General features: G+C 39.5%; 4 protein-coding genes and 1 long non-coding RNA gene across 6 annotated transcripts; 2 read left to right on the forward strand and 3 right to left on the reverse strand.

Moving 5' to 3' along the window:
* Positions 1 to 23,073: 23,073 nt before the first annotated feature.
* Positions 23,074 to 59,211, forward strand: NYNRIN (NYN domain and retroviral integrase containing). The gene is made up of 8 exons (XM_003755904.3): positions 23,074 to 23,178; positions 23,633 to 23,837; positions 43,289 to 45,237; positions 47,332 to 47,462; positions 47,659 to 47,755; positions 53,785 to 53,892; positions 54,279 to 54,380; positions 55,301 to 59,211. The coding sequence occupies exons 2-8, from the start codon at positions 23,649 to 23,651 to the stop codon at positions 58,152 to 58,154; spliced, it is 5,430 nt and encodes a 1,809-aa protein (XP_003755952.1). The 5' UTR covers positions 23,074 to 23,178; positions 23,633 to 23,648; the 3' UTR covers positions 58,155 to 59,211.
* Positions 59,212 to 63,525: 4,314 nt separating this feature from the next.
* Positions 63,526 to 65,967, reverse strand: CBLN3 (cerebellin 3 precursor). Its single transcript, XM_003755886.4, has 3 exons — positions 65,383 to 65,967; positions 64,901 to 65,020; positions 63,526 to 64,130 (listed from the first exon to the last, which is right to left on the reverse strand). The coding sequence occupies exons 1-3, from the start codon at positions 65,632 to 65,634 to the stop codon at positions 63,933 to 63,935; spliced, it is 570 nt and encodes a 189-aa protein (XP_003755934.1). The 5' UTR covers positions 65,635 to 65,967; the 3' UTR covers positions 63,526 to 63,932.
* A 1,123-nt stretch (positions 65,968 to 67,090) lies between these two features.
* On the forward strand, positions 67,091 to 79,435 carry KHNYN (KH and NYN domain containing). The gene is made up of 8 exons (XM_012545097.3): positions 67,091 to 67,359; positions 67,757 to 67,973; positions 68,513 to 69,909; positions 71,167 to 71,297; positions 71,403 to 71,499; positions 76,531 to 76,638; positions 76,876 to 76,977; positions 77,379 to 79,435. Exons 2-8 carry the CDS (start codon positions 67,773 to 67,775, stop codon positions 77,749 to 77,751), a joined length of 2,409 nt encoding a protein of 802 aa, XP_012400551.1. The 5' UTR covers positions 67,091 to 67,359; positions 67,757 to 67,772; the 3' UTR covers positions 77,752 to 79,435.
* Positions 79,436 to 80,076: 641 nt separating this feature from the next.
* SDR39U1 (short chain dehydrogenase/reductase family 39U member 1) lies at positions 80,077 to 87,444 on the reverse strand. Its single transcript, XM_031955105.1, has 6 exons — positions 83,823 to 87,444; positions 83,357 to 83,463; positions 82,662 to 82,744; positions 82,228 to 82,349; positions 81,561 to 81,704; positions 80,077 to 81,153 (listed from the first exon to the last, which is right to left on the reverse strand). Exons 1-6 carry the CDS (start codon positions 83,836 to 83,838, stop codon positions 80,741 to 80,743), a joined length of 885 nt encoding a protein of 294 aa, XP_031810965.1. The 5' UTR covers positions 83,839 to 87,444; the 3' UTR covers positions 80,077 to 80,740.
* Positions 87,445 to 103,406: 15,962 nt separating this feature from the next.
* Positions 103,407 to 119,883, reverse strand: LOC116421818. 2 transcript variants are annotated; one of them, XR_004232356.1, is made up of 4 exons: positions 118,911 to 119,883; positions 111,193 to 111,242; positions 109,394 to 109,443; positions 103,407 to 103,541 (listed from the first exon to the last, which is right to left on the reverse strand). It is a non-coding gene; the product is annotated as an uncharacterized LOC116421818 (long non-coding RNA). The 2 variants fall into 2 exon arrangements; XR_004232355.1 differs by having other exon boundaries at positions 103,407 to 109,443.
* Positions 119,884 to 130,425: the final 10,542 nt, after the last annotated feature.

Here is a 130,425-nt window from a genome sequence, read left to right on the forward strand (position 1 = left end):
CAGCAAAGAACAAATTCCATCAATGAAACATATGAAAATAGGGAAGACCAGGGTTCGTCTTCAGAGGAGGACACGTTAGTAAAAAAAAAAAATACAAAAAAGCTTCTATCTCAGAGTAACATGAAATGGCTCCCTGCCCAGAGAGAATTTATAGAAGAAATCAAAAAAGAATTTAAAAATCAAATGAGAGACATTATGGAAAAAGTAAAAAGAAAAATAAAAACCATCCAAGAAAAACAAGATTATGAAAAAAAGTTAATCAACTAGAAAAGGAGATACAGAGTCTCAAAGATGAAAAACATTCTTTGAAAATTAGAATTGAGCAAGGGGAAGCAAATGACAGATCTGGAGAACAGATTTAAGAAGGGAAAATATAAAAATAATTGAACTGCCAGAAAGTTCTGACCAGAAAGAGAACCTTGACACAATCATGCAGGAAATAATCCAAGAAAATTGTTCTGGAGTGATTATAGAACATAAGGGGAAAGTACAAAATAGAAAAAAAATCCACCAATGATTCCCTTCAAAGAGATCCTTGTGGAAAACACATATGAATATTATTGCCAAATTTTGAAACTCCAGATCAAAGAGAAAATTTTTGCAAGAAACAAGGAAAAAACAATTCAAATATGCTGTAGCTACCATTAGAACTGTACAGGACTTATCAGCAGCTACAATAAAAAATTGCAGGTCCTAGAATCATATCTACTGACAATCAAAAGAGATAGCCTGAGACCAGAATTATCATATCCAGCAAAATTAGAATTTTGAATGAGAAAAAATGAGCCAACAAACTTGCAGATTTTCAATGAAACCAGAACTTAATAGAAATTTAATATATGAGTCAATATGAAAGACCTATTTTAAGGAACTTATATGGACAAAGTAAACATGGACAAATTATTTATATGTTTTTGATATATATGTTAATTATATGTTTAAAATTCACATCAACAATAGGGTAGTTCAAAAAAAAAGATTCGTAGACTTAAGATAAAAATAGTAATCACGTTATACAAATGAGGTACAAAAAAAGAATAGACACAGAAGCATGAAGGTGGTGGTGGAGGGCTCATAATTCTGAAAACCTACTCACATTGGGAATGGATTCACTAGGCATCACTACATATATACGATGAAGGGTATAGCACCCTCCAAATCTATAAAGAGGGGAGGGATAGGTGGATGGGGAAGCAAAGGGTGAGGGAATAAGACAAGGCAGGGTTCTCTGGGTGGGGAGAGATTAAATAATAGTAAGATAAGTTATGGAGCAGCATTTAATTAAATAGGCAACAGAAATAAGAAAGACATGTGGGTGAATATGGGCTGTATGTGGGTATGAGTATGTGTATGTGTATAAATATATCTACATACGTATAAATAAATATATCCTCTTAACTATAGCCTGTGTGGGAGTGGGGGATGATGAAAAGGGGGAAAAAGAATAAAGTAAATAATGTGCACAGCAGAGAACCAAAGAACAATTTTTAAGGAAGTAAAGAAAAAATGGACATTTATGAATATAATTTCTTCTACTCACATATATACTTTCTTGATCTGCTAATTTGTTGTTACATATTTTGAATCCTCCCTGATGCTCCTCTGGGCATATGATAATGTTCTTTTTTGTTTTGTATTTCTTTTTTTTTTTCTTACTCCTTTTTTTAAAAAGAAAATAAATTGAAAAAATAAAATTAAAAAAAAAATCTCTTTGAGATACAGACCTAATAGAAGTATTGCTGGGTCAAAGGGTATGGACAGTTTTATAGCCCTTTGGACATAATTCCAAAATACTCTTCAGAATGGTTGGAGCAGTTGAAAAAAAATTTTTTTTTACTTTGTAATACAGACTGTACATATTATTTTGTTACATATTACATACATACATATATTTGTTACACATTACATCCATTCTCTGTTACATATTATTTTGATCCTCATAGTAACCTTGCAAGGTTTCTTTTTGTTTTTAATGAAGCTTTTTATTTTCAAAACATATGCACAGATAATTTGACAACACTGACCCTTGTCTAGCATTGTGTTTCAGATTTTCTCCTCCTTCCCCCCACCCCCTCCCTAGATGGCAAGCAATTCAATATATGTTAAACATGTTAAAATATATATTAAATCCAATATGTATAAACATATTTATACAATTCTCTTGCTGTACAAGAAAAATCAGATCAAAAAAAGAAAGTAAAGGAGTAAGAAAACAAAATGCAAACGAACAACAAAAAAGTGATAATGTTTTGTGATCCATACTCAGTTCCCACAGACCTCTCTCTGGGTGTAGATGACTTGCTTCATCACAAGATCATTGGAACTGGCATCCATCATCTCATTGCTGGAAAGAGTAACATTCATCAGAATTGATCCTTGTATAATATTGATGTTGCCATGTATAATGATCTCCTGGTTCTGTTCATTTCATGTAAGTTCAGTTCATATAAGTCTCTCCAGGCCTCTCTGAAATTATCCTGCTGATCGTTTCTTACAAAACAATCATGTACATAGACCAATCATATAGAACAAACATTCCATAACATTCATATAACATAATTTATTCAGCCATTCCCCAATTGATGGGCATCCATTCAGTTTTCAGTTTCTTGCCACTGCGAAAAGGACTGCCACAAATGTTTTTGCACATGTGGGTCCCTTTCCCTCCTTTAAGATCTCTTTGGGATATGAGCCCAATAGAAACACTGCTGGGTCAAAGGGAATGCACAATTTGATAATTTTTTGAACATAGTTTCAAATTGCTCTCCAGAATGGCTGGATCCAATCACAACTACGCCAACAATGCATCATTGTCCCAGTTTTCCCACATCCTCTCCAATATTCATCATTATTGTTTCCTGTCTTCTTAGCCAATCTGAGAGGTATATAGTGGTATCTCAGAGTTGTCTTAATTTGCATTTTTCTGATCAATAGTGATTTAGAGCACCTTCTCATATGATTAGAAATAATTTTAATTTCTTCATCTGAAAAATGTCTGTTCATATTCTTTGACCATTTATCAATTGGAGAATGGCTGGGATTCTTATAAATTTAAATCAATTCTCTGTATATTTTAGAAAAGAGGTCTTTATCAGAACCCTTAAATATAAAAATGATTGCCCAATTTATTGCTTCCTTTCTGATCTTGTTTACATTAGTTTTGTTTGTACAAAAACTTTTAAACTTAATATAATCAAAATTATCTATCTGGTATTAAATTATGAGTTCCAATTCTTCTTTGGACACAAATTCCTTCCTTCTCCACAGATCTGAGAGGTAAACTATCCTATGCTCTAATTTGCTTATAATATCACTCTTTATATTTAAATCATGAACCATTTAGATCTTATCCTTGATATGTGGTGTTAGGCATGGGTAGAGCCCCAATTTCTTCCATACTAGTTTCCAATTTTCCAGCAGTTTTTGTCAAATAGTGAGTTCTTATCCCAAAAGCTGGGGTCTTTGGGTTTGCTAAACACTAAGTTGCTATAGTTATTGCCTATTTTGTCCTGTGATCCTAACCTATTCCACTGATTGACTACTCTATTTCTTAGCTAGTACCAAACGGTTTTGGTGACCGCTGCTTTATAATATAATTTTAGGTTTGGCACAGTTAGGCCACTTTCATTTGCACTTTTTTCATTAATTCCTTTGACATTCTTGATCTTTTGTTCTTCTAGATAAACTTTGTTACTATTTTTTCTAGATCTGCAAAATAATTTCTTGGGAATTTGATATAGCACCAAGTAAGTAGATTAATTTAGGTAATACTGTCGTTTTTATTATATTCACTCAGCCTACTCATGAGCACTTGATATTTCTCTAACTGATTAGTTCTGACTTTATTTGTGTGGAAAGTGTTTTGTAGTTATGTTTGTTAAGTTCCTGACTTTCCCTTGGCAGATAGATTCCCAAATATTTTATGCCATTGACAGTTATTTTGAATGGAATTTCTTTTTGTATCTTTTGCTGCTGGACTTTGTTGGTAATATATAAAAATGCTGATGATTTATACGGATTTATTTTGTATCCTGCAGCTTTAACAGTTCAAAATTCATCCAGCAATGTATTAGTGTTTCAGTTTTCCATACATCCCTCTGACACATTTTCCTTTTCTGTCATATTAGCTAATCTTAGGTGTGAGGTTGTACCTCAAAGTGTTTTAATTTCTCTTTCTCTAATCAATAGTAATTTGGAGCATTTTTTCATACGTTATAAGGGTTTTGATTTCTTTGTCTGAAAACTGTATAAGCAATTTTTGAAGGAAAGAATCTAAGGTTTTGACACCCATAAGAAAAAATGTTTCATACTAAATTTAAGTAGTTAAAAAAATACAAATTAAAGCAACACTGAAGCTTCATTTCATAACTATCAGGTTGACAAAATTGATAAAAAGGAAAATGACCATTTTTAGAGCTGTTGTGAGAAAACAGGCACAGTAAAGCCTTATTGTAGGAATTGTGAATTGAAACACCTATTCTGTAAAGTCTTAAGTAACTGTGCCCCAAAGTCACTAAAGTTTGCATATCATTTCTTTTTATTAAAAGATACTACTACAATACCTACACTCTAAATGGATGAAAGAAAGAGAAGGACCCATCTAACAAAATTCTTGTTAGACGTTCTTTTTGTAGTGGTAAAGAAAGAGAATCTTTGCTATCTGGGAATCAACAATTCTTAGAGAAACAAAATTCATTCACACCCATTATAGAGACATCAAAATCCCAAATGTGCTATCAGTGAGAATGTTTATGCCCAGTAGAGGGAGACATCTTTAGGAAAAGCCTAATCTTAGTGAAAGTGATCAGCTGAATTCTGGGCTCCTGGCCTCTGGGAATCATCACTCCCTCATTTCCCTATTTCTAACCTAATCACTTGCATCAGCAGCTAACTCCATCCTATAAATATGTCATTTTCCCCAAGGTGATTGAGATCTCACTTCTAGAGCAGTTATTGAGTTGTGGAATAGTGCCATGGAAGATTTGTGACCTTAAAACCTACAATATTGAGAATTAAACATTTTTTTTCCATCTCTCAATTTAAAACTCCCTAAAATAAGAATTAGGCAAACAGGAAAAGTACTTATATCTACAGATTACATCACCAAGAGTTTTAACAAGGTAAAAACTTGGTGATAGCAGTAGAGAAGTAGAGAAGGATAATTCCCAAGGATACACTCAATACCATAATCTTTCCCTCTAGCCCTAACTCTCTGCCACTGTAGCACTTCAATCAAATGTTTTGGCGTTTAGCTGTTAACTAAGCAGTTCATAGGTTTATGCTCTGTGATCTACTTAGTAATTTCTATTTCCCCAGATATGGCTCAAGTCAGGAATTGAAGCTGATGAAAAGTTTGGAAGAAGGCAGAGATAGCTTCAAAGTCTAGCTCCTGAGGGAATCTTCCAATAAAGAGAAAGTAAGAAAGTGGGTGATAGAGGAATATAAAAAGAATGTATATATATATATATATAAATATATATATATACATATATGTGTGTACACATATATATATACATATGTATAGATATATATTACATTATATATAAGATATAAAGAAAAAAAAGACTGAAATTATCAAAGGTGTCATAAAAAACCAAATAAAGCCACAAGTTCAAGCAGATAAATCAAAAGAGAAGATTTTAATAACAAATAGGAAGATGGCCTCCAGTCCATACATCTCTGAATAAATATTACAAGGCAAAGAAAAAATGAAGTTGATGAGGCCACAAAGCCTGCAGATTCCCTTTGGAATCACAGCAGGATATTTCCCAATGATATAAAAGAGAAATATGAATCTTGAGAGCAGAACTGCATGACTGGTACAAGAAAAATCATTAGCAGAATGGAAAAACTTGAATTCATGGTGGCAAATGCTATAGTTCCAAGAAGAACACAAAGATTAAAGAAGAAATAAAAAGGTATAAAACACCTGAATCCAAAAAAATGAAAGAAAAGAAAATATAGAAATGAAACAGAATTAATGAAGAGAATAAAGAAATTCTTTTTAGAAATAGGAATAGAAAAAAAATCTAAATTTAGCTTTTAAGGACCATGCCTAAGTGTGAAGGGGCAGGTAAATTCTCCTAAAGCCTCCACAGCTATGAATCATAACATTCCTGAAAGATTGCAAATCAGCCTTTACTAATGCAGATGTTACTTGTGAATTGGGAATGAAATAAATCGGAGGCAAGAGGGAAGAGGAGAGAGGTCAGAGAATGCAACTGCCTCTCAGTCTACTTCTATCATTATCATCTTCTCACATAATACTGGTCAGAATTAGATTCCCAGCAGCCACTAGCAGGTGGCTACTGGAACACCTAGCAGTCACTAGCAGGTTGCTCCTGTAACACTTAGCAAACAAAATAAATTGAAAGGAAAGGGAGGAAGGAAAGATTTTAATTATCTGCTTACTTTAAGGAGAGAGAAAAAAGAGAAGTAGACACGTTGGTAAAAGGAAGAAAGAAAAAAGAATTAATAGGTAAAATCCAATAGAAGGACTAGATGGGAAAAGGAGCTTGATGATAAGGTAAATAGCCTGTGGGAATAGAGTTTCCTTAATGTAGATCAAGCAAAAATAACAGAAGAGAGAAAGTATTTTTTAAGAGGAAGAGAAACAGAAAATCCTACTTCAGAAAATTTAGGGACATGGAAAAAAATATAAACCAAACTCTCATAACTTTAAATGTGAATGGATTAAACAATCAAATGAAACAAAAGAGAATTATACATACATGTTACTTACTAGTTTTATTCTCTTTATCTTTTTTATTTGAACACTGTGACAAAAACAATATCAATGTGATTTAAAAATATAAAAAGCATAATCCTACATGATTCAGATATAAAAGATCATCTCAAAAACAAATTAGAAAATCAGGGAAGAAAATGTTATTTGCAACTGTAAATAGAGGAAGAGTTCATGACCAAACTAGTGATGGGGAATATTGGAGAAGGCAAAATGGACCATGTAGATTATGTAAAAATAGAAAAATTTTATACAATTTCTCTCTTTTTTGACTGCCTTATCTCACATCTTTTTTAAAACTGTAATTACTTTTTTAGTCTAATCTCATCTAATTGAGGAAGAATGATCCCTTATATAGCATCTACTATGTGCCAAACATTGTGCACTTTATAAATATCTCATTTGGTCCTCAAAACAACTCTGTGTAGGAATTGAATGAACCACACTTATTCCATCTTATGACTCAATTCTGGAGCTACTTTTTTCTATTCAGTTATGAGTCTAGTCCAATATCTATCTTGTAACAAAACTTTATTCGGTTATGGGAATTGTGAGAACACATTATTGCATTGTTTGAACCTAACTCTATGTATCTGGGAAACTGGATCATCTCTACCTGTTGTTCAGAGACCCTTAACTGAAGATTTAGGTTATGCTGACCAGAAACTTAGTCAGATTGAAAGAATAACGCAAGGAGTTTTCTCACAATTATACATTTCAAGAAAACCATATGTCTTATTTGAAAATTGCTCCTATATAGGTTAATGAGTTGTTGTTTTCATATTCCTTTGTTTGATTACAGATACTTGTGGGAGTGGGACACACCTTTTTGCTCTTTCTCTCCCAACTTTGAAAGTTCCTAATTTTTCTTCCAAATCAGACTACCTAATTTTGTATACTGATTAATTTTTTTCTTTTAATTGGTCTCATTTAATTAATTGTTTTTAATACATAAAAATCTGTCTCACTATGTAGTCAGGGTTTTTGGATTTACAAGGGAGTCCATTCACCCATTTCTTATATGAGTCTTATATGAGCTCAGATTGTTTCCTCAATTATTATGTTACCCATCAGACCTGCAAGGTAGGTACCATTCTTGTCTTAATGTTATACTTGAGGAATCTGAGGTTTAAGTGACTTGCCCAAAGTTATATAGCTTAGTCAGGTGTCTGAAGTTGTATTTGAACTCAAGTCTTCCTGATTCCAGGTCTAGTGCCCTATCCCCTGCATTATGTAGTTATCCTAATACATATGTCATCCAACAAAGCCTAGAGCAAAAGTGAGATGCTTAATAAGTCCTCATTAATTAATTAATACATTTCCTAAAACTTATTATTGTGTGTGGTTTTTAAAAGGGGTCAAAGCAAACAGGAAGAAGTAATCAATCCACATTTTTATACAGACACATACTCACTCACTTACCTAGTACAATTTTAGTTTGGAATTTCTTTTTTTCTGTAAGCCTATCTTGACCATTGTATCCATATAGGTCTCAGCTCCCTAAAATCACTCAATCCCACTTTCCTAAGTCTATGTATCTGTGAGACCCTGTCAAAATCGGACACTTTCTTAAAACAAAGCATCATAAAATTAATTTTGGTTCATAGAAACAGAATGTTAAAACTAGAAGAAATCTTCTAGTCCAACCACCTGGTTTTACAGATAGTTTTAGGGATTTGCTTATGGTCAGTCTCATAGCTAGTTAGTGGCAAAGCTGTACTAGATCCAGGACTACTGATCTGAATCCAGGAACTTTTCTACAAATGTTCTGGGCTAATATAGCATTTAGTTCTATTCTTGAATGAGAATTTGTCCCATTTTATAAACCAGTGCCCCAGATCCTCTATACATCTTCCTAATACAAAAATAAATTGATAGTTTTAGAGCCCTCTTGTTTCGGTCTGACATTCAGTGGTCTAATATCTGAGTTTCTGCTGAGTGTTGTCCTCATTTTTTTTTATTGTAGTAAGTTTATTTATTTTAAATACACATTACTTTATGAATCATGATGGGAGAGAAAAATCAGAGCAAAAGGGAAAAACCATGGGAAAGATAAAAAACAGACAAAAGAAATGATTTTCTTGTTTTCTTAGCCAATGTGAGAAATATGAGGTAGTCCCTCCAAGTTGTTTTAGTTTGCATTTCTCTAATCAGTAATGATTTAGAGCATTTTTTTCGTATAACTATAAATGGTTTTAATTTAATCATCTGAAAATTTTTCATATTCTTTGACCATTTATCAATTGGGGAATGATTTGTATTCTTATAAATTTGGCACAGTTCTTTATATATCTTAGAAATGAGACCTTTATCAGAAATATTGTCTGTAAAGATTTTTTCCCCCAGTTTTTTTTTTTTTTATTTAATAGCCTTTTTATTTACAGGTTATATGCATGGGTAACTTTACAGCGTTAACAATTACCAAACCTCTTGTTCCAATTTTTCACCTCTTACCCCCACCCCCTCCCCTAGATGACAGGATGACCAGTAGATGTTAAATACATTAAAATATAAATTAGATACACAATAAGTATACATGACCAAAACGTTATTTTGCTGTACAAAAAGAATCAGACTCTGAAATATTGTACAATTAGCTTGTGAAGGAAATCAAAAATGCAGGTGTGCATAAATATAGGGATTGGGAATTCAATGTAATGGTTTTTAGTCATCTCCCAGAGTTCTTTTTCTGGGTATAGCTAGTTCAGTTCATTACTGCTCCATTAGAAATGATTTGGTTGATCTCGTTGCTGAGGATGGCCAGGTCCATCAGAACTGGTCATCATATAGTATTGTTGTTGAAGTATATAATGATCTCCTGGTCCTACTCATTTCACTCAGCATCAGCTCGTGTAAGTCTCTCCAGGCCTTTCTGAAATCATCCTGTTGGTCATTTCTTACAGAACAGTAATATTCCATAATATTCATATACCACAATTTATTCAGCCATTCTCCAACTGATGGACATCCACTCAGTTTCCAGTTTCTGGCCACTACAAAAAGGGCTGCCACAAACATTCGGGCACATACAGATCCCTTTCCCTTCTTTATAATCTCTTTTTTTCCCCCAGTTTTGTACTTCCCGTTTAATTTTGTCTCTTGTAAGGGTCTTTTAAATGGGCGGCCACAGAGCAACAGGAGATTTGAGTGGCTCAGAAGTAATCTCTGTGGGTATAGGACTTGCCCCTTGGGTGGGATCGAGATAGCTTTTTAATGGGAGAAAGCTCTCTCTCTGATTGGCTGTGTGTGTGACCTCACAGACCCTCTATAAGCCCACTGCAGACCGCAAATCACTTTCTTTATCCTGGGGTAGCAGAGCTGAGTGGATGGATAGCCAAGAAAGGTAAGGAGGTTGATAGTGAACATGTGGGTCTTCGGACCAGGTGTTCACTAGGGAGTTAACAAGTCAGGGCATTCCTTTTTGTAGTGGCTAGAAACTGGAAACTGAATGGATGTCCATCAGTTGGAGAATGGCTGAATAAATTGTGGTATATGAATATTATGGAATATTACTGTTCTGTAAGAAATGACCAACAGGATGATTTCAGAAAGGCCTGGAGAGACTTACACGAACTGATGCTGAGTGAAATGAGCAGGACCAGGAGATCATTATATACTTCAACAACAATACTATATGATGACCAGTTCTGATGGACCTGGCCATCCTCAGCAACGAGATCAACCAAATCATTTCTAATGGAGCAGTAATGAACTGAACTAGCTATACCCAGAAAAAGAACTCTGGGAGATGACTAAAAACCATTACATTGAATTCCCAATCCCTATATTTATGCACACCTGCATTTTTGATTTCCTTCACAAGCTAATTGTACAATATTTCAGAGTCTGATTCTTTTTGTACAGCAAAATAACGTTTTGGTCATGTATACTTATTGTGTATCTAATTTATATTTTAATATATTTAACATCTACTGGTCATCCTGCCATCTAGGGGAGGGGGTGGGGGGGTAAGAGGTGAAAAATTGGAACAAGAGGTTTGGCAATTGTTAATGCTGTAAAGTTACCCATGTATATATCCTGTAAATTAAAGGCTATTAAATAAAAAAAAATAAAAAAATAAAAAAAAAACAAGTCAGGGCATTATATGAGTAGGTATAATAAAGGCTTTAAGTTTGCATGTGGCTGGGTGTTCTTGATCACGCTATCAGTATTAAACTACGATTCAAGAAACATGGCCAGAAGCCTCTGAAGGCCTCAGAGGAGGCAAGTTGGTAAAATTAGTTGACACTGCAAAGGTCAGTGGTCAGAGGTACTCTGAGGGCCTAGGAATCAGGAGAGACTGGTAATAGTAACTGCTATGAGAGCATGTCACAGTCTCTGTTGATTTTGTTTGTGCAAAACTTTTAAAATTTAATGTAATCAAATGTTGTACTCCTTTTTTTAAAGTTGTGATCTTCCTTATTATTTCATAGAATGTTTGTATTGGAAGGAACCTTAAACACAATCTAATCCAATACTTTTTTTTTAACATTTAAAAAAATTTGAATTCCAAATCTTCTCTTTCCTTCCCAATTTTCCCCAACCTATGGAGAAGGCAAACAGTATGATATCCATTAGGTGTGTGAAGTCATGCAAAACATATTTCCATATCAAATATATTACAAAAAATAATAAAAATAAAGAAAGGGAAAAAATTTGCTTCAATCTGCACTCAGAGTTCAGTAGTTCTTTTTCTAAAAGTGGATAGGATTTTCATCATGAATCTGTCATCATTGTCATGTATCATTTTATTGATAGGAATAGCTAAATCTTTAAGAATTTATTATCATCAGAATATTGCTCTTACTATATATAAGATTCTTCTGATTCTGTTTATTTCACTTTGCATCAGTTCATATAAATCTTTCCAGGTTTTTCTGAAATCACCCTGCTCTTCATTTCTTACAGTACAATAGTACTGCAACACAATCATACATCACAACTCATTTAGCCATCCCCTGAATTTCCAATTCTTAGCCATCATAAAAAGAGTTGCTATTAATATTTTTGAATATATATTTTCCTTTTTTTGATGTCTTTGGTATACAGACTTTGTAGTGGTATTGCTATAATCCAACAATTTGTATGAGAAAAGATTACTTAGATCAGAGAGTTTAAATGACTGTTCACAAAGTTAATGAGTGGCAGGGTTGGAAAATAACTCAGGTAGCCTGCTTTCTTTCACTCCACCCCCACTATGCTGTATACCACACTACAATGTTTCTTCAATTATAATTAGATGAATGTGATGATTTGCTTAAAATGACCAGAGGACTATCTTTAGGTTTTTTTCTCTTTTTTATGATTATTCTCCTTTATTTTGGGGTCAAAATGTCCTCAAATGATTTTATCACACCATTCCAAGATTGGGAGATATCCTTCATTACTGATTCAGACCTTCTTTTATCCTTAATACATTTCTGGGTCATACTATATGTATACCCATACATATAGCCATAACTGTACAGAAGTACTTGAGAACATTGCATTATTCAGAAATTGTCAGTCTCACCTACTTATCCTATCCCTCCCCTCATCAATAGCTTAGTCACACAGGTGTAAAGTAGGAAAGAGACTGTTTCCTCTCCTTATAGTAGATAATAGCAACTAAAGGAACTGCAGAGACTGTCTAGTCTAAAGGAAGAAATTGAGACTCAGAGAGTTTAAGTAACTGTTCTGTGATCATACAGTTGTTAAGTATGGAAATCTGAATTTGAACTCACATCTCCTAACTCTAAAAGTCCAGCCCCTATACTACATTGCCTTATTTATTTTTGCAAATTCTAGTGTATATGTGTTTTATTGTATCCTATAAGTATTTTTGATGTTGACTTCCAAATTTATTTATCTAGCCCTAACTTCTCTCCTGAGCTCTAGCCTTGAATTGTCAAATGCCTGCTAGATATTTCTACCTGTAGTCTTAAAGGCATCTGAAACCTAAATCTAAAATGGAATTTATTAAAATTATGCCCAAATCTATCATTTTCCAAACCTCCCCATTTCTATTTATGATACCACCATTCTGACAGTCATCCAGGCTTGTAGATGTCATCTTTGCCAAGGTTTGCTAATTTTACCTTTACAATATCTCTCAAATTTATATTAATATATGAGTATAGATATAGATCTATAGACATACATCTACGTGGACATATGACCTTATACCTGTAGAGTGCTTTAAAATTTACAAAGTGCTTTCACATATATTATTTCACTTCATCTTTTCACAAACTTTTAAGGTAGACAGGGGAAGTATGATTATCCACATTATAGATGGGAAAACCGAGGGTGTCAGGCAAGGTTAAATACAAAAATTTTTATACACCTATGGAAATGATACTACCTTAAAACTCAGTTCCATGTATTATTTTATTTTTTCATTTAATTCAGTATTAAAGCTTTTTAAATCCCAGTCCTGACTCAGACTTAAAGAATTAAAGAATAAATTTAAAGAATAAAAAAATAAGTTTGTTTTTCCTTAGCTATAAAAAGAGGGGCAAATCTTTTTTTTAGGGTTTAGGATTAGGCTGAAATCAGTGAGAGTACAGTTAACCCTTTCTCATAACGACTTTCTTCATCACAGTTTTGATATTTTACAGGTTGGCATAAGAAATTAAATGGGAATTTGGGGAAAGTATTGTGGAAGCCACTAGAAGGCTAGCAGATGATAGAAAAAAATTTAGGAACTCAGAAATGCATAAAATACACATATAGTTTATATAATATCAACATATTTTATCATTCTTATTCAGACTTATTTTCTGTAATAAAAAGAGGACTAAGTAGTATGTGTGATCAGAGGGAGCTGGACTCCTAATCCCCAGATATGGAATGCATAACTTTTTATTTTTATTTTAGAAAGAGGGTTGGTCTGGGGCATTGTGGCTTTGGTAGAAGATAGAAGAGGTTTCTAGTAGAGGGACTAGCAGGCTACAATATCTTCTTTTCTACCCTTCTCAAGCTCTCTTGCTGTTCTACTTACCAGGAATCTTTAATTGTTAAGGGACAAGTCAATTCTCTGAGAGCCTCAACAGCTTTGGATCATAACATCTGAAGAAATTGCAAGGCAGCTTTTGCTGACACAGGTGTTGCAGAGTGGGAATGAGATAAACCGGAGGCAGAGGGAAGATGAGAGAGGTCAGACAATGCAACAACTTCTCAGAGAGATCAAAGAACAGCAACTGCCTCTTAGTCTCCTTGTATCATCCTCTCACAAGAGGAGATACATTCTGGGTTGGATCTCCAGCAACCACTGTCAGGTGGCTCCCATGTATTCCAACATATGGGCACCTGAACATGGGGTAGAAGATAAGAAGAATTACAAGAAGAACCAGAGCTGTTCATGAGAAGGATCCTTCCTGAGTTAAGGAAGAAGAGCCCCAGTAAGACATTTTAGTTGGGGTAATTAAATGGGCTAACACATTAAAGGGTCAAGCCAGGAGACTGATGAGAGACTTAAATGCCTATTCTGACTACAATCCTCTTCTCCATTTGAAAGTTTGCCTCCATGATGTTTCACAAGATCAACATCTGCTACAACCATCTAGACGTGATAGTGCTGCTTGCATTCCTCAGTGTGCGGACCATGCTGTGGGGGGAAAATAATAGCAAAAACAAAAAATGGGGAATTATTAAGGGACAGGTCAATTCTCCGAGAGCCTCCACAGCTATGGATCATAACATATGAAGCAGTTGCAGGGCAGCCTTTGCTGACAGGTGTTGTGGACTAGAAATGAGATAAATTGGAGGCAGAGGGAAGAGGAGAGAGGTCAGACAACACAATAGCCTCTCAGTCTCCTTATGTCATCCTCTCACAAGAGGAGATCCATTATGGGTTGGATCTCCAACAGCCACTGTCAGGTGGTTCCTGTGTATTCCAGCAGCTCTCCCATGAATTCCAACATTTAATCTTTCCATTTACCTTGGGACTCCCTCTCTATTGTTCTAGTTCTGTGGGGAAGGACTTTGTGCTTAGATCTAGTTTTTTACAAGGATGTTCCTGTAATTTCCTTCTCAACCTAACCTGAGGCAAAGAAGGAAAAGTCTGAGGGGGTTGTGGGATGCTGGTTATGGAGAAGAATTAGATTTGATTTACTTACATTACACCCTCTCCATCTCCCTATAACCTTTCCATCCTCCCACTTGAGTTCCCCCAAGTAGAACTCAATCCTGGTGAATACTTATAATCACTCAGCACCACCTCACTACTCCAAACATTTTATGTTATTTATGAGTAGCTCAATAAAATGAAAAGAACACTTGATCTAGACCCACAGGGCCTGAATTTGAATCCTGGTTCTGTCACTTATTACGTGTATATTTGGGTAAGTTACTTAGTTTTTCTGGTCCAGTGTCTGCTTATATATTAAATAAAGGGATTGGACTAGATGAGCTTTATAGGATTAGGGATTCTTAAACTTTGCTCTTTGGAATTTCTAAGGGATTTGTGAATAATTACATTGATATAAGCTTTGCTCACAACAGCAATTTAGACCTCTAATTGGTATGGGGATCTTCTAGTTTAGGTAATTCTCTCTACCAGGGCAGGTTGGTACTTGATCTGTAATTCATAGACTTAGGGAACTGAGGTAGAAGGTAAGGAACCATCTAAAGTATTACAGATCCTTTTATCCTCTTTATATAGATGTAAAACTGGAGGCTCAAAGCCATTAAGTGATTGATGCTTTTTAAAAAAGTGTCTAGAACAAGATTTGACTCTTGGTCTTCCTAATTTCAAATCAAATGTTATATGATGTCTACCTAGAGCAAGAACAGTGGAAAAGTAGATTGGAAATAGATCTTTATGCAGACCCTTTAATGTCAGGCTAAGATTTTAGACTAAGCAATTGATGGTTAGTCACAGGGATCATAGAATTTCTTACCTGGATTTTTAGAAATCATCCAATCCAATTCTGTTCCTTTATAAATGACCAAACAAGTTACTTGAGGATATATAACCAAATAAAGAGAGCTGCGTATAGAAACCAAGTCTCTTGCCTGATTAACAAACTTCATTAAACTTTCCATTACATGAGGCTGCTTTAGACTTTATTCCCAAGGAAGAGGCTCTACTGATCAGAGGTTGGAACACTGGTCTTGTAGAGTTCATCCAGTGACACTTTGAGGAACATTTTTGATTATTTCTCCTAGATCTATTTTCCAGGTTAGTTGTTTTTCCAATGAAGTATTTACATTTTCTTCTATTTTTTCTTTTTTGGTTTTGTTTGACTGATTCTTGAAGTCTCATTGATCATTCACTTCCAATTGTGCAATTCTAATTTTTAGTGAATTATTTTCTCTGGTTAGCTTTTTAAATCTCCCTTTGCATTTGGCCAGTTGAACCTTTATATGAAGTGTTTTGTTCATTGCATTTTTTTCATTTCGCAGATTTTGTTTTTCAGTGAATTGGTTTCTTTTTCATATCTATTTTGTAAAGAGTTATATGCTTTTTCCATTTCATCAAGTCTATTTTTAAAGGAGTTTTCTTCAGATAATTTCTGGTTTTCCCTTTCTATACCCTCTTGCAAAGACTTTATTTTCTTTCCCCCCGTTTTTCTTCTGTCTTGTAAGGTTCTTTTTGAATTCTCCCAAGAGAGCCTTGTGAAATGGGGACCAATTCATATCATGCTTTGTGGCTTCATCTGGATCTGGCTTGCCTTTAGGATCCTTGGGGTTTGAGATCTATTCTTCTCTTTCACCATAAAAGTTGTCTATGGTCAGAGTTCTTTTTGCTTTTTTGCTCACTTTTTAAACATTGAGGTCTGCTTTTAAGACAAAGAGATGATAGCTACTTTAGTTTGTCTTGGGGCAGTTCTGCTGACTGATTTTGGCCAATCTGAATTCTTCCTGACTTCAGAGGCTCTCAATTTGTCTTTTGTTTTGGCTTTTGGGTGTCTCGAAGCAAATCTGCTAAAGCATCCATTTGCAACCAGATCAGAGTAGCCTAAGAGCATTACAGTAGATTCTCCTCAGTGTTAAGCAGACTGCTATGCCCTGGCTCCCCATCTGGCTTCCTACCCCAGAGTCTGCACTGTCCTGTTATCTGGGCTCAGCATACTCTTCCCCTGCCTGATTGAAACAGACCTTTTCTGAAATTCTTTCGCAGTACCTTTTTCTGGAAATTTATTGAACTCCAAATATTTGTGAGTTCTGTCACTCCAAAACTAGTTTAGAGACTTAATCTGCTGTTGGTTTGAGAGAAGGTTGGAGGAGGTCACAGAAAGCTGTATCTGCTCTTCACCATCTTGTCTCTGTTCCCCAGGAACATTTTTGAAAGGCATAATGAATGTCATGTTGAATTGGTCATAGCAAACTGGAATTGGGAAGGCCTGGATTCAAATTATGCCTCAGATACTTGTTAGCCATGTTACCTTGCACAAGTTACTTAATTTGTCAAACTGTGAAAATTTAACAATCTGCTTTCATGAACTGACTTTATTATGTTCCTGAGTGGTGGTGGCAGTGGTGGGCTATATAGCAACTATATGTGACAGCTCAGATGTGTGGTTATATGTGTTTAAACTAAGGAGATAGCAGTGAAAATGGAAAGAAAGACAGCAAGTTGTGAATAAGGAGTGGAGTTTTCTAAGAGATGTAGCTATGAGAACCAAGAGCTGGGGTGGGGAACATGTTCCATCCATCAATTGAAAGTGGAAGCGGGGACTGAGGTATGGAATGGTATGAAATCTTTGAAGTGAGAAGCTAAGAATATTGAGACCTGAAAAACTCAGAATATAGTCTAATACCTCGGTTTTATCATCTTCTCTTTTTCAAATTAGATGGGGATATGACCAAAGTAGGGGAATGAAAACTGAAGAGGGTGAAAAGGAACAGTTACTCCATTTTGCCTTTTCCAGGTCCCAATCAATCTTGGGAAATAAAAGTAGAGGATTCTTTCTTCTTTCTTCCTTCTTTCTTCCTCCTCCTCCTTTCTTTTCTTTTCCTTCTCCTCTTCCTCATTCTCTTCTTCCTCTTCCTCCTTCTCAAAATACTCTTCCAGCTAAGCAGTTAGATGGTGCAATGGATAGAGTGATATATTTGGACTAACGAAAGCCTGAATTTGAGACCTGTCTCAGATACTTCCTATTGTGTGACCTTAGGAAGTTACTTAACCACTATCTGATTCAGTTTCCTTAACTGTAACACGAGAATAATGGTGCCTGTCTACTGTTGTGAGGGTCAAATGAAATATTTGTACTTGATACCTATAGGCATTTAATGAATATTTCTTTCCTTCCTTCCATGCTCTATCAGAAGTCAATACCTGATTTTGTGAGAGTAAACTAGGATTACAGAATGTATCACAAAACCTGATAGAGAGAAACCAGGTTGGCTGGGTCCTCCCAAATATGTGTGGAAGTGTTCAGAGATCCAATATGACATTATTATGGGGGACCACAAGCTCCCTTCACTCCTAGTTTTAGAAAGGATCATGAACCAATCTGGAATTTGATTTCTGGCATAAATCTACTTTTATGAACAGAATGCTATTACTAAAGGCCAATTTGCTTTCATGACTAGGACAGATTTTATCTCTTATCCTAAACTTATTTTTTACTTTAATCTTTTTTTTTTGGGGGGGGGAGGGGACAGGGTTTTTAGAATAGCAGATCACAGAAATGCTATAAATATTTTACCTAGATTTCAGCAAAGCATTTGATAAAGTCTCTCACATTTTCCTTATGGAAGATTGACTAATCTTCAGAAGTGGAGGAACTCCTCTGATTGGTTAAGGACAATGTCCATCAACCACTAGTCCTTTGTCAGTAGCTTTCCACAGGATATCAACCACTGCAGCAGGCTTTTGGGGGCTGTTCACAGACATAAGACTTTTTCATTAACATCTTGGATCTTCCACTTGTTAGAAATGTTCTAGGAGGAGAACTTGTCTACATTAGAGTAAGGAAGCAGTGGTTTTTCCAAGCATAGTTTGCTCAAAATACATTCATAGGAATGTGGGGAAGCAGTGGAACTGTGTGTGGAGGAAGATTGTGCTAAAACAGTAAATTCCCCAAACAAGTTAATATAAATCTTTATAACAGGCCTAATATAGTATAATTCTATCCTCTAGATCAAATATAAATAATATAATCATCAATACATTGTGGGTTAATTATATGTAACTTTTATTGATTATTAATTTTATTATTATATTTATTGCTTATTAATTGTAACTTTTATTCTTGCAGCACTAAGTCAAATTTAAGTCTATTCTATGTTCACTAATATAATCACTGATATCATTAAATCACAATGAATTGAGTATATACTGATTAAGTTAAATAGGGGTATTAAAATTATTTTCATGCAAATTGGAAGGAGATGGACTACTAGATCACAGTTCAGTTTGGTGAATTTGGGGACTGGGAGAATGACTAGAGCCTCTTTCAGCCTTGGTTTTCTTATCTCTAAAGTGAAGCTAATAATAACACCTACTTCACAGAATAGTTGTAAGATCTAAAAAGAGAATATATACTGTAAACATTAAAGTACTATTCAAATGCTCACTATTATTAGGATTATTTACTCTTTATTTAATGGCTTTTGGGGGCATAGGTCTATTGAAATATAGCTGGGTCAAAAGGTATGCAGTGTTTCATGAGATAAAGAATTTTAGTAGATTACAAACTTAATAATGTAAGATCTGCATTATTAGAGAAACAAAGATGTCAGAATACAGAAAGTGATAGTAGGTGGCCCTGATTAGGTCACATCTGGCCCATTATGTTCAGTCCTGAGCATGTCATTTTGAGAAGGAGAGTCAAAGAGCATCTTGGAGGAGGTCCAGTTTGTGAGAAGCAATATGAAATGAGCATTGGGTTAAGGAGTTAGGAATTTTAGCCCAGAGGAGAGATTTAAGAGGGAAATAATAATTCTTTAGTGTGTCATATAGAAGAGAGATTTAACATCAGTTCATATAAGTCTCTCCAGGCCTCCCTCAAATCATCCTGCTGATTATTTCTTATAGAACAATAATGATTTCCTATTTCTGCTCATTTCACTCAGCCTCTGTTTATGTAAGTTTCTCTATGATTGAAACAATCAGCAGGCTGATTTCAGAGAAGCCTGGAGAGACTTACATGAATGGAGGCTGACTTACATAAACAGAGGCTGAGTGAAATGAGCAGAACCAGGAGATCATTGTACACAGCAACAATAAGATTATACAATGATCAATTATGATAGATATGGCTCTTTTCTTTTTTTCTTTTTTCTTTTTTTAAATTTTTAATAGCTTTTTATTTACAAGTTATATGCATGGGTAATTTTACAGCTAACCTTTTGTTCCAATTTTTCCCTTCCTTCTCCCCACCCCCTCCCCTAGATGGCAGGATGACCAATACATGTTAAATATATTAAAGTATAAATTAAATACAAAATAAGTATACATGTCCAAACCGTTATTTTGCTGTACAAAAAGAATCAAACTCTGAAATATTGTACAATTAGCCTGTGAAGGAAATCAAAAAATGCAGGCGGGAAAAAATATAGAAATTGGGAATTCAATGCAATGGTTCTTAGTCATCTCCCAGAGTTCTTTCGCTGGGTGTAGCTACTTCAGTTCATTACTGCTCCATTAGAACTGATTTGGTTCATCTCATTGCTGAAGAGAGGATATGGCTCTTTTCAACAGTGAAATGATAGAGGCCAGTTCCAATGATCTTGTGATAAAGAGAGCCATCTATAATCAAAGAGAGCACTGTGAGAATTGAGTGTGGATTATAACATAGCATTTTCATTCTTTTTGTTGTTTGCATTTTATTTTCTTTCTCATTTTTTTACTTTTTGATTTGATTTTTCTTGTGTGACGAGATAATTATATAAATGTATGCATATATTGGATTTAACATAGTTTCCCCCCCCATGTCTAACATATATTAGATTATTTGCCATTTAGAAGAGGAGATGGTGGAAAGGAAGGGAGGATTGAAATACAAGGTTTTGCAAGGGTTAATGTTGAGAAATCATCCATAAATATGTTTTAAAAATAAAAGGTTTCAATAAAAAAGAAATAAAGAAAGAAATTCCCCTTTCTGTGGGAAACCTTGTTCTACCTGGGCAGAACAAAGGCAAGCACTTGTTCAACCTGTGTAACCATATTCTGTTAATCTATTACTTGTTCCCAGAATGGTCCAATCTCACCCAATTGTACTACCATCATTTGTCTCTGTTAGCATGCCTCTGCTTTGATATTTCCCCGCCCCGAAAGCTGCAAGAATAAAGAATGCCTTGGTTAACTGGGGGAAAAAAAGAGCAATTTATTAATTCTTCAACAATGGTGAAAGATGACAATCTAGGACCAAGAGCAGGATTCTAGTTATATCAAAAGGAGCTGGAATAACGGGCTTTTAGATTTAGATTTAGAAAGATTGTCTTGGAGATGATCAACTTGCAACCTTTTGTTTTCAAAGATGAAGGTTCAGAAAGTCTTAGTGGCAAAAATTGCAAAGCTAGAGTATGAATCTTGATCTTACTCCAAATCCAATGCTTTTCACATACTTACTTATTGATAATACTTATTAAACATCTATTATCCACAAAATACTGTGCTAGATTGTGTGAGAAATGCTGAAAAGTTGGGTTTCCACAGTGTTGCAATCTTTGAGGTAGGGTAGGATAGTGGCTTCCACTGACCAAGAGATTTTCAGAATGTGAGAAGTTAAGGAAGGTTAGGAATCACAGAACAATTAAGTGATCAAATAGAAGCCTTGAGCAAACAAGAAATTGGGGGGAGAGGGGGAGGTAGACACAGATGGATTCAACCAATCAGAAAGAGTCTTGTGGTTTTGAGAAAACCACAAATTTAAGATAATAATCCATCCAGCCCAAGCTAGTTGGGGTCAGTGGCCTAACTTGACCAAATCATTATTACACCTGCTTAATAGGCTAATTGAATATTAAACAACACACCCCAGAGGAAGAGTTTTCTGCCATTTTTGAACATGGGATGTATGATGGGGGGGAGGGGAGGAAGAATATATTTTATACATATTAAAGGAAAACATGTAGTGGGTGTCTCAGAAAGATTGTAACCGAGATGGATCAGACAAATACATTCTTTGAAGGGAAGAGCTTCATCACAGAGCAAGTATAAAGGTTCTCCCACTTCTGTACTCAATGTTCCCCCTTCCAGAAGAGGAGTGGGTCTGCTTCTGGCCACAAAAGTTAAGAGAATTCCTTAAGATTCTTCAATAAAATTTCCTTAATATCTGATTTTCAGTGTCAAGAGTGTTATTTCTAACAATTAGGAATACAAAAACCTTCTCTGGGTCCCTTCCCTCCTATGTGACTACCATATTTGGGCCACCTTTTCAGTCAAGTATAAGACCTCAATTCTACTCTTCGTGGGGGGGGGAGAGTAAGAGCAAGAGAACAAGGTAGCTTAAATTAAAGTATTTGTAAAGACTATTGAGAATGACTATATTAAAAGGGGGCTTTTTCATCAGATAACAAACGTAAAATAAGAAATAGTTCCAGATCCACTGCCAACTCTATTTCGCTAGCTCATTGGTCTAGCCAGACTTCAAGAGATGACTGTGATGAATTTTGTGACCAATCTCTCCTTCTCACCCAATTTTTCCTTTCAAATAATAACTCATACTTACTGGCTAAAAGCAGAATTAAAAACAAAGGTGAAGTCTTAAAAATCTCTTCTCTTCCAGACCCTCCATCTCTGTGACCACAGAAAATGATAGCCCGCTGCAGAACAATCCCAGTCTTTTTGGTGTTTTTAAGAATTTTGTGGCATGGCATAGGTCCTATTACCCTTTAACTTTCTGCTTGTTCTTCCGATCAGAGTTTCCCTAAAGTCTAAGCCATCTTACTCCTAAAATCAGTATTAACCCCTTTTTCTCAGGAAAGGAGTTTCTGCAGCCTGTTCCTTATGCTAAAAGGTAAAGGGAGCAGAACTGGCTAGAAATGAATTGGCGAAGTCTCCCAAATTTCAGAGGAATGGGCCCCGCAAACATTCCTATCTCTAGACCTTGAACACCACCACCGCCCTGTAGTCCTTTACTAAAGTATTAGGAAGGAAATTAACTTTGACCCCTAAATTCTGGACCCTGGCCCAAAGCTTAAAAATTCCTTTGGTAGTAGCCCGGGACCTTTCTTCCCCGTTTTAAAGTCTTTCCCTTCCTCCTCTTCCTCCCTTTCCCTTCCCCCACTTGCTTCACAGACTTCTGCAACCCTGGGGAGAGGAGAAAAGTTTATTTTTCTGTTCTCCAGGAGCCTGAGCCGGGAAGGCTGGGGACCTGGAATAGTAGAGGGTGGGCGGTGGAGGGGAGGGCATAGGGGCGGGGTTGAAAGTTTGGAGCTGGTCCCACCCCCCAGCCCCAGCCCCAGCCCCAGGGCAGAAAGAAAGTGCAGCTTGAGCCGGAAAGCTTAGCTAGTTGGGGTCTGGGGCCCTGGGAGGGCGGGATCCGGCGTCGAGGCTGGTGGGTCGAAAAGGAACTGGGTTGCTAGGGTCCTGGGAGAGCTCTGAGGGGGCAAAGGCAGAGACAGGGACTGGGAACCAGAGCCCTGGAGGGGGGGGATCTGAACCTACGTTTGATGGGTTCTGAAGAAAAAGGGGCGGCTGGGGCCTCATGAGAGCACTGATCAGAGCAGGAGTAAGAATAGGGACTGGTACCGGAGCTCTGGGTAGCGGAGATCCTTATCCAATAATTTGGTGGGACTTGGAGGAAGCGGAGTTGCTGGGGCCTAGGAAGAGCACTAAACGGGGCAGGGGCTGGCAGCTATTGGGACAGGAGCAGGAGCACTGGGGAGGCGGCGCGGTTGGAGTTGAGTTTAGGGGTTTGGGGAGTTGCGCGCGGTATAAGGGGTAACCTATCACCTTCTTCTGCCCGCTTCCGACCCCGGGGACCGGTTGTCTCTCTCTCTCGCTCCTAGGATCGGCCGCGCAGCCATGCGGGGCCGGGAGCCCCCAGGACGCTTCACTGTACCGGCGGAGGCGGAGGACTCGGTGCTGGAGCTTCGGCCCCATGTGGAGCGCATCTTTAGGGTGCAACTCAGTGTCCTCGGGGAGCCGGAACCTGGGGCCCCCAGCATTTGGTTGCAGCTGGAGGGCCCTCAGGAGAACGTGGGTAGAGCCAAGGTAAACTCTGCGTCCCTCCTCTAAGACTTCTATTTCCCCCCCTCCTCCCCTCGCTTAATATCCCTCGCCTAACCCAGATTCCCTCTTTGTGCTGGAGGGATGATCTCAAACTTCTGAGTTAGCGGGAGACTCCAAGGAGTTGTCCAATTCATTCTCCAATCTGGTTTGGCTGACGCCTCATCAAAATCTGGCCGAGGCCCTCCAAGGTAGTGTATCGTTTTTAGTTTTCCCAAAGACCGAGCGACCCCTCAGCCTCCCTTTTTCCTGCCCCACCCTCCTCTCTTGCGTGTGCCCTCACACGTCCATCCCCTCCTCTCCTGTAATGTGAGAACTCGACTGGGCTATAACATTGTGTGTGTATGGCTTGGGGATAGGCCTATCTTTTGAGCCAGAATTTGGGGTGTCTGTCTTCCGAGGGACCTTAAACCTTGTTCTTATGGCACTGTCCTGTGATTTAAGAGCCATACTTTTCTGTGATCTGTGTCCCTTGTTATCCGCTATCAAAGCCAAGCTAGAAATCTTGTTTCCATGCCTCCCAGGACTCAGACTTATCCCATTTTTTAAGTTTTAAAACTTGGAAGCAGAATTTGAACTGGAAGGGACCTTAGAAATTATTTAACTCAATCCCTGGCTTTTGTGTAACATGAGAACATGACAGCCAAAAGGTTGAGGCATAAAAAGGCTGGAGGACATGTGTGTTTTGCTAAAGAAATACAGTAAGTAGCACAGTTAGAACTAGAGCCCAGGTCTCTTCATTCCCAACCTGTTTTTAAACCTTATGGTGACTCGTTGCTACTACGGTCCCTAGGGGACTAAAGGAATAAGAATATATTGGAGGGTGGGGAGAAGTAAGGAGGAAGGAGCTCTAGAAGGCTTCTGTGGAGTTTGGGGTGGGTGGAGATTGAGGAGGAAACTGTAAGCTGCCAGGATGAAAGAGCCTGCTGTCTGTGGCTGGAAGTTTGACAGACCAGGTCACAGTGAGTCTCTTTTTTGGTTCTGGCTGGCTTTCCCCACAAGCCTTCCTTTGGACTCAGCTTGCAAGCTCTGCCCATTCCTCTTGTTGCACCCTATAACTATACTCTATCCTTCACTCCCATCTTTACTGAAACCTCTCTTTCTCTAAAGGTGATGTCTTCCTACTATCATATCTTCTGGGTTAGATTTGCTACTCACTCTTTCTCTGTTGCTCCTCATCCCTCCTCTTCCCCACTTTCGCCCCTCCTCCCTTTCCCAGCTGTGTCTTTACCAAACTGTCCAAATGGGCCATCGGCCATGGAGGAGGCCCAGCTACATAACAGATGCGTTTGGATCTTCAACTAAGTTTGTTTAATCACCTCTGTTTTCTAAGTTTTCTAGCATTCAGGGGTGGCTACACACAATATAAGGGGAAGTGACTCATTTAATAAGTAGTTTTTTAGAAACAATATTTTATTGATGTTATTTTTTATTACATTGTTGTCACTTTTCTTCTCCTTCAGAGACCCTTTCTGCACCCCAGTTAGGATCATATTTTGTAATAAATAAGTACAGTTAAGCTAAACATTGACCAACGTCTGAAAATGTATGCTTTATTCTACACTTATAGTCCAGCCTCACTCTGCTGAGAAGTGGGAGGCCTTCCCCCAGTCCTCAGAGGTAATGATTACTTACAGTATTGATCAGTTTTGTAATTTTTCAGTGGTGTTTTCTCTAACATTGATCATTGCCCAAATTGTTCTCTTGTTTCTGTTTAGTTTGTTCTATATTGGTTCATAGGAGTCTTCTTAAGTCTTTCTGAATTCTTTATATTTATAGATTCTTAGGATACAATGTTTCTTCACCTTCATATACTACAAACTGTTGTAACATAATAGCTTTCAGAACTGAGATTCCAGTGGAAGGATTGGGTCAGTAAGTAGTCACTATACTTCCAGCCTGGGCAACGTAGGGAGACTTAATCTCCAAAATTAAAAAAAAAAAAAAAGATTTATAAGGTACTCCTAGGTACTATTGAGTAACTCCTACCCCTATCCTCAAGTCTTTCCTTCTAACCAAAGTAATATTGCTTTTATTTTTATAGGACAGTACCTCTCTTTTGGAGGCTATGTCTAATAAAACACTCTATATCTACCTCTCTTTCCCATTCTTTTTAGTTCCTTGGAGACCATTACTACTTGAAGAATTAACTCCTCAGGGCCCTCTTTTTCTTTCAACTCTGTTCTTCTCTTATATACAATCAATCAACAAGTGTTTATCAAACACCTATTATGTGCCAGGTACTTCCATAAATTCTAGGGACAGAAAAAGAATGAAATACACATAGGTACACATATTTCCATATTTGTGAATATCCATAACCCATTGGGAAGCATGGGATTATAGGAGGTTTAAAGTAGAAATAAAGGACAGCTGAGATATTTTTGACAATATCTTTTATTCTCTTACTGAAAAGAGCAAGCAGAGAGAATTGTGGGGGATAAGAATGTAACATGACATAAATGCTATTTTTATTTCCATTTTGGAGACAAAGAAATTGATACTGAAAGAGGTTAAATAAATTGTCCAGGGTCATACAAAAAGTAAATATCTGAGGCTGGATTTGAACTCAGGTCTTCATTACTTCTAACTTCTGTTATCATCCAACTGCTTATGATCTTAGGCAAATCAAATACCTTTTAGAGTCTCCAGTTTTTCTATTTGTAAAATGGAAGGGTTGGACTTGAAAGCTAACATAACATTCCTTTGAGTGTTTGAGTGTCTATAAAGTGAATAAATTTCCCAAGTATAATGATGGTGGTGCTATTAATTCTATTTTAAAATAAATCTTTTAAAATTTCAAATTAATTTTAAAATTTGTTAATAGAGAATGACAGAATCGAACATTATCTGTTTATAACACACACACACACACACACACACACACACACACACACATACACAGGAGGGAAGGAGGGAGGGTTGAATCAGTCAGAGAAGTCAATGAGATTGAAGTTAATAAGGGAGAAGACAAGGAATAGGAAGATTTGGGGTATATTTGAGTCTGAAAAGGTGGGTCCAAATGGCTTTCAAGTTCAGAGAACTGTGAAAAATCAGATGAGTTATAGGGTCATGTATATATATATATTCTTGTTAGATTTTCTGATTTTTACAAGAAAATCTTTCTAGATCTTTAGAGGATCTCCAAAATTTTTTTTGTACTAAGATTCTTAAAAGAATGAATACATTACTAAGAATATTATTCTTGGGCAGCAGGAAAAAACTTTAGGACAGTCTACCCTCTCTGTAGTGAATTAGTGAACAAAAAGAACTCAGTATTTTTCCTCCCTTCAGGAAAAAACTTGAAAACAGATTATTTCCCCCATCCCTTTTCTCTTCCAAGTGTCTTTTTATTTTGTTTTGTCTTAATTTTTTTTCACCTTTTTTTAGTGAATGGCTTAGAAGAAGCTGGTTTTCTGGAGGGGATGTTGTGAAGAAGGTATTTAGTAAATTTAAAGAACTATAGCAATATGATTTGTGTATTCTTATACTTCAAATAGATTGCAACCTTTTTTGAGGGTAAGATTTGTTTTTTTTCTTTTTCAAAAAATGTTAAAAATTAACATATTCAATGAAGGCAAAAAGGCAGTTCAGCGGAACTAATTAATTCATCAGTTGAGTCTTGAAACTTATGCAACATTCTGCATCTATAAACTTTCTTCTTTGTTGAGAAGGGAGGGAGGCATACTTTTTCATCTTGTCTTTGGGACTTGATTAAATTGTCCATTTACATTGTTGCAGTCTTCTTTCTCCACTTGATTTTGCTTACTTCATTTTGGATCAGTTCATGTAAGTCTTTTCTTTATTCATGACATTCCTTTTTCTTTTTTATAGCATAGTAATATTCCATTACATTCACATACTGCTGTTTATTTAGACATGCCCCTTGGTGGGCATCTACTTTGTTTCTAATTCTTTGCAACTGTAAATAAGTGCTTTTTTTCATAAATGTTGGTTTTATTTTTTTGTTTCAGATTTTAACATTTTACATATTTAATAGCTATTTGAATTGATTTGGATGAAAATATTTGCGGAAGGGAGAGAAAGATTATGAAGAGACACAGCTCAACTCTATAGTTGCCCTTCTAGCCAAAGGGGAATCATGGTAATAGCAGGTTGGTGAAGGAATGAAATGAGAGTGGGAAGGCATTGAAAGTACATTTCCCTACTTTCTTGTTTAGGAGGAGAGAATTGCCTCTTGACTAGTGCAAAGATAGCAGAGGGAAGCTGAAATTAGACTCTTATGAGCATCAGCTTAAGGCATGTGATGACATGATTTATGATCCCATCACTGAATTTACTAATTTAATTCACCAAACATGAATTAAGCAAATGATATGTATATAGCATTGTTCTAGGTTATAGGGGAGAAATAAAGCTTAGATCAAATATCATCTTCACCTAATGGAGTTCTAATAGGGGGATATGATAACACTAATATCTGTAATATGAAGTAAGTTTATCAGGGAAGTGTAACTAAGGTTTTAAATATAATTGAAGGGTATAGAGGAAATCAGATCATTATCAATTGGATTGCTTCATGGAGAGAAAGGGATTGCTTTTGATTTCGACATTAAAGGGTGGTTTAGAAATTTAGTACACTGAGGTGAGGAAGGGTATCATAGCAAATATAGGAAATAGGATGAGCAAAGTCAAAGAAGTGGGAAAGTCTGGAGCCTTACTTGGTGGGTGGTAACTAGTCTATTTTGACTAGAACAAGCAGAAGGGGGATATTGTATGATATAAGTATAGAAAAGGCTAGGTTGACTACATTAGAGAATCCTTGGATGCCAGTTCTGAGAAGTTTGAGTCAAGGTAAAAGAGAGCCATTGATGCCTAATATCTTTTCTATATTCTAGTCTTAAATTATCTCTTTCTTACTGAACACTTCCATTTTGATATCTTACTGGTAGGCATTTCAAACTCAATAAAATGGAATTCATTATTTCCTCCCAGAACATCCCTTTCCTAAATTTCCCTATTTCTTTTGAAGGTACCTTTATTCTTTCAGTTGCCAAATTTTTGGAATTATCCTTGATACTTTCCTTCTCACCCATCTATCTTTCACACAGCTACCAAATTGATAAGTTTAAGATAGTATAGTATATGGTTCTGGAGTTAAGAAGATCTGAGTTTAAATCCTAACATAGGGGTCATAATAATTCTTAATATGACTAGGGGTCATAAGAACTTCATGGTCATAGTATAAGACTGATAAAATAATAATGAGATAAAATCTGTAAAGCTTTTAGACCAATGTCTGGCAACTAGTAGATGTTTAATACAGTTTATTCCCTTTTCCCTAAATATCAGGCTTATTATGTCAGCCCCTTCTCCTTGGAAATTTTAGACTCGTAGGATGATAGCTTTATAGCTGGAAGAGATTTGAAATATTATTGAGAATGCCCTCTCTCATTTTATAGATGAATAAACGGAGGCCAAGAAAGACTGAGATACTTGTTCAGAATTACTCAGTGCATGTTTAAGGGAAGGTTTGAATTCAAGTCTTCTTGCTCTCAAACTCAATGTTCTATCTACTCCACCAAAACTCCTTCTCATCAGTGACTACTAGGTTAAAATACAGATTTTTCAGTCTGACATATAAAGCCACCCATAATCTGGCTTCCATTTACCTTTCTAATCTTGTTTCATATTCTTCCCCCTTCATGGACTTTCCACTCTTGTCAACTGGCTTGCTGATCAATGACATACATAGGACATTTTCTGCCACTGTCCCTGTGCACAAGTGGTCCCTCACACTTAGGATGTCTTTCCCCCTCATCTCTATCTTTTAGAATCTTGAACTTCCTTCAAAACATAGCTCAGACATCCTCTCATATCTGAAGTCTTTCCTTTTCTCTCCAGTTATTAGTTTCCTCCCTCTTGAGATCATTATTATTTATAATTTTCTACATGGTTATTGTTGATTTATGATTGTACCTGTTGTATCTCCTCAAGGAATATAAGCTCCTTGAAGGGCAATACAGCTTCATTTTTGTCCCTGTAGCTTCTGCTTATAACCAATGCTTTACAAAAAGTAGACATTCAAAGTTGAATTGAATTAAGAGTTGTTGAGCAAGAAGTGATAGGAACAGATCTCTGCATAAAGGAAGATAAGTCTGGGTGATGGTGTAGAGAACTTGGAGGCTCATTAGACAAAGTTGAATTGAGAGGTTTTGAGTAAGAAGTGATAGGAACAGATCTCTGCATAAAGGAAGATAAGTCTAGGTGGTGGTATGGAGAAGTTGGAGGCTCATTAGGAGGGTATTGGAAAAGTCCAACAGGAAGTGGGGCATTACTAGAGTGTAGCATTAGAAATCGAAAGAAGGGAAGATGTGGTGTAATAAAATGTTCAAAAGTAGACTCAAAGAACTTGGTAATTGGATGAGTTCAAAGACAAAAATGAGTCAAAGATAACACTTTCCTCTCCTTACCCCCAAACATGGGAGGAAAAGGGTTTATAGGGTTCTAATGAAAAAGTAGTGAAAACAGAAGAGAATATATTTAAGAAGAGATATATAATAAGCTCAGTTTTAAGATCTGTTGCATTTGATGTCCTAATAAGGCATTCAGGCTGATTGATAGGTCTTATAGGCAATTGGAGTACCAATCTAGAACTCGGGAGAAAGAGCAAGAGTAGATTGCAGATTTACAAGTCATCCACAACCAAAGTGGTCACAGATGAAAGTATGGGTCTGAATGAGGTTGTGGATAGAGCAAGAGAGAGGGACTGAGGACAGAATCTCAGGAAACATATACTTTCAAGGAACTGGGAAGAAGATAGAGCAGGCAAAGGGAACACAATGAACAGCTACAAAAGTATGAAGAAAACTTAGAAGGAAAAGAAGAGTCCATCTAGAAATAAAGAGTATAAGGATCAAGATTATCAAGTGCTGCAAAGAAGTCAAAGACTTAATGAACATGGTAATTAAGGAAGACATCACTGGTGACTTTGGAGGAGCAGTTTCATTTCAAGGGTAGGGAAAGAAGCTGGATGATTGGTAGTAAAAAAAAAAAAAAAAAAAAAAAAAAAAAAAAAAAAAAGGGAATGTGAGTTAAGAAACTGGATGTAGAGACAGTATTTTCCCCCTAGAGATTTGGCTTGAAAGGAATGGCAACTAGATGGAATAGGAGCATCAAAAGAATTTTTTCTTTCTTTTCAGGATTGAAAAAAGTTTTAGGACTTGAGCATATTTTTAGGTAGATGTGAAGGATTCACTTGAGAGAATTTGTAAATGCATGGGAGGGAAGGGGATGATTGTTGTAGCCAGGACTCAAAGAAAGTAGGAGGGGATAATAACATTTACCTAGTCCTTAATAATTTTAAAATTATTTTCCTTACAAAAACCCTATGAAGAATCTTAGTTTAAAAAGCTGAAATGGCTTTGCAGAGTCAGAGAGTGACTGTTTGTGGACTTGAGTCCATGTCTTCATGCTCTAAGACTAATAGTCTACTCTTTGAAGGATGGGATCAAAACTGAAGATAGAGAGCTGAATTAGCATTATTAAGAAAGAAGGTTGCCTACACATTACTCTGATAGAGAAGAGAACAAGGAGAAAAAGGGATGGTGATGTTTATTTTGAGGAGAAGAGGAGGGCTCTTGAGGCAGTGCCTGTCAGATAGTGGTCAAAATTCTAATGGCATTTAACTCACGTTTTTAAATCTAAAGTTGATACTTGGTGAAAGTTTTAAGTAGGTCCTGGACAAGGAGAGATTCTGTGGATTCCCTAATGCTTCTTAAAGGGAACTTCTTGAGTACCCCATGAATGAGGGAAAGGGACTGTCAGAAACCAGAAACTGTGAATTATATGTTTGTTACATGTGCTCTCTCCGCTTGACCCCACTTTCCTTATACACTTAAGAGAGAGCATGTCATAAATGGGGGAGGGGACATATTTGTACCAATGATGTTCACTCTAAATATCCTGATGAAATTTTAAAAAAATTTCAATATAACATAATATCCTGTCTGAAGGGATTGACTATGAGTACTACTTACAAAACTTTAGGATGAAGTTTGATATAGCGTCAGAATCATCGTGGAGGGTATCATGCCTCTCAGTGGAGCCAGGTTAACTCTTGAGCTTTGCTAGCCGGGGAGAAATTTCTTCAAGCCTGAAGAAACCTGCTAACCATTAACGGTAACTGGCCTTTCCCTCACTCAGTATATTGTGTGTCAATTTCTGTAATGCATATGTGCTTGAGAAGCATTGTGGATATAGTTATACAATCAGATCGGAGTTCAAATTGTATTTCTAATATACACTGCTTTTGATGTACCTCTGTTCAGCCTAAGACTGCATTGGTTTTTTGACTAATGAATCACAGGATAGATTCATATTCAGTTTATAATATGATATAAACACTATCTCTTGATTACCTGGATTCTTTTTCTTTCTGTTTGTTTTTCTTTTTTTTGGAGGGAGGAAAGAATGAGGCAATCAGAGTTAAGTAACTTGCCCACAGTCACACAGCTAGTAAGTGTCTAATGCTAGCTTTGAATTCAGGTTCTCCTGACTCCAGGTGGACATTAATTTTTTTAGTCACATTCAATCAATTTACATATACAAGTCTTGCTTAAAATGTGGTACCTAGAAATGTATATAATATTCAGCTGAGGTCTAACAAGGGTTAGACACAATAGGACCATAACCTACCTTCCTCTAAACATATCTTTCTAAGCAGCCTAAAGTCACATCTAGTTGTTAACTGCCAAACTTTGGGACTGTATTGATCTTGTAGTCTACTAAAACTCCTGAGTCTTTTTCTTATCTATTTAACCGTATTTCTCCTACTTTGCACTTTGGTAAATTTTTTTGCCCCCATGCTTAAGACTTATTTTATTTGATGTAGTCAGTGATTCTAATTTTATGGTGTCTTTTTGGATCCTGACATCCAGTATGTTAGCTAACTCATTTAATTTTTGAAGCATTGACACATTTGTAGGCATATCATCCATGTCTTTATTCAAATCACTAATAAGACTGTTTAATAGAACAAAGTCAAAGATAGAGAGGTCTGGCACTCCACTGGAGATATTCCTTCTGGTTGACATCAACTTGTAATTGTCATCTTTGGGTTCAGTCATTCAAACAATTCTTAACTCTACCTAAACTGTCCTATTAGTTAGTTCACATATTTCCTTCTTATCCATAGGTTTTGATGAAAGGTCTTATCTTGTTTCACTAAAATCCAGGCATATTAAGGCTTTACCATTCCCCTGATAAAGCAGCTCTATCAGAAAAAAAGCATAGCATTTATTAAGCCTGTTATCAAGAAATCCATGCTAACTGTTAATGATCACAGCTTCCCCTTTCTAAATATTCACAAGCCATTCTTCTAATAATATAGTCTAGAAATTTGGCAGGAATCCAAGGCTATCTCATTGACTGATAATTTGAAGAATCCACTTTTCTTTTCTTTTGAAAATCAATTTTCATTCTTGAGAATCTTTCCCATTTTCCATTGTTTTGAAAGATCATTAATAGTAGTTTAGCGATCCCATTCTTTTTGTACCTTAGATCAGAGGTGTCAAACATAGCCCAAAGCACATTAAAATCTAATTGAGAAATATTTAACAAAATGAATAAAGTCAATATTGAGTTTGACATTGCTGTTTGAGAGTAGATCACTTTTTTAAAAAGTATTTAATTTTAATTTATGGAATAAAGCAAGCAGCTTCATAATATAGTATAATTGTAAAAATGATTGCACAAGAAACTGCAAAACTTTTTTGTAGAATTTGCTTTTCCTTTTTAATGTATAATTATGTTATCATGTAAATTTTTTCTTTCTTTCTTCCCTCCCCCTGCCCTGTCCTAGAGATACTTATCATAAGACAATAGATATAAATATATTATGTTATATATGTGTAAAATTATTCTATATATTCTTCTTTTTACCAGTTCTTTCTATGGATGTAGATGGTATCTTTTCTTCATATGTACTTTATTTTAAATTTAATTTAATTTTAATTAATTTAATTTAATATAAATTATTATTTAATTTATAAGTCAAAATGACTTATTTGCTCAGATATTCTCAAAATAATATTGTGTTACCATATGCAATAAGAATATTGTTTTGGTTCTACTCATTTTGCTCTTCATTTTTTTTTTTTGTCTTTCTATGCTTTCTTCCTCCTTTTCTCCCTCCCTTCTGTCCCCTCGTCTCTCTCTCTCTCTCTCTCACCACAAAGAGAGCTGCCATAAACATCACATTCATATGTAAAATTATAATTACTATTTGTGAACTTCCCTTCAGCTTATTATTGCTATTTTTTCCTCATAATCATGAATGAAAAAAGCATAATCTGATGAACTGAAAAATTTTATTCATACCACAAAGACTAGAACTCAATAGAAAATTAGATATAAAAGAAGCAGAAAAAATATAAGGAAAACATTAAAGACTAATCATAAGGAACTCATTAAGATCAAACTGTTTGCTTTATATATCTCTATATAGGTTGGGGCTGTTATGTATGAAGGGGGTATTCTAAAGAACAAATTGGGTAGGAAAACAATTATTAGAAACAATTGTAATATAAAAATGGGGCATAAAAGGAAAAACTAATACAGAGGAATCAAGTGGGGGTAGAGGGCTAAAAATGTAAGGTCTCTTTTAAATGACTTGTAATTTTGAGAGAAGCTAGGTGCTCTTGGACTTTCTTGGATCACTTAATTTCTCTGACTTCCAGTTAACTGATCTACATGATGTGGGAAATGTGCATTTTGGGGTGTAAGGGTGTAAGGCATGTTATGATATACATATGTGAATATGTGAAATGAATATGCCTTTTATATATAGTAAGTTTCTTAGATGTAAAGCTTGGGAGGGTGTCAGATATCATCTAGTTTAATCTTTTGAAAAAGTTTTATTTTATAATTAAAACAGTGTTTTTGATGCAATGTTTTCTCTAGTGTAGAGAATTGATGTGAGAATCCCCTCTGGTGAATGTAGGTCCCACGTGAAAGAATTCATGAACTTGAAAAGTCTGAATGGCAAAAGGGATTTTTACTGGCACTGAGAAGCCAGCTTTGCTAGGAAGACAGACTTCTCAGTGACAAGAGTCTTGTTAGGGAAATAAAGGTTATCACTGAGAAGAGGCTTTCTTCACAATGGGTAGGAGTCCTGGCAGGCAGCTGTGCCAAAAAGAGAGTTTCCTTGGCAAAGCACAATTCTGCTTCGGACTTCTGCAAAGATTTGGGGTTCAGAATTGTCCTTTATAGCGGTCTAAGACAGGCTTCCATTGAATGAGATTCCTTCAATGTTGTCAATGGCTCCCAGGCCTAGATACTTATCTTGGAGTTTCAAGCCACTCAACAACACAGATCTCCAACTGAATAAAATCATTTTGAAGGCTTTTTTCCCCCCCCAGAGCCTGAAATTTCCTGAAGAGGATCGGGCTACCCCCAGAAGACCAATGGAGTGTGATTTTGACCAAGATCTCCAATTGAATGAAACTACTTAACTTAGAAAAGGCTCATCTGGAAAGTATGCCTTTTCCTCAGATTTTTTGGAGTCTAAGACTCTGAATTTCCTTTTACAAATCAAAGGGGACACAGTTTCAGAGTTCACCCTCATTGCTTCCCCCCAACAGTCAAGGGGGACAGTTTCAGAGTTCACTGCATCATTTTCTCTTTTCCATTCTTCAAAACAAAACAGAACCATAAAGAAAATCCTTGTAACAAAGAGGCACAAACTGAACAAATATCTACACAGGCTGTGTCCATACAATAGACCATATCCCAGAAGTCTTAGAGCAGCTTTGAGCTGCTTTAATAGCAGAATGCTGCTGCTTTCAGACTTTGGGGACACCCTATTTAAGTACCATTCTGCACTCTGAATCCCTTGTCTCAGTTAGCACCCAGTACCTGGTTCATCATCAGTCCCAAAGCCTTTATTTTATTGCTGAACAAACTGAAGTTTGAGTGTTTAAATAACTTTAGCCCAAGGTCACATTGCCAAAGGTTGTGGTTATTGTTGTTTCATCCTTGGGACTTGAAGAGGACCATGAAATCAGGGAGGGGATGCCATGACACCCAGGTGAATTAGATTTGAGTGAGAGAGGGCTGGGCAAGATCACCTGCCTCACTTTCTCCTTGGGAGCCGTCTGGGTCCAGTGACCAGATATAGATCAGGATGACTGGAGGTGGTCTTGGATGCAGTGGGCAACTTGGCTTTTTTAAGCTAAGGTTTTCCAGAGGTCTCAGTTTGCCTGAGGCTATACTTATTCAGAGATGAAAGTTAGGGAGCATCTGAGGCCAAGAATCTGCTCTTTCACTTAGTAAAAAATAATTCAATCAATCAATGGGGGGCGGGGGTGGGGGTGGGGGTGGGGGTGGGGATGGGGGAGAGACCCTCAGGAGTCCAAAGCAGAAATGACTGCTATTTACATTCAGTCTGAGTCTATCTATAATTGCCAGAATGGGATATGAATCCTGCTTTTCTGATTCCAGAAACTGGAGTGCTTGCATGATAGTATATTGCAGGCAGATAGGTGGTGCCTAGGGAATAAAACACTGTACTTACCTGGAGCCGAGAAGGCCTTGAAATCAAATCTGGTCTTAGGTGCTTGCTAGCTGTGTTACCCTTTGTAAGTCACTTATGCTTTTTTAGCCTCAATTTCTGACTGTATAAAATGGGGATAATAATAGGACCTACTTCCCACTTCTACTGCCCTACTTACCTGTGAAGATCAAATGAAATAATATCTGTAAAGTCCTTTATAAATCTAAAAGTGCTATATAAATATGAGCTATTGTTATTTTTATATTGTCTTTGTCATTGAAGACCTATGTAACTGGAAAAGGAGGTGGGCCTTCTTTAAAAAATGATATTCTATTTTTTCAATCAGCAAAAATCTACTTTCCTCCCAAATCATCTTTTTTTCCCCCTTCACATTGATAAAGGAGGAAAAACCAAAATACTTGTTGTAAACATGTATAGGCAAACAAAATGAATTTCTGCATTTGCTACATCTAAAAAGTATAGGTGTCTTAAAAATTTGTTTTCTCCATCCTTTTTCCTCTCTACCACAAGAAAGAAACATGGAAGTGGGCCTTTTGTGTAGAATAAATGAGAGGCAATGGATAAATAGCCCAAGTAAGACATCAGCAGCCTCTAGACAACAAAGCCACAAGGAAAAAGTCTGCAGTGTCTTGGGTACAAGGATTTCTGGAAAAACATGAATGAGAATATTATAGTCTCAGTTCTGGTGGAGTTTTGGTTGAAGGAATGGTAGAAGGAATTTTTATAATGATGAATTCATTTTAGAATCAGTACATCAGAGTATCAGCATTTATTGATTCTCTATGAAGTAAGTAGTTTGATGAAGACCCAGTGAGATAACTTTTTAACACGCAGTAGGGCATGATAGATAGAGAGCTGGTCTTGGAGTTAGGAAGATGTGATTTCATAACCCATCTCTGAGATACCGGCTGTGTCCTTCGGAAGACATTCAACCTTCCAATGCCCTCCTCACTAGATATCGTAGGGTCATCAGTCTCAATTGGTCAAAAAAGTTTCTTCAGTAGGTATTCCTTATGCTAGTAAAATCACGGGCTGGTTAAAAAAAAAGTAACATAAATTTGAGCTGCTATTACCATCATCATCACCACCATCATCTCATCATTCATGTTATCAATATAAGAAGTGGATAGAAAGAAGGTGACAGAAAACTGTTTTCTGAGTCAAGAAACCCAGAATTTAAGTTCTTACACAATCTGGCTTGGTGAATCTAGCCCACTTAGCCATTCAGTAGCTTAAGGCAACTCTTAAGAATATAAATTGCAGAACAGGTAGCAATCTGTATGGGAAGAAGGAGTTTCCTCACTAGAAGAGGAAATAATAATGATGAACTAACTCCTAGATCAAGACTTCACCATGATCCCCTTCACTCCATCCTGCAACCTTACCTAAGCTGAATGTTGGATGGATTTCTAGAGTCAGTCAGAAAAGACCTGGGTTCAAATTCTGTCTTCAGTACTCAGTGATTTTGTGCCCTCAGATAATAACTATGAGCTGAAGTTTTCTCATCTGTAAGATTGGAGATGCTACCTGTAGTACTTTACCTCACAGGCTTTTGGATTCCTATACATCCAAGAGGGGCATTTAGATAGTGCAATGAATAGAGTGCTGGCTCTGACATTAGGAAGACTCATCTTCATGAGTTCAAATCCAGCCTCAGACACTTACTATCTTTGTGATCCCGAGCAAGTCATTTAACATTTTTGCCTCAGTTTCCTCATCTGTAAAATGAACTGAAGAAGAAAATGGCAGATAATTCTAGTATCTTTGCCAAGAAAACCTCAGTTGGGGTCAGACACAATTGAATGATAACATGTATCCAAGATGATGTATGGACAATGTCCTTGGAGACTTACTGTACTATAGAAAGTCAGTTATTTTCAGTTATTATGAGTCTTGAGAAAAAGAATTTCTTAGTGATTACAGAAGGGAAGGCAGAGGGAAATAAGCATTTATATAGTTCCTACTATCTGTTAAGCACTGGGCCAATCACTTTTATAAGTATTATTTCACTTTATCCTCATAGGAACTCTGTGAACTAGATGTTATTATTAATAATCCTTATTTTCCAGTGGACAAGCTGAGTCAAATAGAATGTCTTCCCAAGGACATAGAAGTGATTTTTCCAGTATCACAAAGCTAATAAATGTCTGAAAATGGATTTCAACTCCTGATTCCAGGCCCTGCATTCTATTCACATCTCCATGTAGCTGTTATAAATTATATATAAAGATGTATGTCACTAACAAGCACAAATGGCCTAAGGCATAAAAAGTGGTTTGGATGGGTGCAAGGCAGAAGTTTTCACAATTATTCTACCAGTAGTCAGCATTTACATGCTGCTTTAAGGTACACTGAAATGCTATTTATAACCAAGAAGATAATGTCATTGTAAACCCTTGTCTAACCAAAGTAATTTTTTCACTGCATCAGTAAATATTTAGTGAATGCTATCTTCATACAAAAGCATAACAGCAGCAACAATAATAACACCACACATATGTGTATGCATGAATACCTTCTTTCCTTCCTTCCTTCTTTTCTGTCTGTCTGTCTGTCTGTTTTCCTCTCTATCTTATTCTAAGATTTATTAGGTCCTTTCCTAGGTACTATAGAGCTATCTGAAGCCTATCCTTCTAAGTAGAGAATTCAAATGCTTTGCTGATTGTAACCCAATCCAATTGAGTTCAGGTCAATTCAAACTAATAAGTATTTATTAAGTTTTCACTGATACCAGGGATAAGTTTTGGAGTTACTCTAGTGTCCTTTTTTATCAATAAATCATATAGTCATAGACTCATAATTTTAAGACTGGAGTGATTATAAAGACTCTAGCTAACTACAGGCATAAAAATAATGGTTTGGTCATGTATACTTATTGTGTATCTAATTTATATTTTAATATATTTAACATCTACTGCTCATCCTGCCATTTGGGGGAGAGGGTGGGGGGAAGGAGGGGAAAAATTGGAACAAGAGGTTTGGCAATTGTCAATGCTGTAAAATTACCCATGCATATAACTTGTAAATAAAAGGCTATTAAAATTAATAAGAAAAAGAAAAAAATAACTACAGGCATAAAGGTTCAGAGGAATTTAGAAGGGTAAATTTGGGTGAATGATTGGAAGGAGCTATATGATAATATCGTACTAATATTCTAATAGGAAGAGAACAAACAAGTGTCATTTCAGGACCTTGATGTCTTCACAGGGAAATGAGAGTTAAATTAGAAAAACAGGTCTTACAGATGGATTAGTTCTGTTCCATGGATTTTAGGAGGAACAAGAGAAAGAAGGGTAAAAGGAATAATATAGTAGTGTAGAAAGGGGAGGAGTGGTAAAGGGTATAACTTGTGAGTTCTCATAAATGGGGTGCCTAAAAAGAATATATAAACTTGGAGGAAGGGGTAAGTGAGTGGGAATTAGGAGAACCCTACTTATCTGAAACAAAGGAAGGTTGAACACACACACGCATCCCCTAGACACACACATACACCATACACACACATACCCAGAGTTTGGTGTAGAAAGAAATACATCAAACTCAATGGGGAAGAGGAGAGGGTTGTTAAGAGGAAGACAGTACTAAGGAGGGAATAGTCACAAGCAAAACAACCTTCCTGATCCTCAAGGGGATATTAGAAAGGGAAAAAGGAAAAGCAAAGAAACAGAATCCAAAGGGATGCCTTAGATCACCTTTTAGAGAGTTGAAAAATAGCTAAAAATATTTATATGAATATAATGGAATATTGTTGTGTTCTAAGAATTCATAAAGTAGATTTCAGAGAATCCTGAATAGTATGAACTGATACAGAGTGAAGTAAGAAATATATACAAAGAGAACAACATTGTAAAGAGAAACAACTTTGAAAGACTTTATAATCTTGACCAAAGAACTGAGCATGTTTCCAAGAGAACATATGATGATGTTACCCACCACCTCCTGACATGTTTTGAAATATGGCCACTATATGGATTTATTTTGCAATTAAGTTGCTCAGTAGAGATACAGCATTGGATAAGGAGTCATGAATATCTGAGTTCAAATTCAGCCATTTATTAACTGTGTGATCTTGGGCAAGTCACTGAACTTTGTAAAATGAGGTTAATAATTGAATTAATCTCCCAAAGTTATTGTGAGGATAAACTGAAATAATATTTGTAAAGTACTTTGTATACTTAAGAGTGCTGTGTAAATGGTAGTTGTTGCTTTTAATTTTCTCTAATACTCTATAGTAGGACAGCTAGGTGGTACAATGGCAAGAGTGCCAAGTTTCAAGTCAAGAAGACTCATATTACTGAGTTCAAATCTGGTCGAATATATTTATTAGCTGTGTGATCCTAGGCTAGTGACTTAACCCTTTTTGCCTCAGTTTCTTCATGTGTAAAAATGAGTTGGAGAAGAAAATAACAAACCACTCTAGTATCTTTGCCAAGAAAATCCTAAATGGGGGCCATGAAGAGTTGAACATGACTGAAACAAGTGAACAACAGCAAAAACATCCTTCCCATCTCACCACACTGCCTCCTGATAATGGTTCTTTGTTATTTGCAAAGTTAGGTGGAGGAAACCCTGTGCATATTAGAAGGCCAGGAATGGCTAGAAAATAAAGGACCAATCTTTTCTGAGCTGAGTAACATTGGGCTTTTCCCCACAAGGAAACAGGAATGACAGGGATCCAGGAGGATTGTATCTTTTCTACAGACTCTGTATTGTATTCCTCAATCCAGATTTATCTTTCCCTATAGCAAATATAGTAATTGTTACACGTTAGGACTCCCCTGCTTTTTGGTTGTCTGTCTTCAGTTTGTGCCACAGAACAGAATAAGCCACTTTGATAAGAAAACAATGATACAGGAACTAATTCCATTTTATAAAAATTAGAGACATACAATCTGCAATTCCAAAAGCCACTAAATGTGACTAAATAGACCCTTTGATCTGGAAATATCACTACTAGGTATATACCTCAAAGAGCTCAAAGAAAGAGGGAAAAGATCCATCTATACAAAAATATTTATAGCAGATCTTTTCTTAGTACCCCCAAACTGGAAACTAAAGAGAATATGCACCTTTTGGGAAATGATTTAACAATCATGGTATGTGAAAAAATGTAATGTTCCTTCATAAGAAATAATGAATTGGGAAACTATAGAGAAAATTGGGAAGATTTTCTTAATTGATGCAGAATAAAGTAAGAAGAATCAGGAGAATAGTTTGTAAAATGACAAGAGTATTATAAATAAAAACAGCTTTCATAGATTTTAGCAATCTGATCAATGCATTAATAAGCCACGGTTCTAGCAGACTGGAGGTTTGGCTCTATCTTTCTGACAGAAGTGATAAACTTTAAGAAATAACTGAGACATTCATTTTTGTAACTAACCATTGAGGAAATTTGCTTTATGAAGTGCATATTTTCTATGAGGGCTTTTCTTTTTTCTTTGTTCAATTATGGGAGTGAGAGAATGAGGAGAGAAAGTAAATGCTTGTTAATTGAAGAGGAAAAAAAGAGACCACTCAGGAAAAGAGAAAGAATGGCAACTTGATACAAAACTATAGTATCTCAGGAGTGAACAGGACTTTAGAAGTGGTCTTATATAATTATGGATAAGGAAATTGAGACCCATGTGGGGTAAAAGACTTTCCATGGTCACAATCTAGTTGATGACAGAACTGAGTTTAGAAACTATGACTCTCAGCTTAGCCTCTAGAGAAGAGTTGAGGAGATGCATTCCTTCCCCCTTTAGACGATAAAGCGTCCCAGAGGGCAGGGACTGAATTTTGCTTCTTTTTGTTTCTCCACTGCTTAGCTCAGAGATTGACACATTTTTTTAATAGTGTTTTTTTCCAGTTACATGTAAAGACAATTTTCAACATTCATTTTAAAATAAAATTTTAAATAAATTTTATATAAAATGTTTACTTATATACTATTTATATATATTTATGTTATATATAAATATATAAGGCTGGATATGTAAAAAATATATTTATCTATATAATATTTCTATAAAATTTTTTAAAGTTTTTAGTACCAAATTTTCTTTCTCCCTCCCTTTGCTCTCTTCTCTCTAAGACAGTAAGCATTTTGATTTGGTTGACAAAAATTTATTGAATGATTATGTATGTATAAAATTGGATATACTGTCAGTTACTGACAGTATATTTTTATTATAAGGAATCTTTATTTTTTTATTTAAATCTTTATTATAAGGAATGGCTTGATAGTAGGGTAAAGAAGTGGGATATATAAATGATGATAATATGAAAACAAAAAATATGATTCAAACCACACCCACACATATACACACTGGTCAAATCATTGTTCTAACCACTTACCTTACAACTCTATTTTTATTTTTATCATTATTCCTCGTATATCCATCCTCTCAAATCTTTCTTCCTTTCCATTTCTACACCCAATTTCAGTTGTCTCTAATATTGAGAAATGAGTTTGTAAGATAGATGGGGCCAAGGGAAGAGATTGCTTCTGGGGAATAAGCTGTTTAACTGAGTGGGAAGAACTGCTGGTGAACTGGTGTGGATTAGTTTAAATGACTTCTGAGGTCCTTCCCAACTTGAATCTTGTTGAGTCTTGGGGCCCTCTAAATCTAGCCTTCCTAACCCTTGCTTACACATGAACCCCTGAAACTTCTCAAAGTAATATTTTTAAATGTGTAAAATAAATTTAACAAGATTACAAAAAACTCAGTTATATTAAGATAGTTGTCTAAATGTTAAGAAAATAATTTTGCAGACCTCGAGTTATGAATTCTTATTTAAATGGACCTATATTTGGGCTATGGTACAATGGACAAAGTTAGATTGGTGAGTGGTAGGCAGTTAATGTTTTTCCCTTTGGAAAAAGAAAATTTTAATTTTACTATGTTTCTTTCATCAGGAATATGTGAAAGGCCTATGCAGTCCAGAGCTATGGGAGGAAGTCAACTATCCACCAGCCCTCCATTGTGTCTTCCTTGGAGCCTGCAGCCTCTTCCTGGATTGTCTCTGCTGGGGTACCTCAGCCCACATGGTGCCCCAAGCCCCAGGCTCCCTGTTACTGGGGGGCCTGGCTGAAGCCTTCTTCATGGCCCAGAATCGGGTAGAGGGGCTGACAAAGAGGCTGGGGTGGGACCCCCTGCCACCTCCAAAGTCCCTGAGGGTCCCAGAGGCTGAAGTGAACAAGGCTTTCCGGGCCCTGCTGGTAGGCCGGGAGGATGAGCACTGCGGGGCCCTGCTTCGCCTGCCTCTGGCTGTCCAGGAGGAACTCTTGAGGCTGGTGCAGGAAGCTGTAAAAGATGGGGGAGATGCAGAATGGATGGGCCTTCGTACCCCTCCCCTGGATGGCTCTTCCAGGCCTCGGCCTGGGAGGATATCAGCCAAGCCCCTTTTGGAGCTCAGGGCACTCCAACAGGGCCAGTTCTGTGGGTCACGTGGAGAACCTGGAACGGTCAGCCAGACAGAAGACAGACAGGGTCACGTAATCAGAGAGGGCATGACAGTTCTAGAACTAGGAGGGCGCAACAGGGGCAAACGGGTCTATAGGGAGATCCCTAATCTGATTCCTAACTGCAGGGGGAATAAACGGCCAGTCAATTCTCCTTCCTTCAGGGAAGAGATGCTAGGTTTGATAAGGCAGGTCTTGGGGGATGGGTTGAGCCCACTTACCCTCACTGGGCCTCCTACTGGGACTAGTGCTTCGAAGGCTCAAGGTTCCCACAAACCTTCCTCAGAGCCCCGTATTCGCTGGGGGGACAGTTCCTCCAAGAGGAAGGAAGACCCTCATGGAAGGAGCTCAGAGGAAGGGTCAGAGCAGTCCAGGGTGGGTTTGTCTTCTGAGAATTATACAAAACTGCGCTCTTCCCAGATCAGGGAGGTAGGGGTAGCACAGAAGCAGTTCCATAATCTTGAGACAAAGGCTGCCTTTAAGTCCCAGGCCACAATTCCATTTGCTTCCTGGAAGACAGTGAGCTTCCCTGGAACCTGGGGACAAGGTAGTCCCTGCAGACCTTTGTGGCTAGGCCCTCAGCATTGTGCTGTGGGGCATTCAACCTTCTGGAGGGTACAGGATGGACATTCATCCTCCTTGCCCTGGGGCCTAGACTGGGGGCGCAGCCTTCCCCACAGTCAACCTAGGCAGGCAACTCCCCTCAAATTCAAGGTGCAAGCACAGAGTCCTATCCCAGTGAGACTAGAGTGGAAAAATAGACCTCTCCTCAGGGACCCCATCCTGGTGTCACCATCCTGTAACCCAGGGTGGTGGCAGGTGCTAAAAACGGTCCCCCAGATGTGCCAGAGACCTGTGACCCTGATACCTGGGGGCTATGATGTCTGCTCAGGGAGCCTGCAGAGAGGAACTCTCGTTGGTGATTGGGAACCAGGCCTGCTTCCCACTGGGATTCATGAACCAAGGCTAGTCACGACCTTTGGGGAGCAAGGACCAGTACAAGAGCTGGTGAGCCCTTTCCCAGAGATGTCCCTTGCCAGGGCAGAGATCCTAACAGATATCATTCGAGATGTGTCTTGTGGTCAGCCCTTTGGCCCTGTCCCTGTCTCGCTGCTGAAGTACTTTGGGGAACCCGAAAGGCAGAGACAGGCAAACTGCCAACCAATACACTGCTTTGCCAGTGCCCCAGTTTTCAGGGAGAAGCGGAAGAAGAGCAAATGCCCCAAGATTGTGAGCAGTGACCAACATGTGCCATTCGTCCATCCACAAGTGAACAACTTGGTGACCAGCTTCCAGCGTTTTCACGAGGCTCTGAGTGTGCCTTTCACCTTGAGCCTTGAAAACATCCCTGGGAAGCCAGGGCTTCGTCATATCATCATTGATGGCAGCAACGTGGCGATGGTGTGAGTAATCCCAGGACCTAGGGATTTATAAGAGCTCGGTGTCAAGGTGTAGGACCCCCTTCTCAACATGTTTTACCAAAATGGCATTTAGTTACCACAAATATCAAAGGTAGCCTTGAAAAGGGAAAGAAGCTGCTAAATATAGAAAGCAGTACTTCCTGCTGTCTGACATGTCCTTTCTTTTCAGCTTATCCAAGTGTTTTTCATTCATTCATTCATTCAATATATATTTATTTACTAAACATAAGAAACTGTGTTTACTATGAGGAAAGGACTATATTCAACCTTAGGGATATAAAATAAATAAAGCATCCTTCTTACCCTTGTAAAACTTAACAAGTTAGTCTAGGTGATTAGGTAGCAAATTTTGTTCAATCTGTCACTTTCCTATGGGCCATACTGTCCAAAGGGTTTTCTTGTCAAAGATATTGGAACAGTTTTTTATTTCCGTTTCTAATGGATCAAAGCAAACAAGGTTAATCGACTTGCCCGGGGTCACACAGCTTGCAAGTGTTGGAGGATCTATTTGAATTTGGGTCTTCCTGGATCTAGGCTCAGCACTCTATCCACTGAGCTCCTTGGCTGCCTAAAAGATATCATGAGTAGGAAGGAAGAAAATATATATTTGTTCAGCACTTCTCATGTGTCAGGTATTGTGCTAAGTGATTTACAAATATCTCATTTAATCCTAACAAAAAAGCAGGGGCTACTATTCTTCCTATTTTTATATTTGAAGAAATTGAGGGGAGGTGAATTAGTAAATGTCCAAGGTCATCTTGAAGATGGGTCTTCCTTATTCTAAGTCCAGTTCTCTGTCCACTGTACTACATCTCTCCCTGGGAAGCATCTTAGAGATCCACTAATTCAATCAGTTCATTTTATAGATGATAACACTTGGAACCAAAAAAAGTCAGTTGACTTGCCCACATATAGTAAGTTACTGAAGTTAAAATTGAATCTGGGTCCTTTGATTCCAAAGCCAGAACTTTTCCATTAGACTGTATGGATCTGGAGTTTGAATGAAAGGCATAATTTCAATGGACAAAAATGAAGGAAAGACATTATAGGTATGGAGAACAGGATGAGCAAAAGCACTGAGGTGGGAAAAAATGAGACAAAAAACTTGGTTGGAGTGTAGCATAAAGGGAATTAGGTGAGATATCTGGAAAGGGAGGCAGTAACTAGCTTGTGGAGGGCCTTGAATACCAGACTAGGTCCTGATACTGTAAGACAGTTTAGTTTTCATCTTTATTTCACTTTTCCCTGACCACTCCAGCTCTCAGAGGGTAATCCCCTTTCTTTGAATTCATAGTTCTTTTTAACTGTAAAACTCACTTGTCATGATTGCCTTGTGTCAGCTCTTCATATAATTATTTGTTCTCCTTGATTAGACAGTAAGTGCCTCAATAGTAGAGTATTTTATATATATAAAATATACACACATACATATATGCACATACGGATGCCAGTGTGTTACATACATATACATGTACATATGCATACACACACAAATATATGTATGTGTATATACATTATCCAGCATAATGCCTTACTTTCAGTAGATGCTCAATAAATAAGATGACCATATGATAAAGTGGAAAGTATTGGAGTTGGAGTCAGCCCAGACCTGGATTCAAATCCTGAGGTTAATATTTATTTAGATATCACAGAACTTTTCTTACTTGTTTCCTCCTCTGTAAGTTGAGGGAAATGATACTTATTATATAAGATTGTGAAAAAAAAAAAAAACTCTTTGAAGACTTAATTTGGTGTTCTGTAAGTGTGCCAATATTATCATGATGAAAGGAAGGGGACATTGGTATCAGGAAGCCAGGCCCAGACCTTTGGTGATCAGTTTCTTTTTAGTAATATCTAAGTGACTCTTTAATATGAGGGTGATACATTGTGGTAGTCTGGTGAGTGGTGGTCCAAACTGAAAAAACCCGAATGTTGCTGTACCCTAGGGCCTATTCCCAGGGGCCTGCATAGGGGTCTGCTTGTCTTGTCCCCTGTGACTTGTTCCCTTGTGCTCTAAGGGTAGGATGGCATTTTCTACTTCCTTTTCTGATCAGTCTTTCTTCCTTCTTTCCCTAGCCACGGTCTCCAGCACTTCTTCTCTTGTCGGGGTATTGCTCTGGCTGTACAATACTTCTGGGACAGAGGACATCGAGAGATCACCGTTTTTGTACCCAATTGGAGGCTGAGGAAGAACAGTAGGGTGAGAGGTGAGGGGCAAGAACAGCCTTTGTACTTCTGTTAGTTCTCATCTTCCCCTTCCTTGTGCCCTCCCCCCCCCCCACCTGACCTGAACTGTATCAACCTCCTCATTCATTTGCCTTCCCTTCAGTTTTCCTCATCCCCATTTCCCTCTTGCCCCTATCATCCGGCATTGACCCCCCCGCCCCCTCTCCCTTCCCCCAGAGGGTCACTACTTGACGAAGCTGCATTCTCTCAGCCTGCTCTCCATCACCCCTTCCCGATTCGTGGATGGCAAGAGAGTCACCTCCTATGATGACAGGTAACACATTCTTTTCACACAAGGCAATGTGGTGTATATTAAGATTTTAGATTTAGAGTTTGAAGACCTGAGTTTGAACCCTTAGCCCTGATACTTAACATGAGATCTGTAGGTAAAGCATTCCCTGCGGGGTTCAGTTTTCTCATTTGTAAAAGCGGGGGATGATCATACTGAGCTACCTACCTCTCAAGATCTTTGTAAGGAAAACACTCCGTAAGCTTTAGTTGCTCATATTTCTATACTGCTTTACTATTATTGAAAGAAGGATTTCTACCGTTTTCAGTTCTTGAGAATCTGGAGAAAGCTATAAGGGTAACTGGGTTTAGGGTGCCATCTGAGGTTGGCATCTTGGAATATAAACAATTCTGAAAAAAAGAAAAGAGACCCTGGGGATAGTGATTTTGATAGGGTTGAGAATAATCCTAGAGCTAATTATACATTAAGGAAGATACTAGATCTGGAAATTATCTCAAAGAGAAGTGATGGTTGAAGCTGTAAGAGTAGATTAGATCAAAGTATCTTAAACTGTGGGTCATGAACCCATGTAATTTTATGTGGGGGGGGTCCTAAAAATTTTGGCAACAGGAAAAGTTATCAAAGATTCAGCCACAATTTAATTCTTTATGTAAAAATTAATGTCATGATTTAATTCTTTATGTAAAAATTAATAAGTCATGATTTAATTCTTTATGTAAAAATTAAAAATTACATATATACCAAAGAATTGCTTTAAGATAAATTTCCTTGTGATTTATTATCAGTAAATGTTTGTTATGTATATCTATTTTATATACCCATATATCCTAGGTCACATAAAAATTTCTTGGATGAAAAAGGGTTGTGAATGGAAAAAGTTTAAAGAAGCCCTAGATTAGATCACCAAGGACAAGGAGAGGGAAGAATAAGAGAAAGTAGGAGATGGATAGTGATAGACCTTTCTCCATGATAAGGGAGCAAGAAGGAGGAAAAGGATCCAGAGAAGTGGCCAGAGAGGTAGAAGGAGATCCAAAAGCATGCAGTGTCAGAAAGGAGAGGAGCAGAGTATTTCCAGGGGGTCATTTCAATCAAAAGCTGTGTAGAATTGAGGGAAGATGTGAGTTTGTAGATTAGGAGGTCCCTAGCAACTTTTTTTTTTTTTTTTTAACCAGAACCAAATGTCACTTAAGTTTATTTCACATGTAACAGCAAGGTCATGTTAAAATCAGCAGGTTTAAACCTTAACAGCACCAACTAAAGTCAGCCACTTAAGAATTTTAAAAGTTATTCCCTTCCCTGAAATGAGGGAGCTTTTCTTTCCCATTGCTCTGCAGCACAGCTTCCTGGTATTTGTGTGTATGGATAATATGTTCTCCATTGTTTCAACTGGTAACCAAGTTGCTGGGAAAATTTGATAACAATTTTCCTAACAGACAATCTCTTATCTGGATGAATGTTGTTATTTGTATAGATTTTTCTTCACATGCTCTTCCCCTAGAAACTTTGTTGATTAATTTTCTATATAAATTTGTGACTGTTAAAGCACTAATGGATGTTGTCTCTTGTGGTTTTCCAATTAATGGGATTCCTCTTTTCCTAAATGCCAGAGGTAATGAAATTTTATTACATACCCAAATAATAGTTTCATACTGGACACTGCATTTCAGTCTTTGGTTGACCTCACTGAGACAGAAGCACCATTCTTCACTTCCTTTTCTCTCGTATTTCCCTATCCCTAAGTGGACAAATTTGGTATCAATATCAATTTCATGACCATTACTGCTCTTTACTTTCCCTCAAAACTTTCTATTATGAGAGCTTTCAGATTAAACCTTGTGAGGAGAAGAAACTATGAAAGTGTGTCCCTATAAGAGGTTACCCATATACTAAACTGGGTTTTTTCTTTCCCCTTATATAATATTGTGATTCACAGTAAGACTACAACTCTTTTAGGGACACATTCACAGAAGTAGTGATGGTTCCTGAAGCTCTGTAATCTGATTGTTTTATAGTTCAAACATACTTAGTTTTTTAAATAACCATAATCTGAATTTTATCTACATATGAATATTAGGTCTTCTTTTATACATAACAGGCTTTAAGTTTCTGTAGACTGTGGATCAGGAACTCATTTGTTAATATCCAGTGTGGTCAGTGACTAGAATCAGTATTCTCATTAAGGATCTCCCTTTTTGGTAGCATTTAATTGTGGTACCCAAGATGATCCTAGATGAATAAAGTTATGATTTCATACATTATCCCTTGAAAAGTAAGGTAACTGTGAAATGTGTGACAAAGGACCTGTGGAATCTGTCACCTCTTCAAATGTATAAAAATTTTATGTAAAAGGACAAAAATATAATTTGATTGTATCTTTAAAAGCAAAGGACAGACACTTCAAACCCTTTATATGTCCAAGAGTCTAAATAACACCAATATTGGCAACTCAAAATTAAAATATATAGGGGACTTTTTTTTTTTCACTCACATAGGTTCAGGGAGGAAAGCAAACACTGCTCTAACCTTAAAAAACTTTATTGTCGGCCTGCATTTTTCCATGGATAGATTTTATAAGCTACATTCTGCCTGAAGGGGAGACTGGCATGGTGATCTCCATACTACCGGGTCTAATTTTATAACAAGAAGTGGGGGGTGTAGTGTAGAAGGGGAGAGGATAGGTAGAAACATATTTAAGACAGAAAGAAATCAAGGAAAGTCTTTAAAAATAGAAAGAAATGAGATCAAAGCAGCTAAAAAAATAACAAGGATTATTTCTCCCTTGTATGTAATAATTAATTATTAAATTAGGACTAAGGCTTTTCCCCTTTCTTCTTTCCTATCCAGAAATCTTTCCTACAATGATTCCTACAATTGTAGGAAATCTTAGGAAAAATTTAGCCAATCAGACTGAGAGAATTGGTGAATTCCTGTTCATTGGCTACCCCAGACTACACCCCAGACTAGTGGATTACATGTGTGTGTTTGTATGTGTGTGTGTATACAGATAAATCTTTTATGAAAAACTTGGGTGATCTAAGACCATTATTCGAATGAACCCATATCTCATTATAATATTAATTTTCTCAATAATTGTTAACAAATTAGAATTGACTGTCACCCTCAAGAACACTCTTGTTTCTAATGGCATATAGGTTGTGAGCCTGCTACTGTGAAAGTCTTTGGTATTTCAAAGTGTCATTGACCTCTTATTCAAAAAAAGTTAGCATTATCAATAAAAACTATTACTCAGAAACTATGTCTTTTGAATTTTTAAATATTATACTGCTAGATGGTGCAGTAGTGGCTATAAGCTTTGAGTCAGGAAGACCTGATATTCAGATACTACTTGTGGAATCTCTGACTTCTTCCTGCCTCAGTTTCCTCAATTGTAAAATAGCATCTACATCACAGGGTTATTGGAAGGATCAAATGAGATAATATTTGTAAAGTACTCAGTATACTACTTGGCACATAGTAGGTGCTATATACAGCATATTCCCTTCCTATTGAAGGGTACAGGTAGAGGATTTAATCTTGTTGAGAAGAATAGTCACTTCTTCTTTGGAAAAGCAAAGTAGGGGAGAGTATGCAAACTCTCTGCATGGAGTTAAAGCAGTTTATATTGAGTTTCTTTTATAGATTTCCATACATTACCTTGTCAGATTTCAACTCCTCATAGATGGGGAAATAGTGTCCTGATCTTTGGGGGTCACATTTCTAAATTGTGTGCATGTGTGTATGTGTGTGTGTGTAAATTGGTTAGAAACATCTATTGGCCCTGGGTGTGCTGGTCTCAGATTATCTTAAGGCACTTGGCTATTAATGACTATGCAATCTATTTGTGCTTTTTGGAAGTCATGATTGTAATGGAGATGGACAAATGGGATGTGGGGAGAGGAAGGGCATAACTCTGTATGGAGTAGTAGACTTAAATGGGACCAGTAATGTCTTAGGTTGAGAAAGAAACTATAATTAGAAGTGCTGTTTTAGTTGAAAGAATGCTGAATTTGAAGTTAGGAGACCCGGGTCAAGTCTTGACTTTGGTCCTTATTGACCATGGGCATATCATCTCAATTTTTTGAATCTCAATATCTATCTTATCTGTAAAATGGGGGTGAAAATGGAAAGGAGATGGGATGATAGATGGAGCAAGGTTTTGGAGGAGAAGGGAAGGTTTAAGAAGAAAAGCTCATAGGTAGAAGCTGGACCAGGAGACCTATTTCTTTAGAAGTAGAAAAGGAGGAGAACATGTGGTCCCCTGGGCAAGGTTAAGTTTATTAGGACTGAGCTGCTTTTATAGATTTCTAGGTTTGTGTTGCCCAGGCAGGAAAAGGGTGGGAATAGGTAAAGCTCTGGCCTTGGAGTAGGGAAGATCTAGATTTTCAGATCCTCTTTCTGACATATTAGTTGTATGAGACCATAGACATATCACTACTGATCACAAACACTTGCTGCCTTATCTTCATGGAACTTCCAAAAAAGGAGGGAACACTTCTAACATACTTGAGACAGAATTTGAATGAAAAGAAATGTCACTAAAACTAAAACTGGCTAGTAACCAGTTAATATGGAAATGAATGTTCTAAGAGTTCAGCCTCTGCTTTGCATGGCCATTTCCAAGATGACAGGCTTGAGTCATCCTCTCAAATGAAGTGCAAGGGCTCTCTGATGACATGTCTAGCTTTTTTTCCCTCTTGGGACATGAATTTTAGCCTTTCTCTGTTCATGGACATCTCTATGTAAAGCACTAGTTATCCTGTGCAAATTATTTTTACTTTGTTTCTACTGGAAGGGCTGCTATAAATATTGGCATGTATAGGGTTTTTCTTTTTATCATTGATCTCCTTGGAGAATATACCTCCTAGGAAGATCTCTAATTAAGTTTTATAGACATGGTAGTTACTTTTTTAGCCTAATTCCAAACTATTTCCAAGAATGGTTGGAGCAAGTCACAGCTTGTGGAAATTGTGGGACTTCAGTGAACCACACTGACTCCATCTTGTGACTTAATTCTGGATCTATCTCAGTTTTCTTTCTATTCAATTTTTGAATCTCATTGAGTTTCTGTCTTGTGAGAAAACCCATTGCATTGTTTGAATGCAATGTATAATGTATGGCTGAGAAGTTGGACCAGCTTTATGTGTTGCTTAGAGACCCTTAACTAAAGACCTAGGTTATGGTGACCAGAAACTCTGTCAGATGCAGTGATTGGTTCAAGGAGTTAAGTTTTTTTTTTCCCCCTCACAGTTATACATGTTAAGCAACCACTATGTTTTGTCTGAAAACAGGCCCTGTCGTGGTCAGTCAGTTACTGTTTCTTTGTTCGTTTAATTGAATATAGACAATGGGGGGTAGGGGTGTAAGACTCCCTTTTTTTTTGATTTCTGGGGATTGTACATATTCATTCTCCCTCTCCCAACTGGGGAAATTACTAATCTTTTCTCCTATTGGAATCCATAGTACCTAATTTTGTATCTTGATTTATAGCCTGTTAATTGTTTTCTTTTAATGCATAAAAATCTTTCCCCCCTTATATTTGGGATTCAGTGTCAACCTGAGGAGGCTAAGTCCCAATTTGTTATGCAGTTGGAATGCATTGCTTAATAAATCAATATGCTCGGAAAATCGAATCTTTATTCTCTCAATTATTTCAGATTTCACTGTACAAAGTCCACAACAGAGTATTACTGTGCAGTTGCAAAATTCTAAGTAGGAAATATATATTTTCCTAAGTAGAAAAACTATAAGAAGTCATAGAAATCATAAACTAGACATTGAAATGAATCTAAGCAATCTTTGTTTAACAAGCTAATACAATATGAGGGAAGCATTTGGTGGATTTTTAAGTGTTATAAAAATGTCAGTTATTTTTTTCTCCAGCATGCCTCAGTGTGAGATTGTTGATGTATTTCCATAGTAGGTCCCCAAAAGGACTTTGTAGGTCCTCAGTAGGATCTTAGTAGGTCTTTTACAGTGAACTCAAGCATCCTAGAATTGAGAAGGTGGCTCTGATTCCAACTGATGACTTGGTTTCTCTCCACCATAACTCTCAGGTTTATGGTGAAGCTATCAGAGGAGACAGATGGGGTCATTGTCACCAATGATCAGTTCCGGGATTTAGTGGACGAATCAAAGAAGTGGATAGGAATCATTAGAGAACGGTAAGGGTGATACTCTGGGGGATTCTGATCCTGTAGTCAGATTTAGGGCCTTTTTCCTTCTTTCAGACATAGGTCCTGTTATTCACTGTGGACATTTGGGAAAGGGAGGGGTGGAGGAGGGGGAAAGAGACCCTTAAAAGAGAGGAGGATCTGTATCCTATCAAGCCCTATGAAATGAGTTGTTGATTTAACAGCTCTTAAGTCAAGCCTAGGAAGGACTGAGATCCTGGGTAAGAACTGGGCTGATTCTCTATTCCGCAAGAATCAAAGGAGATGTTTGTAAAAGAGCTTGGCAAATGTTTATTCCCTTTCTCCTCCCCTTCTCCCTTCTAGGGAGTATGGAAGATAATCATGTGGCTTGACCTCCTTTTCTCTCTCTGGCCTAGTCTGCTGCCTTTCACTTTTGTGGGGAATATCTTCATGGTTCCGGATGACCCACTAGGCCGGGATGGCCCCACCCTGGACACATTCCTGAGGAGAACAGATGGGTAACGGATTCCTCTCCCCTGGACAGCCCTTCCCTCCCTCCTGTCACTTCTTTCTACCTCCTTTAGTGAATTAAGACGCTCTATAAAGGGAACAGAAATAACATAAATCAAGCAGAGTCTGCCCCCATGCGTCAGAATGAGAGAATGACCATTCATCTATCTAAACCCAAACTCACAAGTTAGTCCTCTCCGCTCTGATTGTGTCAGACCCTTGTCCTTTGGGAAGATGGTCGGGATTGGCCCTAAGCCGATAAGCTGGCTAGTGGGCACAGTGAGCGGATTGCTGGAGTTCTGGTTGGAATTCTGTCTCTGAGCCTGTATAGCTGTCAGATTTTGGTGAAATTTCACTTTTTTTTTTTTTTTTTTGCCTCGGTTTTCTCTTATGTAAAATAGTAGGACCTAACACCATAGGATTGTTGTGAGGATATAATGAGATAATATATGCAAAAGTACTTTGTAAACCTTAAAGCGCCAACTAAATGTAGCCTCTTCTCATCTTCTTTTTCTGCCTTCTCCATACCAGTCCTGAATTATTGTCTTCTTCCTGAAAACCTGTTCCCGGCTGGCTGCTAACTAATCAGATTACTAGCTAGTAGTGAGGTTAAGGTGTGATTCTCCCAGAATATTAGCATTAAAGCAGACAGTACCCATATGTTTCTAGCGGTGAGATTTCCGGCATTATGAGAGAAGATGTAGAAGGAGTGTTTTAAAGGCATGAGTCTCTGCTTGGTGCTTCTCAGATTATGTTAGATAGGGAGCTACTTATGCCATTGTGTCTTAGTGATGGAAAAGCAGTATTGCTATGATTCTCCCCTCCCCCCCATCACTTTCCTAAGGATGACTTTTTTGACTAGTAATTATTCTGTCTCTTTCCCCCACCTCCTTCACCCTACCTCTCCCATTCTTTTCTCTCTTTGCAGGTTGGAGTTGGCTGTTAGCAATTTCCTGAAGGTCTGGGAGACAAAGCCTCCTTCTAAAGCTTCCTTTCTCCCCATAAAGGCCAAGGGACTTCAGGGTAAGAAACATTTAAAGAGGGGCTGCTCCGGACCCCAGCAAAAGGGGAAGGTGAAGAAGCTGACGGAGGGTGTAGAGAAACTGATGGTCAAAGAAGAAGACGCTCTGGACGCTTGCCTGTCCACGGTTTTCCAAGAGGAGTGCCCCTTCCTTTCAGATGATATCCTCCGGTATTTTAGCCTCCAGGACAACACCTCTGAGACCTCCCTCTCCCCCTGGAGAGGCTCCTCTCAACTTGATGTCCCTTGGGGCGGGGCAGGGCAGCCCACATGCCAGAGGGTCCTGGACCACTTGGCCCAGCTGTCGGTGCCAACCAGCTTCTCTGCTCTCTCCTTCTTCGTGGGGTTCATGGGATGCCACAAAGATGTGATCCCCCGCTACTCCTCGCTTGTTGCCCCGCTCCATGGCCTCCTCAAGAAGAAGACGCAGTGGCAGTGGACCCCTGAGCACTCCCAGGCGTTCCTAGCCCTGAAGCAGGCTCTGGTGTCAGCCCTCTCCCTGGTGCCCCCTGATCCCCAGCTACCCTACCGCCTGGAGGTGGCAGTGAGTGAGAGGACCTTGGCTGCAGTACTGACGCAGGAGCGGGCTGGCCTGCGGCGCCCCATTGCTTACACCTCCAAAGCCTTGCTCCCCCAGGAGGGCAAGGCCACCCTGAGCAGAGGGGGTGGCCTCTGTGCCCTGGCCTGGGCTGTGAGGCGATTTGCCCCCTCTCTCGGATCTGTCCCTGTTGTTCTGGAAGCCTCCTATACCTCCGGGGACTCCGCAGGCCCTGAGCAGAGGGAGAGTCTGGACACTTCTGACACATGGCTGGCCCGGTGGTCCCTCCTGGTGCAGGATAAAGACCGGAGGACCTTGGGCACATCCTTCCTCCCCGGGCCTCTGGGGGACAGTGGGCTCCCTATGCCTACTCCTGATTCGTTGCCTCAGTTTTTCCAGATATTGCCACCCTTTTCTGACTTATCCTCCTTTGTATGCATTTATACCTCGGGGTATTGTTTTTATCAGGACACCGAGTGGTGTGCGGGCTTTGGGTTGTACGTCCTGTCTCCTGACAGTCCCCCCCTGTCCCTCTCTTTCTCTTGTTCCCCTCATACACCAACCTATGCCCACCTGGCTGCTGTGGCTTGTGGCCTCGAGCGCTTTGTTCATTCCTGCATCCCTCTGGTCTTTCTCGTTAATTGTAGCTGGCTGTTCAACATCCTCATCGATCTCCTTCCTCTCTGGCACTCCCGTGGGTTTTTGTCTTCCGATGGGGCCCCACTGCCTCACCCAGCCCTGCTCTCCTATATCACTTCCTTGGCCTCCAGCCTCCCCACCTTGCCCTTCCTCTTCAAAGCCTCCTACAAGGGGGCCCTGTTCAGCGTGACGGTGGAGGCTCTGGCCAAACAGGGTGCCCAAGGATCGGGGCCCCTGTGGAAGTTGCCAAGGCATATCATGCCTTCTGTGGGAGTGGCAGCCAGTCCCTTGGGCGGGGGGCCGAATCTACAGGCGCTGCAGGAGAACGATGCCATTTTGTTAGAAGCCATTTGTCAGCTGCAGGCTGGATGCAGACTTCCCGGACATTCACCCCTCAAGCCTTTTGAACCTGGAATCAGTTTTGTTAAGGAGTGCAACCTGCTCATGTATGGAGAGATGAAGAGGCCCAAGGTCTGGGTTGTCCCGGAGCAAATCCGGAAGGATCTGATTTATTCTGTGCATGATGTCCCTCCTGGCCCCCACGCTGACCCAGAGGAGACCCTCAGGAGGGTGAGGATGTTAGGCTGGTGGCCCAAGATGTATGGGCAAGTGAGGGCCTATTGCAAGTGCTGTTTGTTCTGTACCTCGATCAACAACCTGAGCAAGGAGTCCAAATGCATGCGGACCCAGTGGCCCTCAACACCGGCAGTGCCGTGGTCTAATCTTCAGATTGATGTGATCGGGCCTGTGCCTGCCAGTGAGGAAGGCCACAGGCACGTGCTGATTGTGGCCGACTCCTGCTCCTCCTGGACAGAAGCTTTCCCCCTGAAGTCCTTCACGCAGATGGCAGTGGCCCAGGTGCTGCTCCAGCAGGTGTTTTCCCGGTGGGGCTTGCCATCGAGGCTGGAAGCGGCCCAGGGGGCTCAGTTTGCAAGACACGTCCTGATGAGCTGTGGCTTGGTGCTGGGAGCCAAGCTGGGCAGCATCTCTGGGGATATCCAGCCCGCCGAACTAAGGGATGGGAACTCAAACCAGGCCTTTAAGAATTTGTTGAAGGAGTTTATCATCCTTCATGGGAAGAACTGGGCCAGTTGCCTGCCCCTTCTGCATATGGCCTTTAGAGCCTTGGAGTCTGGACCTACCCCTTTTGCAGTTGTGACAGGGAGTGAGATGAGACTGGCTGAATCTTTGTGGTGGGAGCTCAGCGGGGCCCATGTAGAAGGGCTGAAGATGGATGTGTTCTTACAGCAGTTGAAAAATAACATCATAGAAAGTCAACTGCAGGCAGCTGTGGCTTCTGGGGACCAGTCTGCCATGGCCCAGAGTAGCTACTTGCAGCAGGAAGTCCAGGGAAAGGAGTGGAACGTGGGAGACCAAGTTCTGCTTTTGAACTTCCCCAAACCTGGCACGGCTCGGTGGGTCGGACCCTACTATATTGTAGACAGGCTGAGTCTGTCTCTGTATAGGGTCTGGGGTTACCCAACTCCAGGGAAGCTGGGAGTCACATACCCCACTAATTTGATGAGGTCGTATCCCCAGGGTGGTGCCCCCTTACCCTCAGTGATATTAGAACAATTGGAGTAAGCCACTGCCTCCCCCTTTGGAATCAGGGAGGGATGACTTCTCTCTCCCCCTATTCCTCATTATTCATACACAGCTTCTCCTGAGCTTTTGCTAAAGAACCAATTTAAGAGTATTTTAAAGAAATTTTCTCCCTTGGTTCCCCTGGCAACTTTGCCTGCGGTAGTGTATGCAATGTTTGTTACTGGGTTTGGCTCAGCCAACCTTTTCCTTCCTTTCAGAACCATTCCCGAATCTCATCCATGACAGGCTCACCTGTCCCCAGGATCTCTGAGTAGGAGCCTGACCAAACCAGCCCCTCTCCTGGGGAGAGAAGTCCCTGCAGGGGTTTCTTACTTCAGCTATTTCAGTGGGGGAATCTTCTGATGCTGATTTTTGCCAGGATGTCTCAGAACCGAGTGGGCTGAATGAGAACAGTGACCATGGATGGGGTGCAAGCTTTTTTTTTTTTTTGGTCAGACTGCATGTTTACTTAACTTAAGCCATACTTAGACCCAATCAGTGATCCTGTCAAGACTGTCCCCAGTCCCATTCAGAATATTCATGTTGAAGTCTTTGATGGTGCTAGATCCAAAGGGATCCTACTTAAAAATCTTTGGAGCTGGAGCTGGATTCTCATCTAGTTACAAGTGGCTTTGGGTCAGAATATACCAAAAAAAAAGTAGTATTCTGACTTCTCAAAGCTCATTAATGGAAATCTCTGGTCCAAGAGGCCTGAGTGTGGAAGAATAGCTAAGAGTTCTGAGAAGGAACTCTTTCCTACTCATTTTGCTACAAATCCCTTAGTCTCATTCTGGGAGAGTTTCTGCACTAAGGAAATGTTATTGATAAGTATGGGGTCACTAAGCCAGGAAAGCTTGCCTTGACTTATCCAAGAAGTTCAATACTTTGTCTAAGAGTTAGTAAAGTTGAGTCCTCTGTTGCTATGGCAATAAGAACACTAGAACTCTGCGTCTTCCCTTGCACCTGACCCTCCTCCTAGTCTCAAAGACACTCAGTGTTTGTGAAATAGCTTTGCATTGTACTGCGTGAATGGGACTTTTTGCTTGTGTCTTCTATATAACAGGAAAATTGGTCTCATTCATCAAACCCTTACCCTTTCCCGCCCAAGTACCCTTGTGTGAAAACAGCTTTGCCCTAAATCACATCCTGGATGGGATCTTGTGTATTTCCTCCATTTAATGGGAAAATTGGGCTTATTCTTAGGGTCTCCCCACCTCCTCCCTACATTATTACCCTGAGTGAAGTAACTTTTGACCCACATTGTGTCCTAAATGGAATTTTATTTGCCTTTTGGAAAATGGAATTCACTCCTATTGCACTCAGTCTCCCAGCTAGTCATTTTGTTGTTTCTCTTTGTTATAAGAGAGTGAGTCTTAATTTGATTTGTAAATAAAGGGCTCAAACTGGAAGTGAGCTTATGTGGCCTTTTGCGTAGAAATCAGGCTGGTATTGAAGAAGATGGTAAGATTCAAATGGAGTTGTGAGCCAGATTTATTGAATCTGGAGGACTTAGGTGGAAGAGATTATTCATGTCCTTACTTCTCATTTTATAGGAAGGGAAACTGAAATTCATTGACTTATCCAACTGACATTACTTTGTAGTAATGATTTGAACTTTTTATCTCTTACTGTATCTGTTGGAGAATATTGTTGCTTTAGGTCAGGCTCAACCCTTACTGCCATTGCCTTGTCCTATTCTTTGCTATTCCTTGCCTTTCTCTTAATAACCCACTACTGGTCCTTCATCCCTTAGATGAGATCTGAAATAGGAGGGAACTATTTAGTGTGATTCCTCTGTGTGTGTGTGTGTGTGTGTGTGTGTGTGTGTTCAGGCCACTGGACCAGCTTCCTAGGACCACCCAGGTATCTTCCTCCAATCCTCCCAAAGAAGCCCATGGTAACTCTTCCAAGCCTTTTGTTGTTCCGTTGTGTCTGACTCTTCTTGACCCCATTTTGGGTTTTCTTAGCAAAGATACTGGAGTGGTTTGCCAAACTTTTTTAGGTCATTTTAGAAATGAGGAACCTGAGACAAACAGATGTTAAGTGACTTAACCCAGGATCACACAGCTACCAAATCTGAGACCAGATTTGAACTCAAGAAGAGGAGTCCTCCTGTCTTCAGATCCAGGTCTTTATCCACTGTGCTACCTAAATGCCCAACACTGTACCTGTCCTCAGAGCAAACTAATTAGTCAGCAGATATACATATATACACACCCCTGTCAGTAGATTAGAAAAACAAGGGTCAGAGTTCAGAAACCTGGTATGAGTGATGTCTGAACTTTCAGGTGAGTTTCTCTGAATCTGTGCATCACGGTATCCTCCACATAACTTGGCTTAAAAATATTTTGCTGAATTAATGATTTGTAGAACACATAGGAGGGAAAGCAAGTCAGAGAGATCCAGTAGGACCTAAAAGTTCCCAAAATAAGAGAGGCAATGGTTCCTTTTCTGCTTGGTCATTTATGGATCTTACTTGTCCCATCAGATTCTTACTAGAGAGTACCCATCACTTTGGTTTTCAGGCAAATCCATTTGCAACTTAAGAATGAATTTGTCCCTTCCCTTCCTTAATGATATCATCCCTAGAGCTGAGGGAAGAAATGAAAGAATAGAAAAGAAAAGCTTATAATTGTATTATTTCAGCTTAAGAGGATAAGGTAAGCAAGATCATTTTACCTCTGTAGATGAGGGGGGAGAATATAAAGAATTTCTTCTTACCCGTAGTTTGAGCTCATGGTTTTGAGTCAAAGTTTGGGTATATATAATTCCTGGCTTCTATACACAATCCCTGGATAACCTTGGGAATATTTCATCTCTCATCTCATCTCCCTGGGGCCTCAATTTCCTTATCTGTAAAATCAGGATAACTTACTTTAAGGTCTCTTTGAACTAAATCTGTGATCCTGTGGATAGGGATAATATAGTGGCTCATAGTATATTAAAGTACTTAACCTAGAATGTTAGGATTAGAACCTACAATCTTAATTTGAGATGTGAAGTGACCAGCCCAAGTAAGGTAACATAGCTTATGAGGTGTCGGAATCAGTTAAAACTGAGACTATCTTCTGAGGCTTAGAGATGTTGCAAGGCCATTTAAACTACAGTGTGATTCACCATAGGATGTCTGGTTTGTGGTTACTTGACCCTTCTAAAGATGGATTCTTAGAATTTTTGTAACTGCAAGTGCTGTCCTTCCTCTGGGAATGTAAATCAATTGATACTGCTTGCTAGAGATTTTGTTATACATTCTAGGGATTTCTTGTGTATTGGGAGTTTTCTTTGCCTCTCCTTTTTCTATAGAATTTGTTAATATTCATATGTAAAATCTCCTTTCACTATGTATATATCTTGTATGTACCTATTTATAGCCATATTGTCTCTTCCCTGTTAGAATGTAAACTCCTTTTGCTGTATCTCTAGTGTTTACTACAGTGCCTAGCACTTAATAAATGTTCATTGATTGCTTTATTGCTTATTTTTGACTAAGGAACAAAGCTCTAAGTATGTCTATGGAGGATTTTGAGTTCTCACTTGAGAAAACAACTCAAGGCTTTTATCCTGGCAATGGTCAAGTAGACCAAGTAGTAGAGCTAGAACTCCCTGATGATATTCCTGCTTTTATTAATCATTGACTACTTATTTGTTTACCTATATCATTACTTTTGCTTTTATCAATCATTTACTACTTCTTTACCTACATAATTTTTTATTGCTTTTCACTATTTTTTGCTTGCATCATGTTTGCTCAAATGGCTCCCATAGCATCTGGGATGATAAATAAGACTTCCCTATCTTTCCCAAGCAATTACAGTGTTCACAAGATCCCAAGGTATAGATCTGAAATTAAAGATTACCCACCAATTGCCACCATGGAAAAGGATTGTCTCCAAGAAAGGAGAGGTTCCTCTCCATCCCCTAACACATCATTTAGGAGGCCAGCTTTGGAGCTCCAATCCAATTGGATTGAGTCTCTTTGTTGTTGGGCAGTCATTTCAACTGTATTCATCTTTGTGACTACATTTATAGTTTTCCTGGCACTGGAGTGGTTTGCCATTTCCTTCTCCAGTTCATTTTACCAGTGAGGAAAATGAGGCAAATGAATAAATGACTTGTCCAGGGTCACATAGCTAGTACCTGAGTCAGATATAAAAACTAACCAATAAATCTCTTTGGGACATGTATGCTTCCATGTCCTTTTTCTCCTCTAGTCTCTAGTAGGGAAGATAATTTAACATATAACTACTTATTTGAAGGCCTTTGCCAGCAAATGTAGTAGAAAGAATCTGACCATTTTAAAACTCCTAGAACCCCAAGAAATAGAGACCTTATGTACATTACTACAGAGAGTGGTCCTAATTTAGAAGCTGTCTCATTTGGTTGAATTTCCACAATGTCTGGATCACTCCTTTCTGATGTGTGTCATTTCAAGATTCTCAGCCCCTTCCTGAGGAGTTAGTTAGGAGTTAACTGGGAGGAAAAGAGAGAAGACTTTTTGAGTCATCCTTTCCATCTGATTATCCTTAAATCTTCCCTTCATATATGCCAGAATTATTTGCTTGTTTTCTAGCTTTTTTCAGAAAGTCAAAAGCTTATGATTTGTGTTCTTCCACTTTATAGTTGCATTCTTTTTTAGGCCAGCCCAAATGGCATTAATGGATCTTGTGGTCTGCCTTGAGGATATTGTTATAGACAAAGAAATAGAACTAAACTGAGAGTCAGGTTCAGATCCTGCCTCAGAATGACTAATTCTGAGTCATCAGACAAATGTCTACCTGAGTGACTCTTGGGCAAATCCCGTAATTCTTAATTTCCTCAATGGTTTTAAAATGAGGATAATGGCACTTACTTGGGAAGATCAAATGAGATAATATTGCACAATGCTTTGCAAACCTAAAAAAATCTGCATAAATGATGGCTATTATTACTGAAGAAAACTGCGGGGGTTGTGTGTGGGATTGTTCCATTCTGATAACTGGGCCTGAATTCCCAGGTTCAGTTTGTTCTCCCTCTTTCCACAGTGACTAACCCCATGGTCATATGAAATATCAAGTACCAGTTGGACAGCATTGAGGAGCTGGCTCTCTCTACAGGAAACAGTTTCCATGTACTCTGGGGCTGGTACCATCTGGGTTTCTGTGGGGTTCCTGTCAGCCCAGTTTGTGCCACCTGTCCCAAAATATAGCTAGGAGATAAGTGTTTTAGGGAGGGCAATAGAGAATGGGAATAAGTAGCAGTTTCTTTACCTATGCCATCAGCTTTTCCTGGGTTATGGAAATTGGGAGAGGGAATTACAGGGCAAAATGGCTGGGAGAGGGAGGTAGGTTAGGCTGAAACTGGAAGGATATAGTGACAAAACTGATTTTACACATGCGGTCCACTCGTTTATTTTTATGGAGGGTTTGGCACTTGTGCCCATGCCGAGGACTAGGATATGAATATGTCATCCATACATCCTGTATTTTTAGTATGATGAACGTTTTTGGGAAAAAGAAAATGTCCTTTTATTAATACTTATCTAAAGGATAAGTTACTCAGACAATATTTACATGTATGATTTGGGGGTATAGAAAATATGGTCATACTCCCTGCTCTAGGAATAGTACATCAGGTGTTGATTGAAAATTGGAGACCCAGGGCCAGTTCAAGTCCCTCCCTGTGAAGAAAGTCCCTTGACATTCCTGAATTCCAAAAGGAGGGTGAACTGAAGGGAAGGAAGCCAGAGTTGGTGATGGTGGTTGGAGGGAGGATAGTAAGAGGAGAGGGTGGCAGTTCTTCTCAGAGAGGAAAGATCAGAAAGCCAGAGAAGCTGGAGAACTTCCAACCACCAAGTAGGTTCCCCCGGCGCAGACGCAGGGACACTCGGTCCCCAGGGTCCAGGGGCAAGAGCACAGCACTAGTGGCTGCCTCTCGGGTCACATCAGGGTCATTGGCAAAAGCTGAGATCACAGGCCATGTGTTCAGCATCAGGCTTACCTGGGAATGGGAGAATTGGGGATTATTAGGACCTTTATTTTAGGAACCTTTATTTCCCCCATAGCCTAAGGAACTTTAGGATTAGGGTATAGCCACTCTTTCAATAGTCATCGATTATTTCTGAGGCAGCTGGAAGATCTGGTGGATAGTGCAAATCCAGCCTCAGATACTTACTAAGCTATGTGACGCTGTTTAACTCAGTTTCTTCGCCTGTAAAAGTAGCACTTTGCAGGGTTGGTGTGAGTTTAGTACAGTGCCTGGCACATAGTAGGCACTTAATAAATGCTTGTTTCCTTCCTTACCTTCCTTCTAAATCTTAGCCCTTCTGAAAGAGCAGGGGTTTGACTAGATCCTAGGCCCTGTGTCTGCGGTCTCAGAATTCTGTGACCCTAAGGTTCACTGTGCCAAGGTTCCGAATCCCCTGGGCCAGGAGGGCAAAGGATACTCCATCTCTCTGACCTGGCCTACCACTACACTCGACCTTTAGCAGTGGACTTTTGGATTTTGGCAGGATCTCCAGCCACTCATTGGCCAGAGACTGGCTTCCTACCAGAGGTGATCCAGACTACTGTGAAATCCTGTGGCCACTGTCTTAAAATGGGGGCCTGTGACCAATCAGAAAGTCAGAACTGAACATCAGAAACATAGGATATGTCAGGGATGAAGCTGCATGTATCCTGCCTGCCTTCACTTCTCACCCAAGAAGAGGATGAGAAGTGAAGGCAGGCAGGATACATGCAGCTTTGGTGAAAGCAGGACTCTGGGCTCACCTGGACTGTTTGGCGGTTGTACACCTTGACCACATGGAACCGGAAGCTATAAACACCCCGAACGGGGGCAATAAAGGAGCCTGAGGCTCGGTCAAAGCCATTGCCTTCATTCACCAGGACCTGGGCAGAGGGAGAAAGAAGTAGGGGAAAAAATAGCATGGGAGGGGTAAGAAAGAGGAATTAGTCATTGGTAGGGAAAGGAAAGGGTGGGGAATGAGGGAAGGAGTGGAAAAAATGGGGTAGGGAGGGACAAGGGAGATTCTAATAAGGATAGTTGGGGGAAAGGGAGGGGGAGAAATGTGTGGGAAACAGCAAAAGTGGCTGGGTTTTTTTGGTTTTGGTTTTTTTTTTTTTTTTTTTTTTTTTAAAGAGAGAAGAGATGAATTCTGGGAGGGTGGAAGATTGAGGGGTAATCAAAATAGAAGTCAACTTTCCTCTCTACTCAGGGGTCATCAGGTGGGGTGGTGGGGGAGGAATGTTACCTGGTCAAAATAGATGGCACCACTGGTCCCGTTGCCCGTTTCTCCAGCTGGTTCATGATGGTGGCTTCGAACAGCAGCAAAAGCCACCTTCCCTGGGGGAGCCTCTCCCAGGGCCGCCCCACCTGGACTTGCTGTGGTTGCCCTGCCAGGTTCACATACCACAAGGCACTCTCCTTCCAACAGGACAGGTTCTGTCTCTTCCTGTGCCTGTCCAGATCCAAAGGCCAGGAGTACAAGTGTCAGAAAAAACATTACGGGCTCAGGTGGTTTCCCCCAGTGTCCAGGACCACTTTTATCACCTGCACTGCAGGGATCTCTCTCTTCACTTTCTATAGCTTTTTTTTCTCCCTCCAGTTTCTCTCCCTCCTATAGTCTTTTTTCTTTCTGCCCTGTTCTGCCTCTTTGTCCTAAGGTCTCCCTTGATCTTGTACCAAATGCCCCTCTTGTTTCTTTACCACAGTCTCCTTGTCAACTGATCTTTCTAGCTCTTGTTCCACCTGGGACCCACAGGATATGTGTGTCTGTGTCCTGTCGCTCACTGCCTCTTCTGCTATGGATCCCTCCCCTTTGGCTGAGTGCACAACAGACAGCCAATGGGCCCCAGGAAGGAATGGAAGGATGAAGAGGAGGGATGGAAGGGATCATAGCCAGGACTCCAGGGAGAGTCGCCAGAGCCAGTGAGGCAGGAGTTAGAGTTGAGAAGAGATAGGACTGTATATGGGGTGGGGGTGGGAACTTTCCCCTCTTACACACATGGCTGTAAATGCTAATAGAATACTGTTTTTTTTTTTTTTCTTCTCTTCATCATTAACAAATGAGATAACATACAAAGAGCCATGCAAATCTTAGATATATAAACATTAATGATTAGTATCTTGCTCCCTTACTAACTCCTCTTTCCTCCTTCTTTCTTCCCTTCCCCCCTTCTCCCTAATATCTTTTTTCTTGCACTGAGAATCATAGAAAGTCACAGAAAGGGGTAGCCATCTCTTTTCCCATATGATTACAACACTGAAAAGGAAAATGAATTGGGACCCTTAGACTATATGTTCTAGTCCAGGTTTTGCCACTAATGAGCCCCATGACAAAGATTCTCACTCAAATCCTTTTAACGCAACCCTTTTAAACTCTTAAAAATTATTAAGGATCCCAAAGAACTTTTGTTTTTGTGGGCTATATGTATGGATATTACTACATTAGAAATTAAAGTGTCAGTATTATTATGAAAGTAGTTTGGGTTTGTGGTCCTCACTCTTACCACCCTTCCCCATCCCTACAGGGTTTCTGGGACATTTTGGGAATTGCAGCTCTATGATTTTGGGGCCAAGTAACAACTTACTTGTTACTTAAATTTAAGAGGACTGAATGAGATAATCTCTAAAGATCCTGTTAGCTCTAAAATTCAATTCAATAGGTAGTAAAATTCCAGGACTCTATAGAGTAAACGATGTTACAAAGGAGGTTCTGCAGAGAGGGGACTTATGGAAAAGAGGCAGAAAGAAAGAAGAAAGAGGGGATGGTTAGGAATAAGGCAGGTGAGAAGGAAGAAGGCAAAAGTGAAAGGTAAAAGAAGAGGAAGTGAATGAGGGACAAGGAGGAGAGGATGCCTCCTTATGTAAGGCCTGAGACTGGATAGAGAGGAAACATTTTCCTCCTCTCCCTACCACTCTATCTTCTATCATCCCCACCCCCCAAATAAATAAATGAAATCTGGGTGGAAACCCCAAGTCCCCAGGGCTGGGTCAGGCCCAGGGTGGAGCTGGATAAACTCCTCCCCTGACCAGGAAGTAAGGGGGAAAGCAGTTGTTTCCGTGAGAGATTCAGGAACCTGTGGTCTGGAAGGGTCCGATTGAACTAGAGCCCCGCTCCCTCTACCCCTTCCACTTCCAGGAAGGGAGTTCGGCTTCACGGGCTGTAGGACCTAAAGCTCCCTGGGAATAAGACCTAAATCCTTACAGGAGCCCACTGCCGAGACTGGTAAGTGTCTTTCCACCTTCTCATTTCTCCCCAGGGGAAGGCTGGAGGTAAGAGGGGAGAGCCGGGGGATGAGTACTAGTCACCCAGAGACTGAGGGTCAGGGGTTGTGCGCCTGGATGGGAGACCCCCACCACGGGGCAGTGAAGACCGTTCCTAGACACCTCTCCGCCGGGGTCAGCTGGGGCGGGGGTGGGGTGTGTGGAGCAGGCTGGGGGTGGACTGGACGGAGGGACGGAGTAATGGGTGGGAACTTAGTTCGAGAATCCTTTGGGACTTTTGGGTTATGACGTTGGAACTGGGCAAGGCTGTGGCGGGGAGCCGGTTCCGATCCTAGTAGCGGAGAGGATCTGGACGTGGGGCTGTCATGTCTGAGCCTCTCTTACTCCCACCCTTTCAGGCTTGGCTTCGCAACTATGCTCCCCTCGGGGGTTAATCCTGAGACCACTGACCGCTTCACGGTGGGGGCGGATGCGGAGGACATGGTACTTAAACAGCGACCTCAGGTGGAACGCATCTTCCGAGTTCGGCTGAGTGTCCTTGAGAAGGTCTTCGAGAGCAGCCCCCACATCTGGATGCAGCTGGAGGGGCCCCAGGAGAACGTGGTCAGAGCCAAGGTAAGCGCTTCCTCTCCCTTTCCCCGCGGCTGCGTGGAGGGGCGGAGGGGCGGAGGGAGGGAGGGAGAGAGACGGTCAGTACGAGGGCCGCGTTCCTACTCTTGGAAAAGCTCCTCTTCCTCAAGCTTCCAGGAAGCTTTCCCGAACCCTGCTGTTCTTCCTTCCGTTCTTCCTTTGCCTCTCCTTCCCTTTCTGGCAACCTCCAGGGCTCGTCACTCGGGGGATTTCCCGTCTCTCTGTCTTTTCAGTTTTGGTTTCATTTCTTTCAGGCTGCCAGATTTCAACTTTTTCGTACAGACAGAGGCTGGGAGAGGAAGTTGTGGCAGGGAGGGAGAGCGGAGTCTCCTTATGCTTTCCAAACATCTCCCCCTTCCCTTTCTGTTTCCATTTGCTGATTTGTTTCCCTTACCCTCTGTCCCTCTCAGTGGGTAGTTCCCGGGGTGGAAGCCCTGGAGAGGACTGGAAGGGGGAAGAATAGGTAGAGAGAAGAGAACTCAGAAACTGGAAGAGAACTATTCCTTCCCTTTCCATTCCTCCAGGAGTACCTGAAAGGCCTTTGCAATCCAGAGGTGTGGGAGGAAGTCAGCTACCCTGCAGCCCTGCACTGTGTCTTCTTTGGAGCCAGGGGTCTCTTCCTCGACTGCCTGTGCTGGGGTACCTCAGCTCACATGGTGCCCCAAGCCCCTGGCTCCCTGTTACTGGGAGGCCTGATTGAAGCCTTTGTCATGGCCCAGAGCAGGATGGAAGATCTTGTCGAGCGACTGAGGCAAGATAGTCTCCAGGGGCCACTATCCAGGACTTCCAGAGAACAAATCACTCAGGCCTTCAAGGCCCTGGTTAGGAGCTATGAGGATGAATATTCCCGGGCTCTCCTGGATTTGCCTATATCTGTCCAGAAGTGGCTGTTAAACTTGGCAGAAGAGGCGCGTGAGGGGCAAGGGCTGCCAGAAACTCCCCTGGGGGAAGAGAGGAGTTCAGTTCTCTTTGGAAATGGTAGTTGGGAGGACCCTGTCAGAAAGACTCTGAGCAAGGGCAGAGATATCAGGGAGACTAGCTTCCCATTGGGCACCAGCTCTGTAGAGCAGGAAGAAGTCAGGGAAGGGGTTTATGCTAGAGAAGAGTATCTGCCTTCTAATTCTGGAGAGAGAAACTCTGATAGACTATGGTCCATGAGAGAAAAGGATTCCAGGAAGACCAGAGAACTGGCTGGGGAAAAGGACTGGCCTACACAGAAGCTCTCTGAGCAAAGAAACTCAGAGAGAGTAGGGAGTCCCAAGGAGGGATTCCCTAGACAGAGGAACTGGGGGAAGGAAGGGTTCCTTGGGGAGAGAGATGGGCATGGAGAGAGGCAAAACTGGGACAGGGAATGGCACTTTGGACAGAAGGATTGTGGGAAAAGGGGACATGGTAGGGAGGAGGACCAGGACAGAGTACGGGGTCTGGAAAGAAAGGGCTTGAAGAGAGAGGACATGCCTGATGAAGAGCCTCAAAGAGAAGGGCCCCAGGCCCGAGATAAATTCCGAAACCCACACATGGTCAAGACTGACTTTTTGCTGGGGGCCAACCAGTCTGCAGCTGAATCCTATGACCATTCCCCTCAGATAGCAGGGGTTGGCCAGCAGTGGAGGGGCACCCCAAGACCTCCCCTTCAGCTCAGCAATGGAGAATCCTCACCTCCAGTGGGGCATAATCTACTTGGGACCCAACCCACATGGCTTGATTCTTCAAAGACTGGGGATGGGCAGCCAGTGGAACTTCAGGAGCCAGAGTCTTCAAAGGGCAGCTTAGATGGCACCACTGGTGGCAACTACGAGGTGACCAAAACCCAGCGCTTTCTGGAGGTCCTGAAGACCCCATTTTCCTTGAACCTCACTAATGTGCCTGGTACAGCAGGTCTTCGACATATTATTATCGATGGCAGCAATGTAGCTATGATGTGAGTATCCCTCCGACCTCCAATCTGAAGGCATTGCTTGGGAAGCTCCCTGAGACATGGGGGCTTAAAGAAAATAATCATAGTAATAATCATAATGTCTAGCATTTATAAAGGATTTTAAAGTTTGATGAGAGCTTTACCCATTCTGTTTTACTAATCTTTACAACCACACTATGAGATACTATTTATTACCCCCATTTTATAGTGGAGAAAACAGACAGACAGAAATTAAATGACTTGTCCAGGCTCATCCAATCAGAAAGTATCTGAGGCAGTATTCAAACTCAGAACTTCCTGATTCTAGGTTCTTGACTCTCTTATGTTCCAACAAAACAACCTGGTAGAACAAAATGGTAAATTAAATAGTGAGTATTATTCAATGCTATTCAGGTAGTCATCTTGTAAAGTTAGGGCAAACATTTAGATTTTCAGTGTGAGCATCTATCCCTCAAATATTGGGAAATGCAACAGATAAAGACAATTGATTATTCTGTTCATTGCATAGATTTAAGAACATAATCCAGAAAATACTAATAATGCGGATTAAATGTAAATGTGTCACGGGTACATGTCTTTCCCCCCAGAGAGCCAGTTGTTAAGCATCTGTCGGCACATCCCGATCATTGTCCTTTTGTAGGTGAAGAAATGGAAATGAAGGCTTAGAGACAGGATACCACTTATCATGTGGCTAGTTGGAGAAGACATCCGAATCTAGCTCTTTGGTTCTAATCCTAGGAGAGAGGCCAATTTGCTGTATGATCTTGGGAAAACCATCCTCTCTGTGACTTGGTTTCCAGAGTTACTGAGAATTTTATCATATTATCTCTAAAGATAACATCTTTATCTTTAGAGATAAAGAGAGTAGCATTGGTGTTACATTTTGGGCATAGATGTAAGGAGGCTAAGATGCAGCATAGGAAAAGATCCCCGATTTTGGCACAGAGGATCTGCTTTTAAATACCAACTTTGCCATTTTCTACCTCTGGGATCTTGAGCAAGTCACTTAATTTTGCCCTTAGTTTCCTCATCTGTACAGTGGGGAAGAGATTAGATCCTGTGCTTCTGACTCCCTGGCCAGTGATTTTATTTTATTTTATTTTTGCTATCTTAGTTATGTCCAGAATCTTGGATGGGGCAGCAGACGTGACTGTCTGTGCTCTTTGAGTCTACTGGGGCATTCTTAAACCGAGGAGTAGGGATGAAGAACCTTGTTCTCAGGATGCACAACAGGCTAATCCCAGCTGTTTGCTTTCTCAGCCACGGCCTCCAGTCTTTCTTCTCCTGCCGGGGCATTGCCTTAGCTGTGCAGTATTTCTGGGATCGGGGCCACCGGGAGATCACTGTCTTTTTGCCTCAGTGGCGCCTTAGGAAGGATGCCAAGGTGAAAGGTGAGTAGTTTCACCCCAAAATTATTTACCCACCACCTTCCCTATCTGGGGACTAACCAGGCCATTCCATCCCTTCCCACCCTCATTCCCATCCCTCCCCCACAGAATGTGATTTCCTGACTAAACTACAGTCCCTCAACCTGCTCTCTGTCACTCCTTCTCGAATTGTGGATGGGAAGAGGATTACCTCCTACGATGACAGGTACTCTCCCCCCAGCCTTGGTGTCAGGGGAACCAAGAAAGGGGCAAAGTGGAGCCCGGGGGGAGGGTAAGAGTCTATTCTGAAGCCAAGTTGGGGAAAACTGGGAGCAGTGTTCTTTCTACCATGTCAGTTAACATAGTCAACAAGTAATTTTTTAAGTGCAGTGTGCCAAAGACTGGGCAAAGAAAGGAAAAGACATTGAACTTAACACACAATTATTTCAGTTCTTTTACCGTTCACTGGGGTTAGGCAAGAACCATCAATTTCTTCAAGGGAGGGAATTTTTTTTTGGGGGGGGAGGGGGGGATGCTTTAGGAACTCGGGAGGAATAGCAAAAAGAAGCCTGGGCTCCTAGTCAAACCTGTGGGCTGCAACCAAGTCTCTAAGGCTCAGTTTTTTCATTTGGAAAATTAGAGCCTTGGACTAGATGACTCCTAAAGTCTTTCTACGTATAATTCAGTGATGACTTTAGCTTTTCAGGGATGTAAGGACTCCCAGCTTCTGTTCCTTGAGGTCCCTTGAATACCGAGATCTCTGTTCCCAATTCTGATCTCTGATGACTCTTTCCTGGCCAGAAACCTGTTATGACTCTAATTTCTTCTACACAGGTGAGGCTGGGTGAATAGAAGGGTTCAGCTAGCTGGAGAGAAGCACTAAATGTCATAGTAGTTAGGAAATGGCCCTCTCTTCTGTTTAAGTCCTTTGTGTCTATATTTGACCTTTATCCTAAACAGAACTGATTTAATCATTCCTTCTGTATCTTGAGCTTTCACAGCTTTCTTATATGTCTTCTTGGTTCTAAATGTTGCAGTTCCTCCAACTCAGTGCCTTGGTCTTAAGGTCCCTTACCATCTTAATCATCTTCAGTTGAACAGTACAGTGCTTGGGCACTATTTTTTTTTTTTTAATTTAAATTTTTTTCTAAAAGCTAAGGCAATTTAATTTTTGTCCTGTGCAGCTTTTATTTATGATTTCTTGAAATGTAGCTGTAGAAAAATAGGCTTTAAAAAAACCCATTGTGATTCAAATGGAACTACTTGACTAAGCCTTTATATTACCAAATCATTTTGACTTCCGTTGATGGCTGATAATAGCCCCTAGCTCAAACTTCTGTGGCTCCTTCTTGTTTAGGTTTTAATGGCTTACAATGAATGTAAAATTGTTTTCTTTTCTCTCTGAAACTGCTGTTGTTGCCCTCCCAAACTGATATTTTTGTGCTTGGAAATTGTTGTTGTGTCGATTTTTTTTTTTTACCCCATTTGGCTAAGATGGCTAGAGTGGTTTGTCTTTTCCTTCTCTAGCCAATTTTAGAGATGAAGAAATTGAGGCAAATAGGGTGAAGTGACTTGTCCAGGATCACATTGATGTGGTTTGAGGACCAAAATTATGTGGGTGATCACAAACAAGTGACGGCAGGCACCAAAAGTTGGGTTTCGATCATGTGAATAATTTACAGTGACCATTCTCTTTGGCAAAAGGTAGCTTTATTTAGGGAATAGACAAAAGGAAGAGATACAAAAGATAGTGGGAATGGTAAATTTGAAATAGAGTTGGGAGGGCATATAAAAGACAAGTTCCTCAGGGGAATTTACAATTGCCCAGTAGAAAGGAGCATCCCATGGAGTTGGGGCAGGTCCTTAACTGGCAGGCTAAATCCTGCCAGTTATAACTTGTTCAGGGTTCTAGAGCCAGAGTGTGTCAAAAGCTGATCTTGGACCCAGTTTTTCCTGAATCCGAGACCAGTTTTCCACCTATTATGCCATACTAGCTCCATATAAAATATATGCAAAATAAATACGAGATGATTTTGAGGTGGAACACCAGTAACTGGGGAGATAAGGAAAAAAAAAAACTTTTGTAAGAAGTAACAATAGAGTTAAACTTTGAATTCTAAGAAGTGCAGGTGAGGAGGGAGTAAGTACATAACAGGCAGGGAGATAGTGGAAATTGGGGAACATGAGGAATAGTAAGAACCCTAGTTGGACTGGACTAAAGAGTTATTATTGTTTGTCCTTCTTTCTCTAAGGGAGGCGATGCCATGACAGGCAAGTGAGTTGGATTTCAGTGGGGAAGGGCTGTGCAAGATCACTTGCTTCACCTTCTCCTCCAGAGCCATCTGGGTCCAGTGAACTGGATGTAGAACAAGACGACTGGAGATGGCCCTGATTGCAATGGGACCCCTGGGCCTTTTTAAGCTAAGATCTTCAACAATTCTCAGATTGACTGAAGTCACTTTTTTTTCCCCCCTGAGGCAATTGGGGTTAAGTGATTTGCCCAGGGTCACACAGCTGGGAAGTGTTAAGTGTCTGAGCTAGATTTGAACTCAGATCCTCCTGACTTCAGGGCTGGTGCTCTATCCACTGCGCCACCTAGCTATCCTGGCCACATTCATTTAATGATTAAGGCTAGGTAGAAATTGAAGCATAGAATGGCCTCTTTCATTTAATAATAATAAAAAAAAAGAAAAGAAACCCAAATAAATAAATCTGGGAGGGGAAGACCTTCAGGGTTGCTGGCCCAAACAGATATGATTGCTATTTGCATGCACTCTCAGTCAATCTGGTCCCAAACTGACCACTTGAGGCTTGGCCAATGTTTGTTGGCCAAACTATGACCGTCAGAGTGGTTTTGGTTTAAGGTATGGTCCTTAAGAAAGAAATCTAGCTAGCAAGCCTCAGGATATCTTGGGAAGGTTCAGAGGTACAAAAGAAAAAACAGTTTTTAAGAGCATCTGCAGGTAAAGGTATGATATTCTGTGTAGATAGAGGGAGGTAAGGGAAGGAGGAAAAAGAGGGAGAAAGGGAAATAGGGAAGTAGGAAGGAAGGGAGGAAAAGAAGAAGGAGAAGGAAGGGAAGAGGTAAAATACTACCAGGAGTGGTAAAAAGACTGAAGGGGGAAATAACATAATAATCTTGAAAAGGTAGATTATGAAGGGTCTCTGAGGATGGATTGGAGGGCAAGACTTGAAGTAGAGAGATCAATCTAAGAGAGGATATGGTCTCTTTGGACTCCAAAGGTCTCTCACCTAATTCTTGGGGAGAGGTCATGAATGTTTACATTAGACTAGTGTTAGTGTGAGTGGATAAGAGGTTGGATGCTAGATGTTGTGGAGGTAAACGTTGATTCATAAGACAGTTCCTGCCTTTCAAGGAGTCTGTAAAATGATGAGGCAAAAACAAACCTATTTAACTATAATACAAGGCAGGATGTGATCAGTTCCATAAGAGAAGTACAAACAAAATGGTGTAGTAATTTTTTAAAAGGCCACGTCAAATAAAGCTAGCAAGTCATTTGAGTTCCTGAGTTCTAAACTGCTGTGGGCTAAGCTAATCCCGTATCTTCAGATAAAGCCCCCAGGAGGTAGGCTTGGAAGGTCTTCCGGATTGACTAAGGCTGGCTCTCACCTGCTGCCATCCAGACTTGAGATCATAAAGATCTCAATGATGACAGCTGAGAGCCTGGTCTTCCCCATTCCATTCCCTTCCTTGTGACTTCCTGATGACCTGATTGATACCTGTTAAAAAACTTTGTCAAATCCTTAGCCTAGAATTGAAGACCTTCCACATTCTGAATGCAACTTTCATTTTCGGCCTTAACATCTACTTCTTTCTCATACCATCCCCTTAGTTCAGGCTAGACTGATTTACAAATTGTCTCCAGAATATACTTCAGATATTTCAGCCTGCAATCTTTTACTATTTCCTCTCGGTTCTCCACATTCTACCTATCCTTCAAAGCTTAGGTTAGTCCTATTAAACATGAAATTTTTCCTGAACATCACAACACATAATTATGCCTCCTTTCTCATAGCCTGTACACTGATATAACTTGTATAATTTTGTAGTCAAGAATTTTATGAACCTCTCATTTGGTCCTTGCAGCACTTCTGAGCTAAATATTATCAAGGGAGGAGTGCTGAATTTGAGAGTCAGGACCTAGTCTGAATTCCATCTCTGAAAACTATTACCAACAGAACCTGGACAAGTTATTTTCCTTTCTGTGCTTCAGCTACTTTATTTGTAAAAAAGATAGAAGTGGATAATATGATCCTTGAGGTTCCATCTAGCTCTGTGTCTATGATTCTTTGCTTTCCATTTTTTGGTTGAGAAAACTAAGACTTAGAAAAGTTCGTTGATGTCTTCAAGATCACTTAAGTGAGATTCAAATCCAGATCTCTTTCCAGTTTTTTTCCAATTACCCTTTCCATTATTTCTATCTTATTTCTCAGCAGTTCTTTATTAATAAATAAATGCGACAGCAATCCTGTAAGCCAGTAGTGTAAGTATCCCTGTTTTATAAAAGAGTAAATTGGTATTAGAAAAGTCATGTAACTTGCTTGGTGTCACATAGCTAGTGAGTGGCTGTCTGAGTCACTTGAATCCAGGTCTTCTCACTTTGCTCCCTCTACCCTCACCTCCTATTATTCCATTCTGCCCTGTGTGTAGAGTGATGTGGTCTTCACTGTAATTTATGAGGACAGGTGCAGGATGATGCTATCTTCTGCAGGGTCTACCTAACATGGAGTAGGGTACAAGACAGTTGATAAATAGCTCTTAAGTGAATGAGGGAGAAGGAACAAGAATTGGGTGAGGAAAAGAGAGTGAAAGGAAAATGAGTATAGGGAGTGGGAGGGCAGCCCTGGATCTTATAAGACCTAAGAGGCACCAGGAGTGATAAATAGACTGAAGAGTATGTGAAGGGAAATATAATCTTAGGTCTCTCACGAATTTGAGCCTGGAGAACCCAGAGTACAAATTCTTAAAGTTGTGTGAGCATATTCCTTTGAATCTGCTCTTTCCTAGTCCCCAAGTTCCTGCCTCAAAAACTTTAGATAGTTGGAATGATGGTAGATAGGCTAATTGTGAGGTGAATGGAATTATTGAGAGAAAGCCCATCTTAATCCAGAAATATTGATTAGTGGGATTAGATTATGGTGTCTATAGGACTCCCCAGGATTTGAATTGGAAGGGAGGGGATTTTGAAAGTTCTAGAAATGAACAAATCTTTTACTTTTTACCTTATGTGGGCAGGTATATGATGAAACTGGCAGAAGAAAAGGATGGTATCATTGTTTCCAATGACCAGTTCCGAGACTTGTCAGGTGAATCTGTGAAATGGGCAGAAATCATCAGAGAGCGGTAAGGAAGCCTTTGTTGGAGAATGGGGCTACTAGGCTTTTCACCTTCCTCAAAGGTGGTTCTGGTTTGTCTATGGGGGATAGGGGTTATAAGAAAGTGGTTGGGGCTGCTAGGGCTGAAAATGGTTAGTTCTGGTGGGATGAGTTATTGAGCATCCCTTGGGGCAGGCTGTCAAATTTGGGTGGGGGTACTGTTCTTGATGTTTCAGTGATGGTATCTCTTTTCTCTCTGGCCTAGTCTGCTGCCTTTCACTTTTGTGGGAAACATCTTCATGGTCCCAGATGACCCACTGGGGCGTGAGGGCCCCACCCTGGATGATTTCCTCAAGAAACCAAATGGGTAACCAGCCAAACCTAACAAGAACACTCCCTTGCTCCTTTTCTCTTGTTCTCTGTGGTCCCTTCCTAAACAGTCTCCAGCCCATGAACCAGTTGTCTGGCCATTTGGACTTGCATTCAAACTGTCCTTCCAGGGAATTCTGAGACAAAAGGTGTCTGAGCCAGCCAGTGTCCCAGGGCCCCCACAAACAGTCTGGTTTTTAATCAGGGTACATGAATGTGGCAGGCTGAATGAGCCTTTTTTTCCAGGAGAGTTTCTGTCTTTTGCTATCGAGGTGGGTGTTCTTTAAGGTTCAGCTCTGAGAACTTCCATGGTTATTATAACCCCTCTTTTACTTCTACTTCAACGGCATTTGGATAATGGTATCAATTCTCCATTGACTCTAGCATATCTTTCCCCAGGCTACAGACTTCAAGGGGTCGCTCAACTGGTCGCCGAGAGCCTCCCCATAACCGACCTTCCCGACCTGGTTCCAGGGCCCGATCTCAAGTTCGATCTAAAGCCCACCCTCGACCACTACCTCGACCTCAGTCTCAGCCTCGACCCCATACCAGGAGTCTGACAGAATCTGAAATTCAGCCAAAGCAGGAGCAAAAGAAGGAAGATGAGGGAATTAGTGGCTTACGAAGGCCAAGAGAGACTGAGAAGCTTCGGCACAAGCTGCTGGAGGTGTTTTGGGGACAGGACCATAAGGTGGACTTCATCTTACAGCAGAATCCTTCTACTAGAGACCTCAACCAGCTCTCAGAGGCCCTGCTCAGACTGAACTTCTGAGCCCTTTAGTTAATAATAGTTATAGGTAAGGTGCATCCCAATAATCTGGACAGTTGGATCCTACTTCTGGCTTGAGTGAGTTCTGGCAAACCAGGAACAAAATGGAGGAGCAGGAAGCAGGGGCTTTTTCCCTTTGGCAGATTTACCTGACCCCAGATGGTTAGGAGGCCAGAACCACTCCATGTCTTAACTTGTATACTGGAGGAATACTACATACATTCCATCAAACTCTGGAAGTCTCAGCGTTATGAGATAGATTACATGTAGACATATCAGGGAGGTAGTGAAAAATGCATTTGTCTAGGAATCAGGCTATTTGGATTCTAGGCCTGGGTCTAGTACCTTGGCAAAAGGGTACTCAAGTACCTTTAGGCTAAACCTAGTTTTATTTCTCCATCTGTAAAATGGAAATAAAAATACCAGTTGAGGAGAAAAGATCTTGAGCATTACCATTTCCAGGTATGGTTATCTGTCAGTTCACAGGGTTCATTTCATTTTAGGTGTAATTCTTTGGTATCCAATTGGGTTCCAAAGAAATGTTGGATTGGCTCCTTAATGTTAGAAGTCCCAGACTGCTCCCCTTTTAGATAACCCCAATCCAAATGTATCCTATAGTTACATTTGGGTTTATGTGTGATAATGTAAGTTTACAAAAAAAATTTTCAGGGTTCTTTTTTAAAACAGCAGCTTTCATCTAGGTTATTTTGTTTGCTTATTTATCATTAACAACAGTGTGGGTAGTGATGGTGTGGCTGTGGTTAAACTTGCAGAGGTATCAGGGAGTTGTTAAGTTGAAAGATAATAAAATATCTCTGAAGTGATCACAGGTTATCATTTGACTTACTAAATTCCAAATATAGGAGCACACCTATATATTGTATATGAGGTGTGCCTGTTTGATTATAGTCCATTACCTGAAAAAGAGTGGAGGAAGCTGGTTATCAGATGTCAAATATCTTTGGAGAATGAATGACGAAAAGATTGAAATGTAGTCTGAGAAACAGAGGCTCACGTTTTATTCCCACCCCTAATCCAGGAGATGCTTTCCTGGCTTCTTTACCTCTGATTTTCTTCTCAGGGATTCCAAACCCCTTCTGTTGCTGGCATGCCCACATTCAGAATCTGTTCCCTTTGAAGGGAAATTTCACCAAATCTTTTGAGTTTGGGGCGTTGCTTGGGAAGGCATTCCCATTGGTGATATCATTGTATAATAAAAGGTCTCCTGGGGAGAAAGATTTTGTTTAGTATTTGGTGGTGATGTGGAGTGAGTGATACTTATTGGAATGTGGTTGGTAGCAGGATAAGGGCCATAAAATTTCAAGCCATGTGTTTTATTTATAAAGTCATTAAGGCTTGTTTCTGAACCAGATATGGCTGGGTTGACATGTTTCCTTAGACTAAAATGTTGACTAAATGTTTTGTTGTTGAGGCTTGCCCAGTGAAGGCATTCTTGCCTATTATTTGGAGCCAGCAAAGGCAATCTGGCTCTACCTCAGGTGTTAAGGGTCCTAGGAAACTGGGCTGATTTTAATGCTGTATCACATGGCTAGGTCAGCTCTTGGTTTCTTCATCTCTATTTGGAAAATCTTTGAGCTTCTTACAAAATGACATTCCCTATTTAAGGTCCAGATAGCTTGGCAGCTCCTGTGCTTGCTTTATATATTAAAAATTTTTTTTTATTGTTCTTGTTCTTACAGAATAAAGCATGTCTTTATCACTATCCCATTAAAAGGTTAAGCTATAACTACCTGGTGCTGTGAATGATCAGTATAAAGAGATCTTGTTATGAACAATATTTGTAAATACTAGTTTTTCCTAGCCTCTTTTTAGTTTAGGCAATATTCTATATTGGGTTTCTGTTCCAGTTCCCTTTTGTAACTGTGTACTGGTCACTTAACCTAAGCTTTAGTTTTTTCATCTATAAAATGAAATTGTTTGATTATCTCGTGGAGGTATAGTGACACAAAAGCTTTGTAAATTGTCACAGGTATGGGTTTTCTTTCATTGTCCAGAAGGTGGAAGGCTTTGTCTGGGAGAGGTTATTCTATTAGTGACATCATTGTTTCTAGGATGATCCAAAATTCTTTGAAAAAAGATAGGAATTTGGGGTATCAGGAACAGAAGAAATTTAAAGGGGCAAAAAAGTATTATGTGGTGTAATTCTTGGAATCCTATGTAAAAGAGAGAATCAAGGAAGGGTCACTATCTTCTGAGATCAATCTAATTATCGAGAGTTTAAACCAGTGCAGTACAGCCAAAAGAAGGGGCCTGTTTGCAGCTCATTTAGGAAATTTCGTGGGCAGTCCAGAGAAGTCAAAATACAAATTGAGTAAAACAGTTGACTTTATTGTATGTGCACTATAGTGTTATTATATACGTCTTGAGGGAAAAATGATAAGATAAAGACTCCTGGCTTTCCATGGAGGTCCATGGAAAGGGAAAGAGGGATAGGGTAGGGTGATCCTAGATAACCTGAATAGTGATTTGTGACAAATGCCTTTATATATACACATATTGTTATAATTGCTATAATTTGGAAGAAACCAGATTTCATCCAGACAAATGATTTCTTTAACAGAGCAAACAGCTGCAGAAACAAATTGGGTTCAAGGCTCTTGGTAGTCACAGATACAGTTAATATACATTTTGAAAGGAATGAAAAACAAGAATAGGATTATAGGGATTGAGAGACTTGTTTACTTATTGGAGAGAGTTAAGAGACATTGAGATGAAAAGAAGGGGAGTTTTGTGACATAAGTCAAATGACAACTGGGAGGAAAAATTTTAATGTCTTCAAAATTAGATGACTTCCAAGAAGTTGAAATTTAACTTTACAAAGTGGTGGTTAAGGGTAAAATGGAGTTGTTAATGTTGTTCTGTTATATATTGTAAAGCTTCAGTAAACCGTTTTTAAGGAATTGGTTACATATATAGAATTAAGATTTAAACAGGATAGCCTCTATTAAAGAAAAAAGACCTTTGAGCCCCTTCAAGATACAGCTTGCTTCAGAGCAGCCCCCAACTCTGGAAAGACATATTGATAGCCACTAGCTAGAGTCCTTCGAGGTATTACTTTTTGACCCTCCAGCAGCATAACTGCACGTTCCCGACCAAAGATTGCTTGGACAGCAGGGCTGGGCAGAGGAAGGAAGGCAGGGCGGCCCAGGGCAGCACCTAAGGCCTTGGCAAACTCAGCATTGGTGGTAGAGGATGCTGGAGAAACCCCATTCAAGATACCATTAACATGGCTGTTCTCTATGGCATGGACCAAGATCCTCGACATGTCCTCAATGTGGATCCAGGGAAAGAACTGTCGGCCTGAACCAATAGGCCCACCAAGGCCTAGGCGGAAGGGCAGCAGCATGTGACTGATGGCACCACCCCCACGGCCCAGCACAGCACCTGGTATACATCAGAACATTATACAGGACAGGACTGTAGTTCTACAGGACTGGGTAGTTCTATTGCTTCCTTATTTGGCCCCTTAGATTGATATCTTTCTGTCCACTTTTCTAGGTGCCCTCCCATTTTGTTTTTCATTCCATTCTGCTTTAGGATTTTGTCAGAACCAGTGGTTGGGCCATTTGAGTGTTATTTTTAACTCTATGGGGATTCAAAGCTCACCATTCCAGCTCACCTCTTTGCCTTGAAAGACTGGCCCTAATAACAATTCTCTGGAACTGAGAAGTTATATATTTTTTTCCTTCTTAAATGCATATCCCCCCATTTCCTAATTTGCTTCTCTCTCCACCCGGCTCACTTCACTCTGGTCCTAAGAGAATGTTCCAAACCCAACCTAGCCCCCTCACCAGAGCGGACCACAACCTGACGTGTGGCATCCCCAGGGAGCTTGGCTGCTGCTTCCCATTTGGACACCAAGTTTGAGAAGAAGTCAAAATTTCCACCAGGGCTGTCCTCGTCATACTCTGCAGTCAGACTGGGCTGGTAATAAGCTGTCAGAGAAAGAATGTCCCTGTCTCATCCAGCTTCACAAATGACTTCAATGCTGATTTGCTGCATTAGTACCCACAAGTTCTATAACTTCTCTAAGATCCCCAGGATCTCTTCTAGCACGTTCTTAAGGGACACCAGAGCTATTATAATAGTTCATCCCTTTGTATATCACCTTCCTAGGTTTGGATTAGGGAATCCAATTCTAGGGGTCTTTCCTTTGGACATCTCAGAAGTTATCATTTTCACTGGGCCTATTTTGTACGTATATAAGTAATGGGAGAAAGGGGTTATGGCTTTCTGAAGTTGAAAGGAATGTCAGCCTTTTCTACTTTCCTGAGATTTTAGTTCCATAATGATAGCAGTAGGGCAGAAGAAGCCATATATGCCCTTTCCAGGGGTCAAAGTATTATTTTCCAGGCATTAAAATAAGACCAGGACTCTAGTCTTACTAGGGAGAGGGCAGAGCTCAAGCTGCACCCCTCCCCAATTTCCCTAGCACAGGAGATAAGGTCTGTGATATACCTATGCCTGTGACCAAGACCCAGGCCTGGGGGGGCTGCACGGCCTTGGCAATAGCTGTAGCCAATTTGTGAGTAGTGTCTAGACGGCTGCTGAGCAGGTCCTTCCGGTAGGCCTCATTCCACCTGTAGACAGTGGGAAGAGGTAAATCTCAATAATCTCAAAGCTACCTTACATTCAGCATTCTGACCCTTTTTGTCATCTCTAGGCCCAGAGTCACTTCTGAGCCCTCCCATCCATAGCTCCCTCAGTACACCTTCTGGATCCATGTGTGACAGAGAGGCCTTAGAAGAATGGGGGATTCCTAAGGGAGTCTGATCATTCCCTAACTACCACTCCACAAAGTCCATAGCAGTAATAATGGATTTTTGAGAATTCCCTTAAATTCCCCTTCCTCTGCCTCTGAGAATACTCTCTCCCAAGCTCTCAAGAGTGACCTTCGGAAGGGATTGAGGATGTTCTCCCCAGCCAAGTTGACCACAGCTTCGCAGGGGGGCAACCCAAAGTGGGTGAGCTCATTCTGTGGAAGAAAGCAAAAGAGATTCCATCAGGGCAGGTTTCTCTGGCCCCCACCCACTTTATCTTTTGGGAAACAACATCCTTTAAAGAAACAGGACCATCAATGAGAAAAAAAACTGTACAAGGTGTATCTCTTAAATGCAACTTCTTAATGTGTCATCTTTACCAAGACGAGTGTTAAAAAATTCAGTTTTAAAGCTCAGTTTTGATGGTGTCAAGAACTTCTTAGGAGACATCCCATTTTCCGTAGCCAAGGCCCAGCAAGGGAGCTTAACAGCACCTTCTGGGGCCGGAGGTCCGGGGCTGGGCCATCGACAACAGGTCCAGACCCCAAGCCCTGCCCCGGCTTAGTCACTAGACAACCTTGCCTAACCGATGCCTCCTGCTGTCCCTGCGGACGTCCCACCCCGCCTAGCCCCGGCTACGTCAGTCACGGTTCATCCTCGGCTGGGGAACGGCGGCCGGGCGGCCCCCCATTTGTAAGTTGTTGGGTTTCTGACTCCCAGGCTCTGGCCAGGCTGCGCAACAGTAAGGGCCTCCCGCGGCCCGGAGGGAGGCAGGGAGGGAGGGGGACGGCTCTGCCGGGGCTGACACCTCCCTTGCCCTTACATACCCAAGTGATGCGACTGGCACCGGGCTGCCGGGAGACCACGGTCACCTCGTGTCCTCGGGAGTGCAGCAGGTGAGTCAGGGCCCGCCCGATGAAGCCCGTTCCACCGCCTGCACCGAGAGCGGGCCGGCCTTCACCGGGGGCACGGCGCCCCGCCCCCCCGCCCCGGGATCCTCCCCCTCCGCCTTCTCGGTCCCGAGGCTCCTCCTCCTTTCCCTGAGCCCGCCCCCCTCTCCGGGATCTCCCCCCCTCCTCTTCCTCAAGGGCCCTCCCCTCTCCCCGAGACACTCCTCCTCCCTCCCGTCCTTCGCCAGGGCCCCTCCCCCGGAGGCCGCAGAGAGTGCTGGGGCGGGGGAAGGTCAGGCTGTCAGCGCCCTGCGGGGTCGCGGTTTACAATTCCTTAACCCTCTACCTACCTAGCTGATGGCTCCGGACTGACCCTCCCTCCCCCGGCCGCCGGCCGGCTCACCTACGAGCACCTTCATTTTGGCGGCTGTCGCCCCGCGCGCCTGCGTAGTAGCAGGTCGCCGCCCCCACGCGGAAGAAGCCCCCTCTCTACGCCCGTGCTCCTGCTCGTGCGTCTTTAACTCCGTGGGGCGTGGTGTGGCGAGTGGGAGGGGCTACGGAACCCGGCTCTGGCCAACCGATGGTTCTTAAAGGGACCTGCTGCGGGGAAGCGGCCGGAGAGAGGCAAGGACCCTCCCATCTGGGACAGGAGGCTGCCATCTCGCCTCTTTGGTGGGCTGGGGCCCGCTCCCGCGTCCGGCGCTTGCTGGGAGACCTCTCTGTGCCTCCGTCTCCATCTCTGTGAAGTGAGGCGGCTGGACTTGGTAGAGCCTTTCTCAGCATCAAGCCTGTGACCTCCTTCAGAGTTAGGAAGAGAAGCCCGCGGGCCTTTGGAGACCTAGAAGGCCAGGGCCGGCCCGGAGAGAAAAGTGGCTGCCCAGGGGTGGGCAGCGAGCGGCCCGGCCCGCCGAGGCAGCCCTCTCCGCACCGGCGCCTCGGGCGGGCTGCCGGAGCTGCTGGAGAGGGTCGTCTCTTCTGGGCGCCGCTTGGACCGGGTGACCCGAGATGCTTCCGAGCTCTCAAGTCCCCGATTCCTTTTCCACGGGGAAAGATAACTGAATCCGAAGACTGCTTTCGTCTCCTGGTTGTCCAGAACTCTTTTCTTATCTTTAAAACGAGAGGGTTAGACGGAGTCTAAGGGTCCCTCTATTCCTAAAACCTTTTCTATTAAGTTAGCCCTTAAGGGAAACTGCAAAGACACTGGTGAAATATGTAATTGTGACGTCTGGGAGAGCAGGTTCGCTTAACTTTAGGATTTACACTAAGAAGTCAAAATGATACGTTCCCTCTTAGACACGTTGAGTTGACGATGTCCACTGGGCATCCAGTTTGAGATCTCTGAAATGCAGGTGGAGATTGCGATTGCAAGTCTGAAGAAAGGTTGGGACAAGTACATTTGGGTCATCACCATAGAGATGGTAAAGAAACAGTCAGTAATATCCAACTAAGCACAACCAATGTCGATATTCTCTTCCACAGCCTCACTGGCATGAAGGTGCTCCTCCAAGTGGCTTTGATAATCAGGTTTTGCAGAAGGAGAAAATCCCTTCTGGTCTGGAAGAATCGGGACATCCATATCTAGAAAGGAAATCTGGTGTGGTTTACAAAGAATATAATTTTCTCTAAGCTTTTTTCAGTATCTCAGTTTATATAATCCTAGAAATGCCGTGTTGTATTTTTGTCCCTCCAGTCAGTCAGTATGTTCTAAATTTTCTTTTTCAATGGACTTTTCATTCTTCTCTTGCCCTTTAAATTTGGCATTTCCTCAGTGTTCTATCTGAAACATTCTCTTTATCCCTGCTCTTTCCTGGATGATCTCATCCCTCTAGTGATTTCATTTCATCATCTCTATGCAGAAAATCTTCAAAACTGTCAGCTTCCATTTTTTTTTCTCCACAATTCTGGAGATCTTTATGTGGATGTTCTCACCCAGAAAACCAATAGGTCTAAAACAGAAAATATCTTTCTACCAGGGTCTCCCCCTCCTTTTTACTCCCCCCATTTTTTTTTTTCATTAATGACACCAGACAAATCAGGTGCATCACTTTTTAGTCACCTCCGAATGCATTGGCACTATCTCTCTAATCAGTTAAGTCCTTTAGTTTCAAGAGTTTAGATCTCTTGCAGATCTCTTCTGCCACTTCCTCTTCATTCCCACTGCTGCCTCCTAGTTCCTGTCCTCTTCCTCTTTCTGTCCTCTTTCTGGTACTTTCTTTAATGATGATCTTTTGCTGCACCAATCCATCTTCCTGATTTCTTTCAAGTTAAAGCTAAAATCCTACCTTTCATGGTTTTCCTGAATTCTCTTGCTTTCCCTGTGAGATTATATCCAATTTATCCTGTGTATATCTCATTTATACACAGTTGTCTGCATATTGTCTTCCGTGTTAGAGCGTGTTCTCCTTGAGGGCAGTAGAGATGTTGTCTTTCCCTAACCCTTAACACAGTGTCTGGCACCTGGAGGTCTTAATGCTTGACTTGTCTTTCCAAATAATTTGGTGTGAAAGATGGACCTGAGTTTGAAACCTGCCTCAGATGTGTCAAGCCTTGGACAAGTCACTTAACCACTCTGTATCTCAGTTTCCCTATCCACAAAATGGGGATAATAGCACCCTAATTACAGGATTGTGGTGGGGAATGAAGAATGAGTTGTCATATGTAGAGTGTTATTTAAGTGCTATGATTATTGATGATCTGACTTAAATATTCTCTCATTGGCACCATTATTCACATAGTGTAAATTCTTGATGTTGAACTCTTCCCTCTTACTCCTTTTATGTAATCAATTTACTAACTCCTATTGATTTTACCTCTTCAATGTCTCCCACAACTCTTTACTCTGACTTCCATTGCTATTACTCTAGTTATACATAGGCTTTTATTACCAATTGCTTGGACTGTTGCAATAGGTTTTCCTGATTATACTCGATATCTCCATCTATCATTCTCTACACCAATGTCACATTAACCATTCCTGAATATAGACTGGTCATGTTATACCTGTGATAAACATTTTTCAGTGGTTCCTTGCTGCCAGCCAAATAAAAAGTTCACACTTTTTTGCCTAGCATTTAAGACCTTCTTTAATCTGGCGTTAAACTTTTTCTAGTATAAATTATGTGGAATATAAAATACTTCTTTTTTCTATGTGGTGCTCCAGTAAACCCAAACTGCTTATTCTTTCTAACCTCATCCTGAACTTTGCTTATATTGTTTCTTCCCACTGTTCCCTGTGTCCAGGATATATTCTCTCCTGCTTTTATTGAATTCCTATTCATCTCTTAAAAGTCCAACTTAAAAGACAGCATCTGTATTGTCTTTATCATTCCTTCATTTGATGAATTATTTGTCTTATTTTTGATTAGGAGTTTGTACTTCTCTACTGCAGTTCCACTGTTTTGTTTTGAATAATAGTTCAAAGAATCATAGATCTAGAGCTGAAAAATTGAGAAATTAGATCTGGAGGGGGTTGAGTGGACTAATTCGCGTCTCTTTCTTTCTTGTTCTCCTCTTATGGATTTCCTTCTCTTTTTACTTCTCTTCTCATTCTTCTCATTTTCTCTCTCTATTTGCTCTCTCTCCATATCTCTTGGTCTAACTCCACTTTCAACCCTCCCCTGTCTCACTTTTTCTTTCTTCTGTTCCTCATGGCTTTATATCACCAGCATCTAATTTCCCAGTTTTTCAGTGAATATTTTTATAGAGTATGTCGATTTTAGAAATCATTTCTTTAGTTCAAGATAAGCAAAAACAAAACAAAACAAAACAAACCTTCTGAGATTTTTTCTTCTGTGTAAGTTGTGACAACTCTCTCTTGGTTGATCTTTTCCCCTTCCATTTTTACTTTCCCTTAACTCCCAGTCATATCCATCAATATACAAATTCTTTGGAGTAGATATACTTTGTTGAACCCATTTATTCCATTGAGTTTCTCTGAATATAGAGCTTTCTTTAGATCTAATGAATTTTTTTTAGTTTTTTTTTAATTTTCCATATCACTAATGTAGTTATAATTATTGTTTGGAGGTGAGAATAGAATCTGTTCAAATGAATTAAAATGACTTTAAACATCTGACGTCTTATTGTTTGGTATCTGTCTAAATATCTTAAGTTCTATAACAGTACTTTTTATTGGCCCAAGACAAGGACAGGGATCATTCATTCAGTGACATTTTATTTAGTACAATACTTTTTAAACTTTACAATCTTAAGCTTCTGTTGTTTTATTTTACCCTTTCCCTTAATTCTCTAATAACTTAAAAAAAATGGACAATTTTTCATTTTAATGTGAGGACAGAGGATTTTCGTCTATTCTTGGAATTAGAAGTTTTCTGGGGAAACCAACTACCAAGAAGCAGTGACTAATAGCTTTAGAAGACTGGACATTCAAATAGTCTTCTACAATATAAAATCTAGACTTCTTAGGAGAAATTAGCTTTGTGTCACAGCTGCATATTCCAATTGGCTGAAGTTGGCTTTTTTCCTCTCTAAGATTATGATGCTTAAAGAAAAAACCCTTAGTTATAATTGTAATGTCTGGACTAGTTCTCTGGAGGACCTCAGGATCAGCCAGAGTCCTTGGTCTTTATGTGGTGAAGTGAAAGAGGCAGGAGAGCTGACACTGGCTGTTCAAAGATGGAGTTTGGAGTCTGGAGCCTAAAGTCTTCTCTGGCTGAGAACTATGGGTGAGAGAGTGCTGCAGCCAAGAGAGTCCTCTGTCCCTCCCCCAGCCCTTAAATCCTTCAGTAGGATTACCTCAATACACCACATTAAGTATGTGCAGCCATAAGCACCATACTGTGATTCAGGTATACCTTTTCAGAGTTCTAGCCCGCTATAATAATGGTCCTGGAGGTTTGATTCTGGCAAGCAGCTGAACTGAGGAGTGGGAAACTTTAGATATATGTAGGAATATAACTGATACAAGTAACTGGGACAGAACAGTTCTTTGGTTTCTAAGTAATATAAGATCATAGATTTTAGAGTTGGAAGGACCTTAGAGATTATTTAATTTGACACTTTCAGTTTATGTTTAATCAGTAGGTGGCACTGAGAATTGATAACTTCATCTTATTCTTAATAAGATTTAGATTCTGGGAAGGCTCCTGTTCATCCCGATGTGTGTTCCACTCAATATCAGATTTCTGGGAAAGTGACAAATTCTTTAGCTTGTGGTGTGATGGGTGGAATCTGAAATAACTGAGTAAATAAAAGTTCAGGCTTCCAAGCATATTGATTAAGCAATGCTCACCAATTATGTAACAAATTGGAACCAGATCTCCCCGGTTCTGCATTGGACCTCAAATACAGGGGGAAAAACAATAGGCTTTCAAGCACAATACAAAATTGGGTACTCTGATTTCTAAAAGGAGAAAAGATTAGGGACTTCCCAGGTTGGGAAGGGGAAAGAGTGAACAGGTGCAATCCCTAGAAATCAGAAAACATTCCCTGTTTCACTTTTCTTCCAAGTAGCTGTATTCACTCAAAGGAACAAGGAAACAGTAACTGATTGACCAGTACAGGGCTGATTTTCAGATAAAGACATTTAAGGTGTTTGAGATGTATAATGTAGAGAAAACGCCTCGAATCAATCTTCAGATATACCTAAGGTTCCTGAGCAGCATACTCTAGGTCCTTAGTTAAGGATCTTTTTTTTTCTTTTTTGGTTGAGGCAATTGAGGGAACTACTAAAATGACTTGCCCAGGGTCACACAGCTAGGAAGTGTTAAGTATCTGAAACCAGATTTGAAATCAGGTCTTCCTCATTTCAGGGCTGCTGCTCTATCCACAGCCCCAGGTAGTTGCCTCAGTTAAGGATCTCTTAAAAAAGGAGTTAGAAGTGAGTCAGCTTCTCATCTATGCAGGGCTAAGTCCAAATATTGCTCTAAAGTTTTTGCACAATTTCCATAATTGAATAAAGTTTTCTTTGAAAATTGGACTAGGAGTCACAAGATAAGACTCAGTATATTTCACTCAATTTCCACAGTAGGTAACGATTTCCTCAAATCTTTCTGAGTGACTTCTGGTGAGTATGAATTTAACCAATAAGAATAACCCTCACCCACAATGAAACTGCCTCTATTTCTGTTGTATGAGCAAAGAATTTTAATTACATGCAGTACTGCAAAATGACATCTGTGACAAAAACTACCAGATAAGAATGAACACTGTGTGCAAAGATTTTTACTGTTATGCATTCAATCAACAAAAACTAAAATTGGAAATACATTTTAAAAACTTCACACAGGCCAGGTGCCCACAAATATTTTTAGACCAAAAAAATCTTTCACTTTTGTTTATGATTTCAGCTCATACAAAAGAATTCTTGGTTCCAGTTTGGAGTTCCCAGGCTCAATTTTAGCCTATAAGGTGGGAAGGGGGTTAAAATATAATTTCTGTTCTATACAAATGAAAAAGCTCAAGCCCAGAGAATGAAATGACAGTGAATATGTATATAAGCCAGAATTTTACCCCAGGTTTTCTTGATTCCAAATACAGGGTTTTTCTTACTATAATTTCCTCTATTTTTTCCGTAAGGGTCATGATGCTTAGGAAGAAGAGGCAGACATTGATCTAGAGCTAAGTGGCATCTCTGGAAAGATGCAGTATATTCTGGTTTGCATTTAGATTCCCTAAATTCACCACCCTCAAACCAGAGCTAATAAATCAGGAGGACCACCTTCTCATCATTCATTATTTCATTCAACAAATATTTATTGAGCACTTGCTATGTTGTACTAGGAAATAGAGGACATACAAAAATGAAATAAAGCACAGTCCCTGTCTTTCTGGATGAAATTTTCCATCTGAGGGAAAGATGGAATATATACAAATAATTTAAAAAACTATATTGTATAAGTGCAATAAAGCAGATACAAGGTATTGTGTTAAATTAAAAGAAGAGTTTGCTTTTGTTTGGGAGATCAGAAAATCTAGCATTGGAATTAGAGCATCCCACAAGCATGGCCAAATTGGCTCTCTATTATCCACCCAAAATATAACACCCTCAAATATATATGTGATCTTGAGCTCAACTACTCATTTGAACAGTTTCTCATTCAAAGAATGCCTTAGAAAGCAAAATTGGTCAAGTGGGAAAAAAGGTCCAAGAGTTCACTGAGGAAAATAATTCCTTAAAAATTAGAATTGAACAGATGAAAGCTAATGGCTATGAGAAATCAAGATAAAGTAAGACAAATCCAAAAGAATGAAAAAACAGAAAACAATGTGAAATATCTAACTGGAAAAACTAACCTGGGAAACAAATCTAGGAGAGATCATTTTTAAATTATTGGTCTACCTGAAAGCCATGATCATAAAAAAAAATGACTGTGGACATCATCTTGCAAAAAATTATCAAGGAAAACTAACCAGATATTCTAAAAGCAGAAGGTAAAATAGAAATTGAAAGAATCCACAGTTCTTCTGAAAGAGATCCCAAGATAAAAACTTCCAGGAATAAATAGTCTTTTCTTTTTCAAGTTCTGAAATCCTTCTAGACTTGTGAATGGGCAGATCTCATGCCATAATTTCTTATTTGATTAACTTTTAAAACTTTTTTAGCCTTCCTTTTGATTCTACATTATCCTCAGCATCTGGGCCCCTTTCTGCTTATTTCTCCTGAATTTAGTCCCCTCTTCCCAGTCTTTTGACTTTCAGTACTAACATTATTGTTTCTATAAAATTCTTCCAAAATTATCTCAACTATAACTTCACCAGCCCTTTCAGAAGGTGGAACTTGATTTTCTCCTTTATATTTTGATGGGAGAAATTTCCCAGTAACTCCTTGGTTTCTAAGTCAAGCAAACTCTGTACTTGTTATGCTCCTGGCTTCTCAAATGCTGAGGATAGACCACTGCCACATATGATTTTTCTTTTATGCAATATATGAGTCATGAATTGAGAGTGTGTCTGAAATACTAAAACAATCGCCAAGAGAGGCTTCCTTACTATTGGGAAGATCCCTTCAGGAAGGAAATCATGGAAATAAATGAATTGAAACTGCATCCAATGAGGAGGCAAGGCTGTGATTTATAAATGAAATTGGTGAGATCCATAAAAGATCAAGCTCTTTTTGCCCACATCTTGTACTAGCTGTACCTGGTCAGGACTAGTCTATGTTAAAAATGGGTGAAGTAGAATTAATCTGGATGTGTTGGGGAGATGGATCAGGTACTCTTCCCTTACTTTACCTCCCTGCATCTCATCAGTAGCAACTGTTCCAAAGGCCAGCTGTGATTTTCAGAAGAACTAGCATTTGTGATGCCATACTGGACTTCATTTTGATAACTGCCCCTACCTTTCTCCATCCATTATCCTTGATTCTCCTGCTAGAATTTCTGGTGGACCCTCTTTCAAGAGGAATCAGTAGGAACGAAGAGGTAAAGAAGCGTACTTGGATATATTTAGCCTGTCTGGGTATCATACTGGCATGGGACAACTTGGCCCTGTGGTTGTTAGAAGGCCTGGGCTCCTGTTTTAGTTCTACTACCAAAAGTGTGATCTTGACCTTTTTGGACTTCTATTTCTTCTACCTATAAAATGAGGGAATCACACTAGATGATCCCTAACATCTTTTTCATCATCTACCAATTTGTGATGGTGGCATAAATTATTCCAGTGAGTTCCTGGTCCCCAAAGCCTGTAGCAATGGTTCATCCTGATGGAAGATATGGGGCTCTTTACTGTGTCTTAGGCATGAGGCTTCTGGGGGGAGATGTGCCTTTGGGGCCCATTCTGATGAGAAAGACTGGGACTTGAGGACAGGAACTCAGATTTGGGGACACTTCCTACTTGGTGACCTATGTCAAGATTATTCTCTGCTCCTCTTACATTCTGGCTCTATGACTCATTTTCTAAAATTTAAGAGGGACAGAAGGCTGCCTGTTGGATTATATCACACTGTAGATCACAATCTCTGTGGAATCATAGCTTTTAAAAATATGTTATCTAAGCCATTTTTTTCTTCCCCTCCATTTGGGATAATGACCCAGACTTCCAAAAGGCATGGTACTAGATTGACACTGACTTCAGGCTATTGTGGTAGAAGACATTATGTCTTTGCACGATCTTGAACACAGAGGAGGGAGATTCTTGGAGAATAATGAATGCCCAGACAGTGAGATAATCCATTTCTCCTCTTAGGTTCTCTCATCTTCCCAACTTGCATGCTCAAGAAGGCAGTGGCTAGAGATCTCTGAAGGCCTGGGATTAGACAGGACTGGCAATCAGTAACCTCTGAGGGGGAGGTTACACATAGCGCCCAAAGTGGGAGCAGCACTTTCAGGATTACCAGGCCCCACAAGGGAAGGTTCAACAGCCTCAAGGAGAGACAAGAAACAGCCTCAAGGAGAGACAAGAAGGCAGAGAAGCATTATGGATCTGGGTCTAAGTTTACCCATGACCATGCTCGATGACACAGCCGTGCACATAGCTCAAGTACGTAAATTAGAGAGCCAGATGGGTAATTCTCTAGAAGAGGGCACATCTGATGAGGAGCAAGGGGCTTGCTCCCCTCAAGGTGTTTACTCCCACACCCATTGAGTCCAGCTCAGCATGGAAAAAATCAGGAGGAAGAGAAGAAATGAAAAGTTACTTTACAGAAGTTAGAACAAAAAGTACAAGAACTCCGCCTATAGGATGAGGAAAAGAAGAAATAAACGATTACAACAGACCAAGAAGTGCAAGAGTAACAGATTGAGTTAGAGAAAAAAAGAAAAGTTATTTTACAGTAATTAGAACAAAAAGTACAAGAACCCTGCCTACGGGCTGAGGAAGAGAAGAAACAAAAGATTACTTTACAACAGAACAAGAAGTGCAAGAGTTACAAGTTGAGTTAGAGAAGAAACAAAAAGTTACCTTACAGCAGTTAGAACAAAAAGTACAAGAACTCTGCCTACAGACTGAGGAAGAGAAGAAACAAAAGATTACAATAGAACAAGAAGTGCAAGAGTTACAAGTTGAATTAGAGAAGAAATGAAAACTTACTTTACAGCAGTTAGAACAGAAAGTGCAAGAGTTCTGTCTACAGGCTGAGAAGAGAAGAAACAAAAAGTTACTTTACAACTGTTAGAACAAAAGGAAGCAAGATTAGAGACAGAGGTGGAAGTTAGGGGGAGAACAACTAACTGAATACAATGGGATAAAATTTGTTTTAAGGAATCCCCCAAGTTTTAAAAGTAGGAGAGATTTTAACTTGGGTAGCCAGACAAGGAAGTATTAGGAGAAAAGCAAGCAGAGTTGGTGTCCAAAGCCCCGTAAAGTGCAGCATGTGGGGCTTTTTTTTTTTTTTTTTTTTAGCATTTTACTGATTTATGTAGTTTGCTACTGCTCTAAGAGATCTACAGGACAAGGCACAGAGAAAAGATTTAAGTATCTTAATTACCATGGCGAGTTGGACAGAAAAGGAATTAAGTACATCAGGTACTTTGCTGAAGAGAAGGGGTGTGATCTTTTTTACATTCAAAGCTTGGTTTCAGTTTGTATTCCCTATCTCCAGACCCTCCTCTCAAGTCAGCCTTCGTGGGTGGGAGGAGGAGGAGTGGGAAGGGCAATGACACCATCAGCACTGCCCATAAGGCAGTTTTGCCCACCCCCTGTGCTCTCATTAGAAGAGGTGGGGCTCAGCTGCAGGGCCCCAGGCAAAAAACACTTGGGCTTGATTGCAACTGCTGTTTTTAAGCAAGCCTGTGGGGGGAAGGGATTGCTAATAGGGAGAATAGAGCTGTATGTCATTGGGACTATTGAGATTCCTGGAGAGTTGAAATTTGTCCCTGTTTGGCCTTTGCCTCCACACACAGTCAGCTTGACTGTTTCGCCTCCTGAGAGTGCTTACAAAACAGTGTTTATCTGTACACTGATGTGGGAAACAGGGGAATGTATAGATAATATCCCAGTTACTAATACAGGTAGACAATGTGTGACATCACCCAGGAGAAGTAGTAGCATCAAGTTTACTGATAAATACTCCTAATAGGCAATTTGGTGATGTTTGCCCAGATTTCGACTCCTAACAACGTAATCCAGGAATGTTCTGGACTGTGGCTATTACAACTGACCTATCCTATGCTCACTATCTATGTAAATGGCACACCATTAGAAGGATTGGTAGACACTATTGCAGATCGTACAGTCATTAGAGGTTCCAGCTGGCTCAGTTACTGGCCAGAGATTAAGGCAGGAATCTAAATGCCTGGCATAGGAGGATCAATAGCAGTGGAAATTAGTGCTACCCCTTTCAGATGGACTTTTGAAGGTGAAACAGGAGTTTTTATTCCTTTGGTAGTTAAAAAAAATCCCCATCAATCTGTGGGGAAGAGACATTTTAACCAGTGGAAAAAATCAGGCCTTATTAGATATAGTACAGGAGCAACTTGACCAAGGACATTTATAATCTTTTTTCTAAGTCTTTGGAATTCCCCTGTGTTTGTTGTAAGAAAGAAATGTGGAAAATGGAGGATGTTGACTGATTTAAGAAAAGCAAATGAACAGATGGAAACTATGGGAGCTCTCCAGCCTGGGCTTCCATCTTCTACTCAATCGCCTATGGCCTCTTTGGATTAAGGATTGTTTCTATTCTATTCCTCTAGAGAAGGAGGATATGACAAGATTTGTCTTTTCAGTGCCCAGCATTAATTTAGCTGAGCCTTATAAAAGATTTGAATGGACAGTTTTGCCCCAGGGCATGAAAAATAGTCCTACAATGTGCCAAATGTATGTGGCTGCTGCTCTTCTGTAAGAAAAGCATTTCCAAAAATAATGTTATTCATTACATGGATGATATTTTGGGGTGTGTACCTGAGGAACAAATGTTAGAAGCATGTCTATAAAAGACTGTAGAAACACTAAGGAACTACAAATTGCACATAGCTCCAGAAAAAATTCAAAGGCATGCTCCTTTTCAATATTTAGAATATGAAGTACGTAAGGGCTTATAATACAAAAACACCTTAAATGACTTTCAGAAACTGATGAGATCTAATGGATGCATCCAATGTTAGATGTAACTACCTATCAATTATAACCATAATATGATGTTTTAAGGGGAGTCAGTGCTTTAAACTCACCATGCCAGATTACAAAATAAGCTCAAGAGGCTTTGAGAGACATTGAACTGACTTTATCCAATGTGGTTTAAAGAGTCACTTAAAAAGCCTTGGAAATATCAGTTTTTGCTACAAAAGAGGCACCCATAGCAGTCCTTCACCAAGGAGACAGTGTGATCAAGTGGGTGACCCCCCAGGCACAACCAGACCAAAGCCTTATTCCTTACCCAGTGCTTGTGGCTAGAATCTTATTAAAGGTCATTAAGCAGGTAGTACAATTATCTGGAATAAGACCTGACAAGATATATATACCTTTTATAACAACGCACAAATTAATGTATGCTGTGAGACCATTCCAGAGTGGCAAATTTTATTGGCCAGGGCTCCAAATTTTACATACGGGTCTCTATTAAAGATAACCTGGCTATTACATAATTGGCAATGGATTTTTGAAGAAAACGTTTCTAAGGTTCCTCTTAAAGGACCAACTGTCTTTACAGATGCATCCAAACATGAAATTTGTGCTGTATACTGTCATGATTTAACTATAAAGAGAGCAGTCAGAACTCCTTTTCAATCCACTCAGCAGAATGAATTGTATGTAATCCTTCTAGCTCTTACTTATTATCCAGGAGATAATAATAATAAGGGTTGGGATTAGGGTAGTTTCGAATAAGATATAGAATATAATTAGTTCAGATGAGGTGAAAGCTATGATTGGGGAAAGTTGGAGGATAATAAGTGTAGTTAAGTAAATTTTTTTTCGTGTCAAAGGCTCATGGGCTAGATGGTTTTGACTAGCAATGATTATTAGTGGAATAAGTCAGCATGATAGAATAAGTAGTGGACCTGATAAAGAGTCTAGGGAGAAAGAGTTATTGTAATTGTAGCCTAAGTCAGAATTGTGATAGAATAGGGTTAGGCTTCAAATGCTAATAATAAAGCTGTTCATACTCAGGATTTTTTGGAGCATCATGTTAGGGGATTGGCATCCAGGAGATGTAAATATATCTGATTTGGCCCATTCAGTATATGTGATACAAAGAATTGCCACGGCCCAAATAAAATTTGTAGCTTCCAGTGTATATCAGCTCTTTAAGGAACTTCAAGAGCAAGTGAGAAAGTGTCCAGATAAGTATTATATCTTTCATTTCCATGGAAATTCAAAGGCAGATCTCCTTCTAACCATGTTAGCCAATGCTCCTTTATTTCAGGCAGCCCAAGAATCTCATTCTAAATATCATCAGGCTGCTCGAGCTTTACATTTGCAAATTTAGGATAACAAAAGAGGAAGCTAGGAGCAAAGTAAAAGCCTGTACAGCTTGCCTAACTTTCCCTTGATCCTGTGCTGCCTCTAGGGAAGAATCCTTGTGGTATGAGACCCAATGAATTTGGCAAATATATTTCATCCATATTGAGAGATAGATCATCCATGTAATCATGGATACACATTCTCAATTCCTCATGGCTTCACTCCAATCTGAGGAAGTGGTTAGGCATGTAATCAGCCATCTTTGTCATTGTTTTTCCATTGCAGGAGTCCCACACGCACTTAAGACAAGTAATGGACCAGCTTATACATCTTCTGCCTTTCAGTCCCTCTGCACTGAATTTGACATTGCCCATTCCACTGCTATCCCATATAATCCTATCAGCCATGCCGTTATTGGACAGGCTGTTTGTACCCCCCAAAATGCTCCTGTCTAAACAAGAAAAGGGAGTATAGGGGTTTGTATGACCTCTACCTGATTCACACAGGCTCACTTATTAGATGCATCATTATATACATACAATTGCCTGCAATTTTCACATTCTTTGGACCTTACCCCAGCAATGCACTTTTGGCACACGCAGAAGGTGCAACTAACTAATAGACTGGCCAACAAGGACAAGAGCCCTTTTTCCACAGTGATGTGGAAGGGCATCTGGAAGGGTCCGGGTTGGGTCAGGATTTGGGGACCCAGGTATGCTCTTGTCTTTCCAGATGCAGACCCAACAGCAGAGGAGTAGATCTCAACCAGAAACATCCATGACCTGGGGAACCAAGAAGAGAACGACCAGATGACAACATTGTCCCTGACAATGGCCCAGAAGGATCAGCCAGATGTCAGTAGCCCTTCAGATGCTGATGACAGCCATGTCCCTCCTGAACATGACACCAAAGATGGCGAACACAACACCAGTGTTACAGTTGAATTGGACTGCTCTGGTGGATGCGCAACACTTAGAGGCTCACAAAATTGGACAATGGGCTTCTGTGCTTCTCCCGTGGCCTCCTGCTATTCATATGATGGTCTGGGGAGAGGCTTTGCCCAATTTTCCACTTGTAGGTAGTGCTTTTAAACTAGTAGGTTGAACACTATGTTTTTTTTTTTTTGTTGTTTTGTTTTGTTTGTTTGTTTGTTTGTTTTGGCCCTGTTGGGCCTTGTTCTTACTATTTAACTTTTGTTTGCCTTTGTTCTATTTTTTTTTATATTTTGTAATCTCTTTAAGTGAGTTGTTGTTGTTAAAGTTAGTTTGATGTGATGAGTGCTCCCTGTTAAATAAGAAAAGGGAGTTGTAAGGGTCAGGAGAGGAACTTCACATAGTATAAGAGGAAGTAAAGAGGCTTTGATGTCTGAGGTGCCTGGATATGATCTCTGCAGCTAGCAGGGACCACCTTGTGAGTGAGAGCTCTGGCCGCATTGAGAACACATCATCAGCAGGAGACGTCTCCTTCTCTTATTGGCTATGTGTGTTACCTCATAGACCCAATATAAGTAGTGAGAACCAGGAGGAGGAGGAGTGCATAGGAGTGCAGAGTATGCAGGAGTAGTGCAGGATGTAATTGCGTGGAATAAAGACTTGAGCTCACAAGCTGCTATGTCCAGGCGATCTGTTGAACACAAGAACCACTGCTTGACGAGGGAGTAGTCAGAGATCTCTGAAGACCTGGGATTAGGCAAAACTGGCAATCAGTAACCTCTGAAGGGTAGGTTACATTGTGCTTTTACTATGAGCATATGTCAATATATTCAATGTCATGACAGCCTTTCCTCTGACCCCAGCTTGTGGGTCTTAGAAATTAAAGTGATTGTGATTCAATGGCCTTTGATAGCCCAGGGAGGTCATTTCTGAATGTAAAGTGGAAGAGTTATTGCTATGCTACCTGCCTATGTCTTGCTCATGAATTGGAAGGGTTAATGAAAATTCTGAGAAGTTTTTGCAAGAATCCAAAGAGTAATATATGTAATAGTAATACTATTACAAAACAAGGGCAGATGAATGGGAATCAGAATTAATTTTAGGGCAAAACAAGTGTGGTGGGGGTCCAAACACAAAGTACAGGAGAATAAAACTAAAAGAGCTGGAACATAACTGAAGAGTGGTGATGAGTGGTGATATAGGGTTGTTGAGGGTAACGCGGGGGCCCACTTCTCACTTTTGAATAATGAATGAGGAGTTGAGATTTGATTACTCAAGCATGCCAATTCTGGGCATGTTACTTGGGGTTCTGATAACTTTTTTTTCCTACTTTAGTCATATGCTGAATGCAGAATCAATTATTAACAAGTACTGTGAAATTTATCCATTTACCTGGCAGGTTTGCCTATGGGTAATGTTTTCCCACATTTAGAGTAGTAAGCAAGGAGAAAATTAATGTGGACTAATCCCCAAAAGATTAGATTATATTGAATAGAGTTGAGGCTAACTAATGTTTGAATCCCAAGGTATAAAAGGTTAACTTATAAGGTAGAAGTCTATTAAGTTTGAGATTTTACTTTTTTTAGATTTAGAAATCTGTACACTGATTTCTTTTGGGGATTGTCAGAATTGATATGGGAAATCAGGCATGGTATCTGGGGCTTTGAATACCAGAGTTCTCAAAAGTAATAACAGTTGAAAAATGCCTTCTTTCCCAGCTCCCCTTTCCCTTCCTTACCCTTCTGTCTTTAGGCATAGAATTGGTGGTTGTGTGTCTGTTAGGTTAAGGGTGGAACATTTATTAAAAGTCTATTATGTGCCAGGCACTGTGCTAATGAATTTACAAATATAGATATCTCAATTGATTCCTCCATTTCAGTAAGTGGATCTTCCTCCCAGAAGTCCCAAGCCAGTTCTTTATATGACGTTTTGGAAGGTGGGATTTTAATTTGGAAGATGTCAAAAGCTGGCTTCTGTAAGGCTGGAGAAGATCAAGGAATTTCAGGGACCTCTGTAAATGCCCAAATAAATGCCAGTCTCTCCATATAGACTTGTGCTTTTCTTTTAATGACTATTGAAATTAGGAGGAGAGGAAAGAGGATCCCAAGTTCATTTTGTATGGCTGGAGAGGGCCAGGGAATTTCAGGGACCTCTTGGTTCTGGGCAAATGCCATTCTCTCATTATCTGAGTACCTAGGGAGGCCAATGTCATATAATGCTTGTCATATAATGATTGTTGCAGTTAGGAAGAAAAGACACTCCCTAGTTTACTTCTTTCCCTGTTTTTCTCATTAGGGAAATTTTGGGAGACTCTTGGTTCTGTGGAAGCTCATCAAAATCTGAAACATTTTTATTGGAGCATACCTCTACAGTTTAAGGAATTTCTGTAACATAATATGCTTGTTATAAAATGAGATTGTACCTTTTCCCCTGAGTTGATCCTCACTGGAATTTGTATCTTTCATTCTCAGGAGCATGAAATGGAGTATGAATGCTTTTCACTGAATTCAGAAATTAAGGGTAAAAGATCCCTAATTAAATCAAATTATTGCAGTTCCTCCTCTTTACTTTATGATCTCTCTCTTCTCTCTCTCGCTCATCTTCTAGTAGAGTGTGCTCCATTTCCATGTCTGTATCTTCCATCATGTTCCCATTGGCCTCCCTAGGTACTCAGGTTGTGATCAAGGTTTGAGAATGATGATAAGACTTGAGTAGCAGTGTGAAAGGACCTTCACAAAAAAGGTTAGAAATATTTTCTTCTATTTGGTCACTGAGCAAGCCTTCCAAGATTTCATCTTATTCTCCAAATCTCTTAGAAGAGCAAAAAAAGGTACAAGTGAGTCTCCCAAGCTCCTAGGCAGCAATCCAAGTTCAGCTGGCTAGAGCTCTCCATTGCTCGGGGTTTTTCTTTCTGGGACATGGAAAAAACAGCAGAGGGAGAAAAGGAGATTGTAGAAACTAGGAAAAGGAAGGGTCCCCAGGCCTAGGGGATATGCTCTAGATAAATGAGAGGGGAGGCTTTGCATATCATATATAGTGAATCTGATTTTTTCCCACTTGAACAAAGAGTGTTGTCACAAGGTTATGTGAAAATACCTTTGGCCTCAACCTTCTGATCCGGGTAGAATTGCTCTCCCTACCCCAAGACTATGTGACCCTTTAAAGGAGGAGGGGGCAGGAAGCATAGGATAAAGTCTACTTCTGGCCAACAATCATAGTTGCAAGGTGGTATAGGGTAGAGTCACCTTTTATAAAGCTGGTCATACTATATATGCTTTGGGCAATTACAAGACTATTCACTGACTTCAGAAATTAATATCAGTCATAAGGATCTCATGGCCAATGAAGCTCTACTCCAGGGCATTGATATGACAGGGTCTGCCTTCTACCTTGACTGTTTCCTGGCTCCACACCAACCTTCCCCATGTGGTACCTTATGTCAAATATTGTCCAATTAGGTCCTTCTTACTGCTCCCTTTCAGTTTAAATGGTTCAACACCCAACAATTTACCCCAGGTATGGTGCAGCTTGAGTATGAGTGTGTCCAGCTAGCAAGTTATTTCTACCCTCTATGCTCATTCCATCTGAAGGTAAAGAGATAGGGGTGGTAGGAGCAGCCTTTCTCCTGCTCTGCCTAAAAGTTTTAAGTTGGAAATAACTTACAGGAAAAATGGAGCTGAAAGGGAAGCAGAATGAACCTCCATTAGGTTTATAGTTTGAAGGCTTTATTTAGGTAAGCTCTCTATTCTTTGCTTCTCCTCCTTCTCTTTGCTATAAAGAGAGCATATCTCTTATATGTAAAGAGAACAACAAGATAACATATCTCGTAATTCTAAAATACCAATTTTTTATGTGTCCAAACCCTGAACCTCAACTTCTCAAATAAACAAAATGAATACTTTGCTCCTGTTTTCTTGGGGGAAGGGATAACTAAGGAGGAGCGGGTGAGTCCTTCTTCATCATGGCCCAGAAGCCTTGCTCCTCTTCCTCCCAGGGATCAGATTAATCTGAGTTGAGGAGGGAGAACAGTATAGAGAAAAAAAATGTTAAGGAGATGGCAGAAGATAATGCTATTGAAAGGCAAAAAATTATGGTTATTTTTCTTGCCCATTCAATAGACTGTCTCTAATTAAATTCAACTATTCAAAGTTAGGGGTATGAAGTATTTCTAGGATAAGATTAATAAACACAGCAGAATTCAGTATCATGGTGATAAAAATTCCTGTGGTCTGGGTTTTTTCCTTTTTAGGGAATATCATTGGCAGACATGAAATGTAGCTATTCCCACTAAATCTAAAGATAAGCAAGAAGGATGCTTTTGATTGTTCTTGGCATGAAACAGTTTTGTGCTGACAGCTGCATTGTGTAACCAATAGGGACTCTGACCCCTTTGCTCCCCCTTTTTTTTTGCATTTCCTCCTCCTCCTTTTAGGGTGGGTTCTGTAAGTAGAGACCTTTAAGGCATCAATGCAAACTGAAGATAAAAGGTTTTTGTGAAGGACAGGCAATTATCTCTGCATCAGTGAAAGGCAGGATCTCTTTAGGGGAGATCAGGCCCTCTTTGGGAGTTTTCTTTACTATGCTCAGTTCAGTTTCTCTTGGAGCTCTAGCCTTCAGAATCCTTGATAAGCTTCTCTATTACATTCTAAGTTACTTAACCATGAGGACCAAATCTTTTAATACTTAAAAAAAAAAAAAAAAAAAATCCCCTCACTATATCTAACAGTATCTTATAGATTGGTGCTCAAAAATGTTGAATGAATGAATGAAAGTTAATCTTCTAGACCCACCTGTATGGATGTGGCATCTAGTCACCATTAGATATTAGTAGTGGTGGTTGTGAGGTTTTTGCTAATCTAAGGTTAGGATGAGTCAGGAATTAGGGTGAATCAAATCAAAGTTGGCAAGGGTATAAAGAGAGGTTAGATCAGAAATTCACAGTCACCATGTCCTTTCATGTCACTGAAGACTCAATAAGAGTGAGGGTAAGAGTGAGGAAATATTGTAATCCTTCTAAGTAAATCCTACTAACTTAAAGGCCTGAAGTTTTTTTTCTTTCTTTCTTGTAGGGAGAGTCCATTTGCTATAAATAAAATATTTATTGTCTCCCATGAGCTTGTCACTGTATATGCTATGGGGGATGGGGACCACTGAATCCTTTGACTCTCTGTATTCTTTATCACTTCTTATTCTGACCCTGAAATCCTTTTTTCAAGATAACCTTCCCTAGGACACTAAACCACAATTTATAAGATGGTACTGGCCACAGAAATAATGCTCTTTTAGTGTCTTTTTAAATAGCTGTAACATTCCCCCCTCAAAAATCTCCTTAAATGTGTCTTTCCCTTCTCTTGTTTATTTACCACTCTCCTATCTCTCCAAAGCTAAAATATGAGTTCTCATTTTCCTGTGACCCTTTTCCTTATTATGTTGCACATAGAGAAGCAAAATTGCTAAGTAGGGATTGATTTTATCTCTTTCCTATTCCTTTAGCCCCACCCCTTTATTTCCATACTTCCCCCTTAGGGTACTTATTTTGTTTCCTTCCTTTGAAAGGTTTTACTTTTTCAACTTGCCAATGATTTCCCCCTAAATAAGGTGTTACCTCTCTCAAGAGTATTTGCTTTTTAATGAATTAATGAGTCAATTTAAATTATAATAATATATAATATTAATAAATAATATAAAACAAAATACTATGCTAAGCATTGGGAATACAAATAGGAAAGTAAGACAATCCCTGCTCTCAAGGAACTCACATTTTAATAAGAAACAACATGCTTAGTAATTTTCAGTTGCAAGTCAGATGGAAAGCACAGTGGTCCCTAAGATACAGCATCAAAGAACATGGTAAAAGACTTTAGGTTGAGATGAATTCTAATTTAGATCCCGATCTATATAGAAAAGATATAAAAATAATAGTTTTAGACCCAAATAATGAATATTATATTGGTGTCATTCCAGAGGCAGGTAGACATATTTTTGGACAGGGTTTTCCTGGTACCCTCCACCCTCCCTCAAGACACGTATTGTACTGTGTTATGGAAATATTTGTTTTATTCCACAAATTAAAAATAAAATTTAAAAAGTAAGTAAAAATTTAACACACACACTTCCCTCTTGTGATGCTACTCCTGAGTATGGATCTTAGGAGCTCCTCAGGCCAGGGGTCTGTAATTGTGGTGACTGCAGGAGATCAGCCACCTTCAGTTTTTCTTGGGTTAGGGAATCCTCTTCAGTTCTAGAGCCCGTGAAGGAGGCCCTCTAGCTCTTCACCCTCATCAAAACTTGATCGTCTTTCTTTCAGGTTTTCTCCAGTCTGAGCTACTTAAATGGTATTCGTTCTTTAGAATCCTAGAATCCCTTGCCTCCTCAACTTTTCATTTGTCTTTGTCCATCTCCTGACCTGGATAGCTCCCAAAATCTGATTTTACTGTTTTATTGGTGCCTCTTTAACTTCCTTCATACCTCAAAATCTCATCTTTAGCCATCCTCTTCTCCTATGTCACAAGAAGAGATAATTCTCTCTTCCCAGGGATCCACTTCCATCTGGACCTTTTGATTTCATATCCTTTGGACTCTTTATCATCTTTTCATCATCATTCTTGTGCATACTCAGTTTTTCCTCTCTACTGTAATATTCAGTGGCTCTTCACTCTCTTATTTCCTATTGTTGCCTATAATTCTGTTTTGATGTATCCAGCATGTCACTCGGTTAACCTCAATCAGTACCCCTCTTCCTCCTATCTCTGTTCTTTTCTTCATTGATAAACCTTCTAGAAATAATCCAGTGGAGTAGTTTTACTAGAAATTAGGTTTTAAAAGTCAGCATGTAAGACAAAAATCAAAATAGCGAAAGTTATTCTTGAAGATAACTTCAATGAACCCTGGTATCTTAAAGCTGGTCTAACTGGCAAGGGTCAAGGATGTTTTGAAAGATTGTATATCAGACAGAAGATGAATCTGAGATAGTTGGTATAGAAACAAGTGAATGTAAATTTAACTTTCACTCTACCCACCTAAGCTATTGATTAGGAGACAGAGTAGGAAACAAAACTCGAAGAAAATGAAAATAAGTAAATACTCAGCTCACAGAAGATTCAGTGATAAGGGAAAATTAAACTCTTGAAAGAGTTTTACTCTTTAGTATGCTTTCTACCAAGAATGCTATTTTTAAAACTTGATTTCTCCCCGTTGATTTGGTTTTTGAACAAATGAATGAAAAAAACACCAGTTGCTTAAGGGTCAAATGATAAACATTGTTCTAGAGCCCTGGGGATGCAAATATTTAAGACAGTTCCTAACCTTCCAGGAACATATATTCTAATAGACAGTGGAGGAGTGACCAGGAATAGCCACTTTGGTCTTAAAAGTTCCTGGGAATGAAGAAATAGGGGAGTTGACACACTTTTCCTGGAGCTATAGTAGAATTGATTTGATTCTGAAAATGGAGAGAGCAGATGAGGAAGGAGGATAAGAGAGTATATGTGCATGATAATGGTCAAAAAGATGGTTGGATAGTAGGGAGTGAAGAAGTGAAGTTTGGGGCCTGCCTCAAATAGTGGGCAGATACCAATTAGGACAGCAGACTCTAGGCAGAAGTTGGGACAGCAAAACAGCTCCATCTGACACAGGAAGTTTCCACACCCTGACTTCCCCAACCCAGGGCCCTGGGGCTTCAGTTTCTGACTTTTGAGAACTGTTTCAATTCACTTTTGTCTTTTCTTCAGTACCAATCACAAAGTAACCCATATTTTCTCTACTTAATTAGGTTTTCCAGGAACAAAAGGAAGGAAAAGAATTTGGGCAAGGGTCAGGAGGTTCTTAGATGAATGAGACATGAATGATGGAGATTGGTAGACATCAGGTTCCCCACTTTCTTTTGAGCTCTAGATATATCTTGACAGGTCCATGATGATCTAGAAAGTTGTGTATTTGCTTACAGATGAAGGAAATGCTGCAAGAAAACAAATCATTTTAACATAGCCCAATCCCTTCTTGAGCTCAGAATTAAGTGTTAAATGAGAATTGAGAAAAGAAAGATCTGGGGGAAAAGAATGTGGTATTGGGAGGATGAAGGAGACCAGGAGATAGTTCCTAACTTTGTTTTGGTGACAGGATTTATGTGTAATCCCAGTTCTGGAGCAGATGAAACAAATAAGATACTGTGAGAAAATTGTAAGCAAGCTCCATAAAGTAGCCATATTGCCTTTGGGTAAATGGGTTGGAAGAAAAGGGACAGGGATGAAGATAGGGACTCTTTCTAGGTTTTCCATAGGATAATTGTACAAAACAGATCCATAGAGAAATAAACCTTATTAAATATTGGGGAAAGAAAGTAACTGGTCCGTTTATGTAGCCAAAGCATTCTCCATTGCTCTATTATAAGACTTCCAGATTTGGGGCCACCCTGGAGTAAAGGAAGAATGGGCTTTTACCTCCTTCAAGATCAGGACCTTACTAAGTATCAGAGCCATGTGCTTATGAGCTGGATTCCTTTTAGGCTTGGAGCTCTTTTTGAGGGAATCCATTCTCTTTTTAAGTAGCTTCCCCAAGTGGCTAGACCAAGTTCAAATTCTTATATTTTCTGAAAAGTTGCCTGACCTTTTGTCCTTCACTTATATTTGCTCTGTGGTTCCAAGTGTGGAAACAATGATGGTTCTGGTCTTTTGAGATTCCAAACAAGCTTGAGAGGAGAAGTTGGAATGTAAAGGTTCAGTGCCCAGGACCATCCAAGTCTTTCCCATTCAGCTTTAGGACTCATTTCTATGTTCAAGAGAAGGATGAGAGGGTGGATGTAGGAGAAACAAGAATGGAAAAGGAGCCTTGTTTCCTCATCTGTCTCTGGTATTCCTTCTGTACTCTGTAAGAAGGGTTCACACACAATTTCTTTGCCTTTTTTTTTATCCTCACCAACCCTTCAGTGCCCTTCTAGATCTTCAAAGACTCTTTCCAGATAAGTTTCCTCTTTCCCTATTCTTATCTCTTCCTGTCCTGGGGTAGGAAGGAAAAAATTGGCACTGAAATACCTACTGAATGGTCCCCAAACTTCATTCTAGATAGAGACCTTACAATGATTGGTTGATTAGGTTTATCCTATAGTACTAAGTTCAGGATTGCAGGGCTCAGAGACAGAATATTCCCGCAAGAGCTCTTACTATAGTCCCCTATATATCATGGGAATGATGGGGAAGTACCTTCTTCCCTTCATGGATGATGTCTTGGGTTGATGACCATCAGAGAATGAGCTGGGGAATTGGCATCTAATTCCAAGAGGAATGCTAATGCTCCCCAAAAGATGATCTTTCTGTTCACTCAGGGCTTCTTTGGTCTAATGAATGTGCCGTCTTCCTCCCTTTTCCTAATGGGCACTTAAACAGAGTTTCTTCCTCTCTCTCTCTCTTTTTTTTTTTTTTTTTTTTTTTTTGTGGAGACTACTCTAACCTTGTGGCTCTTTTTAAGACATGGACCTGGCTAAATGAGGTCATTAATCTCCTAAGTGGCAAGGGTACCAATGGGGCCTCTTTCTAGATCCAGCTGCTGATAGTGCCATGCAAGCCTATGACCATGATAATCATTTTCCCTAGCCCCCAATTTTAGCAGCTTCTCTCTCTAGAGACCTAGACTTCTCTGTGCCCCTGAGCCAGCCACTCAAACCAGGGTGAAGAGGGAGGGAAGCTGGAGAAATAAACTAAATCCAATCCAATGATAGGCCGAATTATTTTAGGTAAGGGTGCATGGATTGAACAGCTGGGGTCATTGACAGAAGAGCAATAGGAATAAAAGGAATATTTTTATTTCTCCAGAAGGAAATAAAAGTTTCTTTAAAAGTTTATTTCTCTGCATTGGTATAGTGGACAGCTGCCTAGATGGCATAATTTCAAAGTGGAAAAGTACTCCTTGACCCCAGAGTATCTTTCAAAATGATCTTAAGCCAATGTCTGAAAATCCATTATTGCTTGAGCTTCATTCCTTGGGTTTGGTTATCCCTTATTAAAATGTAGATATTCTCAGGAAAAGCAACATCCTAAGGTATTACCAGTCTTTTTCACCAGAGTATATGAATGAATGCCTTAAGACAAAGATAGAAGAAACCTTTAGTGAATGACTCCTTAGTGTCTCCTGCTGACCACTCCCATGAGAATGCAAAAAACAACAGCAAAAAAAGAATTCTCAACTTTTCCATCTGCCTAACTTAAAGGGAGAAGGCTAACATACACCTTGGGGATACTTCTCCAGGCCGATTCCTTTGTGAACATCCAAGTCTTCTAGAAAATCCTCCCCTCTCCACTGCCTTCTTTGTCCCTCTGAAGGGTAAAAGCCCCCACCATGGGCTTCCCACATCTGCTTTCAATTTTGTGTGGACCATCCTCCATCTTCCTACTGAATTGTAATCACTAAAGGCTATTGAGCTAGGTATGTTTTACCTGCAGAATGTCTCTTGAACTAGAATCTTGAGATGAAGGCAATAAGTTATCAAGGCCTTTTCAACAGATAGCTGTGGACATTAGCTTTTGGTTAAGGGGGAGGATAGAGAGAACACAATTTGGTCCATAGAAAAGGTGGATGCTATGAATAAGTGAAAAAGACTGGGAGGTCATTGAAAGTATATGTAAGTAGGGACTGAGGACGAACATCACTTACTTCACAACTTTGCCTACAGCTGTCCCCAGAAGAGAACCAGAGAAAAGTTCTTCAAAGCAGGGTAGACCATAGACTATCATTTCATGCTCTAGGGCAGAGATTCCAGAGATGGCTAGGGAAGGTGTGCCTTCCCCATAAGAACTCTCTTATAGCCCAGATGCTAGACTTGTTCTCAGGCCCTTATCAAGTGGGAAGGAGGATATTCAGAAGAACAGGAATGAATACACTTCCTTCCTCACTTCCTTCCTAGGTGCTGCATCTGGGTGTGAGATTAAAAACTGTGGTGTTGCCCCCATCCCTGTCTTTTCCATAGTTCTTGCTCCGATTGACCAAGGCCTCCATTCTTTTACATCCAAAGGAAATAAACTTCTTCAGTGGTTGTTCCTTTTCCCCAAGCCACTTCCTGTTAGATTTTGTGTCCCTTGTCCCATCCAACTATCAGAATTGGGCCCATACCTGCCATCTCCTTGAAGTCTGAGTCTCCAGCTTGACATGAATGCTGTCAAGCTACTTATCAACTGCTTACCCTGTTCTCTGGCAATTTGAGGGGTTTAAGTTAGCAGCTTTATCACATCTTCATCCATCACAATACTCCCAAACGTCTGACAAACATATCCTAGGTATAGAAGCCTCTGGTATTTATTTGGAAGGATAGTCTTTACATTTTTTTATTGACTCAATAAAAAACTGATTCCTCAAAGTTCCTCAAAGTTTGTTGTTTTAGTGTATGTCACATTGTAAGTGAAATATTGATTAATGAGTTAGGTTCTCCAAAAGGCTGATTCTGACTCTGTTACTTGAACTCCCCTAGAGTTATTAGGCTCTCTTTGCTTGGGGAAATGGGTAGCAGCTATCCAAGCCACATAGAGATGTTTCCACTTTGAGCATTAGTGGAGAGTTAGTCTCTTCAAGAATCTGGAACCTCTCTGCAAATCATCTTTTGTCCATGTTTTATGACTTTCATTCTAACCCAGCTACTAGACCAGATCCTGGGCCCCCCAACAATTATCTACCTCCCCAAATATTGGGCCCTTTAGGGGCTCTGTCCCCCTGTCCTGAGAAGAGTGAGTCCACCCCTAGTGGGAAATCTAAGAAAACCAACCATTGTAGACTGGACAGTATCTGGGATCTTCTTGAAGACTCAGTCCATCTCTAGTGGGAAATCAAGAATTAAAGACTGGTTGTTATCTGAGAACTAATCAAGTTAAAGAATAAAAAATTACCACTGCCCAAGGGAAATAGAAGGAAATATTTTGGCTTACTTTCAAGGAGGGGGACACTAGAGTGGAATAAAAGGGATGGGGTTTGGTGCCTTGAGGAATTTCAGCTGGAGAAATAACCTATATATTGAGAGCTGGGATATAAACAGAGGAGTTAGCATGAAGGCACTTGGAACTTTGGGCAGAAGGAGGACACTCAAAGAGGAGCTAAGGAGAAATACATCTTATCTCCTTTGTTTTGCCCAAGGCAGGCCAGGACCTGCTAAGGGACATAACAGCTCTGTATCACTCTATGGGGCCCATAGCAAATGCTAAAAAAACATTAGTTGAATTGAAAAAAGAATACACACATTCATTCATATGAATTGGTCTCTTATATTCTCAGTGCTCTAAGAATAAGTATGTGAAATAAAAAATTTTACATGCAGAAAATTGTGTTGGGAGGGGGTCCAAGAAACATTCTTGGATCGAGAGAGTTAAGGAAATAGTTTGTGAAAATTGAACTAAAAAAGGAGGAGGGTTTAGTCACAGAATTAACTATCAAAAGTAATTAGGATGGCCAGAGCAGTAACTAGCAATTTCTGCACTTGGGACAAGTGGCTGTGTATGGGGTGAGGGGGAAAAGGAAGAGTTTGTAATGACAAAGGTCACTTTTAATGGGGTGACCAGTTCCTCCATTTGTCCTATTTCGTATTCTGCCTTAAGGTTATGACCGACCCCTCTTAATGGTTGTTATACCATAAAAGGCTTGCTGTCCTGATACTCAGGGATAGACTCTTTGAGATGATAGTCTGGTCTAGCCCTGGGATCCATTGATCCCAGTATTTCTCTCCATTTAATAAACTATTGAATTGGTCTCTAATCTCTGTCTTGCTCAGTTTCTTTTGACATTACAAGTTGGGTATGTCTGGGGTTATTTATATGCTGCTGGGAGAAGGGATTTAATCCTACTTAGGAAATAAAAGTTTGTAAAGCTGTTAGAGGGAGAGGAAAGACTTTCCAAATCTGTGGAGACATCTGTGGGGGTTCAGGCAGGTAGGAGGGGGAAACAATTTTCCCCCTATTCAGACCTCTTAAATTTTCTGCCCTAAAAAAGTTCTGATTGTTGGGCAGTAATGACTCTGGGGGATTGCTTCAGTCCTTTCAAGAGATGACAAACACTGAGAAGAACCTGGTGGAGATTTGTAGATTTAGACCCAGAATGTTAGAACTGAAAAGGGGACTTAAGAGTTCATATTCAGAGGTAGAACAACTGACAACCTATTTGGTATGGAATTATGTCAAATTCATTCATTCAGCTCAAGCATAAATCTTTCCTTAAAATAGAAATGACCTAGGGAGAGGTACTACATTATGCCCTAATTGTGAATCCATTTATCAGATAACCTGGAGAACAGGTTTTTATTCTGGGTTGAAATAGACTGAGAGGAGAGAATGGAATCACCAGGACAAAGGGGAGGGCAGTCATAGAGCAGAGGCAACTGAACCCAAAAATATTTTCTAATTTTTACCATAAATGGAGCTGCTGTGATATAGTTAAATAAGGGAAAATGTTTCATATATATATATGCAAGTTTAGCATCTTGTGTATTTTCAAGAATGCTAAATTGAATTGAATACTTTCAAATACTATCTAGGTCTACCCTAAGAGTTTCTTTCTGATAAGGACTAAAGGTATTACCTTTTCAGGGGTGTTTCCAAATTTATTGGGGATTCTTGAAGAAGGGAAATCTGTCAAAATCAAAAGGAATGTATTAGTAATGCTGAAATTTCAAATGTTGTGATAAGCTTGTTTTGGAAATATTGGGTTCTGTGCTCCTCAAATCAAGCTATGTAGGTGTTCACCATTGCAAAACAAACCCTCCTGGCTTTCCAATCCTTTTTACACTGAGCCCAAATTGGAACCAAACTCTTCCCCAAATAGCTCCTTTCTCCATACTGTTGAGCACATGGAACTTCCTATTTCTTTTCTGTCAGCATCTTATATTAAGTATTGTGTATTCCCATTATGTTCACTGTACTCCAAGTACACCTATAATTTTTTTTGATATTGAGGGATTATCACTATACCTGAGCTAAATTCTAAATACACTGCCTTTTTCTTTTTTTTTTTTTTTAAGCATTGGACTTGATACAGGTATTAGTCCCCGTGGGCATTTCCCTTTTCTATCTGCCTTCTTTATCATTATTCCTGATCCTCAGATGCATCCTTTATTGCTAATATCCCCTTTCTTATTTTTTCCCCTTCAGTCTAGGATAAATTGTTGTGCCACAGTTCCCTTTTGATGTCCTGACCTAGTTTCTCTAATCATCCTATTTATTCTGCCTTTCCCTCTTAATGTTTGATGAGATAAAGGTCTACCTCAGTTGCTCTGTCCCAAAACCCCAGGCTATAATCATTCTCTCTTAAAATGGTTAATGAGATAAAGGTTTTATATCATTAGGTGATAGACATTCCTTCTTAATGTTTGACAGGATAAAAGTTTATCCATTTGAGATGTCATTAGAATATCAGTAACCTCTCCAGTACTTACCATTGTCTCATCCCAGGTATGCCATTATGCCATTGTTCTTATTATCCTATAAAAAAGCTTGCCCTCTGATACTTAGTGCTGGACTCTTTGAAATGATAGTCTCCTCCAGTCCTAGGACCAAACATGGATCCATTGGTCTCAGTATCAGTTTATCTCTCCATTTAGTAAACTATTTAGTTGGTCTCTAATCTCTGTCTTCCTCAGTTTCTCCAACATTACAAAATAATCTTTTTAGACCTTTGGGTTCCTGACAAAAATCTTTTCCTGTTTGGGTTCTAAGTTTAGTCTTTTGTTTTGTTTTTTAGGTTGAACCTTATGCCAATTCAGCCACTGGGGCCTTTGCTGAGTGTGACTTCAGGAAACCTTTTGTCAGTCATGGAGAAAGGGTAGTACTGATAAGGTCTAGATTTAGGGAACCAAAATGAGATTAGGGTTTCTGATTGTCAGGGAGTTAAATGATAAGGTCTAGTGGCAAGTTCGGTGTTCAGGGAACCAAAAAGAGATATTTGGCTCCCTTATACCCCCTTGGGATTCAGTGCAAGGGTAGGGAGTTTTGAGGACTCCCTTCTGGTGGCACAGAGATTCTCTGTAAAAGAATTTACAGACCCGAAAACTTAGATTGATAAAAGAGGTTTATTATGGGGATTGGGAAGTAAGGTTAGAAATCCTGATAGAGGCATAAAGTCTCATTAGGGAAATAGATGAGGATGGAGAAAAACACTGGAAAATAAATAATATTATTTCAATGGGCAGATCTATGGAAAATGAAGTTTTGCACTGAGAACCCAGTTCTCAATGGACAGAAAGTCCTGGCAGCAAAGGGAACTGCCAAGGTCCATCTGCAAAAGACATTGATGGAAGCTATTATATTGAGTGTCTTAGTGGGGGCTGGGACAGCTCGGGCAGAGCAAGTCAGACCTGGTGGGGGCTGGGACAGCTCAAGTTGGCTTATCAGGTTGGGCTGGAATTTGAATAGAATTCAATGAGTTTCAGGACTGAACCCACCTAGATAAAAAGAATGAAACTGTTATTCTGGCGAGGTCCCTCACTGAGGCAGAGGTGAAGATTTTCTCCTTCAAGGAGTTATAGTTTCGGGGTCCCTCTTCAGTATCTTATTAAATGGTCTTTAGTAGAAGTATCCCATTTCTACAAGTATATCTTGGCTTCCTCTTAAGCTCTTTCCCCAATTCACAATGTCTCCAGCTAAAGGCTAACTCTGGCTCTTTTTAAATAACCTTCAACTAATTCAGTTCACCTAGGCCAATATGAGGGATTCTCAACCAACTCACTGGAAAGTATTACTTTCTCTACCCCACTCCACCTTGTCCAAATATAAGTAAACCTTTGTTAAATTTACTCAGGTACAATTAGCTTGTCAAGAGTCTTTCAAATAATTCAGTATTCACAGTACAACTTTTTCAAGCTCTATTCAGACTGAAAGAGCCTAAATCCATTATGATTTTTTGAAAAATGGATATTCTTTTTTAAAAAACCTGTATGTACTCCTGGGTAACATTTGTTGCTTCAATTGAAGGTACAGGACCAGAAATGTTTGTTCATGGTTCTGGGAGAAAGGATGTATATGGCCAGAGTAGAAGCAGTAATCTCTAGTCTTCAGAGTCACTGTTTTGATGAACAGTGGCACTGGGAATCTGTTGGCAGGAGTCAAGAAGGAAAGCCTAACTTTAGGGAGAAAAATCAGAAAAAGGGAGAGTAGACTAGTTGGAAAAGAAGATAAAAGAAAGGAGAAAATGGAGCTTGGAAATTAAATGGAAAAGTCAAATATACACATGGGGGCTTTGTGTCAGGGACCTTAAAACATTCTTATTCTTGTTCTATGCCATCTTCTCTCTGGGAGTCATTTCCTTTTGCCACATGGTATTCATAAAATTCTGGGTACTGGTAAAATTTGATATAGTCCAGGGTTAGTTGTGATTAGAAAAAAATGCTAAGTTCCTACCTAAGGATATTTGTGATTTATTCTTCCCAGTTGCTTCTTTACCTCCTTTCTCCCACCTGTTATTCTCTGCTCATGGTTCTCTCTGTCCCTAGTTTACTCATTGAAGCAGATCCAAGTCCTTCACCTCTCACATTCTCTTTCCTCAGCACAGGGGACTATGACCCTTCTTTCTTATAAACCTTCTTATTAATAATCCTTTCTTTTCCATTCCAATTATCTGAACATTGCTCTTGAGATCCTTTGGAATTCCCCCGTCCTTGAATGGCCAACACCATACTTTGGTAGGAAACATGAAGGAATGGGCAATTTCATTCATTCTGGGTTTAGATTGCTTCTTCTCCAGGAAGGAGGAATCTGACAATTGGTCATTTCAAGATTGCAAAGGTGCTTAGCATAAAATAAATATTTTATGAATGTTAACTTCTTTATTAAATGGGAAAATTGTAGCTGCTTTAAAATCTGGCAGGAAAGCAACCTGTTTCAAAAGCCTGTTAGAAAGAAAAAGGGGCAAAAATTTTATTTGGAAGGGGTTATAACTCTGAATGAGGGGAAGTGAGAAAGGAAACGAAGGAAGCTGATATCAATTGCTTTAAAAAAAACTCTGGCAAGGAATAGCCTTTTTTCAACTCATCTAGTTAAGACTTCTAAAGGCCAGTTTTTTTAATGTATTGAAAAACAACCAAATAGTAATTCATTTATCTGTAACATTTAATTAGAATTTGGGGGAACTTATTTAAGTGGGAAAAAGGGTATAGCTTATTGGCTCGTCTATTGATTTTGAGGGGCTTACTATGTTTAAATTGGAATTGTGATTCTGAAATTGTGGGAGATAATTACTATTGCCTGGTACATGTTAAATCTGTTTTTTTCTGGTATAAAATCTTAGGAATTTGTTTGAATATTGAAATATTACTATTGGAAATTTGCAGCAGTATTTGATTTGATTTGGTTTAAAAATAGCTTATTAAAACAAAGTTCTGATAACTTACCTGAAGAGGTCACATGTTTGTATTCCCTCTGAGCTAGGCTTTTAAATTTTGTCAGTTCTTTTGAACATGTGTATAAGCTTTATGACGTTATTTAAGCTATTAACTACATTGTGGATCTCAAAAGTTTTGAAGAAAAAGAAAGAAGAAAGGAGAAAAGTGATTTTTACATACATGGCACAAGAAAGACTGATTTTCAGAAACAATTGACAGTTTGAATATGCATATCTAGTTAGAATATCACATGGAAAAATATTGATTTTATTTAAGTAATTTTTAATTGACGTGTTAAAAATTCAAAACAATTATGAATTACATGGGGTTCCTATCCATTTTTTGATAGGTTATGTTTATGTAGCTATCATGTATGAAAATTGTGTAGATTTTATTGCCAAAATTGTTAAGAGTTACTGGTTTTGAAGGCATGTTGGAAGGAAAGAGGATAGCATGTTAGAGAAGTGGAGAGACAGTATGTTGGAAATAAGGGGAGAGAAAGATAGAATGTGTTACTGAATATTTGTTTTTATTTTTATTTTTCAAGTCTATGGCCACTTTAAGGCAAGGTCATTTTTGATGCTGTATCATAGATTCCACTGCTTAGCAATGCAAGAAACTTTTAAGAGACTTGTTGGAACCACAAGTTCTCTGAAAGTGATTATTTCTACCAAGGTCTCCATTTGTCTTCAGGAAATTATTTACTGTTTATTTTTTAAGTGCATAATGGTCTCCTTGTTTAATGAATATAATAACAAATGTGATCTATAGCTTTCTTGAAGTACCTGGAGCAGGATTTTAACCTGATCTGATAGGGTATGCACAATTGTTTGTGGGATATTTTTGTTTTATATAAACCTTGTACCTATTATTTTATATTTCCAAAAGTTTATAGGGAATCCTTGATTGGAGAAAAATGAATTGATATTCTTTTAGAATGAAGAAATTATTAATGATAATTCTGAGAAGGTTCTTTTATGTGACATTAGGATACTCTATATTCTGTATGAGTTTAATTTGATTGTATTGAGTCATTATTTAAAAGGACTCTGCAGATAATAGATTTTGCTTTTGTCCCTTTGGACATTTCTGATATAGACAATATGCAATTTAGAATTTTTCTATGTATTGAGCATTTTGAATACAAAATGATTTATGTAATGTTGAACTTTAAAACCATTTAATTAGATATAAAAGATAAGCTGTGAACTTTCTGGGATGAATCTTACTGTTATCAATATAAGGTCATAGTCAATACCTATTTGGAATATGTGATCCTTGAGAGCTTGATTCATCTGAAGTTTTGATTAATGAGATTTTCTATTGGAGATAAAATTTCTTGTAACTATAGCTGATATTATTTGGAGTTTTAAATTCAAGTATGGCTGTCTGATAGGTCATCAAGCCAGTGATCCACCATCTGAAAGAAATATGCCACAAACCACTCAGATGAATGTGATCCTGAATTGTTACAGGTGCAGGTTAGTATCTGGGCAAGAATTATGAGGTCGACCTTGGCTTTTGTCAACATGGGATCCTTCTGACTCAGTTTCCCAGTGGTGTTCTTTTGAATGAGAACCCACCTGATTATTCCTGAGTCTGGCTTACATGAGATTGTTACTGGGATAATTACTTGAAGTAAAACTGAGTTAAGGCTGCTTTATCCTGTGTTATGTTATGCATGTGCTCTCAGATTGAGGCCCTGAAATCTGTTTTGACTGATTATATTAATATATACTCATGATCCTGCCTTTTTCCTCCTATAGTGGATTTCTGTGATCAGAACAAATGTGAGACTTAACTGCTATTTTATTGTTTATTGGATCTACAGCTGACATCTTTAACATTTGTCTGTCCTGTGAGACAAACATGTGCTGACCAATTTATACTGACCTCTCCACATCTTGTAGCAGGCCTTATGGACCAGTCTTTCTATCTCAGACTATTCTAACCTTTATTTGTTAATTTAGGTTTTTTTTTTTGTTGTTGTTGTTCTAGATTTTGGCCAAGTTACAGCAGTATCGACCAGCTTCAGGGACCTGGATCAACCCATTGGATGCTTCAATCAGTTCCAGCACATACCTCTCTATCTCTCTCCCCCTCCCCCACAAGAAAGATCCTGTTGCATGATTTAGCTCTATGCCCATTCTCAGCAGGAAGTAGCTTCAGAATATGAGCCTCTGCCCCAATGGACTTTGCATCCCATTGATTTGGGAGGAACTGGAACTGGTTGATGAATGGATACCAAATTCTGAGTGAGTCCCATGTTACAATGGTTTTAGGATTTAGAATGAAAAATATTGGATTAAAATTTGAGTAAATGTTGCTGAAAAAGATTACACCAGTAACAATTCAGTTTGGTGCTTGTCAAAAATTATAGAATGCATCTACATTATTTAATTGAACACAATGTTCCCTTCAGATCATGTAATTATTTGAGGGACCTCTGGATAAGTTCCAGAGTAGAAAACCCCTACTGTATTCGTGTGTTATGTGTAGGAACTTTAATTTACTTTCAGGACTTATATGTGAGATGGCTACTTGACAATTGGAGCCTTGTCTATTCCTCTTTGGATGACTCCTTCAACAAAACAAAAAGGGAGATAAGAGATAAGGAACCAGGAAAGCTGGTGGATTTTCCCAGAAGCACTAGAAAGAATGGGACACTCCAGGCAACTCACCTAGGGATTAGATTGGAAAGGACAGCAACCGAGGGAGAGGTGGAAAGTAGACTTGACAAAAGTTAAACCTCAGCAGCAGGTTACTCTGGCCATCATAATAATCCTTCCCATAACCTTGGTTCCACCTAACCATGTTCAGTCTGTACCATCCCTAGTGCCATCAGTTCCTGTTCATCTTAAAAGCCCTCCCTGCAAGTCCTTTTTATCCTTATTCCATGCTTGGTTTATTACCAATTGTACATTCATTTTTTAAACCTCACACAAACCTCAGCTGGGCTGTGTTGCTGGCTCTGCTTTAACTCTGAACTCCCTTATTTTAATGGACTTGCCCAATTTCTGAGACCACTTTCCAATCTACCTGTTCTTGGGAACAACCAAAAAAATCACCCCTGGAAATCTCTGAAGTATAGGCACCTGTCTTGTGACAGCTTTCACTAGTCTTTCTGATCCACTTCTCCAGTCCTATAACCTGAATTAATATTTCAGTATCCTCAAAGGGTCCTGTGGTTTAGTATCAGGCTCCTGAAGTGTGGATTCTTTCTGAATCCTGATGGGTGTTCCCTCTGCTTTCTATTCTTCCAGATGAGAATGGATGGAGCCATTTCAGGCTTCACCTTTCCCCCTTGGAGTTCCCCTCCAGTAGGGGGTTAGGATTGGCCAGCACAAGAGCACTGAGCATGCTGCCCTCTCAGATGCTGAGTTAAGTGCCCAAATGGCTGCAGACCTAGCGCACATCAAATTATCCATCTCAAACTGGATTCCCTGGCTGAGATGGTGCTCCAGAACTACAGGAGACCTGATCTGCTATTTTTGCAATGGGAGGCCTCTGTGCCACCCTAAATAAGGAATGTTGTTAACAACTCTGGGGTTATCAGGAAGAGTCTGGCTCTATAAGTCTTGAGTCCAGACGGCTGGAGCAGGGTCAGGGTACTTTTATCTAGTCCCTTATGGGATCACTGTTTCTCCTTCTCCTTGCTCTTGCCATAGATCCTTGAATCTTTTCTAATCTTATTTTGAGTTATCTGCTCCCAGATGGAGTTGGTCAAAATCATGGTGCTGAGATCCTCCAAGATGATTCAAGAATTTGAATACTCACTAGAGAAAGTAGGGATGTGTTGAGCGATGGATAATGTGTCATGGCCACCCCACCCCTTCCTTGCCATTAGGACTGGGAGAATTGAATTAAAAAAAAAAAAAAAAAAGAGCCCAGGGAAAATCTTGAAACTTTGACCACCTTTACATACCATTGTGTCATAAACTCCAGGTGCATTATCTCATACTTGTTAGGATAATTCCTCCTCCTGTTGAGTAATACACTTCACACCTCACTGTCTTGTGCCCTCAACCTTATCTTGTCCTCTATCCTGTCACGATTAAATTATGATCCTTTCCTGGAATTATGGCTTGTCCATCTATCCAGTATCCTTTCCCCCCTTTATCTGCCTTTGTTTCCCTTACAAGATTGTATATTCAGGTTATGTATTCTCTTTGCAAACCCTAGTTAGCTACTATATAAATTCTCTGCCTCAGTTTGTCTGCTCTGAATGCTTTGGACAAGAGTTGCATCTTGTCAGCTAGCTTAAACTCCACATTAAAGATTAAAAACCAATCTCTGCTTGCCTCTGTTTCTCTGGATATTACTTACACCAGCACCCTGGATGACCCCTTGGCTTTCTAATTTGGGATATGGGGTGGTGAGAGACATAGGAAGTAAACAATATAGTTCAAGATTATGTCTTAGAAATTCTCGGGGATGGACTGGCAACTGAGAGATATGATTGATGGGTCTTTGTGCCCATCCTCCATGTCAATGAAGATTTCTTTATGTGTTTTGTGTTGAGGCTGGGGGAGAGAATAAAGAGGGATAGAGAAAAGTCCATTTCAACTTGGGTGTGGGTTCCAAAGCAGGAGGCTCTGTTCTTAGTATACTCCAAAACTCCCTATATATGTGATTTTGATCCCTGCCTGAAATGAATTTATATAATATATATTTTAACAAAGATAGTAAATTATTTAATTAGGTTAAAGAGGTAGAACCCAGATAACTATGGCCAAACATGCCTCATGCTTAGCATAGGAGGTATAAAGCTTTCTGGGTATTTGGGCTTCCCCTTTCACATTACTAACTGCCATAGAATGTTGTAGAAGAAATAGCTTCTCTGAATTCTGAAGGTTCTCTTTTCTCTGACAACCAACTGCCACAGAATGATGTTGTTGTTGTTGCTGCTATCTTTTGGGGCTGATTGGGGGCCCAAGGATTATTAGGAACTTCTCTCTGTCCCTCACCCCTGCTCTGACTTTAATAAGCAGAACTATTAATCTCAGATGTCTAATTCACAATCCTAACATACATAAATGATTTACAATGGTAGAGAATAGAAAGACAACATGTCATAGTGGGGAAGTGGATAATATTTGGAGTAAAAAGACATGTTTCCAAATGTCTTCCCTTCTAGTTTCAACCTCTGTGACACTGACCAAAGTCACTTAAACTCTTCAACTCCAATTTTTCTGTAAAACGAGATGACTTCTAAGAGGTCCAGCTTTAAATCTATGACACATTTTGAAGTTTCTTTTTTTAAATCAGTTCCTCATTTGAATATAGAGTGGGAGAGGGATATATTGACCCTTAAGACTGGGGAAAATTCCCATTATTGTCTCCTACATATTTATTTTCTGAAATATTTTTTATGGCTATCTTTTGTTTTTATACTGTCTAAATATCTCCTCAAATCCTCATGGGTGTCTCCTTCCAGATAGCCTTCTAATATAACAAAGATTTTTTAAAAATGGAAGAGGAAAAAAAATCGGCAAAACTGATGAATATACTAAAAAAATCTGACAATATATGCAATGTTCCATACCCATGCCCACCTGCTCTTTCTCCAACATCTGCAAAGGAGCAGATTCAAGATTGTCTTTTCATATCTCTTCTTTGGAGTCAGACTTTTTTGAGGGGTAATTTTGCAACATTTACTTTTGACTGTTTTGCAACGGTCCTTTCAATTTACATTGTATATGTTGTTTTTTTGGCTTTTAAAAAACTTCATTTAGAATAAATTCATATAAGTAGATTTATATGCTTCTCTGTAGTGATGATTGTTTCAGCAGTCATACTCTTATTACATTCACATACCAAAATCTGTTTAGCCATTTCCTAGTCAATGAAACATTTACTTTGTTTTCTTTTCTTTTTTTTTTTTTTGCTGCCACAAGTGTTATGTTACTGTGAATGTTTTATTATACATTAAATAATTTATTTATGAAAATAGTGTCAGTTCCTTGACAGAGTATTCCAGAGGCTAGGTATTCTGCTGAGACTAATTCCCATGGACCTGTAGTTACTTCTAATCTGGGATAGAAAAAGTCATTCATTGCTAAGGGCAGGGGGGTGGGGGGAAGGAAAATTGTAAGAGTTTTCCTTCAAATGACCTTGTATTTGCTGATTAGTATATATATTAGCTAGCATTAATTAGTGCTTTAAGGTTTACAAAGATTTCATTTTTACAAGAGATTTCATTTGATCCTCACAACAACTCTGTGTTGCAGGTATCAATATTATTCCCATTTTAAAAGGAGAGGAAGAAACTGAGGCTAAGAGCTATTGAATTATTAACCTAGAGTCATCCATAGGATGTGTGGTAGAATTTGAAGTTAGTCTTTTCTGACTACAAGTCCAGCATTCTATTGACTGCACTAATTAGATGCCTCCACTACATGTAGAATATTACATGGACCCTAGTAGAACATCAACTCCTTGTTGTCAGGGACTCTCATTTTTATCTTCAAATCTTTCATAATTTTGCATATAGTCTGGGCAATCATTGTTGGATTCCTTTATGGTCTGAGTTTAGGAATAACTCAGAGACTCTAAGGTCTGAGCTCTGAAGTTCCTAAAAAGAGATGCAACTAACTCAGAGTAAATAGGGCTTTGCTCCAATATAAAGACAAGGAGTTGGTGCTGTTTCTCCTCAAGGACCAAATCCTTCTACCTCTGCCTGTTCAATTACCCCAGTCCATCACTCCCCTTCCCTCCTCCTTGTTGTATGGGTGCCACAATTCCTGAGGAAGCCAGGGATCTTCTGATGCAACTACATTGTAAATAACACTATTTTGTGCTTCTCCTGCCTCTCTTCCATAGTGCATACATTTGCATTTATAAATTGTTCCTTTTGCTGTCTTCACCCACTCTCCATGGATCTGTGATAAGAAAAGCAGCAGATCTAGAAGTTCTCTCTTTTAACATTCTCTTTCCCTGCTCCTATCTGGACCCTAGTCTTCTCTAGTAACAGCTCCTTTCCTTTCCTTGAGTCTCATGGCTGCTACCCTCCCAAGTTAATCATACCCAACTCCATCCTTATCCTCCAAGTTTGGTCTCTATATCTATTTCCTTATCTCTTCTTCTGGCAACAATATCACTAGTTTCTGTCCTCAGGGATAAGCCATAGGGAAGATCATCCCATTCCTTTTTTTTGTTTCTTGGATAGTAAAGCCATATGAGCAGATATTAGGACTTGAGTTTTTATGTGGAATGATCCTGTCTCTTATCAGGAAGAGCTCCATCTCAGCTTGGAAAGTTCCCTTTCCCAGATACCCAAAGTAAGAGTTCTGGGCCTTTTGTATGGAGAACCCTGGCTCTGGAACAGTTGAATGGGTCACCAGCTCCACCTTCAAACTCTGCAAGATTCATCTTTGTCCCTGTTTCCAGGGCCTGGTGTATTCTCTTGAATTAACTCTCTGGCCTGACTCTTTCCTCAGATCTCCTCTCAGGGGTCAATGGCTCTGAGGAAAGCTTTATTTTCTCTCTCTCTCTCTCTCTCTCTCTCTCTCTCTCTCTCTCTCTCTCTCTTCCCCTTCTGTTCCCCTATATGAAGAGTAGATACAGAGACAGGAAAGTCATACCACTGACAGTTGAGGACTTCTCAGGAGATTTAGGCACATGGACTTCTGTTGTCTGCATCCTTTGGTTCTAGGGCAATGGGGCAGGAGAGAGAACTCACACACATAGATCTTAAGATGAATGTATATTTCCAAGGAAGGAGCCAATTGCTGGTGTCTTTTTGAGGGATCTGAGTAACTTCATATTAGTATTGGGGCTGATCCTTACACCCAAGCCCTTCTACCCTTCTAGGCAAAGTTCTCTCTCTCTCTCTCTCTCTCTCTCTCTCTCTCTCTCTCTCTCTCTCTGTCTCTCTCTGTGAGTCTATCTCTCCCAATCTCTTTCTATCTCACTGCTCCATAATTAGAGATTCAGGTGATTTTCTGGGAAGAAGAGAGCAAGAGAGAGACTTTTATACTTATCAAGACTTAACAGGATCATAGTAAAATCACAAGGGCTGGACTACTTACTATTCCTATTCCTTTTTCTAGACACAGGCATATGATCTAGACTGGATTCAGTATTCAGGAGCATGGTTTCTAATGAAACAGGGCTAAGGTTCCCTTTCCTCATACTCTCTTTAGATTATGGAATCCCCTACCATGAAGTCCCCAGGATGATTTTACTTGAGATTAAGGTTTTCCCTAAAAGGGAGTCATAAAGGCACATAATATATAATAAGAAATAGATGTAGCACAGGTAAATTATTCTGACACAAAGAAATGCTAAACATAAAAAGAAAAATCTACAGTAAAAAACCTCAACAAAATTACTTATTTGACCAAAACAAACTTAAACAGGATTGTTACTATTATTACAGTCTGCTGGGAGGGTGAAGAACATAAGAATAGAAAGAAGTTTGCAGTGATGCTAATTAGGTATTTTATCTTTTACCTTCTCTCTGTACTGTCCAAGTAGTTTTTAGTGTATAGTTGCTGTAAAAAACTACCAGACTTAATCAATGATCTTGACAGAAGCTGACCTCTTCGATGCAGAAACTTCACTTACTAGCTCCTGCCACTGCCAGTGGATCCCTTAATCCTTCAAAGTCATTTCAAGCCTGGATATGCCTACCTTGAGTCTGATGCTTGGTTATTTACTCAGGAAGGGAAACACAAAAAGGGAGAGACTGTCCTGGGCCCAAGGCACAAACCTGCCTAGTTTAGTTCATCCTTCATGTGGGAGAGATGGCAGGAGTTGAGGAAAAAACACAACCATCTCATCATTTCCCGATCCTTAGAGATTCTAGAAACAAAGTGCTCTACTTATATTATGTAACAATGCTCACAGAAAAGGGCTGAGCTGGAACTTGACTCTTCTTGTAACTCACACTCATTCTACCTTCCTGCTGCCATGGTGAGGCCTGGGGGATTAATATGCTACTCAGTGTTTACTGTATTATAACAAAATGCCAGGTTCTTCAAGGACTGGGGTTGGAGCTTGAGGTTTATTTTGATCAAAGTTGGACTCCATATCTAGTTCAGGATTAGAGTTATACTTCTATAGACATCAGAGAACATTGGATAAAAGTCCCAGAAAAAATACAACTCAGCAAAGAATATCTCAGTTTTGACCTTAGGCTTGTTCAAGTACTGGGCACTTGATTTTTCATGACTTACACTGTTGTAATAGAAATTAAGGTAAACTGAGACAAAGTTCTGAGTACAATTTATTAGCAAAGTAACTATTTGCTAATTAATAGGGTCTCAGAATTCTCAGCAAGCTCAGACCTCCAAAGAGAGCTCACAAGATCATTTTTTAATTGACAAAAGGAGGAACACACCCCCAAAATAAAAAGCAGCAACATAGTTGGGGAAGTCAATACAAATCGTTACAAAGTCAGAAGCATTATAGGCATGAGAGACAATGTATTTGTTTGGAACTTGGGGATGCAGGGCATTCCTTTCATCTTGTATCTAAGAAATTCTGATTGATTTAATTCATCTGCAAGAATAATAGTATAGAGATAACAGATTTCTTCTAATCTTACAAGGACAGTTAGTGGTGTAGAGATAACAGGTTTCTTTTAACTTAATTTAGAGGGAAACTGAACTTTAAAACTTAGAGAGGAAGACTACATTTGTAAACTCTGTGAACTTCTGAACTTAATTCAAAGATAAAGAAATATGCCTTAGGCAGTTATACAAAATGTTGGGGAGATACAGAATGAAACTAATTACAAAACACAATCAATAGAATGAGATTTTCTAAATTTCTTAATATTCAATGTACTGTGTTTTGGATCTAAGAGTCAGAAAACCCGGATTGGAGTTTTGGGGCCATCAGTTAATTATCTGTATGACTTTGGACAAATATCAGCGCCTCTGTGAGTAAAATGAGTATATAATGAAAAACTTGATAAAATCTAGATAAACAGTGTTTATAGAATCTCCCTGATATACTAGCCTCATAACCCTGCCAATAACAAAAAGAAATCAAGTTAGTTTGATATGATCTCTTCTTGATGAAGTCATCCTGGCTCTTTGGATAATGTGATCATCACATACTTTTAAAATATATTCATTAAATGTCTCTTTAATAATAGGTTGTAGAATTTTGTCAGGAATCAAAGTTCAGCTCTTTGGACTACAGTTTTCAGAAACCTTTTCAAAAATTGAGACATTTATAATGGTACCTTTCTTCCTATCCCATGATCTTTTAGAGATCATTGACAGCAGCTCAGCAATCTCATCTGTTTCTTTCAGTTCCTGAGAATGCAGTTCAGTGGGCTCTACTAACAAACTCATCAAGAGCTGCTGGGTGCTCTCTTACTATCTCTTTACTTATTTTAGGTATCAGCTCCTTTATTAATTTTCATTCTGTTTTTTCAAGTACAAAAATCATTCTCCTTGCTGTGACAAATGGTTTATTACATCCTATCTTATTCTAATTAGTATTATTCAGTTTGGTGTGATTTCACAGGGGTAGAGATTATTTTTGTAATACTTTCCTATTAATATGCATTTAGATTATAGTCAGTGCATTCATTAATTTATATCTTACATATTTTATATAGATTATATTTGGATATAATTAGATAAGGTTAAATAGATGCTAGGCTAGAACTTCAAACTACAAATTACAAGTTTAGTTGCTTATTATAAAGTTTACTTCCTTAACCACAGGAGGCTAACTGGAGGGCCCTCCACTCTTTTCAAAATGAGTGACTTACGCTCATCAGGCAGAGATAACTCAGTGATATGGAAAATCTGCCAAATCATTTTTGTCTTTCTTGGTTCCTCAATGTAGGGAAATGACACGTGGGCATTTGGCCAGAGGATATTTGAGTTCTTAGTTGGCCAGTGGATGTCCCTTGCATCACTCAAACATTACCATTTTCTGACTTGTCTAGTGGAGATGCCTATTGGTTTCAACATGGGGCTGGTGAATGACCATCAGTTCTGCCCATATTTGGACATCTTCTATACTCATTTACCACAAGTATGAAATAAAGAGTTTCCTGAAGGGTCAAGGTCAAGGTCAAGGTCAAGGTCTATCAACCAATGAGACTCTTCATTTTACTCTATATTTTCTGTTATCATCTGGTTATCAAGCACTATAAAACTATTTTATAAAGTCCAGGAGAGAGGAGACATCTCAGATTTTGAGAAAAAATCTAATGTCTTATTCAATAAAGGGAACCAGATCCCCCTAATAAGTGGTATAGCTTTAGGGCTCTACTTCAGTTTTTAATTATATATTGGGAGTTCTTGTATCTCACATTGGTATAGAAAAAAGAAGCAAAAACAATTGTTTGTATGTTTAGAGATTGAAAAGGCCTTAGAAGGCATTAGTCAAATCCCCTCATTTTACTTATGACCCACACAAGATCAGACAGTAAAGTGTCTAAGAAAGGATTAGAATTTGTTATCTTTTGAACTCCATGTTCAGCATTATATTTAATATATCACTCTACATCTAGGTGAGTGTTTTTCTTCAGCTGTTATTAACTTTGAACATTGACATCAACAATCTTATTATTTATTTGATCCTATTTTCCCTAAAAGAATGTAAAACTCATTTTTTGTTGTTTGCATTCCTCACTAGTCTGAGCTCATTCTAAGTTGTGGTGTTTTTGATGCTGTTCTTATAGGGTAATATCATACCCTTGTCTTAATCCTCAGCTATTTACCATTGCTTTAATCTATATGTGTCTTTTTAAAATTTAGGTTAATAGACTTTCTATACATCTACATAGGTGTGTCTATATAATTCTATTGGGGAATTACAAATCAATAAGTCTTATATTCTGGGCCAGGCCAATAATTCAGGGGAAGAAAGGATTAGGTCTCAGACATTTACTAGCTATGTGATCCTGGTCAAGTCATTTAACTCTATTTGCCTCAGTTCCTCAGCTTAAAATGAATTGGAGAAGGAAACGACAAATTATTCTAGTATCTTTACCAGGAAAACCCCATATGGTCATGAAAAATTAAACAGGTCTAAAAAATGATTGAACAGCCATAAAGGAAATAGAATACAATGAGACTCATGGACAATAAAATAAGGCAAAAATGTTTAACTAATAACACAAAATGGAAAGGATGCAATTTTTATGTTTAAAAAGATATTTCAGGTGACAATAGCTATTACCAGTAGGATGCTTATAAATGTTTTAACAACCAGCTTTCTAAAATATACATATGAATCATTCTAAAGTTTAATTTTCATTAACATTTTCTTCATCATTTAAAAGTCGGGATAATCAACAAAATAATAAATAAAGCTCCAGTTTATACATTTGCTTACTTCTGAAATGTAAATTAAACTGGCTCCTGCACACCTATGACTACTCCCTTTCACTTCAATTAGCCAAACTTGGTCAGAAACACACTCCTTTGGGACAATGGGAATTTTGATAACACTTCCAACCCCAGTTTCCTAAAGGCTGGGATTTTTTGCTTCCTTTGTCAATAATGATCACAAGAATAGCATTCTTGCCATCTTAAAGAGAAACCAGTCCAGTCTAATTAAAAAGGTATGTTGCTCTTACCATATCCCAATCCTTGGTCACAAGTTCCCCAAATTCTCTAAGGGTCCTTTTATTTCTAAAATAATAAAACAATACTAGCATAAAAAGCTCTAGAAGAATAAGATAGCAAGATGAAAAAAAAATCCACAGTCTCCTTAAAAGTACAATCCATACAGTGAGGTTATATCAGGTTTAATTCACCATAGATTTTTTTCCTATAAAACACGTATATCCAAGAATAGCATCAGTAACATAAAATCCACAGTCCAAATGATGAAATCTTTGGTGTAATTACCAGTTTTCATTACAGGTCCAGGACATGTGTATTAAGGTTATTAAGAAATACTAGGACTCTTGCATGCAAATACTTCCATGGCAAGAAATGATGCTGGTATTTAACTTATGCTTCCATTTACTCAATAGTCTCCAACCTACCAATCGAAATCTCTTTTTGGCATCTCATCAGAGGATTGATACCAACCTTATGATGCCTTTATTTTGGGGCTACTCTTGTCTTCTGTTGGGATATGTTGATGTCTTCCCATGACCTTTATCCAGAGACTCATTATCAATTCAGCTAACGGATTCATTTCTTCCAAGTGAATTCCTGAAAAAGGTAACTGCACCTTCCTGATATCATTAAAAAGCAAATCAACTATTTCTGGATTGAGGACCATCTATATAAAGGCAAGCTGATCAGCTCCCTCATTTGTGCTTCCATAATAAATCTGAAATTCACACCAAATTGACCAATAATCAAGAAATCCACCAAAGATCTATGGTAAAATGACATCATTTCAGAGCTGCACAAAAAGACAGAAGCCCATGGGTAATGTGAAAGGGAACCTCAGTGCAAGCAAATAAGGTATTAGCATTCTAGTACTACCAAAGATAGGCCAGCAACATGTGCAACCTGCAAGGCTCTATATCTGGAAATAAAGAATTGAGGGCTCCAAAGAGAAGGCAGAAATTCAGCTTTGGAAGGCCCTGGGAGCAGTAGTAACTAGTGTACTATGGCAGCATTCAAACCAGGGCAGTCCAGGGTCTCAGTCAGGAACTCAGTCTCAGAGTTCAGAAGTCCCTAAAACTATGTCCTAAAGTACCATAGAAGGTCCTAAAGATCAAATACTAATAGAAAAATCTAAGGGTTCATAAACCAAGGAAATAAAAGCCAGCAAGGGACCTAAGTGACCCAGGTTTAGACCAAGCAGTGATGATTCTCCCCCATCTGCCTAATAGGATAAGAGAAGGGCAGAATCTGACTCTGACATGCCCTAATTCAGGAATTAAAATTGGATAGAGTAGCCAAAGAAAACACTAACCAATATTTAAAACAAAGCATGATAGATCTAGAGATAACAACCTTTTTAGCCTGGGAGGAGAGAGTAACTCCATAACTCCAGAGACTCAAAAATATATTTTTTTACAAAGTCCTTGAAGAAATGAAGGGGGAAAAATGAAAGTGTTGGGGGAAAAATCAGGAGAAGAAGAAATGAGTCCAGTCTCAATAAAAACTACACTTGGCCAAACAGAATCAATAACCCAATGAAATAGTGAGAAATAGAAGAAAATTAAAAGATTGAAAAATATAGGGAAAAAAAGTAAGATAGCTGATATCAAAAACAACTGACCTGGAAAACATGTCAAGGAGAGACATTTTAAGAGTTATTGGACTGCCTGAAAAATCATGATAAAAACCTAAATACTGAATTTCAAGAAATAATAAATGAAAACTGCCTAGATTTAGAACCAGCAGGCAAAATGAAAAATTCAGAAATTTCATAGTCAAATTCCAAAGCTTGCATATCATAGAAGAATTCAAGTATCAAAGAAACAGTCAGGATCATGCAATATCTGGCAGCTTTTTTCTTACATGAGAGGAAATCCTGGAATATATTTTTCCAAAAGGAAGAAGAGATTTACAATCAAAAATAACCTTGCAAGCTTGAGTATCATTCTAAGGAGAAAAATTAATCTTTAATGGACTAAAAGACCTTCAAAGCATTTCTGATGAAAAGATTGAAGTTGAGTAGTGACTTTGTGAAGTTGAGTAGTGACTTTGAAATGTAAACACAACAATACAAAGAAACACGTAAATTTATTTGAATGATTGTAGGGATCCATGTGACATATTTTGCTGAACTTCGAATAGGGAAAGAAACAAGTGTCTCTTCAAAACCTAGGGTAATGAGGGAGTTAAATAAGAAAAAGAAGGTCCCAGGGTTGTAAGGATTTTAAGAATAGGGGGAAAAGGGTAAAAGAAGAGGTATACATTAATGTAGATAGAAAAGAGGAAGAAGGGATTAGAACTTATTTTCACAATTGGGATATATGAGAAAATATAAATTTGTAGGAAGGAGTGGGGGAGAAGGTAACAGATGAACACACAAACACAGTTGAATAGAAATATGTCGAACTTGGAATATTATTGTGCTATAAGAAATAGTGAGCAGGTTGCTCTCAGAAAAAATGTAGACGTCAACTGATGCAAAGTGAAATGAGCAGGACACTGTATATTGTAATAGCAGTTTTGTTTGATCAACTTTGAATGATTTAGCTATTCTCAGCAATACAACAATCCAAGATGATTCTGAAACACTTATGATGAAAAATGCTATCCACCCCAGAGAAAAACTGATGGCATTTGAATGCAGATTTGAAGCACACTTTTTTTTTTTTGGTCTGTATTTTCTTTTACAATATGACTAACATGGAATTATGTTTTGCATGATTGAACATGGATAATCTATATCAAATTGCTTCCCTTCTCAATGTGTGTTATGTGGAGGGGAAAAGAGAATTTGAAAGTCAAAAAATAAAAAAAAATGTTCTTATATGTAATTGGAAAAAATAAAATGTTAAATTTAAAAAACAAAACCCAAAACAACTCCTACTTCAATAGCCTCTG

The sequence above is a fragment of the Sarcophilus harrisii genome, chromosome 2, assembly GCF_902635505.1.
Source record: "Sarcophilus harrisii chromosome 2, mSarHar1.11, whole genome shotgun sequence".
NCBI lineage: Eukaryota > Metazoa > Chordata > Mammalia > Dasyuromorphia > Dasyuridae > Sarcophilus > Sarcophilus harrisii.

What these genes read in the sequence shown, in the direction of transcription:
- SDR39U1 (XM_031955105.1), bottom strand. An exon ending in GGTCTTGGTCACAGGCATAG is followed by an intron (nt 81,705 to 82,227) that starts GTATATCACAGA and finishes TTTCTCTGACAG; the next exon opens with CTTATTACCAGCCCAGTCTG. An exon ending in TCAGGTTGTGGTCCGCTCTG is followed by an intron (nt 81,154 to 81,560) that starts GTGAGGGGGCTA and finishes GATGTATACCAG; the next exon opens with GTGCTGTGCTGGGCCGTGGG.
- KHNYN (XM_012545097.3), top strand. Translation starts at nt 67,773, where the DNA reads ATGCTCCCCTCGGGGGTTAATCCTGAGACCACTGACCGCTTCACGGTG. An exon ending in GAAGGATGCCAAGGTGAAAG is followed by an intron (nt 71,298 to 71,402) that starts GTGAGTAGTTTC and finishes CCTCCCCCACAG; the next exon opens with AATGTGATTTCCTGACTAAA. An exon ending in ATTACCTCCTACGATGACAG is followed by an intron (nt 71,500 to 76,530) that starts GTACTCTCCCCC and finishes TTATGTGGGCAG; the next exon opens with GTATATGATGAAACTGGCAG.
- NYNRIN (XM_003755904.3), top strand. Translation starts at nt 23,649, where the DNA reads ATGCGGGGCCGGGAGCCCCCAGGACGCTTCACTGTACCGGCGGAGGCG. An exon ending in AGAACGTGGGTAGAGCCAAG is followed by an intron (nt 23,838 to 43,288) that starts GTAAACTCTGCG and finishes TTCTTTCATCAG; the next exon opens with GAATATGTGAAAGGCCTATG. An exon ending in ATAGGAATCATTAGAGAACG is followed by an intron (nt 53,893 to 54,278) that starts GTAAGGGTGATA and finishes TCTCTGGCCTAG; the next exon opens with TCTGCTGCCTTTCACTTTTG.
- CBLN3 (XM_003755886.4), bottom strand. Translation starts at nt 65,634, where the DNA reads ATGTTTTTTCTGACACTTGTACTCCTGGCCTTTGGATCTGGACAGGCA. An exon ending in GTGCCATCTATTTTGACCAG is followed by an intron (nt 65,021 to 65,382) that starts GTAACATTCCTC and finishes CCCTCTGCCCAG; the next exon opens with GTCCTGGTGAATGAAGGCAA. An exon ending in ACAACCGCCAAACAGTCCAG is followed by an intron (nt 64,131 to 64,900) that starts GTGAGCCCAGAG and finishes TCCCATTCCCAG; the next exon opens with GTAAGCCTGATGCTGAACAC.